General features: G+C 40.1%; 1 protein-coding gene and 13 non-coding genes across 14 annotated transcripts; 12 read left to right on the top strand and 2 right to left on the bottom strand.

Moving 5' to 3' along the window:
• The first annotated feature begins 7,447 nt into the window (after positions 1-7,447).
• On the top strand, positions 7,448-7,535 carry trnay-gua (transfer RNA tyrosine (anticodon GUA)). The gene is given in 2 exon segments: positions 7,448-7,484; positions 7,500-7,535. It is a non-coding gene; the product is annotated as a tRNA-Tyr (tRNA).
• Positions 7,536-9,132: 1,597 nt separating this feature from the next.
• trnal-uaa (transfer RNA leucine (anticodon UAA)) lies at positions 9,133-9,215 on the top strand. Its single transcript has one exon. It is a non-coding gene; the product is annotated as a tRNA-Leu (tRNA).
• A 2,455-nt stretch (positions 9,216-11,670) lies between these two features.
• On the top strand, positions 11,671-11,742 carry trnaw-cca (transfer RNA tryptophan (anticodon CCA)). Its single transcript has one exon. It is a non-coding gene; the product is annotated as a tRNA-Trp (tRNA).
• A 7,329-nt stretch (positions 11,743-19,071) lies between these two features.
• trnas-gcu (transfer RNA serine (anticodon GCU)) lies at positions 19,072-19,153 on the top strand. Its single transcript has one exon. It is a non-coding gene; the product is annotated as a tRNA-Ser (tRNA).
• A 1,725-nt stretch (positions 19,154-20,878) lies between these two features.
• On the top strand, positions 20,879-20,951 carry trnar-ucg (transfer RNA arginine (anticodon UCG)). Its single transcript has one exon. It is a non-coding gene; the product is annotated as a tRNA-Arg (tRNA).
• A 42,861-nt stretch (positions 20,952-63,812) lies between these two features.
• Positions 63,813-63,885, top strand: trnak-uuu (transfer RNA lysine (anticodon UUU)). Its single transcript has one exon. It is a non-coding gene; the product is annotated as a tRNA-Lys (tRNA).
• A 13,646-nt stretch (positions 63,886-77,531) lies between these two features.
• Positions 77,532-79,749, top strand: LOC148812484 (zona pellucida sperm-binding protein 3-like). The gene is made up of 8 exons (XM_088908636.1): positions 77,532-78,089; positions 78,191-78,306; positions 78,384-78,490; positions 78,568-78,742; positions 78,820-78,937; positions 79,136-79,236; positions 79,314-79,387; positions 79,559-79,749. Exons 1-8 carry the CDS (start codon positions 77,532-77,534, stop codon positions 79,747-79,749), a joined length of 1,440 nt encoding a protein of 479 aa, XP_088764762.1.
• A 5,793-nt stretch (positions 79,750-85,542) lies between these two features.
• On the bottom strand, positions 85,543-85,614 carry trnat-cgu (transfer RNA threonine (anticodon CGU)). Its single transcript has one exon. It is a non-coding gene; the product is annotated as a tRNA-Thr (tRNA).
• Positions 85,615-91,473: 5,859 nt separating this feature from the next.
• On the bottom strand, positions 91,474-91,561 carry trnay-gua (transfer RNA tyrosine (anticodon GUA)). The gene is given in 2 exon segments: positions 91,474-91,509; positions 91,525-91,561. It is a non-coding gene; the product is annotated as a tRNA-Tyr (tRNA).
• An 18,678-nt stretch (positions 91,562-110,239) lies between these two features.
• On the top strand, positions 110,240-110,311 carry trnaa-cgc (transfer RNA alanine (anticodon CGC)). The gene has a single exon. It is a non-coding gene; the product is annotated as a tRNA-Ala (tRNA).
• A 1,332-nt stretch (positions 110,312-111,643) lies between these two features.
• Positions 111,644-111,716, top strand: trnak-uuu (transfer RNA lysine (anticodon UUU)). The gene has a single exon. It is a non-coding gene; the product is annotated as a tRNA-Lys (tRNA).
• A 2,547-nt stretch (positions 111,717-114,263) lies between these two features.
• trnat-cgu (transfer RNA threonine (anticodon CGU)) lies at positions 114,264-114,335 on the top strand. The gene has a single exon. It is a non-coding gene; the product is annotated as a tRNA-Thr (tRNA).
• A 3,939-nt stretch (positions 114,336-118,274) lies between these two features.
• Positions 118,275-118,368, top strand: trnai-uau (transfer RNA isoleucine (anticodon UAU)). Its single transcript has 2 exons — positions 118,275-118,312; positions 118,333-118,368. It is a non-coding gene; the product is annotated as a tRNA-Ile (tRNA).
• Positions 118,369-141,440: 23,072 nt separating this feature from the next.
• Positions 141,441-141,512, top strand: trnaw-cca (transfer RNA tryptophan (anticodon CCA)). The gene has a single exon. It is a non-coding gene; the product is annotated as a tRNA-Trp (tRNA).
• The last annotated feature ends 2,667 nt before the right edge of the window (positions 141,513-144,179 follow it).

Raw genomic sequence — 144,179 nt, 5'->3', positions numbered from 1 at the left:
TGTGGTGTTATGCTCCATGGAAGAGACTGCACCTCCTTTTTTCGAGATGCTTTCTCTCACTTGGTGAAATATTCACTTCTTTGGCCCTCTGAATATAGTTCTTCTGTTAAGCAAGCTTCAGACTCTGCTTATAGCGCCCGTGTAGAGATTTTATTTTTACAGGAAGACGCATTCCGAAACGTATCTCTGTAGTTTTAGAAAAGCTTTGAACAGCGCACAAACAGTATTCTAATTTCAACACGGCAGATCTGTGCAGCAATCGTACTCGATTTGACTGTGATTCTGAAATACTTCTAGCAAACATATTCAGGTTTCCTTGAACCTTTAATAAAAAAAAAATACTTTGCGATGTTCCGCAGATGTGCAGTGTGCCTTTCCTCTTGTCGTATTCAAGAGTACTCACTGCGGGAGCTCCTCACTGCGTGTCCTTTACTCTACTTTGATTTCTTTTAATTTATCTACGTGGAGTGTGGTGAGAAGATCACCTTGAACATTTTCGGTTTGTGAAAGGAAACACTAAAGAAAATACAAGTGATGAACATTTAAAATAACCACAGTACAGCTAGTAGAGGGAAAGATAAAAGATGATTTAGAATGACATTCACAATAGATTGAAGAAAAGCACAACCGCTCAAACAGGGACTTGAACCCTGGACCCTCAGATTAAAAGCCTGATGCTCTACCAACTGAGCTATCCAGGCCCCACAAGAAAAGCGATACTGTCGGGATTCTTGCAAGTCACGTCTCTTCTTGTTCCGAAGCGCAGTCGTACCTGACCCGTCTGGAATGACCACTGACGGACTTTATCCAGAAGTGACGGCGCCACTCCCAGTAGAATGAGAGAGAAATACAGTACGACACGAGGAGTCAAGGGACTCCCACAATTCATCTTTCCTCACATTACTGATTTTTTCACAAAGAATTTGACCTTTTCACAATCAGATTTTTTCACATTTAATAAGATCCTTTAATCAACAACATTTAAGAAAGAAAACAAATGGAACCTTTTTTGGAACAATAATAAAAAAAAAACCTTCAATGTCTTGGTTGTATACGTGTGCACACCCTTTATAAAGGGGGTAGCAACTGTGCTGAAATTTAACCAGTCACATTCCAGATCATGTACAAAGGTTATTTGCCTTTGCCAGACATCAATTGTATTGATTCGTATTAGTCCTATTTAATATCAGCTGATCACATACAGACGCAGCCATTCAAAGTGCGTGTTATAGACACGTACTGCAGGTGGCGTCGCGCATTGTGACGCAAGATGACGCGAGGCACCGCAGTACGTGATTGGTTGACCGACAGGGGCACTCGTGGTCCGTTGGTCTGTCGTAGAAAGACTTACAGTAAACGTCTTTGCTGTGCCCGTTGTAGATATTGAATTTTACCACTGAAAGGAAATCTTAGTAGCTGAGCATAAAAAGAATAGGAGCATACTGTAACGCGTGTGAAGGCCATAAACGATATTAATTTTGGAACATAAACATACAGTATATGGCTGGTCTTGGTACTTTAAAGAAAAAATACACACCAGTATTTCATTTCTCCCTAAACATTTTAAGCATCGAAGTCTTTAACTAAAGAGATACTGGAGTCAACAGGCATACTTTTAGAATTTGATTAAAAGGGAATATAATTTTGAATCGCGTATATATTTTATGAAAGCAAGATTGCTCAGCTGGACAAAAGTACACAACCTACCTTTATCAGAAATATTTATGCATCAAAGCCTTTACTGAAGATATTACTAATAGTATTGATAATGAATGACTTTGGACAAGCTGTATACTCAAAGTATAATTTCTTTAGCACATTTGTACAAGCACTTGAAATCTGTCCAAGCCATATTTTGTCAGGCATTTTGTTTTACTTCAACGGGCATAAAAACTCCCTTGCTTTTAACAGGGCATTTCATAATTTCTAACTACGAAAATGATTTAAAATGTGACACTTATCATTCAACTAGAGTTTAAAATATCACAAGGATCCTCAAGAGCACAGCAAAGACTGTATTAAAAGATACTTGTATGAGATACATGAGAATCCAGGCTTTTTTTATCAACGCTTTCTTTTCCGTATACCAGATTTTATGGAACCACTTCAGAAGGGTGTCAGCCAGTCAGATTCCAGGAATCGGTACTTTAAAAGAAAAATACACACCGGTATTCCATTTCTCCCTAAACATTTCAAGCATCGAAGTATTTAACTAGCATGTGAAATAGCGTGTGAAAAAGTGGTAGTTTTAAGCTTTTCTGCTAATATAATATGGAATCGCGTATCTAAAGAATTTAATAACGATATGATTATATTCGTGTACTGCGACAGGGCTATGTTGGGCTGTTTCGCCTCCCTATCATGCGAGTTGTGTTATAGCCTACTGGTCTACGTGCCTGATTAGCAATTTTCAGATTGTGTGTTCAATTCCAGCTGGTGCTGGACTTTTCTTTTAACAAACATTTCTTCGAAAAAATAGAATAGCGATATTATGGACAATCAATTGACTTTTATATTTCAAAATATCGCAACATGATCAATTCTAAGTCATTTTTGATAACAATGAATAGTCACCTTCTTCCCTTCTGCGGGAAACGGTCCCTGCTTCTGCTTCCTGCTTCTATTGTGTGTGTGTGTAATAGAGTAAATTTGTATAGAGAAATGGAGGCTGGACAGTATGCGATACAATATAAACATTTATATTGATTTAAATCGTGTTTTGATTTAAATCGCAAACGCGTGTTTAATTATATGTGTTTTTTTAATCATAATCAGGCTAATGCAACATAAATTGATACAGTATCTCTGTCTTATTTTTAGTAAATAAAGTGCATTTTTGCACACTATATGTGCAAACGTTTTATGATATGTCGCTGTTGTGAATGTCTGTGGACATGTGCTGGCTGGACAGGAGGTTCCACTGTACACAGAGATCTTAGAAGACAAAGATCAGACCTGGGCGCCGACAGTCAATCTGGACAAGACCAGTTATGGTTTTCCAGAAAAAAAGCCAGACCCCAGGGAAACAGCTACAAATTCACACTTAACAACACATTAACACCTAACAACGGGAGCAGGGACGAATTAGGCCAGTACCCACTATTGTTAAACATACAGAAAAGGATATTAAAGTATTGAATATTAGTATTGGCTTTAGTATTAGCCATACAGAACATTAAAGTGCCCCTTTTCCATTCAGCGGGTGCCTGAGCCGCTGTGTCCTATCTTCTGACAGTCGCCGTTGTGAACAAACATTTCTTTGAAAAAATGAGACGTTTCCCTTGGTCAGAGATATAAATATATAATATATAAATAAATTAAATTTAACTAACATGTGAAATAGCATGTGAAAAAGTGGTAGTTTAAGCTTTTCTGCTAATATAATATGGAATCGCGTATCTAAAGAATTTAATAACGATATGATTATATTCGTGTACTGCGACAGGGCTGTGTAGGGCTGTTTTGCCTCTCTCTTCATGCGACTGTACCAGGAAGAGGATTTCTTTCTATTCGAAACGTGTATTTTAAAAGTTTAAGAAGGAAAAACCTGACACAGATTTCTAAACTGATCAGGATCGTTATCTTTGTCTTGCATAATAATGTTCACCGCTCTGTCCAGCAAATTAATAATAAACTTTATTTTATATAGCTTTTTAAATGAATAAGTAGTTAGATTGCTCATAAACCTAATCACTTGCTTTCTCTTTTTATTTAGGCTCAGATTTCAACTATAGATCGTATTATTAATAACCATAATAACAACCAACCAACAAAAACAACCATATAAACATAATACCAACCAAAAACATAGATAACAACCACAATACAAAATCAAATATATCAAACCATTATACTCTCGCAAATTCCTCCAATTATCATAGTCCCGCCCCTTATGCAAAACCAAACCCTCCTCCCATCCCAGTTTCTCCTCTTTATCATAAACAAAATCCACCTCAATTTTCAACATAAAGCATTACTGCTTACTGGGTTTTTGAGTGGGGGGGGGGGGGTGTCTTTCGCTGGAAATCTCGCCTGCTTCTACTTTACGACTACAACCCCCTCTCTGCAGGAGTGCTGGCTGTGACAAATTAAACCGGTTTCACAGGTATTTTCAAAGTAGGAAGTACAGTGTTAACTGGTAGCTGGGCTCCTCAATGAAATCGCTTTAACATGCTAATGCGTTGGTGTAACAGTCCGGGAGTGGCAAGCTTCTAATGTCAACTCGACTCGATTGGAAGACAATGAACGTATTTTAGACCTAAATGAATTAATAGCAAACATGGTTTACATAAAATACATTTTTCCAAGAAAGTTTATAATAATGCGATCTATAGTTGAAATCTGAGCCTAAATATAAAGGAAAAGCATTTTCAGAGAGCAATCACGCTGTGTTTATGTAGAAAAAGCGATTAGGTTTATGAGCAATCTAATTACCTATTCGCCTAAAACGCTATATAAAATAAAGTTTATTTAGAGATGAATGATCAGTGTCACAGTTTAAATAATTTTCGTAGGAGGGCTTGGACAGATTCCAAGTGCATTTTTGCAATTTACGTTGTAATACAGTTTAGAATACAGTTAGTCTAAGCTTTATCAGCTTTATTTATGGGTTGCAATTTAGAAAAAGTCAAAAACAGCACTCAAAATGCAATTTAGAGCTTTCTGGCAAGAGGAGACACCCAAATTATAATGTAACATGCCACTGTTTGTGCATGAACAAAGTTATACTGCAATTTTCCTTAGATACGCGATTAAAAAAAATAAATTTTTTGAATCCCCGGCGGAACACACTCCATAAGAATCAGCGCTTTTATACAGTATATCGCCTTTAAACGCATATATTTAAACACGCGTCTACGATTTAAATCAAAACGCGATTCAAATCAATATAAATGTTTATTTTGTAACGCATAGGTGACTATTCATTGTTATTAAAAAGACTTAAATTCGATCATGTTGTGATATGTAGAAATATAAATTTGTTTGGTGCGAGTGAGGTTTTATTTAATCTCTGACCAAGAGAAACGTTTCATTTTTTCAAAGAAATGTTTGTTAAAAAATAAAGTCATAGTACCATGGGATTCAATCACAGACCATGTGACATGGGAGTCAAGAAACTAATACACAGCGCCACCAGATTTGATAACGCTATAAAAACGCTATAAAATAATGTGACTAGGCACAGAACAAGTTTACAGCACAGTACAATAATAAATGCTGACCATGACTTTAGAAGCATAAATTACCTTACACTCAATTTAAACACAAGCTGTCTTTAGCCCTCTAAGCTGGTTCATACAGAAACGTAGAGATCCAGGCTCAGAACACACAGCTTCATTAGCGAATACATATGCAGAACTAGAGAAGATGTTTTACAGAGGATGGATTTTTAGAAACATCCCATCAGTGACATCACTGAAGTCAACTCCTAGGTACTGTAACTGTCGTGTGGATAGTTTCACAAGAATCAGACAAAGGTTTAAGCATCGCTTGTTCTAGATAAAACTGCAAAAAAAAAACAACAACCCATAATGTACTTCTTTGCGGCTCTGTTTGCCCAAATCATATATTCTCATCGTGAAATTTAGAAAATAATATTATGTAACCAAAATCCGCAATATGGAAACAGAACCTGTGTAATTGTTGATAGATGATGTACTCGTAACATTTTTACAAGACGAACTACAACATTTAAAAAATGACTTGTATGTACTTGATATCTCTAATCAATCCACGGCGACATTGTTAAAGCAGAGTCCCAGCACAAAACGAAACTAAAACGCCCTGGGCATATCGTTTCGCGCTTCTTATTAGTTTCTCAAAAGTAATTTGACCGTATGAAATGCATAATATAAACCTAGAAACATATACGTGAGCAGTATTTACGTACTGTAGTATCGGTGTTAAGACAAACCTCTCAAATACTGTAAATCAGGTTAAAAATATCTCAAAATACCGATTCTGGTCATAATGAAACCATGTTTCGTGTATGTTTTCTTTAAAGTACCGAGACCAGCCATATACTGTATGTTTATGTTCCAAAATTAATATCGTTTATGGCCTTCACACGCGTTGCAGTATGCTCCTATTCTTTTTATGCTCAGCTACTAAGATTTCCCTTCAGTGGTAAAATTAGATATGAATATTCAATACTTAAACGGGCACAGTTAAGACATTAAATATACATATACATACTGTACAGTATACAGTACAGTTTTTATACGGTAATATGTTAATGTTCCTAAATCAATCTCTTTTATGAGCATGTGAAAGGCATGGTGAATCGATTCTCAAAAATTACTGTACTTTGCATGATTGGAAACAAATGCGTGATTGTGAAATGCTGTGGTGTTATTTTTACAAAGACGGTCAATGAAAGAAAGAATGTTGACCAGGGCAATACTTTGAGTTTACACTTACAGCTTGTCCAAGGTCATTCATTATTAATACTATTAGTAATATCTCTCGTTGTTTTCAAAATGACCTCTGTTGTCGGGTGCAGTTGAAGTGGAATTGGCCTGACTGCACAGGAAAGTACAGAATGATAAAATGTTTCTACGGCTCAAAATGTCCCTTTAGACCCTCGTCACGTCTCTGTTAAGAGCGGGTAGGTAGAGAGCTTTTACAGATGCTCTGTTGTAGTGTCTCCCCAGTGGGCAAAAGATGTACTGTAGAATATACGTTGATTAAACACATACCTTAGACATATAAATGTGGTCCGTAATGGGTCTAGAATGAAATTCTAATATACGTATATCATTATACGTCAATTAGACATCTCTGATTATACAGTATGTCCATTATACATAAATGGTTGGAGTTCTATTATACGGATACATTTAGAGGACTGTTATACCTATGTAGTTAAAGGTCTATTATACATCAAAGATAGGTCTTATAGGTGTAGAAACTAGTAAATCAAGCAAATGATTTGGTTTAGAAATTTATTCTGAAAATATACAATTATTCACACCTGAAAAATATGTAGTTCAAATAATGCATTTTATACAATATTGTAATAAACATGATAATCATCATAAAAACACAACTAGTAAACTTCAGCTACAAATTATAGTAACATGGGAATATATATAGTAATGACAAACACAAACTAATTACATTAACATGCTAATATTTAACTTAAAACCACATTTCGATTCAAATATAAGTTTTAAAAATTACAACTTCTATATTTCCACTAAAATATTATTAATGTAGCACAAACACTACTTTCTAATAAAGACAGAATGAAACTGTTCTGTGTCTCATGGTGATCCTCCTCTCGATACGAATGAAATGTTTAATATGATCCCTCGAGAAAAAAAGGTGTCAATATCCGCCTGGAACGATTGATGCCCCATCAAACATTTTGTAATATCCCCGGAAGTTCATACTTTAGAAACCTGATTCGTGGCTTAAATTCAAGGTAAACAGTATTCCCCACTTCCCTTCGATAGCTCAGTTGGTAGAGCGGAGGACTGTAGTGGAAATGGTGAGGCATCCTTAGGTTGCTGGTTTGACTCCAGCTCGAAGAAAGGTGCTTCTTGTGAACTTTAATCAAACAGTTAAAATAGCAAATCTTTTTCACTCAGACGTTGATCAAAAGGTCAATAAACCACGAAGCAGAGGCTCTTGTTCCGAATTAAACTCCCGTCTGAATGTCTTGTTTTGGCCAAAATCTGATCTTTGAATTAAGGGACTACTCTGTCTGCTTTGTAATTCAAAAGTATATACAAATGTCACGTTTTTTTTTTGTAGATATAAAGGTGTTCTCTGTTTTCAAAGGAAAGGATATGTACTTAATTGGCTTTATGATTTGGTATTGATTTTGTATCGTTATATTATTAAGTTTGTGTTTTTTGTGTTTCTAACGTACAAAGGCAAACAAGGCACACATCTGTTTATACCAGCGGTGAATTGTACGTTTTTATTTACAAGCTACTGTGCACTTTTGGGAGTATAACAGGTTCGATATAAAGTGGCAAAAATATAAAAAGGGAAAATACCCCAGTCTGCGTGTAAAGCCCTCACTGTGACTGTTGTTTTATTGTTAAATTCGGCGTACTGTGCACGAAATGTTGCAGAAACACAATCTGATATTTTAATAATCATTATTTTAATAATTTGATAAGTATGAGGCCCCGGATCCAAATATTCAGTTCTGTTTTTTTTAAGTGATATCTTCCCTTCCTCTCGTGGAAATCACACGATGTGAGCAATTGTTTTTTGTTCTTTTTTTTTTCACGTTGTGATCCGAAGAGCCTCAGACGCCCAGTCTGACAGTAACCAAAGCAGAATGGATTCTGCTGGGAGCCGGACTGAGAGTACCATCTACAGCTGCTGGATGGTACTCTGCGTCCTGCTGCTCCAGCAATTATTTTGACGAAAGACAGATTACTTGTGCGCTTTTAACCTTCTCGCAGCTACAGGCGAGATATGAAGGCACGTGCTGGTACACCTTCTCTAACTTTCACAATCGCGATAAACTTTTTTTTTAAAAGACCTTTGAAAAACTAGATATAGATATAGATAAAGATAAAACTAGATAAAAAAACATCCCTTCCCTTTTTCCCTTATCATCAAGTAGAAATAAAACATATCATTCCATTTAAGAGCCACAGGCAGGATGGCTGGTGGTCCAAGGCTTTGCGTTCAGGTTGTAGTTTCCCCTAGAGATATTTGTTCATATCCCACTTCTGACAAAGAAGTTAGAGTGGAAACGATAACATCCTTAAGTAAAAAACATCTCACATTTCATGTGTTTAATGTTAAGTGTCTTGGTGGTTGATGGCTCTTTTCTCTTGCAGGGTGATGGCAAAATTCTTGAGAGAGGGAGTCTCCTACGTAAGACTGCTCTTTGTCAAGAGTGGAGACAACAGGAACAGACTTCAAACCGACATTAATTACTGAGAGCAGGCGAAAACGTCTTTTGAAATGAGGAAATGTCTGCTGACAGTAAACAGAGCTCACGCTGAGCTGCGGACAAGCGCTCCTCGTTAGTACAGTGCTGAGTACCCCTGCTTGTTGCGCGGGAGACCGGGGTACGTTTCTGTGACAGGGCGCTGGTTTAATTTTTTTTTAATAGATGAATCATATTCAAATGTTAAACAACTGAGCAGCTTATTGCTGTAGACCAGGATGGCCGAGTGGTTAAGGCGTTGAACTTAAGATCCAATGGACGAAAGTCCACGTGGGTTCGATCCCCACTCCTGGTAGTGTCGTACTAAGTTTGAAGTGACAGAACACTTTGATGATTTACACTCTATTTAAATATGAATTCACTAAATTTCAGTTCAGTTCTCTTCACTCCCACTCCCTGGCATTACTGAACTCTCACTATCGCATACTGAAGGCTTTACATCCATTAGCTGTGATACAGCTCCCAATAAAGACAGAATCAAACAGTTTGTTCTGTCTCGCATGGTGATCCTCTTCTCGATCCAAATGAAATGTTTAATATGATGCCTCGAGAAAAAAAAAGGAGTGAATTTCCGCCTGTAATGATTGATGCCCCCTCAAACATTTTGTAACATCCCCGGAAGTTTATACAGTAGAATCCTGGTTTGTGGCTTAAATTCAAGGTAAACAAGACTAAGGAAACGAGTTGGAAACTTGATGTCGAACTGGAATTTAATCACCGGAATATTTCACTACATTGGGCAATATGTGCCAGAGAGGAGCACTTTAGATCCCTTCGATAGCTCAGTTGGTAGCGTGGCGGACTGTATTAAAAACAGTTAGGAATCCTCAAGTCGCTGTTTTCACTCCAGCTCGAAGGAAGGTGCTTTTGTGAACTTTAATCAAAGAGTTAAAATAGCGAATCTTTTTCGCTCAGACGTTGATCAAAAGCTCAATAAACGATGAAGCAGAGGCTTAGCTAACATCTAATTGTCTTGTTTTGGCCAAGATCTTTGAATTAAGGGACTACTCTGTCTGATTTGTAATTCAAAAGTATATACAAATGTCACTGTTTTCAAAGGATAGGTACTTAATTGGCTTTATGATTTGGTATTGATTTTGTATCGTTATATTATTAGGTTTGTGCTTTCTGTGTTTTTATCATATTGTGAACTTCTTTTTTAAACAAATGCTTACAAAGGCAAACACAGCACACATCTGTTTATACCAGCGATGAATTGTACATTTTTATTAAGTACAATCTACTGTATTTTTAGAAAAAATGGCGTACTGTGCACGATATGTTGCAGAAACACAACCTAATATTTTCATAATTATTATTTTAATCATTTGCAAGTATGAGGTCCCGGATCCAAATCTTCAGTTCTGATTTTTTTTTGTGATATCTTCTCTTCCTCTCGTGGAAATCACAAGATGTGAGCAAATGTTTTTTGTTCTTTTTTTTTTCACGTTGCGATCCAAAGAGCCTCAGACGCACAGTCTGACAGTAACCAAACCAGAATGGATTCTGCTGGGAGCCGGACTGAGCTCATTCTCACTCCCTGTGCTGAAAACAGAATTATCTCTTCCCCGAACATCGTCTACAGCTGCTAGATATTTCTCTGCGTCCTACTGCTCCAGCAATTCCTTTGACCAAAGACAGATCACTTGTGCGCTTTTAACCTTCTTGCAGCTACAGGCTCTTTGATGGTTCATGCTGATCATCCTGTGGATCCAAAAGAAAATTTTAAAGCTGATACATTTTCGATTGTAATTTGCATCTAGCTACAACGTCCCTGGAAAAGAGATTGTATGAGTTGCGTGCAATCGGTATCTTTTACTTGACGTATGGTAGTAGAAATAGTTTGAATAATGTTTTCTAAAGAAGATTGTATTGCCAGGACCTGCCTTTAGCGCTCAGTAGCGATTTCGCTGTTGATATAGATGGAGAAGAAATGTAAGATGAATGGATGATCTAAGCTAAAATAGCCCTAACACCCCTCCTGTAGCAGTGTTTGTATTCATAGCAAGTAATATTCTTTTACAAACCCGACCGTTGCTTTTGCATTAAGTGTTATGTAACCATTAGCGGTTTCGGTAGCTTCTGAAGAGCGCACTTTTCCAAACTGAAGCCTGTAAGAACATTATTCAAGATGCACCATGGCCCAGAATCGTGCATCGGGACAAGGATTAACATCAATTGAAAGTACTCCCAAATAAAAGATTTGACCGAAAAATTAAAAGAGTAGGCAAGTATTAAAACAACACCATAACTTCCAAACTCTTTCCTGGTTCAGGCCATGTAAAATGACATCATCAGTGGAGTCATGCCGAGGTTGTGAGTTTAAGCCTCACCTGGAGCAGCCTGGTTTTCTGTCTTGACAGGTAAACAGTGTTTTGTGTTATTTGCTAAATGGAGAGAGGATTCTGTGTTAATTGTGCTCCTCCTGGAAGAGGTCAAGATGAGATGTTCACGAGGCTGGTGGTAAATATCCTATCCAGGAATATTTTTTGTTCTTTAATGGGGAATATCGAATATCCGGGCTGTATATCGGGGCTGTAGGGGGTCAGATCTATAGATGTAGTAAACACATTAGTGGAGACGGTGTGTGTGCTCTCTGTGAGAGAGCCTGGCGGGAAGAATAATCTGTGGTCTGGGAAGAAGAGACCCTCGTTGGAAGAGCGGCGCTCCTCACAGGAGAGAATGAAAAAAATCTTTTCCAGGGACGCTGATTTTTCTCTTTGGGGGAATTAAAAGCACTTGTGGCGAGTGACCTCGTGGCGCAACGGTAGCGTGTCTGACTCCAGATTAGAAAGTTGTGTGTTCAACTCACGTCGAGGTCAGCTGATATGTTTGCAGGTGCTGCTGGTGCCGAACCCGGAAATTATACCACGCAGTTGGGTTTTATCTGTACACCACTTAAGTAATCTGAATGAAATAACAGAGCAGTACAGAACACCCAGTCAGGAGCTTATGCAGCGAATCATCTTGAACACGACAAGAGAAAAGGCACACTGCACAAAAAGCCTGATTTAAATCACAAAACCCCGGTAGAAGTCGAATCGACAATCTTATAAAACGAAATCAGACGCGTTATCCATTAAACCACTAGCCCGTCACGTAAATGAATTGCACCATGGTGAGTTCTGCGCCGCTACTAGTAATACCCCACCCCCATCTTAAATTCTAAGTGAGAAACGTGTTTTCTACATTTTTGTCAGTTTTAAAACTAGGAGTATACGGCACTCTGCACAGTGTACGAAGTAAATTATTTTCGCAGTAATTAATTAATTTATTATATTTATTAATAAAATAATAAAATAAATTTACTTCGTACACTATGCAGAGTGCCGTATACTCCTAGTTGCGGCACAAACGATATATACAGTAAAAAGCCTCAGGCACTGTGTTAGATGTGTTTTCGACGTTATATATGCGTTTATTAATGTCGTCAATTTTACGGTTGCAATTCGACGTTGATTATACGTCGCAACGACGTATATATACGTATAGCCGTATTTTCGCTGTGAATATACCTATATTCGACGAATCACCGCCCACTGGGAATAGGTTTATTCCATGCTGAAAAGAGAAGAGAGAAAACATCACGTTTCAGCTGTGAAACCTTCTTCAGGTTTGTTTTCTCTCTTCTCTTTTCAGCATGGAATAAACCTACAGTATTACTTGTTCCTTTGCAGATTCGAATGCTGACGTAGCTACCCACCTGAGTATATTAAACGTTTCATCTATATGATTAACATAATGTTCTCCTGAATAACTACTCGAAAAAAGCCGCAGCTCAGGTGTTAGAGAGATTTGAAATCGGATCGGTGGATTTAGAGTACAGACTGCGAACTGACAGCTGACACAGTTCTTTTATAGAACCGTTTTGATTTTCTCTACTTTGTCCCCATAACGTCATTGTCCTGCTCGCAGCCGAGCCCGACACACGGTACCGTCTGGTTTCTGTCGCTGGGCGGGTCTGTGTGGGTTCTAATGCCCCAGTATTATGACGGGGACACTGGACTGTAAACAGGTGCCGTCCTTTGGCTGAGACGTAAAACCGAGGTCCTGACTCTGTGGTCATTAAAAATCCCAGGTCGTCTCTCGAAAGCGTAGGGGTGTAACCCCGGCATCCTGGCCAAATTACCCATTGACCCTTACCACTCATGGCCTCCTAATAATCCCCATCTCTGAACTGGCTTCATCACTCTGCTCTCCTCCCCACTAATAGCTGATGTGTGGTGAGTGTTCTGGCGCACTAGGGGAGTCCCCATTACCTGTAAAGCGCTTTGAGTGGAGTGTCCAGAAAAGCGCTATATAAGTTTAAACAAATGTAATAAAAATATAATGTTTGATTAATGTAAAAACTGATAAAGCTAATGCTTTTTCAGGGCTATATCTACTTTTTTTAAAAAAGAGAAGTCTGTCACGATTGTGAAATTTGGAGAACATGCACCAGCGGGTGCTTTCACATCTCCAGCTTCAGTCTCGCCTGTAGCTGCAAGAAGGTTAAAAGCGCACAAGTGATCTGTCTTTGGTCAAAGGAATTGCTTGAGCAGTAGGACGCAGAGCAATATCTAGCAGCTGTAGACGATGTTCAGGGAAGAGATAATTCTGTTTTCAGCACAGGGAGTGAGAATGAGCTCAGTCCGGCTCCCAGCAGAATCCATCCTGGTTTGGTTACTGTTGACTGTGCGTCTGAGGCTCTTTGGATCACAACGTGGAAAAAAAACAATTGTTCACATCGTGTGACTTCCACGAGAGGAAGGGAAGATATCATTTTTAAAAATATCAGGACTGATGATTTGGATCCGGGGCCTCATACTTATCCAATTATTAAAATAATAGTTATTAAAATATCAGATTGTGTTTCTGCAACATTTTGTGCACAGTACACCGTCTTTATCTAAAAATAAAACAGTCACAACGAGGCCTTTACACGCAGTCTGGGGTATTTTTCCCTTTTATATTTTTTGCCACTTTATATCGAACCTGTTATACTCCCAAAAGTGCACAGTAGACTGTACTTAATAAAAATGTACAATTCACCACTGGTATAAACAGATGTGTGCCTTGTCTGCCTTTGTAAGCATTTGTTTAAAAAATAAGTTCACAATACGATAAAAACACAGAAAGCACAAACTTAATAATACAACGATACAAAATCAATACCAAATCATAAAGCCAATTAAGTAGCTATCCTTTGAAAACAGAGAGAACCTTTATATCTACAAAAAACTTGACATTTGTATGTATTTTTGAATTACAAAGCAGACAGAGTTGTCCCTTAATTGAAAGATCAGATCTTGGCCAAAACAAGACAATCACAGATCGACATCGTTTCCCACTCGTTTCCTTAGTCTTTCTTACCTTGAATTTAACCCACGAACCAGGATTCTTCTGTATAAACTTCCGGGGATATTACAAAATCTTTGATGAGGCATCAATCATTCCAGGCGGAAATGGACTCATTTTTTTTCTCAGGGGATCATATTAAACATTTCATTTGGATCGAGAAGAGGATCATGAGGAACAAAACTAAGTTTCATTATGTGTTTATTAGAAGCTTTATCACAGATAATGCATGTAAAGCCTTTAGTATGCGACAGTGAAAGTTCAGTTATGCCGGGGAGTGAAGAGAACTGAAATTGAGTAAATTCATATTTAAATAGATTGCAAATCTTCTAAGTGTTCTGTCACTGCAAAATTACAGGAGTCTACCAGCTGCCAGACGTGCTTGTTTTGGGACTATTTCCAATAAGTATCACATTAGTAGTTGTGTGTCCTTACTGGTATCTTTTAAACTGTGAGGGACAAACGAGACAGAGACACAGTCATAATCCTATTTTACAGTGTCCTGCATTTTAATTTACTGATCAGATAAATTGAAATGTTCTGATTCAGAACCCCTGCAGTTCGTACTAATTAGAACTCAACAATGCTCCTGAGTCCTGAGCACTACACTGAGCACACGTTCAGCTGGGCTCTGACTTTGTTCAGCATGACATGTTGTTGCATTTGAGCTCAGAGCTGGGGATGATCTCCATATTCTACCACACTAACTAGTCCGAAACTTAGAACACAGTACACACTTTTTAAGTGAAGTCAGGTTGTTAAAAAATTAAACCAGCGCCCTGTCACAGAAACGTACCCCAGTCTCCCGCGCAACAAGCGGGGGTACTCAGCACTGTACTAACGAGGAGCACTTGTTTGCAGCTTAGCGTGAGCTCTGTTTACTGTCAGCAGACATTTCCTCATTTCAAAAGACGTTTTCACCTGCTCTCAGCATTTTATAGACGGTCATAAACGCTCAAGAAGTAATTCATTTCAGTTTGAAGTCTGTTTCTGTTGTCTCCGCGCCTGATGAAGAAAAGCCGTGCGTGTGAGACTCCCTCTCTGAAGACGTTTGCCGTCACCCTGCAAGAGAGAAGATCCATCAATCACCGAGGCAACCACTGAGACAATTAACATTAAACACGTGAAATGAGAGATGTTTTCTCCCTAGGGATTTTATCGTTTCTACTCTAACTTCTTTGTCAGAAGTGGAATTTCAACAAACGTCTCAAGGAGAAACTGCAACCTGAATGCTACGCCTTAGACCACCAACCATCCTGCCTGGGGCTTTTATATGGAATTATATTTTATTTTTTTCTACTTGTTGAAAAGAAAAAAGTGAAATCATGTAATTAGGGAAATGTCTTTTGTTCATAGGGAAAACTAGTACGAGCACATGTAAAGTTTAGAGCAGCGCTCAATAAAAACGATCAGAAACCGAAAGCGCTTCTTATGCGGATCAATATATTCCGATACCGCTGGTTCTGCAGAAGAAATAAGAATAGCCGAACTCCAAGCACTGTGTTGGCATTAATGGCTAATCTGGCTGCAGCTGCTGTAAGACCTAATCCGTCAGCACAGAAAGTTGTAGGAGGTCAGACTGGTTGGCACTGTCTAAATAACAGTGTGCGAATTTAAGCTTATGTATTACTATATACAATGTAATACATGCTCTAAAAGCGTTAATCCTGCACTGGCTGCTATTTGAAACGCCTTCATCAAAGACGCGAATTAGAGATTTATGCAGCTGGCTTTTATGCTTCACAATACATTGCAATCAGGAAAATAAACCAATTAGAATAATGCAAAACAACGTCTGTTCTTAAAAATGATAGCTGTTTTACACTGACGTCGCTCTTTATGAGATAATCCAGATTGTGAAGACAACTGCATCCTAGCAGATCAAAATATTACACAAAGGCTGTAAAGCACACTCTGAATCGATCCGAAAATTTGATTTCCGCGAACCGTTTAGGCTCCAACAGGGAACTTGGCGCTTCTCCTGCAAAGCATTTACTTTACTGGTGCTTTTAACAGACCGTTTTATTTAGCTCGTCAAGATGGCTGAGTGGTCTAAGGCGCCAAATTCAAGAACTCTTGTCTTTCCTTGCTTGGGTGTCCCGGTCCTCTGACTAGACGCGTGGGTTCATATCCCACTCCTTACAGCTACTATCTTGCATGTTTCCCGACTGTTGTGCTCGCTAACACGGAAAAATGGAGAAACCAGTTTGCGGGCACATGATAGGCAGGGAAATGCTTCGTGAACTCTTCAATGTGATCAGCAGAAAGTCAAGTAGGCTTCGAATTCTGCCTTAAGAACTGTTTGGGCTGCCTGTAATCTGGAAAGATTTACTCCAAGGTATGCATTCAAATGTGAAAGACCGCAATAAAAAAAAAAAACAGAAGAAGATTTATTAAAACATTGTTTTCCTTGCAGTTTCTCCTGTATTTCACTAAATGTGGCATTGTGAAATCAACCTGTAGCCCTACGGAATGCAGTCACTCTCCCAGTGACAGCGGCAGGAGCCGAGACGATTACAGTATATCAGAGCTCGAACAGAGTTCGAAAATCTAGGCAAAGTGATTCATAGAACATTTGTATTAAACTTTCCTATGTGCCTGGCCTTACTGAAGTATTTGTAGCTGTATTTCATCTTCTGTCTATTTCTATACTTTACAGTAGATAGTGTTTAGCCAGAGAAGAGAGATACAAGCGCTATACTCCCACAGTAACCGTCGATTCCAATAACCTTAACTAAAGCAGGAAGATCAGTTTCTGCTCGACACAGCTGTTTTCTGAACTGCAAATCTCCAACACAGACTGGAGGGGCTGTGTGTCTAGGCTGAGCGGTTATATGAGAAAAGACTCAGCGAGCTGCAGGTGCGGCTCATTACTCTGCGCTCCCCATGCGGAATGCGCGCGTCCTCCCTCCTTTATTACCTTCATACACTCCTCTCAAACCACAGCAAACTCGGTGAACATTTGTTGGGTCTTTCTTTCCGAGATCACAGGCAGAAACAAACACGCTGAAAACAGGAAGGTATTTCTGATCGTAGGCGAAGATGCGCAAAAGTAAATCCCCTAAAATCCAATAAAGTCCTGTCACGTCCAGGTACTATTCTGATGTATCTGAATAGTTATGGCAATGTTGTTACAAAAAAAGAGACAAATTAACTTTTTTATTTCATTCGAGCTGTAAATTTGAAAATGTTTTATTTTCAATTATCTAAATAATACAAAACACAATCACTCATCGCAAGCGTCTGACCATTGATATTCCGGAAGTATAAGCCCGCACACAGGCATTGCGAAATCACACGCTCACAAGCAATTCAACGAATATGATGCTTTTCAGGGGCCGAATATTAGACACGAGTCATCGTGCGGAGTTTTTTCCTCCTCTACCGCAGTCTTTGCTTCGGACCACCCCTCTTGCCGCATGTGCGCTTAATTTTCGATTTTCTGTATAGAACACAGAATATCTTGAAGAAGTCTGGCAAGCGAGGACTGCTGGATTATTGACGTGTAAACATTGGTTCAAAATCAACATCCTCTGCTATTGCCGTTGCTTCTTTGATAGTTTCTTCAAATTTCTGATCTGACTTTCAATATCGAGGGATATTGTGGATAATACCATACTATCTGTAGCTTTCTTTTGATCGCCTGTTTTATTAAAATGCCAGCCTCTTTTACAGTTATTTTAGATGTTTGGCAAGGTGTAATATCCTCCCTCGCATCTTCAGCTAAAATATTTTAAAGGAACAACAAAATTACACTAGGTTAACATTTAGAATTCAAATTAAGGTAAATATACGAAAATATTAAAATATAACTCCGGCGATCTGTCGTTTTTGCTTGTCAAGTTCTCAGATAATTTTAATTATTTTAGCTGAGGATGCAACAGGAGTATAAGTGAATTCTCCCGCCACACATTGGAACATAAATTTCCATGGGTGAATACTATCTGCTTGGAAGTTGCCCTTGTCGGTAATTATTGGAAATTCCCGGTAATGTTGACTCTATCGCAGTCTTTACCTCTGACCAACCCTCAATTGTTTACTACTGCAAATATCAAAATAGTTAAGGTTTTGCGGACAAATTAAATATCTGTGGTGATGATGTTTACTATGGGAGGAAGTGCGTCCCTGGGTGGGCTCAAAACACCCAACGTTGGGTTAAGATCCGAACACGCCAACCAAATGCACCACAGAAACGCTTACCCGCCGCTTTTTGCCATTTACATACTTTTGGTGAACACAAAATTCGCTCACATTTAATCTTTCGTAAGATATATGATTTAAAAAAGTCCGACAAAGGAAATGAATACATGCATTAAACCAAATCAAGCCTTCTGTGAGTGTCCCAAATGATCTGTTCTGTAAAACAAAACAGGAAGAAAGGTTTCGCTAAGAATTTGAACGCAGAATTTCCTCTTTATTAAACAGGTGCTTTAACCAGCTAAACCACGGCGCTAGCAAAGCGCTATGCTTACAGCCGCGTGGACACACCGCTCTGAGACATCTGCGTTCGGTGTGCGCTGAGCCTGCTCGCCGAGCAAGTTGCCTCCTTTTCATGCACTAGCAGCCCCGATACTAAGAGACAGGAAGAGAAATGGCTTTTATCTGGCACTTTTCATATCCAAGGAGATCGATGTGCTTTCCATGTACAACAGGGTGTCCTCTATACTCGCCACTGAAGCACAGGACACGCCTGGTGGATTGACATCACTCAAGCAAAATAGTGAAATGGCAGGTGGAAGAAGAAAATGACCATCAAGAATGAAGCAAGATGATCTTGAGCGCGCCAACTCATGTCCGCAGGGGCTGACTTTCTCGACGAGGTGGCCGAGTGGTTAAGGCGATGGACTGCTAATCCATTGTGCTCTGCACGCGTGGGTTCGAATCCCATCCTCGTCGTCTTGAGCTTCTGACTTGTGAACCGTTTCTAAGTCGGGTTTGTGCACTTGTGCTACTGTAGTAGAGCAGTAATATTTCTAGCGCTGGCTAAACATGGCTTACAGCAGTAGATGACAGACAATAGTCTCTTAATATTTAGGTTACACTTATGTTTTGTACTGCTTTCACCTGATATTAATAGTAGTCCTGATGAACGGTTTTGGGACATGGTGCATCTTGAAAAATGTTCTTGTTAATTTCAATTTGGAAAAACTGCACTCACCAGAAGCTGAAACAGGTCGTGTTTACATAATGCGCAATGCAATAGCAACGTTTGGAGTTGAATCTAGATATGAGTCCTCACCTGTTACAGGAGGCGTTTTAGGACTTTTTTTTACCTCAGATAAAGCTATCAATTCATCTTACATTTCTACTACATCAGTATTAGCAACGTTATCTTTACCTAGCACTAAATGTAGCTTTAAATAAGAGTAAATTTTAAAATATATGTAAAAGTAAATGCTATTCCATATATTGTAACTTTGTGGTATTTATAATGTTTATCTGAGGATGCAAGGGAAAGTATTATACCTTGCGAAACATCCAAGACAAAGGTAAAAGAGGCTCATATTTTAATAAAATTTTCGATCAAAAGAAAACCACTCTGTATATCATCGTTAATATCCCAAGATATCGACGTTGAGCTGAAAGATTTGAAGAAACTCTCCAAGAAGCAACTCCAGTAGCGGAGTTTTGATTTGAACCGATGTTTGCACCTCAATAATCCATTAGTCCTCGAAAGAAACAATGGCAGGGATGTTTTGAGTGTCACCATGATCCTCTTCTCAATTCAAAAGAAAGGTTTTGTATGATCCTGATTCCACTAGAAAAAGAGTCAATTTCTGCCTGCACTGATATCCCTTCAAACGATTTGTAAGATCTCAGGTAGAATATACAGTAGAATCCTGGTCTATTTCTTCTACTAAAAGAGACTATGGGAGTGAGTATTTTGATGTCGAACTGGAATTTAAATAAACAGAAACAGTACACTACATTGGGCTACGCGTATGACAAAACGTGGGCGTTTTGAGGTGACCTTTCCATAGCTCAGTTGCTAGAGCGTAAAACTGTATTAAAAAACAACGGGTGATTGTTATGTCGCTGTTTTGAATCCGGCTCGAAGCATGGTGTTTTCTTGTTCCTTAATTAAAAAGTGAAAACAGCGAATTTGTCTTTCACTTTTACGTTCACCAAACGCTCAGCAAACAGAGAAGCAGAGACTTCTGTTCTGATCTATCGTCACGTCTGATTGTCTTGCTTTGACCTTTAAAATGTGCACCGTTGACGGTCCATTGGATTCAATCACAGACCATGTGACATGGGAGTTCCTAACACTATTAAAGACCTGCGGAAAAAACTCGGTATCGGGAGTTTAGTTCAGTGGTAGCGCGCACGTACTCTATGAAGCTTCGTTTTCAATCGCCGGCGTCTCCACTCCGGATTCCTTTTAAACGCGATATCTTTCCTTCCTCGTGTGACTTCCCTCGTGTGTGAATTTCAGGGAGACACATAAACCCTTTGTCTGTTTTAAAGAGACATTTTTTTAAAACCAGACAAAACGAAAGACGTAGTAATTAGACACACGTAAAAAACACGTGAATCTAATTGAGAAAATGTGGACAGGGGCAATGCATTACTAGTAGCGGCTCTGAGCTCACTGTAGTGCAGTTGACTAAAGTGACAGCAGGGCCAGTGGCGCAATGGATAACGCGTCTGACTTCGGATCAGAAGATTGCAGGTTCGATTCCTGCCTTGCTCGTCAAGCTTTTAAACCACGCTACTCAACACTGTCACCTAGTGTGTGCGGTCCTACACAACCTTACTATTGACTGGATGAGTCTCCTGTTCCATCTCCAGTCCTTTCCACACATTCTGCCTGTTTCACCACCGTTGTTGTAGGACAACAGCCACAGATATGAGAAGAGATACTGTTCCGAACAACTGTCTTAAATAATCACGTTGATAAAGGTGACAATAAGTGTTTTTCTTTAATATAACCTTACATTTGCCTATAAAGTTCACACTATTTTCTGTAGCCACAGATCGCCAATATTTCTGCTGTTTGGAATGTGTTCCACTGGGGATTAAAAAAAATGTATTTTTCTTAATCGCGTATCTAAGGAAAATAGCAGTATAACTTTGTTCATGCACATCATTATACAGTATCTCATTTTGTATTTCTATATAAAAAAATCGTTTGCCCAGCCACTGTTGTTGTTATTGTTTTTATCCTGTAAAGCGCTTTGAGAAGCACAGCTTTCTCACCACTTAGATTACTTTTTGACACCATCCTTACACAAAGCAGAAACTGATTGTATTTTCCGATGACATACTGTACAAGTGCAAAGATTACAGATTTTAATCGTCTTTTTTCTGAACCAGGGAAAATCTGATCATGTTTCTCTATAACAATAATAAAAAACTTTATTTTACATTTTATTTATATATAAAAATATATAATATAAAAATATTTATTTTTATTTTATTTTATTTGTTTTGAGATGCCACTTTTAAAGGTGATATGTAGAATAAAGTTTTTTATTATTTAATCTCTGACCAAGGGAAACGTTTCATTTTTTCAAAGAAATGTTTGTTAAAAAATAAAGTTATAGTTCCATGGGATTCAATCACAGACCATGTGACATGGGAGTCAGGAAACTAACCCACAGCACCACCAGCATGGTCGCATGCTGAGGGCTGAAAAAGCACTACAGAAACATTATCGACAGACAATGTACAGATTTGATAAAGCTATAAAATAATGTAATTAGGCACAGAACAAGTTTACAGCACAGTACAATAATAAATGCTGACCATGACTTTAGAAGCATAAATTACCTTACACTCAATTTAAACACAAGCTGTCTTTAGCTCTCTAAGCTGGTTCATACAGAAATGTAGAGAACCAGGCTCAGAACACACAGCTTCATTAGCGAATACATATGCAGGATAACTGGAGAAGAAGTTTTACAGTGGATGGATTTTTAGAAACATCCCATCAGTGACATCACTGAAGTCAACTCCTAGGTAACTGTCGTGTGGATAGTTTCACAAGAATCAGACAAAGGTTTAAGCATCGCTTGTTCTAGATAAAACTGCAAAAAAACAACAACCCATAATGTACTTCTTTGCGGCTCTGTTTGCCCAAATCATATGTAGTGGCGAGGCTTATTAATAAGAAAGAATTAAGTGTTTCTGAGCTTTCCCAAATTAGGCCTCATCTCTCTGTTCATCTCTGTGGTGCAGCCACAGAGAAACTATTCATGCAGGCTGATTTAAGGTTTCTTTTGATAAGGTTTCCTAGGACAGCTCCCAAAGGGGGATGCACTTAGCTAAGCCTGGCTATCATGATCAATGGTCATCCATTGGCGCCTATCTGTCTAGGGAGTGCCAGATGGACATCTGGACTGCATTCCTAAGTGTCAGGAGTAAGTGACTCATATCTCACCTTGATCAACCAATCAGGGACTGGTAGGGCCGAGTAACCCACGTGGGACTCTGATGCCCATGGAACTTTCAGCCAATCAACGAGCTGAAGTTCCTTCAGGTAAAAACAGGCAACACAGAGAGCCTGGGAGATTCAGGAAGATTCAGTGGACTTTTCTAAAGGGAATTCAAAGGTGAATTCCAGGGCAGGACAGCCCAGGAGCAGAAGGCTCCCAAGAGCAGGACATTCTCGCACCGCGCCTCCTGACCATCCTGAGACTCAGCCCGGACAACCACGGAACGGCCAGTGTGTCCGAGTGCCAGAACTTTGCTTTGTTCTAAGAGTCTAGAGCGGAGGTTGCCAGAGAGTAACCAGAGGATCCACCTGAGGTTAGCATCGTGCCTCGTGAACAGGTCAGAACTGTGGACAGCTGAATCACTATTCAGAACTAGCTCTTCATCAGAAACGAACCGGTCCTCTTCCTGACTTGCTGGGACTCACAGTCATCTTTTCTCCTGTGCGCAAACTTTGCTAGTTAAAGCCAACACTAACTAGCCGGCCAGTGAGCATCAGCAGCGCACCGTCGCAAGCCGCACAGCACAGCCTGGCACGGAGCCAGAGAGCGCGGATTGGACAGCAACAGCCTGCAACTGTTTCTTTGTGCCCGCAGGAGATCTGAATCCCCAGAGATTGGATGAGTATTCAACTTCAATGCATTACAGCTCAAGAATTCAATTGTTATCCCAACCAGTTGATATCAATTTAATTCCTAAGAGTTATGTACTTGTTTTGAGTATCTAATGTAGAAGTTATAACCAAGTTCATTTATGAAATGGTCTAAATGAATGATATACTGAACATATGTCCTCTTGATGTGTAACTCTTCGTAACTGATTGAATATATACCTTTTGTATTCTGATAACCCTCTTGATAAGATCTGTTAGGTTTATTTGCATATTCTATGTATTAAAAAATGTATCCTCGTGTATTAGTACCTGTGTGTGTGAGTTGTTTGAGTTATGTCGCATGGTTGGATTCTAAAGCCATCGCAAGAATCAACTTTGTGATTTACTGCTACAATTAATAATTGTCACAGTAAATGCCCAAACCCTACAGAACTGGTGCCTTCAGAGAGCCACTACATTACATTTTGGCTATGGCAACGTTACACATATATTCACAATATGAAATTAGAAAATAATATTACGTAACCAAAATCCGCAATATGGAAACAGAACCTGTGTAATTGTTGACAGATGATGTACTCGTAACATTTTTACAAGACGAACTACAACATTTAAAAAATGACTTGTATGTACTTGATATCTCTAATCAATCCACGGCGATATAGTTAAAGCAGTCCCCGCACAAAACGAAACTAAAACGCCCTGGGCCTACCGTTTCGCGCTTCTTATCAGTTGCTCAAAAGTAATTTGACCGTATGAAATGCATAATATAAACCTAGAAACATATACGTGAGCAGTATTTACGTAGTATCGGTGTCAAGACATACCTCTCAAATACTGTAAATCAAGTTAAAAATATCTCAAGACCGATTCTGGTCATAATGAAACCATGTTTCGTGTATGTTTTCTTTAAAGTACCGAGACCAGCCATATACTGTATGTTTATGTTCCAAAATTAATATTGTTTATGGCCTTCACACGCATTGCAGTATGCTCCTATTCTTTTTATGCTCAGGCACTAAGATTTCACTTCAGAGCTAAAATTCCATATAAATATTCAATACTTAAATGGGCACAGTTAAGACATTAAATATACATATACATACTGTATACAGTACAGTTTGCATACGGTAATATGTTTATGTTCCTAAATCAATCTCTTTTATGAGCATGTGAAAGGCATGGTGAATCGATTCTCAAAAATTACTGTACTTTGCATGATTGGAAAAAAATGCGTGATTGCGAAATGCTGTGGTGTTACTTTTACAAAGACGGTCAATGAAAAAAATAATGTGGACCAGGGCAATACTTTGAGTTTACAGTTTGTCCAAGGTCATTTATTATTAATACTATTAGTAATATCTTTGTTAAAGACTTTGATAGCTACAGCTCAAACATGAGAGGTTGAGCTTTATTAGCTCCAACTTGCGGAAATTCCGGATACTATTATTTTGCTAGCGGTATTTACCGGTAACTCGCGGTAGACTGCATACAGCGTACCGGAAAATAATGCGGTATCGCCCGTGCATTTTGAATGGCTGCATCTGTACATCACAGAATGGAAGTTTCAGGCCCCTTTTTCATTACAGGTTCAAACTAACCTGAAAGTTACAGAGTTTTAGGTCACTTTTGTATTAAAAAGTGTCTGAAGCCTATAAATATAATTTGCCCTTTTAAATTGTGGATGAAATCCAATCCCATGTACCAAGACCTTACAGTATATTCATGTTAATTAAAACGACTAACGCTATTGGACATTAGCTGGTGCTTTTTGTAACAATTTGCTATTTCATGCTGGAAAGAAGGAAACCCGACCAACGTTTGCTTTCAGGTGCGGTTCATTCACATAATGGACATCTATTTCTGAGTAGCCTGATTTAAAAACACACGAACCCGGTAGAAGTCGAACCTACAATCTCATGATGCAAAATCAGACGCGTTATTCATTAAACCACTGGCCAATCATGTAACTGAATTGCACCATGGTGAGTTCAGCGCTGCAACTAGTAATACACCATCCCATCTAAAATTTCTAAGTGAGAAACGTGTTTTCTACATTTTTATCAGTTTTAAAATATCATCTCTTTCATACAGACAAAGGGTTTTTGTGTCACTTTGAAATTCTGATTGATTTAGAATTCAAAGAAAAAGGTTTTCTTCAACAACGCAGTGAAATTATGACATATTTCACTCTACTTCTCTCTTGTAGTAAAGCAGACCTTGCAGTGTGAGCATTTACTCCAGTAAATTAGGTCATGTATCATGTTAATCACTTCTTCAAAACAAAACATTTCCTGGTGCACGTTTTCTCCACGAAAAAAAATACATTTTTCCCTAACATGATTTCTAGTTTTTTTTTTTCCATCAGAGTACAGAAAGAAGAAAAAAGGGAAAAGCAGTGTCGCAAAAAAACTCCATCGCCCTTGGGAGATGTCAAGCTCATCGGATATGAAAAGTGCCCAATAAAAGCAATAAAAGCTTCATTTATATTAGCGTCGGGGCTGCTATTGTGTGTGAGGAGGCAACTTGCTCAGCCAGCAGACTCAGCGCTTACTGAATACAGGTATGTTTTGAGTGTCATGCTGATCGTCTTATAAATGCAAAAGAAACTTTTAAAGCTGATAAAAGTTTTCCATTGTAATTTGCATGTAGCTACAACGTCCCTGGAAGAGAGATTTTATCAGTTGCACGTAATCGGTATTTTTTACTTTTTGTTTAGTACTGGAAATATATTTTTTTAAGTTTTCTAAAGAAGATCTCAAGAAGTATTGCCAGGACCTACCTTTAGCACTCAATAGCGATATTAATGGAGAAAGAAATGTAAGATAAATTGATGATCTGAGCTAAAATAGTCCTTACACGCCTCCTGTAACAGTGTTCGTATTCATAGCAAGTTATATTCTTTTTCAACCCCAAACGTTGCTATTGCATTAAGCTTTGTGCGACCATTAGAGGTTTCGGTAGCTTCTGAAGAGCGCACTTTTCCAAACTGAAACCTATAAGAACATTATTCAAGACGCACCATGTCCCAGATTCATTCATCGGGACTAGGATTAATATCAATGGAAAGTACTTCAAAATAAAAGATTTAACTGAAATATTAAAAGAGTAGGAAAGCATTTAAAGTAGAAAAAAATCAGTTCAGATGATATTTAATTTTTTGAGAAATGGGCACATACATCAGCTCAGTGAGCAGTGCGAGGTGCTCTCCTGGAGATTATGTTAAATTAGTTAAAATCATGTGATAGTTAAAAAAGCTTAATACTTAGTGAAACAGCCAGCACAAATGGTTGCGTTTGTGATTATGTCAGTTCTCTACTACAGCAGCGGCGATAAAAGACCCTCTGAAAGCAGTAAAGCACTGCACAACTGAATTCGTTGCTATTTGGAGAAATCCACAAACTCGTGATTTTCATGTGCTTTAAAAGACAGCCATACTTACCGACAAAATAAAGACTGATTGCTGATTTTTTCCGAAGCACAGTTGACCTTTCTGAGCCAAATTATGAAGCTCACCCAGTGAATACTATAGCAGAACGTGGAGGAAAGTGCAACTTTGTAACTATCACAACCACAGGACCAACTGCAAGAAGCAGAATCAATTTCTCATCGAATGGTGGTGTTGTCTGAGGTACGCGATGTGAACGCGTGCAGAGAATCCCACAATCTCTTCAAAACTTGGACAAAGTATTTCTGATGGAGCGCTGTGCGTAAAGATTGAATAAGCTTTGCTCCTGCCGATGATTAGGCGTGAAAAAGCACAGCATTCAAGTTTCACAGACAAATGCACCATGCCTACAAAACCAATTTTAAAAACAACTCCGGCACACTACGATTCACACTGACTCAAAAGTGATCACGGCAGATGTTGCTCCCTGCATAACGCTGAAGGGACCAAAGAGCTTTGCTGTTGGGAAGACAAAATTAGGCTTTTTTATGCCTTGATGATAAGCTGACAAAGACTATCTTGAAACACCTAGTTCAGTCTCTCGACAGACTGTCAAGCAAAGCTTTTACCCATTGAACTCGCAATAGAAGGAAGGTCTTAACCCACAAATACTTAGCAGAGGCGAGATTCAAACGTAACCCAGCAAAGAAATTGGAGCACAAAACTAGCACCTTAGACCACCCAGCCACGCTCCCAACACCTTACTTTTTCAGAGAGCGCCGGGTGGGTTCAGCTCTTGTGAGACGCGTGGAAATGACTGCACCTTCGTTTTCCGAGATGTTTCCTATCACTTCTTTGTCAGCTCTGAATATAGTTCTTTTTTGGAGCAGGCTTCAGACCTTTTTTTGATTTATAAAGGAGAGTGCATTCAGAAACGTGTAACTCCTGTTTTAGAAATGCATTGGGCGGTGTGTTTTATATAACGCACAAACAGTATTCTGATTGTATACTGTAGACCTGTGTAGAAATCATACTGGATGTGACTGGGATTCTGAAATGTTTCTTGAAAAGGTATTCAGGGCTGCTTGAATCTATAATAAAAAAGTGACCCGAAACTTCCTACCTTCCAATCACTGATGTCGCTCTCCCTAAACCTGTACGTGATGTTTTGCAGATGTGCAGTGTGCCTTTACTCCTGTATTAAAAACGACCTCTGTTGTTGGGCGGAGTTGAAGGAGAACTAACTGCACAGAAAAGTACGTAACGATAAAATGTTTCTACACTTCAGAATGTTCCTTTAAATCCCCGCTAACACACGTCGGTGTGGGGAGCGGGCAGGTAGAGAGCTTTTACAGATGCTCATGATGTTTCTCATGGGGTGTTGCCTGCAGTAGCATCTCTCTCCACGCCTTTGGAAAGAAAAGAGTGGCTCCAGTGCAAGGTAAGCTCAGAACAGCTGGTTTGATTGTCTTAGAAAACAAGAAATTAAAATCAACAGGGAAATTGAACAATACAGAAATCAGTGCAGTATACAATAGGAAGCAATCAAACAAAATGCTCAGCAAAAATCGTAGTTGAGTAAATTGGTGTAAAAAAAAAATATTTGTAAGCAAAGGAGAGCCAGCGCTGCGCGCGAAACACATCAATCGTTCAGCATTTCTGAAACGTTTAATTGAATTAACAAAGAAATCCTCTCCTTAAACTTTGAAAAGGATTATCTGTTGAGCCAGCAGGCGTAACACTGCAGTTGCCCGTTTCTAACAGGTGTTTGAAGTTGTGGATAACATTTAGCAGGTTTGGCGCCGAGGCTTAGCTGGTTAAGATGCCTCACTAAAAACCATGAGAGTGCATTGGACTTTTAGGGCTTGATAGAATGAAGTCATTAAAAGGTTGTGGGTTCGAGTCCCACCAGAGTCATGTATCATATTGATTCAACCTTTCGAAATCCTCTAGGGATTGGTGTTGATCAAGTCAAATAAAGGACTTCTTAAGAGTCCACAGTTGAAAATGAACCAGCAGCCACAAGAAATAAATTAGCACTTGACTGTGATCACATTACTCCTGTCCTGGACTCCTTGCACTGGCTTCCTGTCAACTTCAAAATCCTCATGCTCACCTATAAGTCTCTCCATGGGTTGGCACCTCAGTACCTGTCTGGGTTATCGCCCTACTCCCCACCTCACAACCTTTGCTCTTCTAATTCTGGTCTCCTATCTGTCCCCCAGTCCATCTACACTCTATGGGTGACAGGGCATTCTCCTGTTTTGCCCCAAAGCTCTGGATCTTTATCCCCAAGGATATCAGAGAGTCACCTTCTCTAAACTCCTTCAAATCCAGACTCAAAACCCTCTTCTTTAGAAGAGCCTTTAATGAACTATTCTTTACCCCTCTGTTCCTACTGTATTTAATACCACCATCTATTGTCTCCTCTAACTGTGTATTCTCATCCTGCTTATCTTGTGTATTTTTTTAACTTTATTGGTTTCATTCTGTAAAGCGCTTTGAAATGCCACCTTTAAAGCCCCTATATAATGTAAAGATTATTATTATTAATAATAATGAACAGTGCATTTAACACTGAGCACATGCGGTCCTTCTTTGCAAAGGATTGCAAAGGTTGGGAATTAGCCTTTCACTCGTGTTGTTGAAGACTGTATCCTGGCTTTGTTGCAGGAAATGTCTGGATGCCATTACCGGATCAAGGAGAGGATCAGGGTTTTGGGAAGTCTTTTTGATGCCTGACACTGTGTGTTTCCTGGTTGTAACGGGTGTCATTCTGGACCTAAACAACAGAGAACACCGTTGAAATTGCTGAACTGTCTAGCAGATACTTTGTCACCTTCTTCTGACCTGTATTTAATATGATTCTCTGAAAACTTGGCACGTTATATCTGTGCTACCTTTATGGAGGGCACACTCATAATAATCATAGATTCGATCACAAGCATCTAAAAATGAGCATGAGAAAATGACATCACGCTATAAGGCTGAATGGCACAAATTCTCCTGTTACTTCTGCAGCAAATGTGTGTTTTTTGCTTCTTAACACTGAGATAGTTGGAGATATTTGGCAGCAGTGGGATTCCAACTCACACCCCCAAAGAGACTAGAGCTTTAATCCAGCTCTAAATTAAAAACTGGGTGACTTGTAAGGGCTGGTAGGAGAGTAAAGGTATAAATGCTTCTTTTTTGGACAAAGTCTTTATCTACTAAAAGAAGGAAAGAAATATTTGATTTTTTTTTTCACCAGTTGTTTTGATCAAATTATTGTAATGCAGTGCTATATTAAGGTATGATATGTACATGAACGTCATGTCTGAGTCGATGATGGCAGCTGAGTTTCGCTGGAGGACAGTTCATCATGAGTGGGTAAGCCTGCATAATCAGGGAGAAGAGATCGGCCTCTCTGATGCAGTGTCCAGTGACACTAACCTTCTGTCCTACTGTTCTCTGCTAATGTAGAGGGTGAATGTTTATTTAGGTGAATGTAAGGTTTCATTCTTGTAAAATATTTCCAAGCACTTTTTTTGTTGCTGAAAATTAATCTTGTGCATTTGAATGAATTCCGATATTGTCACCTAATTCTATACATTGTTTCATCAGACTAGAACATTTAGAGGAGCTCAATTGCATTTATGAATTGCATAGTGATAGTATTTCTTTCCGTTTAAATACTTCAGTCAAAAATGTAGAGGAAGTGCTCCTGTTTTCACCATTATAAGAACTGTGATGCACCAGTAATATTTACTCTCATAAAAGTATTTCAATTGTATTGTTCTGTAACAATCTTGAGTGACACAAACCTTCTGTTTTACTGCACTACACTTTCTTCAGAGGCCAGTTCAGCACACAAGGATCCTCAGTCAAACAAACACTGCAATCGCTTGATAAACGCCATTTCTCATCCTTTCTCTTAGTGTCGGAGCTACTATTGTATGCAACGGAGGCGACGTGACAATGAAATCTTAAAGAGAGTCTTCATGAAGGTGTGCGTCGGCAAGCTCTCCACTGGCAATTGACTGGGCTTGTGAAGAAATCAATCTCATTCAACAACCATACAAATTGCACAGCTTAAGGCACATGAAGTGAAATCTGTGAGCTGATTGACATAAAACAATGTTACTTCAAATTATCTGCAAAGTTGTATTGCTTGTCTGACCACCTCTTCCTACTTTACAGTGAGCACATATATTTCAGTTTCTTTCCCCCATGTGGAGATGTATCCACTGGCAAAACTGCTGTCTGATTATTTAAATTATCTGTAAAACTGTTACATGACTTCATCAAATTGTAAATTTATAAGACGGTCTATGAGACATTTGTGAGAGTAGCTGAATCCCAGGGCTGGTATGGAATCACACACAGACAGGTCTTCTGTGTGATCTGAGTCCCACTGCTCAGAGCTACAGACTGGTCAAATGGTCACTATTGTAGACACGACTATCGGACCATCGGCTACAAATAATCAATATACTGATCATAGTGTCACTATTGGTGTTTATTACATAAATACTATATATAAATAATAAGATAATTCCACACTCATATGTGTTATAAAACATTTATAAACATTTTGGGAGGCTGACATACAGTAAAGAAAGTAATACTAAAGGGCTGGAAGTCCTGGAAAGCGTTAATAAAACCTTCTTGCTTTCGACCTGGATCAGAGCCCACAACTGCCAGATCAGTGACCCCTGAGCCCAGTTCACAGAGAGGAGAACCAGGAGCTCTTTTATGTCTCTAAGAGGGCTGGGAGGAAGGATAAAAGGGGCAAATGTGACATGAGTCCAGGCTGTTCTGTCTGATATTGTTCATGTAGCAGCACTGATTGTCTGAATATCTTCTGGTTCTGGATTGTGAGGATAGAGAGCAGTACGGAGTTGAGATCCTGTCTGAGTGTGAGTCTGAGCTGTGAATCTGACTGAGAAGAGAATAATGATTTTTTATTCTGCCTGAGAATTTTCCTGAGAATTTTTCCTGAGAATCTTACTGAATCTCACAGGCTCTCTGTGTTGCCTGTTTTTACCTGGAGGAACTACAGCTCGTTGATTGGCTGAAAGTTCCATCGGCATCAGAGTCCCACGTGGGTTACTCGGCCCTACCAGTCCCTGATTGGTTGATCAAGGTGAGATATGAGTCACTTAGTCCTGACACTTAGTAATGCAGTCCAGATGTCCAACTGGCACTCCCTAGACAGATAGGCGCCAGTGGATGACCATTGATCATGATAGCCAGGCTTAGCTAAGTGCATCCCCCTTTGGGAGCTGTCCTAGGACCTTAAATCACCCTAATGGTCTCTCTGTGGCTGCACCACAGAGATGAACAGAGAAATGGGGCCTCATTTGGAAAGCTCAGAAACACTTAATTCTGCCTTATTATTAAGCCTCGCCGCTACATATCCCCCCTTTTTGAAGGTCACGAGGTCCCGAGGCATTGTTGCCTTCAAAACAAAACAGAGTTAAGTGATGTCCCTTGCCATTAGAACATTTATCTTAAATGTCTACATTACTCCTCGAGAATTCATACCGGAACCAGCATTGGATACAAACAGGATGAATAACATCTGGAGTATGTATAAACTCGGTAGGAGACATTATCTAAGTCTAGGAATTACACATCAGGAAGTTCACTGTCAATATCTGATACCTCTGTGGTAGATATTTGGGGAGAAGTCACTTCCTTTCTTTTGACATGCTACCTTTGACTCATTCGTGCTACCCAGAGTACATCTTGATGTGAGAGTACATCATCCAGAGTACACTGTCAGTCATGATCCAGCTACCCGGCAGCAGTGTTACAATAACACCAGTTCCTGTTCCCAGCCCCCCGATAAACCACAACACCTGTGTTGGGTATCTGCTAGGGTGGTTTGGAGGTTTGTTCCATTAAAGCAAACTCAACTACCTGTACCTCTTCAGGGCTTACTGTTTCTTGGATTTCTATCCAATTCAATAGTGTGGCACCTGAAGGCATCCATGACCTCAAGTTTGGTCTTATTTTGTCTGGTTCCAGACCGTACAGTGTTAAGTTACCATGCTGTACTATGGCCTCCTCGGGAACTTACAGGAAACTGTTTGATGAGGTAGCTGCCTTGTGGTAGCTGTATCATGCCTGTCACAAGTCATACTGACAGTTAAATGTGGTGTGCTGACCAGCCATTTACTTCCCACCTGCTCTTCATGGGGTTCATTAACCTCCCTCTGCCCATTAGTAGCTTTACACCCTTCATTGGTGAATCGTTTAGACACAGCCAATGGATAGCTTTGGTAGCCATACCCATCTCAAGATTTGGAACCGAATTCAATCTTGGATTGCCTCCTGGGTGAGCTATGAGCGATGGGGTTAATGTCACATACTCCTCTTCTGAGAAGAGTGGAATCAAGTGGGTTGGGATTTGTGCCATGGCTAGACTGGCTACAGTGGCACTAAACTCCCTTAACAGGTCTTGTGTCAACATTCTGGCCTGTTGCACACAAGCATAAACCCACTGTATAACACCAACAATCATGTCCACTGGTTGGGGAATAAGGTTTAACCCTGTTGCGTAGGAAATTGCCTGTAGGGTTTTCCCTAAGCTTTCCAACTTTTGGTGCTGTTGATACAGTCTGTCACTACCCTCTGGCATCTCTGACACCTGCCTTCTTGGGGCAGTCAGGGTGAGAGTGCCAGTAGCACACAAACCTACCAGAAATAGCAAACGTGCAACAGTGGCGGCAGCAATCAGTCCTCTCAAAAGTCTTTTCGGGTGGCTGATCCCAGTCATCTCCTTCTGAGTGACTGTTGCCTTTCTAAGCTGGCGCAGCGTGTACATGGTGTCTTTCTCAGTATGCCATGTGGCATCTTTGGCACCAACATCTTGGAAATCTGGGGAGATCTGACGCAGCGGCTGATGCTGCTCCTCCATTTCCAGGGCATCTGCTTTTTCGATTTGTTCATGCCTGTGCTCTAGGAAACCTGCAGGGGGCGGTGCAGCGGTGGAGCATGCCTGACCCTCGGCTGAGTGGTCATCTGGAGCACCTGAGTGATCTGGGATTGTTACCCCATTCTCACTGTTCAGGTCCACCCTGCACTCTTCCTGCTTGAGGAATCCCTCTATCGTCATGTTTACAATCGTTAGCTGGGCGTGGGTGTAGGACACCTGCTCGCTCCCCCCTTCCCTCGCTAAGGGTTCAGGGAGCTGCCCCAGCACTGGGATAGCTAGTTCATTGTCTTTGAACTTACTATCACCCACCAGGCCCATGTCAGTGCAGGCGGGGATTTTGACACCCCTCTTTGCGATGTCCTGCACTGGCAGGCGGGTGACTTGACCATCCAGCTCCAGTCTGGCTGAACCACTGTTGGTCAGACTCAGACTGACAGACTGAGCTGGTGGCTGTAAGAAAACCGGCTCGGCTTTCATTCCCTGTCCCTTCTGGGGGACTGGGTGTGTTGGCAACCCTGCCGTCGAGGCAGGAACAATCAGGTCAGTCTCACTCACTACCTGGTAGTTGTGAGAAATAATGTTACCTGACTGCAGGTTCCCTGGGTCACAGCAGAGGGAATCGGCATCTGGGATCAGGTGTGTCCACAGCGCAGTAGCCTCAGCGTCCAGCTGGACCTCCTGTCTAACCTGTGAATGTTGCACCAGGGGAACCTGGCTGTGGCCCCGTGACAGCTGCTCAAGCAGATCCTCACTGATAGAGGACCTCTCAGGGCTAAGGGTGAGGGCTACATCACCAACCTGCTCTCCTGCCATCTGGATCCCTTCCACCACTGCAGGGTGGTGGTCCTGACCCCTCTTGGGTGCCAGGGTGCACAGGGAAAGCTCCTTTTCATCGCCAGGTGGGGAGATCTGCTCCTCTTTAGGGATGTAAAAGGGGTGTGCTTTACCTGGTGGATCAGGCGGCTGCTCGGAGCACCGCTCCTGTGGCATGGAGGCTGTTGTGACCTCAGCTGGGACACGACTTCCCTGTATATCCGGGGAACAAGGAAATATTTTTATTTCTTGTCCAGAGGGAACAGAAGGAATCTTCACATAGGCTTCTGTGTTCGGTGGGCACTGTGTGAGCACAGTCTGCCTCTTGGCCCCCCTTTCCTTCTGTACAGAAGGCTTAGGAGCCTTGACCTGTTTCCACACTTTGCCTTTCTGGTGATCCACCAAAGGTTCCACTCTGAGTCGCATACCCTTTTCTTTGTCAACCCGTTTGAGCTTGCGGTGTGACATCAAACACCTTTCAACCTCAGTGTCAATCAGTGTCTCACTGGGTAAGACATCTCCCATGGCAGCCTTGAGGTAAAAGCTTCCTGCTTTTCCTCTGTGTTTTACTGCCTGCTCTGTGACTTCAGGGGTGGAGTCAGCACTCACTTGGGAGTGGCTGACCTCATCCAGGCAGGAACCCTTCCACTCAATCAGATAGACTGAGGGAGGGAGAGGGGGCGGGTCTCCGCCTCCTCCAGTGGAGAGTATCAGCTCATTCACGCTTCCGGCAGCCTTTGGGAGCAGTTGTCCCTGTTCTAATAAAGCTTGTTCAAGCCTGGCCAGGCGGGCGGCTACTGAATCCTTTTGTTCAGCTTTATCTAGCCCTTTCCCTCCCCCGGTGTTCTCATGGCACTTAGGACGCTGGGTGCGGTCCTGTATGCATGCTTTGGAACGGGGCTTAGCCAGCTCAGGAGCCTGTGCTCCTTCGAGCAGGAGGGAGTTTTGGACATCATACTCCCAGGCTTTCTGCGCGAATCTCTTAATATCAGTCATTTTCATGGTCTGTGCATCTGTATGCATTAAGATCATCTTTCTGACTGACGGGTGGAGATTCGCAATGAATAAACCCTTGAAATGTGTGTTCTCTTCGCAACCCTCATCATTTCGCCCTGCAAAATAAGTTTGTCTAAGTCTCTCATAATATTCGCGAGGGGACTCTGCTCTCTCGTGCTTAATGTTAAGGCCGGCGGCTATCGCGGCAGTCGGGTCAATAAACGCACTGTATTCCTCGATAAGTGCTTGACACAGCTCCTCAAAATCATTACAGACTTCTTTCATCTGCCTAGCCATCCACTCATGTACTGCTCTGCTGGTAGTTTTCCTGACCAGAAACACTTTCTCCTGTTCTGTTGCGTTTGGCAGGTACTGCAGGGTATACCTGAGGTCCCGAATATAACTCTCGATATTATTCTCTGACACTGCGGGGTCAAATCTCTCTATGTCCTTCGCTAGCTCTCTCAGAGAATGGAGATTTATTCTTCTAGCTTCTCCGCTGACGGAGATATGGAAGAGATCGTGGTCAGACTTGTCGCTGCTAGAGAGAGTGCTTAATAGCGACTCGAATTCAGACCTTTTAGCAACCATCGTTAAACTTAAAGAGTATTATTTTTAAGTACGAAATCACAGTTTTACCACAGAAAACCACAAGATCAAGTATGCAATCAACCCGGTAGATCGCAAAAGATCACAAAACACTCAAGCACTGCTTAAAGAGCAAGGGGAACTTTTTCTTTCTGCTTTCAGCACACTGTATTATCGTGTATGAAACCCGCGGCGTTTTATATTGAATTATTACGCTTGGTTGACTCATTTCAGTCTTGACACGCCCGTGCCAGGGACGCCAAATAATGTAGGGAAAACCGGTTCAGGGACGCCAAATATGTAATCATAGTGGCTCTCTGAAGGCACCAGTTCTGTAGGGTTTGGGCATTTACTGAGACAATTATTAATTGTAGCAGTAAATCACAAAGTTGATTCTTTTGATGGCTTTAGAATCCAACCATGCGACATAACTCAAACAACGCACACACACAGGTACTAATACACGAGGATACATTTATTAATACATAGAATATGCATATAAACCTAACAGATCTTATCGAGAGGGTTATCAGAATACAAAAGGTATATATTCAATCAGTTACGAAGTGTTACACATCAAGAGGACATACGTTCAGTATATCATTCATTTAGACCGTTTCGTAAATGAACTTGGTTATAACTTCTACATTAGATACAGATGCAGCCATTCAAAATGGGTGAGTTATTTTGCGGCATACCCCGGTGGGCGTGTCGCGGTATCACGCGGTGTCACGTGGTTAATCGCGCGTCATTTGACGCTCTGCCGGAAACTATCCGGCGTCACCTTGTAAAACCGCCAGAGGGAGCTTAACCTCTCATGTACAGCATTTGAGCCTTTAATTTTGAACAGTGTATTACAGCATGTTAATCTTCAGTCATTAAAATGTTGGTATATTTTATGAAAGCAAGATTGCTCAGTTGGACAAAAGTACACAACCTACCTTTATCAGAAATATTTATGCATCAAAGCCTTTACCGAAGATATTACTAATAGTATTAATAATGGATGACTTTGGACAAGCTGTATACTCAAAGTATAATTTCTTTAGCACATTTGTACAAGCACTTGGAATCTGTCCAAGCCATACTTTGTCAGGCATTTTGTTTTACTTCAACGGGCATAAAAACTTCCTTGCTTTTAACAGGGTGTTTCATAATTTCTAACTACGAAAATGATTTAAAATGCGACACCTATCATTCAACTAGAGCTTAAAATATCACAAGGAAAAATACACACCGGTATTTCATTTCTCCCTAAACATTGTAAGCTTCGAAGTCTTTAACTAACGTGATACTGGAGTCAACAAGCATACTTTTAGAATTTGATTAAAAGGGAATATAATATGGAATCGCGTATCTCAAGAATTTAATAACGGTATGATTATATCCGTGTACTGCGGCAGGGCTGAGTTAAAAGCAAACTCCCTTGCTTTTAACAGAGCGTTCCATAATTTCTAACTACGAAAATGCCAGGTGAAAGGATTTGTAAACATATTTTGTTAAAGCAAGTCAGTTTTTTCTGCAACACATAAAATACATTTTTCCAAGAAAGTTTAGCCTTTGTCACTAATGAAACCACTAAATAAAGACATAAATATAGAAATCTTAAGATTTGTTTTATTTAATGTTGGTAGCAGGATGAACTGTCAGAGTGTATATTTTGTTCGCAAAGTTGCTGCAAGATGTTAACAGTGAAAAAGGTATTTAGAAATGAGTTATTTCAAGATGAAAAAGAAAACATACACGAAACATGGTTTCATTACGACCAGAATCGGTCTTGAGATATTTTTAACTTGATTTACAGTATTTGAGAGGTATGTCTTAACACCGATACTACAGTGCTTAAGTACTGCTCACGTATATGTTTCTAGGTTTATATTATGCATTTCATACGGTCAAATTACTTTTGAGCAACTAATAAGAAGCGCGAAACGGTATGCATTTTACTTTCGTTTTGTGCTGGGACCCGTGGATTGATTAGAGATATCAAGTACATACAAGTCATTTTTTAAATGTTGTAGTTCGTCTTGAAAAAATGTTACGAGTACATCTATCAACAATCACACAGGTTCTGTTTCCATATTGCGGATTTTGGTTAGGTATTATCAAATCCAGTGCCGCTGTTAGTTTACTGAGTCCCATGTCACATGGTCTGTGATTGAAGCCTGTAAGACCGGTTTAATTCGTCACAGCCAGCACTCTTCAGGTGTGAGGGTCTTCTGCTCAGAATGAAACGCTAAAATGTTTGTGTATATTCTAATGGTAGTGGGGGCAGGGTGTGTGGGAACAGGTTTGGTTGAAATTGCATTAGAGATCTATGTTCTTCACACCTGAAACATTTTCTCTGAAAGCATTTTCTTCGCAGTTTAACCGATCTTGTTACAGCATGTTACAGTTTACTTTTATTAACCATATTAATTTTAAGTGCTTAATGTAAAATCTTGTAAAAATATATTTTCATTGTTCAAATATACATTAAGTCTGACTATCATATAATAAGTTAAATACAAAACTAAAGAAAAAATAGGGTTAAATATAATTCAAAATATTTTGCTAGTTGAACTCTGAGCCTAAATAAAAAGAAAAAGCAAGTGATTAGGTTTATGAGCAATCTAATTACTTATTCGTTTAAAACGCTATATAAAATAAAGTTTATTATTAATTTGCTGGACAGAGTGGTGAATATTATTATGCATAAGACAAAGATAACGATCCTGAATCTGTGTACGCTGTAAGGTTTTTACTTCTTAAACTTTTAAAATACACGTTTTGAATAGAAAGAAATCCTCTTCCTGGTACAGTATGTATAGCAAACCAGCACGTCTTTTTTCTCCAATCAGAGGGGTGTCAGATGGTGTCAGCCAATCACCATTCTGCGTTGGGTAGCAACGGGTGACTGTTCTCAGGCGGAAGATGTAAACAGCTTAATGTTCGTGTTAAATAATTTTTTTTAAATTCAATTAAACGGGCACAGTTAAGACATTAAATATACATATACATACTGTATACAGTACAGTTTGCATACGGTAATATGTTTATGTTACGCGATTAAAAAATAAATAAATAAAACTGGAAGATCCAGCACCAGCTGGATTCGAGCACACAACCTGCCCGTTGGTAGCCACGCACCTAGACCAGTCGGCTACAAGACAGCTCGCATGAGCAGGCAGGCGAAACAGCCCTACACAGCCCTGCCGCAGTACACGGATATAATCATACCGTTATTAAATTCTTGAGATACGCGATTCCATATTATATTCCCTTTTAATCAAATTCTAAAAGTATGCTTGTTGACTCCGGTATCACGTTAGTTAAAGACTTCGAAGCTTACAATGTTTAGGGAGAAATGGAATACTGGTGTGTATTTTTTTCTTTAAAGTACCAAGACCAGCTATATACTGTATGTTTATGTTCCAAAATTAATATCGTTTATGGCTTTCACACGCGTTACAGTATGCTCCTATTCTTTTTATGCTCAGCTACTAAGATTTCCCTTCAGTGGTAAAGTCTTTCTACGACAGACCAACGGACCACGAGTGCTCCTGTCGGTCAACCAATCACGTACTGCGGTGCCGCGCGTCATCTTGCGTCATACTGAGCGACGTCACCTGCGGTACGTGTCTGTAACGCGCACTTTGAATGGCTGCATCTGTACACGCTGTACATTGTCTGTCGATAATGTTTCTGTAGTGCTTTTTCAGCACTCTGCATGTGACTGGGTTAGGTTCCTGACTTTCATGTCACCCGGTCTGTGATCGAATCCCATAGAACTATGACTTTATTTTTTAACAAACATTTCTTTGAAAAAATGAAACGTTTCCCTTGGTCAGAGATTAAATAAAACCTCACTCGCACCAAACAAATGTATATTTCTACATATCACAACATGATCAGATTTAAGTCTTTTTAATAACAATGAATAGTCACCTATGCGTTAAAAAATAAACATTTATATTGATTTGAATCGCGTTTTGATTTAAATCATAAACGCGTGTTTAAATATATGTGTTTAAAGGCGATATATAAAAGCGCTGATTCTTATGGAATGTGTTCCGCTGGGGATTCAAAAATTTTTTTTTTAATCGCGTATCTAAGGAAAATAGCAGTATAACTTTGTTCATGCACATCATTATACAGTATCTCATTTTGTATTTCTATAAAAAAATCGTTTGCCCAGCCACTATTGTTGTTATTGTTTTTATCCTGTAAAGCGCTTTGAGGAGCACAACTTTCTCACCACTTAGATTACTTTTTGAAACCATCCTTACACAAAGAAGAAGCTGATTGTATTTTCCGATGACATACTGTACAAGTGCAAAGATTACAGATTTTAATCGTCTTTTTTCTGAACCAGGGAAAATCTGATCATGTTTCTCTATAACAATAATAAAAAACTTTATTTTACATATCACCTTTAAAAGTGGCATCTCAAAACAATACAGTAGATGTAAACCACAGATTACAAGGTAAATACCCTTAATCGTTTATTAAATTTAATCGTCTTTTTTCTGAACTGGTTTCACAGCGAAAGACACCTCCCCCCCCCCTCAAAAACCCAGTAAGTACAGTGCTAGTTAAGAAAGGCTAGGCTCCTCAATGAAATTGCTTTAACATGCTAATACGTTGGTGTAACAGTCCGGGCGTGGCAAGCTACTAATTTCAACCCGACCACGGCGAAAGGAACCCTTCTTTCATTTGAAGACAATGAACATATTTTAGCCCTGAATGAATTAATAGCAAACATGGTTTACATAAAAGACATTTTTCCAAGAAAGTTTAGCCTTTGTCACTAATGAAACCACTAAATAAAGACATAAATATAAAAATCTTAAGATTTTTAAAATACATGACTTTGCTAAAATTTATTTGAAAATAAAAACGATTACAAACGCCAGGGGAGAGAGAGAACAGGGGAGGGATGTTGGTTTTGCATAAGGGGCGGGGCTATGGAAATTAGGTCTGTTTGGGAATGTGGAGTTACATGTTCTGGCTGTTTGTGAATTATCGTTGTTGAGTATGGAGTGTTGAGGTATTGATTTTGTGTAATGCTTTATGTTGAAAATTGAGGTGGATTTTGTTTATGATAAAGAGGATAAACTGGGATGGGAGTAGGGTTTGGTTTTGCATAAGGGGCGGGATTATGATAATTGGAGGAATTTGCGAGAGTATAATGGTTTGATATATTTGATTTTGTATTGTGGTCGTTATCTATGTTTTTGGTTGGTATTATGTTTATATGGTTGTTTTTGTTGGTTGGTTGTTATTATGGTTATTAATAATACGATCTATAGTTGAAATCTGAGCCTAAATAAAAAGAAAAAGCAAGTGATTAGGTTTATGAGCAATCTAATTACTTATTCGTTTAAAACGCTATATAAAATAAAGTTTATTATTAATTTGCTGGACAGAGCGGTGAACATTATTATGCATAAGACAAAGATAACGATCCTGATCAGTTTAGAAATCTGTGTACGCTGTAAGGTTTTTACTTCTTAAACTTTTAAAATACACGTTTCGAATAGAAAGAAATCCTCTTCCTGGTACAGTCGCATGAAGAGAGAGGTGAAACAGCCCTACACAGCCCTGTCGCAGTACACGAATATAATCATATCATTATTAAATTCTTTAGATACGCGATTCCATATTATATTAGCAGAAAAGCTTAAAACTACCACTTTTTCACACGCTATTTCACATGTTAGTTAAAGACTTCGATGCTTAAAATGTTTAGGGAGAAATGGAATACTGGTGTGTATTTTTCCTTTAAAGTACCGATTCCTGGAATCTGACTGGCTGACACCCTTCTGAAGTGGTTCCATAAGATCTGGTATAGGGAAAAGAAAGCGTTGATAAAAAACCCTGGATTCCCATGTATCTCAGAGAGCGAGTGATCAGAAAAAGGAACAGCTGTTACACCCAGATTTTACGCTCTCTCTCTGTTGAATGAATAAAAGCATTTTATTAAAAACGCGTTTGCGTTTGTCTGGGTATTTACCTTGTAATCTGTGGTTTACATCTAATGTATTGTTTTGAGATGCCACTTTTATAGGTGATATGTAAAATAAAGTTTTTTATTATTGTTATAGAGAAACATGATCAGATTTTCCCTGGTTCAGAAAAAAGACGATTAAAATCTGTAATCTTTCCACTTGTATGTCATCGGACATTAACGAGTACAACCCCCCCTCTCTGCAGGAGTGCTGGCTGTGACGAATTAAACCGGTTTCACAGGTATTTTCAAAGTAGGAAGTACAGTGTTAACTAGTAGCTAGGCTCCTCAATGAAATCGCTTTAGCATGCTAATGCGTTGGTGTAACAGTCCGGGCGTGGCAAGCTTCCAATGTCAACTCGACTCGATTGGAAGACAATGAGCGTACAGTATTTTAGCCCTAAATGAATTAATAGCAAACATGGATTACATAAAAGACATTTTTCCAAGAAAGTTTATAATAATACGATCTATAGTTGAAATCTGAGCCTAAATATAAAGGAAAAGCATTTTCAGAGAGCAATCACGCTGTGTTTATGTAGAAAAAGCGATTAGGTTTATGAGCAATCTAATTACCTATTCGCTTAAAACGCTATATAAAATAAAGTTTATTAAAGGTGAATGATAAGTGTCACAGTTTAAATAATTTTCGTAGTAGGGCTTGGACAGATTCCAAGTGCATTTTTGCAATTTACGTTGCATTGTCCAATGTGCTGTTGTAATAGTTTAGAATACAGTAAGTCTAAACTGTATCAGCTTTATTTATGGGTTGCGATTTAGAAAAAGTCAAAAACCGCACTCAAAATGCAATTTAGAGCTTTCTGGCAAGAGGAGACACCCAAATTATAATGTAACATGCCACTGTTTGTGCATGAACAAAGTTATACTGCAATTTTCCTTAGATACGCGATTAAAAAAAAATCATTTTTTGAATCCCCGGCGGAACACATTCAATAAGAATCAGCGCTTTTATACAGTATATCGCCTTTAAACACATATATTTAAACACGTGTTTACGATTTAAATCAAAACGCGATTCAAATCAATATAAATGTTTATTTTTTAACGCATAGGTGACTATTCATTGTTATTAAAAAGACTTAAATCCGATCATGTTGTGATATTTAGAAATATAAATTTGTTTGGTGCGAGTGAGGTTTTATTTAATCTCTGACCAAGGGAAACGTTTCATTTTTTCAAAGAAATGTTTGTTAAAAAATAAAGTCAAAGTTCCATGGGATTCAATCACAGACCATATGACATGGGAATCAGGAAACTAACACACAGCGCCACCAGCACAGTCACATGCTGAGGGCTGAAAAAGCACTACAGAAACATTATCGACAGATTTGATAAAGCTATAAAATAATGTAATTAGGCACAGAACAAGTTTACAGCACAGTACAATAATAAATGCTGACCATGACTTTAGAAGCATAAATTACCTTACACTCAATTTAAACACAAGCTGTCTTTAGCCCTCTAAGCTGGTTCATACAGAAATGTAGAGAACCAGGCTCAGAACACACAGCTTCATTAGCGAATACATATGCAGGATAACTGGAGAAGAAGTTTTACAGTGGATGGATTTTTAGAAACATCCCATCAGTGACATCACTGAAGTCAAGTCCTAGGTAACTGTCGTGTGGATAGTTTCACAGGAATCAGACAAAGGTTTAAGCATCGCTTGTTCTAGATAAAACTGCAAAAAAAACAACAACCCATAATGTACTTCTTTGCGGCTCTGTTTGCCCAAATCATATATTCACAACGTGAAATTAGAAAATAATATTACGTAACCAAAATCTGCAATATGGAAACAGAACCTGTGTAATTGTTGACAGATGATGTACTCGTAACATTTTTACAAGACGAACTACAACATTTAAAAAATGACTTGTATGTACTTGATATCTCTAATCAATCCACGGCGATATAGTTAAAGCAGTCCCCGCACAAAACGAAACTAAAACGCCCTGGGCCTACCGTTTTGCACTTCTTATCAGTTGCTCAAAAGTAATTTGACCGTATGAAATGCATAATATAAACCTAGAAACATATACGTGAGCAGTATTTACGTAGTATCGGTGTCAAGACATACCTCTCAAATACTGTAAATCAAGTTAAAAATATCTCAAGACTGATTCTGGTCATAATGAAACCATGTTTTGTGTATGTTTTCTTTAAAGTACCGAGACCAGCCATATACTGTATGTTTATGTTCCAAAATTAATATCGTTTATGGCCTTCACACGCATTGCAGTATGCTCCTATTCTTTTTATGCTCAGGCACTAATATTTCCCTTCAGTGGTAAAATTCCATATAAATATTCAATACTTAAATATAAATACTGTAAATATAATTTGCCCTTTTAAATTGTGGATGAAATCCAATCCCATGTACCAGGACCTTACAGTATATTCATGTTAATTAAAACGACTAACGCTATTGGACATTAGCTGGTGCTTTTTGTAACGATTTGCTATTTCATGCTGGAAAGAAGGAAACCCGACCAACGTTTGCTTTCAGGTGCGGTTCATTCACATAATGGATATCTATTTCTGAGTAGCCTGATTTAAAAACACACGAACCCGGTAGAAGTTGAACCTACAATCTCATGATGCAAAATCAGACGCGTTATTCATTAAACCACTGGCCAATCATGTAACTGAATTGCACCATGGTGAGTTCAGTGCTGCAACTAGTAATACACCATCCCATCTAAAATTTCTAAGTGAGAAACGTGTTTTCTACATTTTTATCAGTTTTAAAATATCATCTCTTTCATACAGACAAAGGGTTTGTGTGTCACTTTGAAATTCTGATTGATTTAGAATTCAAAGAAAAAGGTTTTCTTCAACAACGCAGTGCAATTATGACATCTTTCACTCTACTTCTCTCTTGTAGTAAAGCAGACCTTGCAGTGTGAGCATTTACTCCAGTAAATTAGGTCATGTATCATGTTAAATCACTTCTTCAAAACCAAACATTTCCTGGTGCACGTTTTCTCCACGAAAAAAAATACATTTTTCCCTAACATGATTTCTAGTTTTTTTTTCCATCAGAGTACAGAAAGAAGAAAAAAGGGAAAAGCAGTGTCGCAAAAAAACTCCATTGCCCTTGGGAGATGTCAAGCTCATTGGATATGAAAAGTGCCCAATAAAAGCAATAAAAGCTTCATTTATCTTAGCGTCGGGGCTGCTATTGTGTGTAGAGGAAGCAACTTGCTCAGCCAGCAGACTCAGCGCTTACTGAATACAGGTATGTTTTGAGTGTCATGCTGATCGTCTTATAAATGCAAAAGAAACTTTTAAAGCTGATAAAAGTTTTCCATTGTAATTTGCATGTAGCTACAACGTCCCTGGAAGAGAGATTTTATCAGTTGCAAGTAATCGGTATTTTTTACTTTTTGTTTAGTACTGGAAATATATTTTTTTAAGTTAAGAAGATCTCAAGAAGTATTGCCAGGACCTACCTTTAGCACTCAATAGCGATATTAATGGAGTAGAAATGTAAGATAAATTGATGATCTGAGCTAAAATAGTCCTTACACGCCTCCTGTAACAGTGTTCGTATTCATAGCAAGTTATATTCTTTTTCAACCCCAAACGTTGCTATTGCATTAAGCTTTGTGCGACCATTACAGGTTTTGGTAGCTTCTGAAGAGCGCACTTTTTCAAACTGAAACCTATAAGAACATTATTCAAGACGCACCATGTCCCAGATTCATTCATCGGGACTAGGATTAATATCAATGGAAAGTACTTCAAAATAAAAGATTTAACTGAAATATTAAAAGAGTAGGAAAGCATTTAAAGTAGAAAAAAATCAGTTCAGATGATATTTAATTTTTTGAGAAATGGGCACATACATCAGCTCAGTGAGCAGTGCGAGGTGCTCTCCTGGAGATTATGTTAAATTAGTTAAAATCATGTGATAGTTAAAAAAGCTTAATACTTAGTGAAACAGCCAGCACAAGTGATTGCGTTTGTGGTTATGTCACTTCTCTACTACAGCAGCGGCGATAAAAGACCCTCTGAAAGCAGTAAAGCACTGCACAACTGAATTCGTTGCTATTTAGAGAAATCCACAAACTCGTGATTTTCATGTGCTTTAAAAGACAGCCATACTCACCGACAAAATAAAGACTGATTGCTGATTTTTTCCGAAGCACAGTGGACCTTTCTGAGCCAAATGATGAAGCTCACCCAGTGAATACTATAGCAGAACGTGGAGGAAAGTGCAACTTTGTAACTATCACAACCACAGGAACAACTGCAAGAAGCAGAATCAATTTCTCATCGAATGGTGGTGTTGTCTGAGGTACGCGATGTGAACGCGTGCAGAGAATCCCACAATCTCTTCAAAACTTGGACAAAGTATTTCTGATGGAGCGCTGTGCGCAAAGATTGAATAAGCTTTGCTCCTGCCGATGATTAGGCGTGAAAAAGCACAGCATTCAAGTTTCACAGACAAATGTACCATGCCTACAAAACCAATTTTAAAAACAATTGCGGCACACTACGATTCACACTGACTCAAAAGTGATCACGGCAGATGTTGCTCCCTGCATAACGCTGAAGGGACCAAAGAGCTTTGCTGTTGGGAAGACAAAATTAGGCTTTTTTATGCCTTGATGTTAAGCTGACAAAGACTATCTTGAAACACCTAGTTCAGTCTCTCGACAGACTGTCAAGCAAAGCTTTTACCCATTGAACTCGCAATAGAAGGAAGGTCTTAACCCACCAACACTTAGCAGCAGCAAGATTCAAACCTAACCCATCGAAGAAATTGGAGCACAAACTAACACCTTAGACCACCCAGCCACACTCCCAACACCTTACTTTTTCAGAGAACGCCGGGCGGGTTCAGCTCTTGAGAGACGCGTGGAAATGACTGCACCTTCGTTTTCCGAGATGTTTCCTATCACTTCTTTGTCAGCTCTGAATATAGTTCTTTTTTGAAGCAGGCTTCAGACCTTTTATTTGATTTATAAAGGAGAGTGCATTCAGAAACGTGTAACTCCTGTTTTAGAAATGCTTTGGGCGGTGTGTTTTATATAACGCACAAACAGTATTCTGATTGTATACTGTTGACCTATGTAGAAATCATACTGGATGTGACTGGGATTCTGAAATGTTTCTTGAAAAGGTATTCAGGGCTGCTTGAATCTATAATAAAAAAGTGACCCGAAACTTCCAACCTTCCAATCACTGATGTCGCTCTCCCTAAACCCATACGTGATGTTTTGCTGATGTGCAATGTGCCTTTACTCCTGTATTAAAAACGACCTCTGTTGTTGGGCGGAGTTGAAGGAGAACTAACTGCACAGAAAAAGTACGTAACGATAAAATGTTTCTACACTTCAGAATGTCCCTTTAAATCCCTGCTCACACACGTCGGTGTTGGGAGCGGGCAGGTAGAGAGCTTTTAAAGATGCTCATGATGTTTCTCATGGGGTGTTGCCTGCAGTAGCATCTCTCTCCACGCCTTTGGAAAGAAAAGAGTGGCTCCAGTGCAAGGTAAGGTCAGAACAGCTTGTCTGATTGTCTTAGAAAACAAGAAATTAAAATCAACAGGGAAATTGAACAATACAGAAATCAGTGCAGTATACAATAGGAAGCAATCAAACAAAATGCTCAGCAAAAATCGTAGTTGAGTAAATTGGTGTAAAAAAAATATTTGTAAGCAAAGGAGAGCCAGCGCTGCGCGCGAAACACATCAATCGTTCAGCATTTCTGAAACGTTTAATTGAATTAACAAAGAAATCCTCTCCTTAAACTTCGAAAAGGATTATCTGTTGAGCCAGCAGGTGTAACACTGCAGTTGCCCGTTTCTAACAGGTGTTTGAAGTTGTGGATAACATTTAGCAGGTTTGGAGCCGAGGCTTAGCTGGTTAAGACGCCTCACTAAAAACCATGAGAGTGCATTGGACTTCTAGGGCTTGATAGAATGAAGTCATTAAAAGGTTGTGGGTTTGAGTCCCACCAGAGTCATGTATCATTTTGATTCAACCTTTCGAAATCCTCTTGGGATTGGTGTTGATCAAGTCAAATAAAGGACTTCTTAAGAGTCCACAGTTGAAAATGAACCAGCAGCCACAAGAAAGAAATTAGCACTGGACTGTGATCACATTACTCCTGTCCTGGACTCCTTGCACTGGCTTCCTGTCAACTTCAAAATCCTCATGCTCACCTATAAGGCTCTCCATGGGTTGGCACCTCAGTACCTGTCTGGGTTATCGCCCTACTCCCCACCTCACAACCTTTGCTCTTCTAATTCTGGTCTCCTATCTGTCCCCCAGACCATCTATACTCTATGGGTGACAGGGCCTTCTCCTGTTTTGCCCCAAAGCTCTGGATCTTTATCCCCAAGGATATCAGAGAGTCACCTTCTCTAAACTCCTTCAAATCCAGACTCAAAACCCTCTTCTTTAGAAGAGCCTTTAATGAACTATTCTTTACCCCTCTGTTCCTACTGTATTTAATACCACCATCTATTGTCTCCTCTAACTGTGTATTCTCATCCTGCTTATCTTGTGTATTTTTTTTATTTTATTGGTTTCATTCTGTAAAGCACTTTGAAATGCCACCTTTAAAGGCACTATATAATGTAAAGATTATTATTTTTATTAATAATAATAATGAACAGTGCATTTAACACTGAGCACATGCGGTCCTTCTTTGCAAAGGATTGCAAAGGTTGGGAATTAGCCTTTCACTCGTGTTGTTGAAGACTGTATCCTGGCTTTGTTGCAGGAAATGTCTGGATGCCATTACTGGATCAGGGTTTTGGGAAGTCTTTTTTGATGCCTGACACTGTGTGTTTCCTGGTTGTAACGGGTGTCATTCTGGACCTAAACAACAGAGAACACCGTTGAAATCGCTGAACTGCCTAGCAGACACTTTGTCGCCTTCTTCTGACCTGTATTTAATATGATTCTCTGAAAACTTGGCACGTTATATCTGTGCTACCTTTATGGAGGGCACACTCATAATAATCATAGATTCGATCACAAGCATCTAAAAATGAGCATGAGAAAATGACATCATGCTATAAGGCTGAATGGCACAAATTCTCCTGTTCCTTCTGCAGCAAATGTGTGTTTTTTGCTTCTTAACACTGAGATAGTTGGAGATATTTGGAAGCAGTGGGATTCCAACTCACAACCCCAAAGAGACTAGAGCTTTAATCCAGCTCTAAATTAAAAACTGGGTGACTTGTAAGGGCTGGTAGGAGAGTAAAGGTATAAATGCTTCTTTTTTGAACAAAGTCTTTATCTAGTAAAAGAAGGAAAGAAATGTTTGATTATTTTTTTCACCAGTTGTTTTGATCAAATTATTGTAACGCAGTGCCATATTAAGGTATGATATGTACATGAACGTCATGTCTGAGTCGATGATGGCAGCTGAGTTTCGCTGGAGGACAGTTCATCATGAGTGGGTAAGCCTGCATAATGAGGGAGAAGAGTTTGGCCTCTCTGACGCAGTGTCCAGTGACACTAACCTTCTGTCCTACTGTTTTCTGCTAATGTAGAGGGTGAATGTTTATTTAGGTGAATGTAAGGTTTCATTCTTGTAAAATATTTCCAAGCACTTTTTTTGTTGCTGATAATTAATCCTTAATTAAAGGTTAATTAAACCTTCTGTTTTACTGCACTACACTTTCTTCAGAGGCCAGTTCAGCACACAAGGATCCTCAGTCAAACAAACACTGCAATCGCTTGATAAACGCCATTTCTCATCCTTTCTCTTAGTGTCGGAGCTACTATTGTATGCAACGGAGGCGACGTGACAATGAAATCTTAAAGAGAGTCTTCATGAAGGTGTGCTTCGGCAAGCTCTCCACTGGCAATTGACTGGGCTTGTGAAGAAATCAATCTCATTCAACAACCATACAAATTGCACAGCTTAAGGCACATGAAGTGAAATCTGTGAGCTGATTGACACAAAACAATGTCACTTCACATTATCTGCAAAGTTGTTTTGCTTGTCTGACCACCTCTTCCTACTTTACAGTGAGCACATATATTTCAGTTTCTTTCTCCCATGTGGAGATGTATCCACTGCCAAAACTGCTGTCTGATTATTTAAATTATCTGTAAAACTGTTACATGACTTCATCTAATTGTAAATTTATAAGACGGTCTATGAGACATTTGTGAGAGTAGCTGAATCCCAGGGCTGGTATGGAATCACACACAGACAGGTCTTCTGTGTGATCTGAGTCCCACTGCTCAGAGCTACAGACTGGTCAAATGGTCACTATTGTAGACACGACCATCGTGTCACTATTGGTGATTATTACATAAATACTATATATAAATAATAAGATAATTCCACACTCATATGTGTTATTAAACATTTATAAACATTTTGGGAGGCTGACATACAGTAAAGAAAGTAATACTGAAGGGCTGGAAGTCCTGGAAAGCGTTAATAAAACCTTCTTGCTTTCGACCTGGAACAGAGCCCACAACTGCCAGATCAGTGACCCCTGAGCCCAGTTCACAGAGAGGAGAACCAGGAGCTCTTTTATGTCTCTAAGAGGGCTGGGAGATAGGATAAAAGGGGGAAATGTGACTTGTGTCCAAGCTGTTCTGTCTGATATTGTTCATGTAGCAGCACTGATTGTCTGAATATCTTCTGGTTCTGGATTGTGAGGATAGAGAGCAGTACGGAGTTGAGATCCTGTCTGAGTGTGAGTCTGAGCTGTGAATCTGACTAAGAAGAGAATAATGATTTTTTATTCTGCCTGAGAATTTTCCTGAGAATTTTTCCTGAGAATTTTTCTTCTTTTCCAAGTGGTGTTACATCTCCTTCAGATACTCTGCACAGACTGCCAGAGTGAGAGAAGAGGAGAGAGAGATGGACAGATAAGAGCACATACAGCAAGAGACACATACGTCTTGATTTACTTTGAAGCAAGTGTTCATTTCTTTTCTGTAACAAGTTGTTTCTGAACTTCAAGAAATTCATACAACTTCTGAAAGATAAAATACAAATCTTGCTTCTCAGGACAGAAGAAATGCTGCAAAAAAATGCCAGTGATTTCTGAAAAGCAACGGGAATGTGTCCTTGTGCAGCTGTTAAACAAAGGGCTGGTGGGTCAAACGCACTCAGGGATGCGCTTCAGATTGTGATGATGTAAACATAATCTCCGCTTAAAATTGAAGGGATTTCGTCGCAAACCCTCTTGAATGTTGCAGGAAATCTTCGTGTTTTACTCGTGTGCAACTACAACAAGTAAACAATTAAGTACCTAAGTCAATGTCCAAGAAAACCATCTTCACGTGTGGGATTTTTCTTTAACTGGCTGTTGGGAGAATTCATTTATACACCCGTTGTATCCTTAGCAAAAAGATTTTAAAATTAGAACACAGATTTGTTGGAGAACTTGACAATCCTTGACAATCATTATTAAATGAGCATTATACAAATGTGCGTTGATATTTTTAATATGTACCTTAATTGTAATATATATATACATAATTGCTTTGATATGGATGTTCATTTGAAGGAATTGAGGAAACTATGAAGGATCGCAGAACAACCAAAGATACACTTGGGCATCTGCTATTGGTAAAGATGAAAGAGTACCTTAAGTGTAAAACTTGCATACACACGAGAGAAAAAAACAGTTTTAATACATTTCATTAAATTGATGGTGTGCTTATCAATCATGCATAAAGTCCACATAGCAGAGGATGGTTTCGCTCCATCGACCTCTGGGTTATGGGCCCAGCACGCTTCCGCTGCGCCACTCTGCTGACAGCTGTCATGTGGCGATTCAACACAACTGCTCTATTTTTGCTTTCTAAAAGTGCGCCCGAGATGAAAAGTCTAAACGGTAAACGCAGACGTCACTTTGAGCACTTGGTCTTTTATAGTACAAAACATCACCCGCTGCTCTACATGTGCGTGTCTTCAATATCGTTGAGAACCAAACCTTCTGCTTTCCGAGGCAACTCATTCTTTCGTCGTTAATTCCCAAATCTTCAATGAGAATCAGTGAAACGAAAATCAAACACATGTACACACTCGCGTCCTAACCTGAAAGAAAAATCTACACCCACTTTATAATACTGAAAATGATTCAGGAAGTACAGCAAAGTTCTAAAACCAGCGAATGCATCTGCATACATAAAATGTCAATTTTTCAAAAGTAACATCTTCAGCTTTGAAAGATTGTCATCCATATATTTTCGTTTTTCTCTTTTTTTTACATAACACGCTTTAGAGAAACAAACTGTCTTTTAATTAAGGCTTCATTAGAAAATGTGGATCTTGGTTTGCTAAGTTAAAATCGGCACATCCCAGTGGGCAAAAGATGTAGAATATACGACTATTAAACGCATACCTTAGACGTGTAAATGTGCTCCGTAACTGGTCTAGAATGAAATTCTAATATGCGTATATCGTTATACGTCAATTAGACATCTATGATTATATGTTTATTATACATAAATGATTGGAGTTCTATTATACGGATAAATTTAGAAGACTATAATACATATATAGTTAAAGGTCTATTATAAATCAAAGAAAGATTTTTATAGGTGTAGAAACTAGTAAATAAAGCCAATGATTTATTTTAGAAATGTATTCTTAAAATATACAATTATTCACACCTGAAAAATATGTAGTTCTAATTATAGATTATATACAATACTGTAATCAACAAATGTCTAATCATGATAAAAAAAACACAACTAGTAAACTTCAGTTACAAATTCTAGTAACATGGCAATATATATATAGTAATGACAAACACAAACTTATTACATGAACACGCTAATATTTAACTCAAAACCACATTTCGATTCAAATATAAATTTTAAAATTTACAACTTCTTTATTTCCACGAAAATATTATTAATGTAGCACAAACGCTACTTTCTAATAAAGACAGAAAGAAACTGTTTGTTTTGTGTCTCATGGTGATCCTCCTCTCGATACTAATGAAATGTTTAATATGATCCCTCGAGAAAAAAAAGGAGTCAATTTCCGCCTGGAATGATTGATGCCCCATCAAACATTTTATAATATCCCTGGAAGATTATACAGTAGAATCCTGGTTCGTGGCTTAAATTCAAGGTAAACAAGACTAAGGAAACGAGTTGGAAACATTTCACTACATTGGGCAGTATGTGCCAAAGAGCATACTGACATCCCTTTCATAGCTCAGTTGGTAGAGCGGAGGAGTGTAGTGGAATCAGCAGGGAATCCTTAGGTCGCTGGCTCGAAAGAAGGTGCTTTTTGTGTACTTTAACCAAAGAGTTAAAAAAGCGAATCTGTTTCATTCAGACATTGATCAAAAGCTCAATAAACGACGAAGCAGAGGCTCCTGTTCCGAATTCAGCCCACGTCTGATTGTCTTGTTTTGGCCAAGATCTGATCTTTGAATGAAGGGACTACACTGTCTGCTTTGTAATTCAAAAATACATACAAATGTCAAGTTTTTTGTAGATATAAAGGTGTTCTCTGTTTTCAAAGGATAGGTACTTAATTGGCATAATGATTTGGTATTGATTTTGTATCGTTGTATTATAAAGTTTATGCTTTCTGTGTTTTTATCGTATTGTGAACTTATTTTTTAAACAAATGCTTACAAAGGCAAACACGGCACACATCTGTTTATACCAGTGGTGAATTGTACATTTTTATTAAGTACAAGCTACTGTGCCCTTCTGGGAGTATAACAGGTTCGATATAAAGTGGCAAAAATATAAAAGGGGAAAATACCCCAGACAGCGTGTAAAGCCCTCGTTGTGACTGTTTTAGACTAAAATGGCGTACTGTGCACGAAATGTTGCAGAAACACAGTCAGATATTTTGATAATTATCATTTTAATAATTTGATCAAATTGAGGCCCAGGATCCAAATCTTCAGTTCTGATTTTTTTAAGTGATACCTTTCCTTTCTGTCGTGGAAGTCACAAGATGTGAGCAATTGTTTTTTTTTACGTTACGATCCAAAGAGAATCAGACGCACTGTAACCAAACCAGGATGGATTGTGCTGGGAGCCGGACTGAGCTCATTCTCACTCCCTGTGCTAAAAACAGAATTAGCTCTTCCCCGACCATCGTCTACAGCTGCTGGATGGTGTCCTGCGTCTTACTGCTCCAGCAATTACTTTGACGAAAGACAGCTCACTCGGGCGCTTTTAACCTTCTCGCTGCTACGGGCGAGACTGACGCTCGCGATATGAAGGCACCCGCTGGTACACCTTCTCTAACTTTCACAATCGCGACAGACTTCGCTTTTTTTAAAAAAAAGTAGATATAGCCCTGAAAAAAGCATAAGCTTTATCAGTTTTTACATTAATCTATTTTGAATCAAAGTTTGATATTTTTTTATTTTTTATTGCATTTTACATTATAATAATAATACAGTTTAGTGTTCCGTCATTGTACTGGGGGTATTAGGACCCACATGGACCGCAGGGTGTGCGCCCAGCGACAAAAACCCGACGTGTGTCGGGTTCGGCTGAGAGCAGGACAATGACGCCCCGGGGACAAAGGAGAGAAAATCAAAACGGTTCTATAAAAGACCTGTGTCAGCTGTCGGTTTGCAGTCTGGACTCTAAATCCTCCGATCCGATTTAAATCTCTCTAATACCTGAGCTGCGGCTTCTTCCGAGTATTTATTCGTATACTTATTAGGTGTAAGTGTATAGATGAAACCTTTCATATATTGTTCAGTTTAAATCAAAATGCTTTACTAATACAAGAGAGAAGAATAGTATGAAGGATGTGACAAATTTATGATTTCTTGTAACAAAACGGTTTTTATTTGTATTCGAAATTAAGCGGAATTTTAGCGCGACACACAAACCCTTTGTCTTTTTTAGTGATTTTTAAACAGACATAAATGTAGAAAACGTGTTTTTTTAGCACTACAGTAGCAGAGTCAGTGGCGTAATGACTAGCGCGGCAGGCCTCCCGTCAGAAAATTATAGGTTCGACTGCCGTCTGGCTTGTTGCGTTTATACCACTTACATTCTTTTATATAAATGAACTGCACCTGAAAGCTATAGAAAACACTTTGGGTAAGTTGTCTGCAGCCTCATGCGAATTTCGACAACTTTTCCCAAAACACTGTACTGTCTGGAGATCAGCTCCAGCTCTGAACTGCAATGAAAAACCATGCCTAACAAAACTGGAGAACAGCTGAACTTGTGCTCAGTTCGGTGATGAGGGTTCAGAACTGTCGTTGTTGTAATTAGCACGAACTGCACAGGCTCTGAATCAGACCATGTCAATTAGTCTGATCAGTGTAGGACACGTTAATGTAGAATTATTAATAGGTTTGTTAGTTAGTTAGTTCAGGTTTACCCACCTGAACTAATGTAGAATTATTACTTGGTCTGTCTCTTGTTTGTATATAAATGAATGTCTCTGACAACTTAATGTTAGTTTTACGATGTAGGTCAGGCGTTGACATATGCACGAGTATACGAAATGGCTCACTCCTGATTCAACTCATGTTCTATAGGAGATTGGCGATTCCTCCTGTTTCTCGTACAACCATATCAGAACAGAAGCCCGTGTCACCCAGCAGTGATTCAAGATCGACTGGCATTTTTATCCCTTTTTTGTTCGTGATCATTATTTTCTTTAGTTATGATCAATATTGAACTTTTTCGAAATTAAGTGACATTAATCAAACATGCAGGCAGATTTTTGAAAAGTATCCAGAATTGACAGGGTGCCCCTTTGGAACAGTCGTCAGAAAATGTGAGAAAATGAAAGTTATGTAAGCTCTCACACAAAGCATTGAAGATTGGAATCTGAGTGTAAAAAAGCTACCCGTCTCCCAATGATAGGCAGGGATAGACACCATGACTCGAATAGACTCAGCGAACTTTAACACCTATGATATTACGAGTGCTTTGCACGTGTCGAACTTCAAGAAGGAACTACTACAATAGTTGTGGACATAATTCAATACCACCGGCAAAATCCAATGCCGGCAACGTCTGAGAAAATAATGTTCACTCGTGGAATAAGGTCTTTGAATGGCTGGCGGGAAAATTCATTTATACTCCTGTTGCACCCTCAGCCGAAACATATTAAAATAACAACGCAGATTTGTTGGAGAACCTGACAATAATTATTGGGTTAGCACTGTATGTATTCTGGTATATTTACTTTAATTTTAATATAAATGTAAACATGCATGCTGTATAATCTATTGTAATTTTAAAATATGTTAGCTGAGGATGCGAGGGGGATATTATACCTTGTGAAACACGCAAGGAACTGTAAAAAAGGCTGGTATTTGAATAAAATTGGCAATCACAAGAAAACCACAATTTATGTGGTATTATCATCAATATCCTTCAAAATCGACGTTCAAATGAAGGATCTGAAGAAACTATGAAAAAAGCAACAGTAGTAGCAGAGGATTTTGAATTTTGCTTTTTAAGTCAGTAGATCACAGTAGAGTTGCGCCCCTACAAACAGCACAAAGGATGAATCCCACCTCCCTCATTATTGCTGTTTGTGCCGGTGAAAGTAGTGTTTGTGGTATTGAAAGCATCTCGGAAGATAAAGGTGCAGTCATTTCCACATGTCATGATATCATTAGATCCGACGACAAAACTAATTTGATTCACTCAAGGCTCCGCTCTTTTATTGTGATGTCATTTTAATTAATGTTAGCTGTGATAAGGTGTCGTTTCTGTCTCTTAAATTTTAAGTCTGCTCCTTTCTTCCTGGTTTAGAGAGCTGAAGCCCCCGGCATTTTCCAAGCCAACAATGTGAGGAAGATAGGCTTGGAGGAAGGTAGCGTGGCCAAGCGGTCTAAGGCACTGGATTTTAGGCTCTAGTCTCCCTAGGGGCGTGGGTTTGAATCCCACCACTGCCAAATGTTAGTGTTTTAAGACATGCAATACGATCAGTAAAAGCGCTTTTTGTTAGGCTGCGGGAGCTGTTTAGAGATAGACTTTCTAAAATACAGGCTTAACATCAAGGCAGAAAAAATATTTTGTTTTCTCAACATAAATTCTCTTTGGCATGTTCAGCTTTATGTAGGGAACAACATCTGCCGAGATCACTTTTGAGGCAGTGCACATGATAGTGTACCGGCACGTACATTTAATATTGGCTGTGGTGGTGAGCTGCTTTTGTCTGTGAAACTTTTAATTCTTCACGCCGAATCATTGGCAGGGGTAAAGCTTATTAAATCTTAGAACATAGCGCTCCATCAGAAATACTTTGTTCGTGGTCAAAAGAGATCAGAGGATTAACTTCATGAATTCACATAGCATACCTTACAGGAAAGATTTAAAAGGGGAATTGATTTTGCTTCCTGATGTTGTTCCTGTGGTTTTTTTTGGATACAAAGGTGAATGTTCTTTGACGTTCTACTAGAGTATCCACTGGGTGGGCTTTATCAATCAGCTCGGATAGGTCATCAGTGCTCCGTCTCTGGAAAATAATCAGCACTGTCATTTTTTCCTGTGCTGTCTTTTAAAACATATAAGATCACGAGTTTACAGATTTCTCCAAATAACAACTATACATTTTAACCCAGCGGTTAGCATTCCTTCAATCCAATAGTTTTACTCCGGGTAAAAAGCAGCGAAATATATAGAGAGATGATATTCAAATATTTCAACATTCTTATTGGGTTATCTGTATGGATATATCGCTCAGAATTCCTAATATGATTTTGAGTTCAGTTTTGCTTTACTACTTTCAGAGTCTTTTATTGACCTCCTGAAGCAGAGAAGTGACATAATCACAAATGCGACCTACCTGTGCTGCTGTTTTTGGTCAATAATGATTATTGCGAGGAAAAAAAAAAACAGCTCCTTGCATTAAGAGCACGCTCGCTGGTTGTGTTTGGTATTTTCCGTGGTGCTCTTCCTCAGCTGCAAAGTTATTTGGCTAGCAAAGACCTCTGAGAAGGAGTCTGAATCCGTCAACAACACAGGAATTCTAAGATCGCACTGCCGTCTTGTGTACAGAGATCTGCTTTTTCCTTATTGAGTGTTTTGGTGTTTAAGAACACGTATCCTACCTTGAATGCTAGTTTCAAAAGATATGTTACCGGATCACAGATTTTCTTGAAAAGATTTGAGGATGCACTTACCGGGATTCAAACCCGGCTCAATTATTTAGAAGGCACCTATAGCACCAACGCACTTCTGAGAAACACCGGCACATTTCCGCAATCCTCCCTCTCACCTACAAAGTTATGAAGAGACAGACGTCCAATGAAAACTAATTTGATTCACTCAAGGCTCCGCTCTTTTATTGTGATGTCATTTTAATTAATGTTAGCTGTGATAAGGTGTCGTTTCTGTCTCTTAAATTTTAAGTCTGCTCCTTTCTTCCTGGTTTAGAAATAATGTTCCATGATTGTTTACAAACACCACTATCAATTATTTTTCCAGCTCTAACGCCTGTGTGCGTTGACAAGGCATCTCCAAAAGACATATTAAATAACATGATCCTTCCTGTTACCATTCCTGTGGTTGGAGCGTTGTTTCGCCCTTTTACGTTCTTCTACAATATTTGCAGACAGGGCTTTATCACTCGAATTGTACAAAACAAGTCGGTCCATGAAAATCATCAGTACTGCTGTTGTTCTATGCGTAGTTTAATCAAGGTAGTCGAGTGAGGAGGTAAAAAAAGCACTCACCCGTCGATAAATCAATCATCGTCGCCCACAGTTGATGACAGTGTGACTGGATATAAAAAATAACTGATTCATTTTTACCCAGTCTCTGGAAGTTTCGATGCGATTATTTTTCCTTCCTTATTTCTTCATTCCTATGAATTTACTCTGTAGTAAAGGAAACGCGAAAGCGGGAAACTGTAGGCATTCTTCGTGAGTGGTGGATTGTGTTCAGAGAGCATCAGCACAGCTCTAAGTCAGTTCCATTGATAGGTCTGTTGGGGATTTAGCTCAGTGATAGAAGGCATGCTTTGCATGTATGAAGTCCCGGTATCTTTAGGTGCTTTATATTACTGTGCTCACATCGCAATCTTCTGTTGAATGTGAACTCTTTGCTCGTGTTCATAGAGAGCCAGATTTACACAATTAAATTCAGGCACACTCGAAGTGCTATGGTGTTGCTCTGCTGTTTTAAATGCACCTCTAAAGCATTTAGCTCTGTTAACTACCACATGATTTGAACTAATTTTATGTTATATTCAGGAAATCCAGAGGTCTTCAGTCGTGTCGTGGCTGTTGAAGAAGACACCTTTTAAATCTCACCCAGGATTTCTTGAGAGATCATTCAGCGAGCGAGTCCTCCCTCTGGACTCCGCACTGAGCTGAAAGCTGCGCGAATTCCATTGTACAACTGAGAAAAAAACTGATGGACTAAACAACGACATTTGATGATTATAAGAAATTCAAGAAACACAACAGTCCGAACACAGGTTTGAATCCTGAACGCTTAATTTAAAAGACAAAGCGAAGGATACGACCTGTAAACTCTCATCATGTCTTACAGTTTATGATATAAAAAAAATCTTACTTTCATAGTAATTTCTTGCTGCTGATAGACGATTTATTGAATTTTAACAAAATCACAATTACAAACATCTTGGGTTAAACAGTTATTCACATACTCTAACGAAGAGAAACGTTAGTGCCTTCCGGTGTGTGAGCCAATTTCTCAAAACAATATTTGTTAGTCTCTCGAGAGGCTGCGCAGGGTGTTTAGAGATAGAATTTCTAAAAGGCAGGCTCCCTGAGCTTAACATCAAGGCAGAGAAAATGTTTTGTTTTATCTACAGAAATGCTCTTTAAATTTCAACATAGTTACAACTCCCTTTATAAAGGGTGTGCACAGTTATAGAACCAAGGCATTGAAAGGTTTTTTTTTAAATTGTTGTTCCAAAAAATGTTCCATTTGATAGATAGATAGATACTTTATTGATCCCGTGAGGGAAATTGCAGTGCAACAGCAGCTTAACACACACAACACAGCCACAATGTAACGAATTATATAATAATAGTACAATACATACAATCCAATACAAGAGTTACTCACAGTCCAGACGCACAAGAACAAACTAGAACAGAACAGTACACAGAAAATCATATCACACTCATATCACACATATGGATATAAATATAGATGTAACTGTAGATATAAATATAAATGTATTGCACAGGTCCCTGGCATATATTGCACAGAAAGTGGTTGTAAACGGGAAAAAGAAAAAGAAAAAGAAGAAGAAGAGAACAGATGTAGCAGTAGATGTGTAGATGCGTTTAATCCAGATACAGGTCACTGTCGATGTTGCCTCTGCCAAGACACAAGGTGGATGCGTTGTACAGTCTTATGGCAGACGGCAAGAATGACCTCCTGTAGCGCTCCCTGTTGCACCGTGGATGAATCAGTCTATTGCTGAACGTGCTCTTCATTCCTGCAAACCTGTCATAGAGGGGATGGGAGAAGTTGTCCATGATGGCCTCTAGTTTGGACATCATTCTCCTCTCAGCCACTACCTCCAAGGAGTCCAGGTCAGACCCAATGACAGAGCTTGCTCTCCTGATGAGCTTGTTCAGCCTTTTGGAATCTACTGCTCTAATCCCCGAGCCCCAGCACACCACTGCGTAGAAAATGGCACTCGCTACCACCGACTGATAGAACATGTGTAGCATCTTACTACACACATTGAAGGACCTGAGCCTCCTCAAGAAGTAGAGTCGGCTCTGTCCCTTCTTATAGATGGCCTCGGTGTTCTTAGACCATTCCAGTCTATCGTCGATGTGCACTCCCAGGTACTTGTACGAGTCCACCATCTCCACGCCACTCCCATGGATGTAGACAGGAGTAGGTTTGACCTTTTTCCTCCTGAAATCTACCACCAGTTCCTTTGTCTTTGTAACATTCAGTTCCAAGTGGTTTACCCCACACCACTCCACAAAGCTGCTGACCAGTCCTCTGTACTCCTCCTCCTGCTCACCCTTGATACATCCCACAATTGCAGAGTCATCTGAGAACTTCTGCAGGTGGCATGACTCTGAGTTGTACTTAAAGTCCGAAGTATAGAGGGTGAAGAGGAATGGAGAAAGAACTGTCCCTTGAGGTGCCCCTGTGTTACTCACTACCTGTTCAGACACACAGTTCTGAAGTCTCACAGACTGTGGTCTGCCTGTCAGGTAGTCAGTGATCCACGAGGTCGTGGAGGCATCGACTTGCATCTCTTCCAGCTTCCTCCTTAGAAGTAAGGGCTGGATGGTATTGAAGGCACTGGAGAAGTCGAAAAACATGATCCTTACAGTGTTGCCAGCCCTGTCCAGGTGTGAGTAGGCCCTTTGCAGCATGTAGATGATCGCATCCTCCACACCAACACTGGGCTGGTAGGCAAACTGTAGGGTGTCCAGTGATGAGCTGACCAGGGGTCTCAGGTGGGATAAGACCAGCCTTTCCAGTGTCTTCATGATGTGAGAAGTCAGTGCAACTGGTCTGTAGTCGTTGAGGACAGAGGGGCGCCCTTTCTTTGGTACCGGGACCAGGCATGATGTCTTCCAGAGTACCGGGACTCTTTCCAAGCGCAGGCTCAGGTTGAACAGTTGCTGGAGCACTCCGCTCAGCTGATCAGCACAGGCCCTCAGAACTCTGGGACAGATGTTATCTGGTCCTGCGGCCTTACCCTCGTGCAGCCTCTTCAGCTCCTTCTTCACCTGGTCAGTTGTGATGGTCAGCCTGGCCTGGGGGTTGGTGCTCATAGTGCTTTTAGTGCTGCAGGTGTTAATGGCGGAGGTGTTGGAGAGTGGCAGCTGTGGGGGATGGGTGGGTGAGTAGCCGTCGGGGGTTGTGGCTGTAGGCGGCCATGTTTGTGGGGGGATGGAGGAGGTATTGGGCAGTCGCAGCTGTGAAGGGTTAGGGAGCGTGTGGCTGTGGGGGGATGGGTGTTGCGCCACAGAGGACCCAGAATCAAACCTGTTAAAGAACTGGTTCAACTCGTTGGCCAACTCCAGGTTCCCCTCTGTTGCACCCCCAGCCTGTTTGAAGCCAGTGATCTCTCTCATACTGCTCCATACATCTCTCACCCTATTCCTTTGCAGCTTATCCTCTACCCTCCTCCTGTAGGCGTCCTTGCTCTCTCTTAACTTCTGCTTTAGCTCCCTCTGTACACGCTTGACCTCTTCCTTATCTCCCCTCCTAAAGGCTCTCTTCTTGTCATTCAGAAGAGCCTTCAGGTCGCTGGTAATCCAGGGTTTGTTATTGGAAAAGCAGTGTACGTCTTTGGTGGGGATGGTGTTGTCTACGCAGAAGTTAATATAGTCAGTGACACAGTCCACCATGCTGTCTATGTCGTCCCCATGTGGTTCGCACAGCACATCCCAGTCGGTGGCCTCCAAAGCACCACGAAGATCCTCCATAGCCTCCAGAGACCATCTCCTCACAGTCCTCATGGTCGCAGGTTGGCGCTGGACAATAGGCGTGTATATTGGTGTGAGCAAGACAAGGTTGTGATCTGATCTGCCAAGGGGGGGAAGGGCTGTGGAACTATATGCATCCTTAGCATTGGCATATAATAAGTCCAGTGTTTTGTTTTCTCTGGTCGGGCACTTAACAAACTGGTGGAAAGTAGGCAGAGTGGTGGAAATGGATACGTGGTTAAAGTCCCCTGAAATAGCTATAAAAGCGCTTGGGTGCTTTGTTTGTAGCCTGGCTGTGACTGCGTTTATGACGTCACACGCTACCTCTGCATTTGCCGTAGGTGGGATGTAAACAACAACAAAGATGGCGCATGTAAACTCCCGCGGCAGATAGTACGGACGCAGTCCTACGGCTACCAGTTCGATGTCCGGGTTGCAGACTCGCTCCTTAACATGAGTATGTCCAGGATTACACCATCTGTTGTTTACAAGCACCGCGAGCCCCCCTCCTTTCCTCTTACCGCTCTCTGTGTTTCTGTCCGCCCGCACCGTCTGAAAGCCGCCGATGGTAACATTCGAGTCCGGAATAAGTTCCTGCAGCCATGTCTCGGTGAAACACATGATACTGCATTCACGATACTCCCTCTGGCTTCTCACCAATGCTCCCAGTTCGTCCATCTTGTTCACTAAGGACCTCACATTTCCCATGATGATCGAAGGAAGGTAGGGTTTAAATCTCCTTCTCTTCGCCTTTCGCGTCGCACCAGCCCTACAGCCACGGCTTCTCCTCCTCAGCTCCTCCGGCACCGATGGCTTCTCTCCAGTGGGTAGAGCCGGACGCGCTAGCGCGATCAGCTGGTCCCGCGTGTAGACAATGCTTCTGTGGCTATCGGCATTGCAACTCGATAGCCACAGAGGTCCAAGTATCAGAAAAAGCAAGAAAACGTTTCTCAGCTTCCTAGTATCCATCATGTTGTGATCGCAAATCTAGTTGCCGGCAAAGGTATGAGGAAAAAACACTAACACACTAGCATTAACTAACTGAAAGAAACAAAAAGACAACAAATAGACACAGAGCTGCTGTAGCAGGCTGCCACTAACACGGCGCCATCTTGAAATGTTTCTTAACAACATTAAGAAAGAAAACATTTGTTTTCTTTCTTAATGTTGTTGATTAAAAGATCTTATTAAATGCGAAAAAATCTGAATGTGAAAAAAGGTCAAAATGCTATTGAAAAAATCAGTAATGTGAGGAAAGATTAATTGTGGGAGCCCCTTACCTCCCCATATCATGCTGTATTTCTCACTCATTCTACTGGGTGAGGTGCCGTCGCTTCTGGATAAAGTCTGTCAGTGGTCATTCCAGACGGGTCAGGTATGACTGCGCTTCGGCACAAGAAGAGACATGTGACTTACGAGGATCCCGACAGGGTCGTTTGTTTTCCAGAGCCCGGATAGCTCAGTCGGTAGAGCATCAGACTTTTAATCTGAGGGTCCAGGGTTCAAGTCCCTGTTTGGGCGTTTGTGTTTTCCTTAAGTGTATTGTGGATTTCATTATAATTCGTATTTTGTCTTCCACTCTTCTAGCTGTATTCTATTGTGAATGTCATTCTAAACCATCTTTTATCATTCCCTCTACTAGCTGTACTGTGGTTATTTTAAAAGTTCATCACTTGTATTTTCTTTAGTGTTTCCTTTCACAAACCGAAAATGTTCAAGACTATTTTGTCACCGCACTCCACGTAGATAATCACAGGAAAAGTAAAGGAAACGCAGTGAGGAGCTCACACAGCGAGTACTCTTGAATACAACAAGAGGAAAAGCACACACTGCACATCTGCGGAACATCACGTCCGAGTTTATAGTGACAGCAGAGATTGAGCGAAGTAGTTTTTTATTACTGGCTCGCTGAACGATCTCTCAAGAAACCCCGGTGGAGATTCAACAGGTCTCTAATAATCACGTTCAAAAAGTAGCCTTAATGGCAACACAGTGTTAGGAGTCCGGCTTTTCTTATTTCTTCTGCAGAACCAGCGGTATCGGAATATACTGATCCGCAAAATAAGCGCTTTCGTTTCTGATCGTTTTTATTGAGCGCTGCTCTAAACTTTACATTTGCTTGTGCTGGTTTTCCTCATGAAAAAAGAAATTTCTCTAATTACATTATTCCATGAGCAACGAGGAGAAAGAAATAAAATACATAATTCATTATAAGAACTAAAGGCAAGATGGCTGATGGTCTAAGGCGTTCAGGTCGCAGTTTCCTCTGGAGACGTTTGTTCAAATCGTACTTCTAATAAGTACTCTTTTTCTCGTTAGAGTAGAAACGATAGAAGCTTTAAGTGGGAAAAAATCACAACATCTCGCATTTCACGTGTTTAATGTTAATTGTCTCAGTGGTTGCCTCGGTGATGGATGGCTCTTCTCTCTTGCAGGGTGACGGCAAACTTCTTTAGAGAGGGAGTCTCCCACGCACGGTTTTTCTTCATCAAGAGCCGAGGCAACAGAGACAGACTTCAAACTGACATTAATTACTTCATGAGCGTTTATGACCGTCTTTAAAAAGCTGAGAGAAGTCGACAACGTCTTTGGAAAAGAGGAAATGTCTGCTGACAGTAAACTGAGCTCACCCTCAGCTGCGGACAAGCGCTCCTCGTTAGTACAGTGCTGAGTAACCTCGCTTGTCGCGCGAGTGACCGGGTTACGTTTCTGTGACAGGGCGCTGATTGAAATTTTTTAACAACCTGACTTCATTTAGAAAGTGTGTACTGTGTACTAAGTTTCGGACTAGTTAGTGCAGTAGAATATGGAGATCATCTCCAGCTCTGAGCTCAACTGCAACAAGCAGTCGTGCTGAGCAAAGTCAGAGCCCAGCTTAACGTGTGCTCAGTGTGGTGCTCAGGACACAGGGGCATTGTGGTTATAATTAGCACAAACTGCAGGGGCTCTGAATCAGAACATTTCAATTTATCTGATCAGTAAATTAAAATGCAGGACACATTAATATAGGATTATTACTGTGTCTCTGTTCCGTTTGTATATAACCGAATGTCCCTCACAGTTTAAAAGATACCAGTAAAGACACCTAACTCTTAATTCGGTACTCATTGCAAATATTCCAAAAACAAGCACGTCCAACAGCTGCGGGGTTGAAGGTGAACATGTATCGTATTGTAATGGCTTCTATTTCCATTGATGAATGAGACAGTTTCATGAGGAGATACTACACACAATTAAGCGAACACATCGCTATTTCGGTCTGATGTAGAGGCTCCATTTGTGTCAGCAGTACTATAAATGTAAGTCTTATACACTTTCAGGGGCTGCATCTGTAGCGCTTCATCTAAGATGACTGTTTTACTTTACCGCACGGTTACATTCACCCACCCAATTTATTCTCAGAATACCCAATGGCTCAATAACCCTGTTTTCCCCTGGGAACCACCAGTGTACCGTCTCATTCCATTCAAAAATATAACAAATTTATTAAATTAATATATTCAATGAACTGTGTAACACAGAGCTGGAAAGGTGAAATCAGGATGGCTGAGCAATTGAGCAGCTGAAACTGGTGATCAGGATGGCTGAGTGGTTAAGGTGTTGAATTTACAACCTACTGAACAAATGTCTATGTGGATTCTATCCCTGCTCCTGTAATTTGCTTTTGAAGTGACAGAACACTGAAGATTTTCACTCTATTAAAATATGTATTTACTAAATTTCAGTTCTCTCCACTCCCTGGGATAACTGAACTCTCACCATCGCATTCTGAAGGCTTTACATGCATTAGCTGTGATACAGCTCCTAATAAAGACAGAATGAAACTGTATCAATAATAAATGACATGTTTTAAATAAACGTTTATTGATAAACTTCATTATTAATAAAAGTGGTGTGACAGGAAAGCAAATTAAATATTACAATGATATTCCAAGCAACTGATGTGTGCCGGAGCCAAATGTCATCAACTGTGGGCTTTGTAAATTGTTTAAAAATTGTAAGTGAAGTTGAGATAATTAACAATTTGTTGATTCCTGCAGTTACAGATTAAAACATGAGAAGAGTTTCTCTGGGTTTATCTCTGTCCGAGAGCCTGATGTGGATATGCTGAATGCAGTGTCTTTGATTTATGTACTCAAACAACCAAAGAATCCCATTCTCGTCATCCTATGGTTTGTCAAACGTGATTTTTTCAAAGTGGGTGTGATTTCGTTTAGTCTTTCGCTCCTGTACTAGAGCAGTAATGTTTCTAGACGCGCATGAACATGGTATAATAGGCTGACAGCAGGAACACGTGGCCCACAAGCATTAACAGTATCAGAGGTGTCTGCAGTATGTTGGTTTGTGAGCAGCGATAAAATAAAATGCAGAGGAAGCAGGTGTGCCTGCATTAATAAAGCTCCATCGAGCGGAAAAAGTAACAGAAGAACCAACCTAAATCCAACAGCAAGTTTCTGCAGCTGAAATCACAGGCAAAACTGCCGCTGGTGAGGCTTAAACTCACAACCTCCGCATGACTCCACTATGTACTGCACGCTGACCAAATGCACCACTGCAGCTGCACAATGTGTTTGTTACATGTCTTAGATGTATTTATTGGAAGGTTGCGGAAATCGTAAATCACTGATTTCATTATCTGCACGTTTAATATCTAGGAGAGAGAACTCCTTCAGGTTCTACAGCTCATAAGTGCACTTTAAGAAGTCTTTGCTTTTGTGAGATGGATCTCTGAGGTGCAGCTTTTTTCTTATTACTAAAGATACCTCTACATTGTAAACTATTTGAAGACCTGGAAAAAGGAACGTGGCGTTAGTTGAAATAAGCACTGAATGGGTTAAAACCCACGCTAAAGTGATGCCTTGTGGAGAATAAATCAACATACTTTATTCACACAGGTCACTCTGCCACGGACAAGAACGATCAGCTACCACCACTATTATTATCATTATTATTATTATTCAACCATTTGGGGAACAATACAATTGAACAATCCCACTGTTCTTATGGCAAGAAAAATAACATGAGACCACTGTAAGAATGTTGTAATTGTTTGAACAATTGATTTCTATTTTTCCCTCTTATGGGCAACACTGTGGTATTTCTTTTTCTCTTCGTTGTTGTGCATGGGCTAGTTCTGCAGCAATATTTGCCACAGAAATTTCTGCGCAGCTCCGTATTAAATCTGTTCTCAACTACCAACGGACAGAAGACGACTCCAGTAGATAGCTGTGTAGTTGTGTAGGACCACACACGACACAGTGATAGTGGGGCTCTTAATGGACTGGTACACAGACCACACGAGAGGCAAGCAAAACGCTTTTAAAATTCCAAAGGCTCACCAAGTCAGAGGAACAGCAATGAACTGAAAAGATCTGTTACAGACATCTATGTTAACCTCTTTAGAGCTATAAATGCCATTTGTTTAATTTATCTGTAGATTAACACTCCCAAGTAACAGCACCTTACAGTATATTAATGTTAATTTCGCTGGTGGACATTAGCTGGTGTTTTTTGTAACAATTTGCTTGCTCTGCTGTAAGGAATAATAATAACATCACTTTATTAACCCTTTACAATTTATTGCATTAGGAATTATCTTTTTGCATACCCCAGCTTGCTCTCCATGAGACACACAGATAAGGAGAGAGCCTGGGGTCAGAGCACAGGGTCTGCCATTGTATGGTGCCCTGGAGCAGTTGGGGTTAAGGGTCTTGCTCAGGAGCCCAACGGAGTAGGATTCCTCTGCCGGCAGAGGGATTTGAACAAGCAACCTTCCAGCCACAGGCACAGATCCTTAGCCACCCCAAGCATATAAAGTAAAGTAAAAAATATACAGTATATAAAGCACGCGAACTTAAATGTTCAAAGTTTTCAGGCTCTTTAGCATTTTCCTTCACACATGGAAAAAGTTCGATGTGTTCTTGTCACATTTCTACACGTAGATAACACAAGATAACACATACACAAGAACGGATGTAACAGTACAGGACATACAGTGAGGAATTCACGCAGCTTTCAGCTCAGTGCGGAGTCCAGAGGGAGGACTCGCTCGCTGAACGATCTCTCAGGAAATCTCGGTTGAGATTCAACAGGTGCTTCATCAACAGTTACGACAAGTCGGAAGACTCACTGAAGTCCGAAAAGATCAGCCTCTGTGATGCAGTGTCCAGTGACACTAACTGTCCTACTGTTCTCTGCTAATGTAGAGGGTGAATGTAAGGTTTCTTTCTTGTAAAATATTTTCGAGCGTATTTTTGCTGCTGAAAATTAATCTTGTGCATTTGAATGAATTCCGATATTGTCACCTAATTCTATACATTGTTTCATCAGACTAGAACATTTAGAGGAGCTCAACTGCATTAATTAATTGCATAGTGATAGTATTTCTTGCCGTTTAAATACGTCAGTCAAAAATGTAGAGAAGGTGCTCCTATTTTCACCATTATAAGAACTGTGATGCACCAGTATTATTTACTCTCATAAAAGTATTGTAATTGTATTGTTCTGTTCCGTTAGTCTTGAGTGATACAAATCTTCTCTTTTACTGCACTACACTTCTCCAGAGGCCAGTTCAGCACACAAGGATCCTCAGTCAAACAAACACTGCAATCACTTAATAAAAGCCATTTCTCATCCTTTCTCTTAGTGTTGGTGCTACTATTGTATGCAAAGGAGGCGACTTGACAATGAAAGGTGTGATCATCTTAAAGAGAGTTTTCATGAAGGTGTGCGTCGTCAAGCTCTCCACTGGCAATTGACCGGGCTTGTGAAGAAACCAATCTCATTCAACAATCATACAAATTGCACAGGTTAAGGCACATGAAGCGAAATCCATGGGCTAATTGACACAAAACAATGTCGCTTCACATTATCCGCAAAGCTGTTTTGCTTGTTGACCACCTCTTCCTACATTACAGTGAGCACATACTGTATATTTCAGTTCCTTCTCTTTTATTTTCCTTACTATTTGACTGTCCCTTTCCCCCATGTGGAGATGTATCCACAGCCAAAACCCCGTGTTTCGCCCTACGTTTGTGCCAGTTTTACAGTTGGTGTAGGAGCCTGCCTTAGAGAGGTCCAGTGGCACAGCTGGTCAGTGTGTGTAGCTGTGCACAGTGGAGTTATAATGAGGTTGTGTGTTCAAGCCTTCCCTGGAGCATTAAGTCTTTTGAACGTTTTCCACCCATAAAAAGTTAATTCGCCGTAGTAGTTTCACTATGACTTTGCAGGTAAAATATTCTTAACGAGAATAATATTCTGTATATAAATAAATAACTGAACTAGAAAATATTGGAAAGAAATGGCTTGTCACACTATTCACAGCAGGCACTCAGACAGAGAAATGTCCTGTCATTAAAGAAAATTCATGAAGAAGAGGAGTGACATCATTGCAAAGGCGATATTTTCTGATGGCTGTTTTGGTTAATAATCATTTGCATGGGAATTACTTCTGTCATTATTACTAATACTGATAAAAACAGAGAACTCACAGCTCTCTGGACGTTGCTCTGGACTCTAGAAAGTCTTTTTATTTGCAAGCGGCTCTGGAACTCAACACCTGTTGATGGGTCACTTCTGTCAGACACATCAGTGGAACCCAAGCCCACCTACACACACATTCACACACACTAATAGATATACTGTACGCCTACACTCTCACACACATTTACACTCACAGACACATCACACCTTTATACACACAATAAGACACTCACACACTCACATATATACACTCACAGACTCACAGATACACAAATAGACACTATATACGCACATAGACACCGTATACACTCTTAGGTACAGATACACTATAACTAACACTAATGCAGATACTGCTAATATTACAACAGTAACACTATTACCAAAACTTACACTATCATTGTTACTAACACTGACAAAAACTACTACTAGACTAATAATACTTATAATAACAGTAATACTCTCATGAAAATTAACATGATGATGATGAGTGTTAATACTCTGACACTAACACTATAAGTATCACTAATATTACATAAATACTAGCATTAAAACTAAAACTATCAGTAATGCTATCATCATTAATACTCACATAGACACTACACACACTGACAGACATGCCCACACATACACTTACAAATATAAAACTACACACTGACAGACACCACACACTCACGGACACAAACCATACACACACATTCTCAGGCATGCATTCACAGAAACAAATAGACACTACGCATACTCATAGACACACACTCATAGACACCAAACACTCAGAGACCCCACACGCTCACACACTAACAGACACAACAAGCTCACAGACACATACCCACACACTCACAGACACACAGCCCACACACACACACAGACACCACACACTTCCAGACACGCACCCACACACGCACAGATACCACAAACACACTTATCTACAGATACACGATAACTAACACAAATATAAATACTACTTATACTTCAATGGTAACACTATAATTATAATTTATATTAACATGAATATGAACATTAAAACTAAAACAATCAGTAGTGCCACTTTCATTGATACTCACATGAACACTAGCATTAAAACTACCAGTTGTAATCTCACTAATATTAACATGAAGACACTGATATTAGTATTAGTTGCTACCCATGACGTCACACCGCTCTCTGTGACAAATGCGAGACACTTATACGCGGGGCGCCTGTTGCCGTGATTACCATTCTTATGATTTATAAACACTGGAAATATGCATTTAAACTGTTACTTACATACATTTATGAACTTGAAATATCATTTTCTAGCTCTATGATACAGTTACCTAAATAATAATATGAATAATCATTGTTTAATTTCGGATTGAACATTATTAACCCTAAACGCACTATGGTAATTGGTTGATACAGTCTTTATTAACCGTTTTCTAGATACTTAAACAGGGTCAAGAAATGAATCAGTACTCACCAATCGGTGAAGTTAATCGATTTTTCTACGGTTCTTCAGTTTAAATAATTGGTTGTCGATAGATAAGTGATCAATAACTCTTCTCCGTGCACTCTGTGCACCTCCCGTGGTCTCTCTCTCTCTGATCCCGGCACTCTGGCTGGTGTCTGTAATGTCACAGCGCTTATTCTGACAGAGCAGAGCGCGTCTCTGCTGCTTTTGAGTGTCTTTTTCATGAATGCCAGAGGTACTCGAAATGTTGCAAAAAGAAAAGCGTTTACTTCACAGATTAATGTGTTACAAAGTGTACCCGTGTGGAGCAGTAGAGAACGAGCACGAGTCCCTGAAATAAGCGCTTTCAAGGGTTTTACACGAATCATCAGAGTATAGAAGCCAGGAGGATCAGACTCATGTTCCTGGAGGTTAAAACGTGTATCCTGGTTTTATTTCCACCCAGCTCTCAGCTCTATAGGTAGTCTGATGATTTAAATTAACTGTATAACTGTTACAAGACTTCATCTAATTGTACATTTATAAGACTGTCTGTGAGACACTTGTGAGAGCAGCTGAATCCCAGGGCTGGTGTAGAATCACACACAGACAGGTCTTCTTCTGTTTGATCTGTGTCCCACTGCTCAGAGCTACAGACTGGTCAACTGGTCACTATTGTAGTCACGACCATCGGCCTTTGGCTACTAATAATCAATATACTGATCAGAGTGTCAATACTGATGTTTATAACATAAATACAAAGATAATTCCACACTCACTTGTGTTATAAAACACTTAAAAAACATGTTTGGAGCCTGATATACAGTAAAGAAAGTAATACTGAAGGGCTGGAAGTCCTGGAAAGCGTTAATAGAACCTTCTTGCTTCCGACCTGGAACAGAGCCCACAACTGCCAGATCAGTGACCCCTGAGCCCAGTTCACAGAGAGGAGAACCAGGAGCTCTTTTATGTCTCTAAGAGGGCTGGGAGAAAGGATAAAAGGGGGAAATGTGACTTGTGTCCAGGCTGTTCTGTCTGATATTGTTCATGTAGCAGCACTGATTGTCTGAATATCTTCTGGTTCTGGATTGTGAGGATAGAGAGCAGTACGGCGTTGATTTTTTATTCTGCCTCTGAGAATTTTTCTTCTTTGCCAAGTGGTGTTACATCCCCTTCAGATACTCTGCACAGACTGCCAGAGTGAGAGAAGAGGAGAGAGATGGACAGATAAGAGCACACACAGCGAGAGAGACATACTGTACGTCTTGATTTACTTTGAAGCAACTGTTCATTTCTTTTCTGGAACAAGTTGTTTCTGAACTTCAAGAAATTCATACAACTTCTAAAAGATAAAATACAAATCTTGCTTATCAGGACAGAAGAAATACTGCAAGAAAAAGCAGGTATTTTTTCTCCTTTTAATGAAAAGTGGAGCAAAACAACGGCAGTGCATCTCCGTCGGCTTGATTTAGTTTAATACAAGTATTCACTTCCTTTTTTGGAAATTACAGCCTGCGAAAGATGAAATAAAGTTCTTGGTTATTCTTGGTCAGTGCCGAAGAAATACTGCCGGCTGGCAGGAAAATGCCAGCATTTTATTTTCTTTAACTACAAACATGTGAATGGTGAAATGCAACGGGAGTGTGTCTCTGTACAGCTATTAAACAAAGGGCTGGTGGTTCAAGCCCACTCAGGGACGCGCTTCGGATTGTTTCAATGTGAACATAATCTCCGCTAAAAACCCTCTTGAACTTTGCAGGAAATGAGTGTTTTCACATGTGGAATTTTATCTTCAGCTGGCTGTAGGGAGAATGCCTTATACACCCTTTGTGTATCCTTAGCAAAAATATTTTAAAATTATAACAGAGTTGTTGGAGAACTTGACAATCCTTGACAATCATTATTAAATGAGCACTGAACAAATGTACATTGATATTTTTGTTGTATGTACCCTAATTTTAAAATATATAAACATAATTGTGCTGATATGGATGTTCATTTGAAGGATTTGAGGAATCTATAAAGGATCTCAGAACAACCAAAGAAACATTTGGGCATCTGCGTATTTGTAAAGATTAAAGTGCGCCGTAAGTGTGAAGTTTGCATACACGAGAGAAGAAATCAGTTTCAATGCACTTCATTAAACTGATGGCGTGCTTATCAATTGTGTATAGCAGAGGATGGCTCTGATCCATCAATCTCTGGGTTATGGGCCTAGCACGCTTCTACTGCGCCACTCAGCTATGTTTAACACAACTGCTTATGCACCTGGGATGAAAAGTTTCAACGGTAAACGCAGACGTCACTGAGCACTTGGTCTTTTGTAGTACAAATCATCACAGGCTGCTCTACAAGGGCGTGTCTTCAAGATCGTTGAGAACCAAAGCTTCTGCCTTCGTGGCTACTGATTCTTTCGTCGTTAATTCCCAAATCTTCAATGAGAATCAGTGAAACGAAAACCAAACACATGTACACACTCGCGTCCTACCGTGAAAGAAAAATGATGGAAGCATTTGCGAAAAAAACAAGAGTAGTCTGAACAGCTCCAGCCTATCAACTGCTCTACAAAGTGATCGCTACCTCCACCCCCAGTTTATAACACTGAAAATGATTCAGGAAGCACAGCAAAGTTCTAAAAGCAGTGGTTGAAAAGCGTCTAGATACATAAAATGACAATTTCTCAAAAGTAAAATCTTCATCTTTTAAATATTGTCATCCATTTATTTTCGTTTTTCTCTTTTTTTACATAACACGCTTTCGAGAAATAGACTGTCTTGTAATGAAGGCTGCATTAGAAAATGTGTATCTAAATTAAAATCGGGTTTATGACTTCTGCGTTTTTCAGCTTTCTTAGCGCTTGGATCTCGATTCACATATTGCAATGAAACCAACAGGGGAGTAAGTTTTCCTTTTCTAAATCAAAGGTGATCTGCTCACAAGGAAGTATAAAAACTTCAGCGTTTACTTTTTGAAGACCGCAAATTGTGGAAACACTATTGCTTCATAAGCTAATAAGTAACGTTTCTGAGCACGCATTGTGTTACTAATGCTGTTATTAATAAAAAAAGCTTAAATTCATATAATGGAATTTGGACGGCTCAAAGTAGTCTATTCCTTGTACAACTTTACTTGCCCGTTGAGTAGAGTTTAAAGCAACGGCAGCAGAAGTAGCAGTAATAGCAACAACGTGGTTAGAGTGTCACAATACACTCTATGAAAGTATTGCGGCTTCAGATCGTTTTGTTCTGTTGAAGCTGCCTACAGGCTCCGAATTGCTGACATTGGCTGTGATCTTTTTTCAGGTTTCATGAAATTCTTCACATATTTGAAATATTTAATTCGGGTTCGCCTAATACACGTTGCAAACCGCACCTGCAGCAGAATGCTGTGGCACATGAAGCCGTTTTGTTTATCGTTTGTAAGGATTGAGGAGCGTACTACAAATCGAGCAAGCGAAAAGAAAATTAAACAGGAGTCACTTTTTGGATTGCTAATCCATTGTGCTCTGCGCGTCTAGGTTCAAATCCATTCCTTGTCATGGTTAAGGCCTGAGACGTGTGTGTTTTTTCTAAACGGTGTTTGCATTTGTTTCCTCTTTCACTCCTGTAAACTCAGGATTTTTTTTCTTTGGTGGCAACAATACGCTTCTGCAATACAGTAAATCATAGACTCTGCTTTCAAAATAGCTGCACCAGGCATTCGGATACAGATAAACACAGGGATTTAAAATTCAGGAATATGAATGGCCAATTGCTTAAAGCTAGGGTTTTTACGTTTTCTTATTTAGCGATTTGTGTATTAATCTTTTAACAATTCATTAAAATGCTAACAATACGTAAAATCAAAACAACAGCACCGTTAAATGCTGGGGAGACAGGTAGTTTTTTTTCAATCAGATGCCAATCTCTAATGCTGTGTGTGAGAGCTTACGTACCTTTCCTTTTCTCACATTTTCTGACAACTATTCCAAAGGGGCACCCTGTCAGCTCCTAAAACTTTTTAAAAATCTGCCTGCATGTTTGATTATTGTCGTTTCATTTAGAAAAAGTTCAATATTGATCATAACTAAAGAAAATTAGGATCACGAATAAAAAAAGGCTGAAGATGCGAGTCGCTCTTGAATCAGAGCTGGGTGACACGGGCTTCTGTTCTGATATAATTGTACGAGAAGCAGGAGGAATCTCTTCTCTCCTATGGAGCATGAGCTGAATCAGGAGTGAGACATTTCGTATGCTCGTGCATATGTTAACGCATGACCTACATCGTAAAACTAAATTAAAAACTAACATTAAGTTGTCAAAGACATTCATTTATATACAAACAAGAGACAGACAGACATAGTAATGATTCTACATTAACTTGTCCTACACTGATCAGACTAATTGAAATGTATGAAAGCCCGTTTCCGGCAGGGAGTTAAAAAAAACGCGCTATGGTATCTCAGAATTCCGACTAAGTAACTCAGAATTGCGACTTAGTAACTCACAACTCCGACTTTCTCTCTCACATTTGCAACTTCGAAATAACCCATATTTAATTGTCTGTCATTTTGTTATTATGCCGGATTCGGGTTCTAGGGCTTGTACCCTTGATACTCCCACTCTAGTTCGTGCCTCACTGCATTGGCTCGAACCCAGGTCTTGCCAGCTGAGCTAAAGAACACTTTCTTTAGCCCCGGCGGCCAGCATCCCTGTTATGCGCAGGGGAGGGCGGTGCCCTCACCACACTGCAACCAGATCGTACAAATTGTATGTCGCAAATGAACAAGTAATAGGTTTATTCCATGCTGAAAAAAAAAGAAGAAAGAAAACACGTTTCGGCTGAAACGTTGTGTTTTCTTTCTTCCTTTTTTCAGCATGGAATAAACCTATTACTTGTTCCTTTGCAGCCTACGCATGCTGACGCAGCTACCCACCTGAACTACAAATTGTATGTCGGCCGTTCCGTTACACTATATTGATGAATCGTACAAGATCATAGGATCTATAGGCCTGAAGACTTGTCTTGTACAGTGCCCTGATAAAAATCAAATTAATTACATTATTTTTTATGGAATCCCATTTCCGCCAGTGAGGCTTCCATAGTACCCGGATGGAATAGTGGACGGTGGGCTTTTTTTAAAAAAAATATTGAAACACCAGAAATACAAAAGCGGAGACAGAATATGATATAAGATAGAGAAATAGACACTTCACATCCAGAGGAATTCACAATTATAAAATCTGAAACTTATACTTTTTACATATTTCCATTGTATGTCCTTTTCTACTTAAAAAAGAAGGTCTTCTTTAGCTCAGCTAGCAAGGCCTGGGTTCGAACCAATACAGTGAGACACGAAGTAGGGTGGGAGCGGCGGGGGCACAAGCCCTGGAACCCGAATCCGTTACAATAACAGAAGGACAGACAATGAAATATGGGCTATTTCGAAGACGCAAATGTGAGAGATAAAGTCGCAATTACGAGAGATAAAGCCGGAATTCTGAGTTTTTAAGTCGCATTTCTGAGTTACTAAGTCGCAATTCTGAGTTTTTAGGTCGCAATTCTGAGATTCTAAGTCACAATTCTGAGATACCATATCGCGTTTTTTTTTTACTCCCTGGCGGAAACGGGCTTCCATTGGTTCTCAGTGCTGCGAAGCAAAAGCAATCTTTGGAAAATCAGACAAATTATTATCAGATCATGTCAAAAGCTGATCAGTATTTCTTTACTGGAAAGCAAAGGAATGCTTGTATTACACATTTTAATATGACATGCAATTACACATGAAAAATAGTAAAATTATTTTCATTGCGGTACGTGTTGATAGAACAGCCCCCTCGATAAAGGAAAGTGTGGACGGACGTGTCGCATGTTCCGTACTCTGTCTGACAGCGAGTTTAACACACTGTCCTCGGAAATTAGAAACTAATTGAACAATACATTAATCTGAGCAAATTTTACACGTGTGGGTGATTTAATTCTGTCGAAATTGCGTGGAACTCCTCCGCTGAGGTCAGATACACACGGGAAAGTGTGCAGGCGGCTTCACGGAGTCCCGCCTCAGACTGGAACTGGTTCAAATTAGACGCTGAGAACAATCCGGGTCTCTGTGTGTAACTGATTGTGTTGATTGAGCGGTAGTGTGACCAGGTGTGTGGTAGCAGGTCCTGCCAGTATAAAAACCTAGTCACCGCGTTCATACTTTATGCTCTTGCTTCAACACAGTTTAGGGTTTACTTGTCTTACTTCTGTAGCAGTTTAGCGGGACGTCAATTTGGCGATGCGCTCGTTTCTCTTTGTGTTGTGCCTGTGCGCAGGAGCCGGGCTCCCCGCACTGATCTCCGCCGGGCCGGCTGGCTTGGACTCTCGGGAATTAGCGCTCCAGGCCGACTTCCCGGCTCTCGAAGACGCAGCCCAGTTGGAGGACTTGAGCCTGGCAGATGCGCCCTCCGAAGACCTGTCTGCAAGCGAGAATGACTCGCAGTCCTTGGCTCCCGACTTCCGCCGCCTTCCCGTGTCCAGAGACGCGTACTCGCCCTACTTCGACAAGGAGAAGATGAAGCCTGAAGCCGGCAGCCGGCCCTTACCCGCCTACATCAAGAGCGTCCTGTTTCCTCCCCAGGGAGGGCGGCAGCCGGCTCGCCCGGCCATCGGGGGCACCCGAGGAGTGGCTGTGTGGTGCGACTCCAGCAGGATGTACGTGAGGGTCAGTCGGCTCCTGTTCGGCTTCAGCTGTCGGCCATCGGAGGTGACCTTGGGCAACTGCAGCGTCAGCCGAACCACACGCCATTACTTCTACTTCATCTATGGGCTTCATGAGTGTGGCACCGAGCGATCAGTAAGCGGGGCTTCATCTACAGGCAGTGTATCGATGTGAGCTGTAGGGCTAGTGTCGGGGTTGCCTTTCCTGGGAATATCCCTTCCTCTGTAACCCTGCAGGTTGTCCAGGGCCGCCTGATGTACTCCAACACTCTCCGCTATGCCCCGCCCTCCTCCAGTGCACCTGTGCATCGCTTCATTCCCTTCTCTGTGCCGGTCAAGTGCTCCTACAACAGGTAGGCAGGGCTCTGCTGCTGCTGAGAAGCCACTGGGGAAAGTGTCCAGAAGCCCCTCATCCCCCTCTGTCCTGCAGGTTCCACTACTCCTACAAGGTTGGCTATGTCCCCACTTGGGCCAGGAGAAGGACCTTCTTCAAGGACCTGAAGAACAAGCACAGCTTTGTCCTGCTCACCACCAACTGTAAGCTCCTTGAGTGAGTGGCTCCTCCTGCCTGCAGGGGGTGCTGTGTGCAGGTGTAATGCTGCCTCTCTCTCCAGCCCGCTGGGTCCGGCTCTCTCCTAAGGATGAGTACTTCCTGGGTCAGCCCATGTACTTCCAGGCCACTGCCTACTTTGCCACAGTGGAGCAGAGGCTGTACATCCACTCGTGTTACGTAACGGAGAAACCAGACCAGCACTCCCAGCCCCGTTTCCCCGTGATCGACAACTTGGGGTACGGCCCCTTCTGGGAGGGGAGGTGGGCAGGAGCTCCGAGAGCCTGCAGGGGTTCATCTTTGTCCTTGTCCCCAGGTGCATGGCGGACAGCAAGGCAGATGGCTGCCTGTCCAGGTTTGTCCCCTCCAAGCAGAAGGATGTGCTCCGCTTCACAATTGATGCCTTCCTCTTCCAGAAGAAGCTGTCCAGGAAGGTACTGCTCTCAAAGGCTGCTCAGCCTTCTTGCTCTACTGATCCATGGTCTGCTTTCACATCCATGATCTAGATGTGAACCAGACTGTGGCAGCTGTAGTGCCTAGAGCTGCCAGCTTGACTTCACAGATGGCAGAAGGTCCTTCTCTGTCCCTCTATTGGCCTTGATCCCTTAATGCTGTGACCTTCCCTCTTGCAGCATGAAGTGACTGAACTGTACATGCACTGTGTCATGGCTGTGGCTCCTGCTAAAGCAACACCAGGGACCAAGTCCTGCACCTACAACAGGGAGGCTAAGAGGTACTTCTGCAAGGAGCCTGCTGAGGGTGCTCTGGGACATGCCAGGTGGAGGCCTCACCTGTCCTCCTCTCCTTCAGGTGGGAGGAGCTGTATGGTGACCATGAGGTCTGTGCCTGCTGTGAGTCCAGGTGTGCTGGCAGCCGGAATGAAGGTGGGTCTGGTTCTCTATCCCTGGTGGATGCATCTCTGCCCAAGAGACAACCATGCTTGGACAACTGAGGAATGATCCCATGCTGGACAAAGGGACTGTTTAGATGAGTAGCATCACTGTGGGTTTCTGGGTATAGCAGATCCCTCACTCCTGGGTGCTGCTTTTCCACAGGTACCAGGAGCCTGGTGACCAGCAGTCGGGTGGCTGTGGCACCAGTAGAGGGTCCTCTGGATGTGGGAGCTGACTGGACTGAGGATGAGGAGGGAGACCCTCAGAGCTCCAGTGAAGATGTGGAGGGAGCAGAGGACTTTGGAGATGTTGGCCAGTGGACAGGTAGGGTCTGGCAGGAGGAGCTCCTGTAGGGGTGGGTGTCCTGCAGTTTAGCTGGATTGTTCTTCTTCCTCCCCAGGTGCCTGAATGAAGGCTCCAGCCTGGCCCTTGTGACTTTCCTGCCTCCACTTGCCTTGTAATGGCAACATTTCAATAAAGCTGTGAAAGACCCTTCTGCCTCCCCTTGTTTCTTTATGGTTTATAGGTTTGAAATGGAGTGGAGAAATTCAAGGGAAGTGAGACCCATTAACTGAAATATTTGTGAGGGTTCCCCTTTCAAGAATACTTCCCGTATGTGGTATGAAGAAAAGCAGAAGCAGAGTGGTAAAGAATGGAACCAGTTCAGTAAAGCTCTTCTACAGAACAAGGTGTTGAGTCTGGATTTGAAGGAGTTTAGGGAAGGTGACTCTGGTATCCTTGGACATAGAGTTCCAGAGCTCGGGGGCATAACAGGAGAAGGCCCTGTCACCCATACAGTGAAGACAGGCTTGGGGGACAGTTAGGAGAGCAGAATTAGAAGAGCGAAGGTGGGGAGTAGGGTGATAATAGATCAAACTGCTACTGAGATGCCAAGCCATGCAGAGCCTTATAGGTGAGCATGAGGATTTTCAAGTCTACCTGAAATTTGACTGGAAGCCAGTGCAAGGACTTCAGGATAGAAGTAATGTGATCACTTGCACTAGACCTGGTCAGGATTCTAGCTGCTGAATTGTGGACATACTGCAGTTTGTTCAAAGTAGGTATAGATACCCCAGCAAGTAGAGCATTACAGTAGTCAACTTGAGAGAACACAAATGTTCTCTCAAGAACATTTGAAAAGTTGATTAGCTTTTCAGCCCCAGTTAGTGATCACATAGGGCGTAGTCCAGTGATATTTCTGAGGTGGAAAAAAAGATGTTTGACAATATGCTGCACACATGGGTTGAATCTTAATCCAGAATCGAATATCACCCCAAGGTTTTTCAATTTAGGCTGAAGATCAAGTACAGAACCATCTACAGATAGGGTTATGGGATTGTTTTTTATGAAGTTGATGGGGGGTGCATGACTTCAGTCTTGTCTCAGTTAAGATAAAGGAAATTGAGTCATCCAAGTTTTTGTCAGATATGCAATTTAATAGAACAGAGACAGCCACATCAGTGTCAGGTTTGGTATGGATGTATATTTGAGTATCATCAGCATAGAAATGATAGCTGAAGCCGTGTGATCTTAAAATCTGACCGAGTGGAAACATGTAAATGCTGAAGAGCAAGGGGCCCAGTATTGAGCCCTGAGGAACACCAGACTTAACGAGACCAATTTCAGACCTGTACCCATTAAGAGAGACAAAGTGACAGCGATCAGTGAGGTAAGACTTGAACCATTTGAGACAGTGTCAGAAACTCCAAACAGTCTCAAGACAAGAAAGTTGTCATGGTCAACAGTGTCAAATGCAGCACTGAGATCAAAAAGGATGAGTATAGAAAGAGAACCAGAATCAGCAGCTATTAGCAGATCATTAGGGACTTTGACAAGGGCAGTTCCTGTGCTGTGAAGTTGATGGAAGCCAGATTGGAGGGGTTTGAAAAGGTTATTTGTCATGAGGTGGTTATGCAACTAAAATGTGACAGCACGTTCTACAATTTATGCAAGAAAGGGTTTCAGCTGTGAAACCTTCTTCAGGTTTGTTTTCTCTCTTCTCTTTTTAGCATGAAATAAACCTACAGTATTACTTGTTCCTTTGCAGATATGCATGCTGACGTAGCTACCCTCCTGAATATATTAAACGTTTCATCTATATGATTAGCACAATGTTCTCCTGAATAACTACTCGAAAGAAGCCGCAGCTCAGGTGTTAGAGAGATTTGAAATTGGTTCAGTGGATTTAGTGTCCAGACTGTGAACTGACAGTTGAAACAGGTCTTTTATAGAACCGTTTTGATTTTCTCTACTTTGTCCCCGTGACGTCATTGTCCTGCTCGCTGCCAAGCCTGACACACGGTACCATCTGGTTTCTGTCTCTTGGCGCCCACCCTGCGGTCCATGTGGGTCCTCATGCCCCAGTATTATGACAGGGACACTAAACTGTAAACAGGTGCTGTCCGTTGGCTGAGAAGTAAAACTGAGGTCCTGACTCTCTCTGGCCTTTAAAAATCCCAGGTCATCTCTTGAAAGAGTAGGGGTGTAACCCCGGCATCCTGGCCCAATTTCCCATTGGTCCTTTCCAGTCATGGCCTCCTAATAATCCCCATCTATGAATTGGCTTCATCACTCTGCTCTCCTCCCCACTGATAGCTGATGTGTGGTAAGCGTTCCGGCGCACTAAGGCTGCCGTTGCATCATCCAAGTGGGGCTACACATTGGTGGTGGTGGAGGGGAGTCCCCATTACCTGTAAAGCACTTTGAGTGGAGTGTCCAGAAAAGCACTATATAAGTGTAAGCGATAATAATAATAATTATTATTATTATGTAAATTGCAATAAAAATATAATATTTGATTCAAAATCGATTAATGTAAACTAATGCTTTTTTCAGGGCTAATATCTACTTTTTAAAAAAAAGAGAAGTCGCGATTGTGAAATTTGGAAAAGATGCACCAGCGGGTGCCTTCACATCTCCAGCTTCAGTCTCGCCTCTAGCTGCGAGAAGGTTAAAAGCACACAAGTGATCTGTAGACGATGTTCGGGGAAGAGATAATTCTGTTTTCAGCACAGGGAGTGAGAATGAGCTCAGTCCGGGTCCACGCAGAATACATTCTGGTTTGGTTACTGTTAGACTGTGCGTCTGAGGCTCTTTGGATCGCAATGTGAAAAAAAACAATTCCTCACATCGAGAGGAAGGGAAGATATCATGTTTAAAAAATCAGAACCGAAGACTTGGATCTGGGGCCTCATACTTTTCAAATTATTAAAATAATAGTTATTAAAATATCAGATTGTGTTTCTGCAACATTTCGTGCACAGTACGCCATTTTTATCTAATAATAAAACAACAGCCACAACGAGGGCTTTACACGCAGTCTGGGGTATTTTCCCCTTTTATATTTTTGCCACTTTATATCAAACCTGTTGTACTCCCAGAAGTGCACAGTATATTGTACTTAATAAAAATGTACAATTCACCACTGGTATAAACAGATGTGTGCCGTGTCTGCCTTTGTAAGCATTTGTTTAAAAAATAAGTCCACAATACGATAAAAACACAGAAAGCACAAAGTTAATAATACAACGATACAAAATCAATACCAAATCATAAAGCCAATTAAGTAGCTATCCTTTGAAAACAGAGAACACCTTTATATCTACAAAAAACTTGACATTTGCATTACAAAATGTAATTTTGAATTACAAAGCAGACAGAGTAGTCCCTTAATTCATAGATCAGATCTTGGCCAAAACAAGACAATCAGACGGGAGCTGAATTCGGAACAGGAGCCTTTGATTTGTCGTTTATTGAGCTTTTGATCAACGACTGAATTAAACAGATTCACTATTTTAACTCTTTGATTAAAATACACAAAAAGCACCTTCCTTCAAGCTAGAGTCGAACCAACAACCTAAGGATTCCCAAGTGTTTCCATTACAGTTCCCCACTCTACCAACTGAGCAACCGAATTGATATCAGGAGCTTCTCTCTGGCACATACTGCCCAATGTAGTGAAATGTTCCGGATGAGTAAAATCCCAGATCGACATTGTTTCCAACTCATTTCCTTAGTATTTTTTACCTTGAATTTAAGCCACAAACCAGGATTCTACTGTATAAACTTCCGGGGATATTAAAACATGTTTGATGGGGCATCAATCATTCCAGGCGGAAATTTACTCCTTTTTTTTTTCTTGGGGGAAATGAGGAACAAAACTAAATGTCATTCTGTGTTTCTTAGAAGCATTATCGCAGCTAATGCATGTAATGCCTTTAGTATGTGAAGGTGAGAGTTCAGTTATGCCAGGGAGTAAAGAGAACTGAAATTTAGAAAATTCATATTTAAATAGATTGCAAATCTTCAAAGTGTTCTGTCACTGCAAAATTATTACAGGGGTCTACTAGCTGCCAGACGTGCTTGTTTTGGGACTATTTCCAATAAGTATCCCATTGTTGTGCTAATTAGAACCACAACAATGTCCTGAGTCCTGAGCACCTGAGCTGGGCTCTGATTTTGTTCATCACGACTTCTTGTTGCAGTTGAGCTCAGAGCTAGAGATGATCTCCATATTCTACCGCAATAACTAGTCTGAAACTTAGTAAACAGTACACAGTTTTTAACTGAAGTCAGGTTGTTAAAAAATTAAACCAGCACCCTGTCACCGAAACGTACCCCGGTCTTCCGCGCGACAAGCGGGGGTACTCAACACTGTACTAACAAGGAACGCTTGTCCGTAGTTGAGCATGAGTTATGATTACTGTCAGCAGACATTTCTTAATTTCCAATGACTTTTTCTTCTGCTCTCAGCTTTTTAACGGTCATAAATGCTCAAGAAGTAATTCATTTGAGTTTGAAGTCTGTCTCTGTTACCTTCGGTCCTGATAAAGAAAAGCCGTGCGTGGGAGACTCCCTCTCTGAAGAAGTTTGCCGTCACCCTGCAAGAGAAGAGAGCCAACATTCACCGAAACAACCACTAAGACAATTAACATTAAACACGTGAAATGCGAGATGTTGTGGAAATGTTTTCTACTTAGAGATTCTGTCGTTTCTACTCTAACGAGACAGGCTCTTTGTCGGAAGTAAGATTTGAACAAACGTCTCCAGGGGAAACTGCGATCTTAACACAACGCCTTAGACCACCAGCCATCCTGTCTGTAGTTTTTATATTGTATTATGTTTTATTTATTTCTACTTGTTGATAGGGGGAAAAAAAGTGAAATCATGTAATTTGGGAACTGTCTTTTTTTCATGGGGAAAACTAGTCTGAGCAAATGTTCAAAAGTTAAGAGCAGCGCTCAATAAAAACCATCAGAAGCCGAAAGCGCTACTTATGTGGATCAGTATATTCTGATGCCGGTGCTTCTGCAGAAGAAATAAGAAAAGCTGAACTCCCGCGGTGTTGCCATTACGGCTACTCTGGCTGCAGCTGCTTTAAGATCTACTCAGCGGGCACAGAAAGTTGAAGGAGGTCAGACTGGTTTGCGCTGTCTAAATAACAGTGTGCGAATTTAGACTTATTTAAATAAGATTGTTTACAATGTAATACAAGCTCCAAAAACGTTAATACTGCACTGACTGCTATTTGAAACGCCTTCAAAAAATGACGCGTAATAGAGATTGATGCAGCTGGCTTTTATGCTTCACAATACATTGCAATCAGGAAAATAAACCAATTAGAAATATGCAATACAACGTCTTTCAGTTCGGCTATTCTTATTTCTTCTGCAGAACAACTGGTATGGGAATGTACTGATCCGCATAAGTAGCGCTTTAGGTTTCTGATCGTTTTTATTGAGCGCTGCTCTAAACTTTACATTTGCTTGTGCTAGTTTTCCACATGAAAAAAATAGATTTCCCTAATTACATGATTTCAGTTTTTTTCCTCATCAACGAGTAGAAAGACATAAAACATATAATTCAATATAAACACCACAGGCAAGTTGGCTGGGGGTCTAAGGCGTTGCGTTCACGTCACAGTTTCCCTTCGGGTTTTTTGTTCGAATCCCACTTCTGAAAAAGAGGTTTTCTCGTTTTTCTCTGTGAAAAGCCAATCAAGTTCTTAACAAATTTCATATATTAGATTTCCGCAATACGTTCTGGCTTTAACAGGAAACTGTGCGCTTCCACAGAAAGAGTAACAAGAAGAGACGTTTCCATGTTACTTGTCGACTTAGATAAAGGAACGTGGCGGTGAATAAAAGAGGCACGGACGGGGTTCGGACCCGCGATTTTCGGTTTACGAGACCGACGCCTTACCACTTGGCCACCGTGCCGTCGCTGGGAGGGGGTCAGCTTACTATATGTTGAATCAACCCTAGTAATTTTACTGTTGTAATAGAGGAACAAGAGGCGCAGTCGGTAGAGCTTGCGACCCTTAAGTTCAAAATCGTTGATTCATGGGTTGTTTGTGTCCTTTCTGATCCCTCTAATCTTTTAGTAGGACAGTGCAAGCAGGACGTGATAGGGTACAGTGACTCCCAATGTCATATGAGCTTTGTGTAATTTAGCTTTCTTAACGCTATGGGGCTCGATTCAGATATCGCTGTGAAAGCAAGGGACGAGCAAAGGTTTTTTTCTAAATTGAGGGTGATCTGCTCCCGAGTAATTATAAACACCTAGCGTTTACTGTTTACTGTTGTGTTACTGTGATAAAGGAACACCGCACTTTATCAAAATACTGCTGCTTCCTAATTTTACATAATGGTATTTAGACCGGGGAGAGTGACTGCATTCCAAGAGGCTAAAAGTTGATTTCACAAAGCCCCCATTTAATAAAATACATTAGAAACCGCAAGGAAAACAGGATGTTTTAATAAGTCTTCTCCTGGTTTTACATTATTATAGTCTTTCACATTTGAATGCATACCTTACCATAAATCTTACCTAGATTACAGGCAACGCAAACAGTTCTTAATGCACGAAGTCTATTTATAGTTGACTTTCTGCTAATCACATCTAATAGTTCATGAATCTTCCTGCCCATCATGTGTCTGCTAACCAGTTTCTCCGTTTTCTTTCTCCTGTCATTGTCAGCGAGCACATCAAGGTGGGAAAAATGTAACAGGGAAAAAGAGTAGCTGGTAGGAGTGGGATTTGAACCAAAACCTCGATCTGGAGACAAGATTACCCGTGAGAGCTAGAAAAACACAAGTATTTTATCATGGTGCTTTGGTGGTGGTGGAGGGGAGTCCCCATTACCTGTAAAGCGCTTTGAATGATGCTTTAGAACACTCAACCACCCTGACAAGTGATGGATGAATGGAGGTGCATTGAATACACCAGTAGTTCACTAACCTGAGTTGCTTTGCTGGAGAAGTGCCATGTTACCTGTTGTAAACGTCAAACGTACAAACGTGTTGTACTTTCCAACCTTTGAGTAATATTTTCCAGAGCTAGAGCGCAGTTGTCTTCAAAATCTGGATTACCTCAAAAGCAATGATGTCTGTGTAAAACAGATTGTATTTTCGGGAACCGACGTTGTATTGCATATTTCTAATTGATTTGTTTTCATTATTGTAATGTATAGTGGAGCATAAAAAAAACATCTGCAAAAATCTCTATTACGCGTCTTTGGCATTTCAAACAGTAGCGAGAGCGAGGATTAAACCCCCCTCCTGGCGATAGTTGCCTCACACTCTGAACAACCAAGTCCTGCTTATTCCCGCTGTGGGTCGCGGATGGTGTGTTTTGGTATTTACTCGAAATTACGGAGGATACATGGGACTGCATTTACCTGATAACATACCGTGATCTCTAGTACCTAATGAGCTTTGATAATTCAGCTTGCTTATCGCTTTGGGCTCAATTCAAAAGTTGCAGTGAAAGCAGGAGCTGAGCAGGATTCTGTTTAAATGGAGCCAGATCTGCTCACGACCGGGGAAACACTTCAGCATTTACTAATTGAAGACCACAATCCGCTAAAACACCCCTGTTTCTTAGACTAAAAGAAGCTAAAAGCATTTTTGAACATGGGTTATATTGTAAATACTGTTATTAAAAAGTTTATTTGCATACTGTCGGTTATTTAGACGGTGCAAAACAGGCTGCCCTTATAAAACTTTCTGTGCCCGTTTTGACCAAGGAGAAAGTATTTCTGATGGAGCGCTATGCGAAAAGATTTAATAAGCTTTACCCCTGCCAATGATTCAGCATGAAGAAGTAAAAGTTTAAAGGGAAAAGCAGCTCGCTAACACAGCCAATATTAAAAGTGATCTCGGCAGATGTTGTTCCCTACATAAAGCTAAAAGTGCCAAAGAGAATTTCTGTTGAGAAAACAAAATATTTTTTTTGCCTTGATGTCAAGCTGACGGCCTGTCTTTTAGAAAGTCTATTTCTAAACACCTCACGCAGCCTCTCAACAGACTAACAAAAAGAGCTTTTACTGATCGTATTGCATGTCTTAAAACACTAACATTTGGCAGTGGTGGGATTCAAACCCACGCTCCCAGAGAGACTGGAGCCTAAATCCTTTACCTTAGACAGCTCGGCCACGCTACCTTCCGCCATGCCCATCTTCCTCACATTGCTGGCTTGGACTGGGGGGCTTCAGCTCTTGTCGTCGGATCTAATGATATCATGACATGTGGAAGTGACTGCACCTTCATTTTCCAAGATGCTTTCAATAGCACAAACGCTACTTTCACCGGCACAAACGTGGCAATAACAAAGGAGGTGGGATTCATCCTTTGTGCTGTTTGTAGGGGCGCAACTCTACGGCGATTTACTGACTTGAAGAGCAAAAATCAAAATCCTTTGCTACTACTGTTGCTTTTTTCATAGTTTCTTCAAATCCTTCATTTGAACGTCGATTTTGAAGGATATTGATGATAATACCACATAAATTGTGGTTTTCTTGTGATCGCCAAATTTATTCAAATACCAGCCTTTTTTACATTTCCTTGCGTGTTTCACAAGGTATAATAGCCCCCCTCGCATCCTCAGCTAACATATTTTAAAATTACAATAGATTATACAGCATGTATGTTTACATTTAGATTAAAATTAAAGTAAATATACCAGAATACATACAGTGCTAACCCAATAATTCTTGTCAGGTTCTTCAACAAATCTGCATTGTTATTTTAACATGTTTCAGCTGAGGATGCAACAGGAGTATAAATGAATTTTCCCGCCAGCCATTCAAAGACCAAATTCCATGAGTGAACATTATTTTCTCAGACATTGCCGGCATTGGACTTTGCCGGTGGTATTGAATTATGTCCACAACTGTTGTAGTAGTTCCTTCTTGAAGTTCGACACGTGCAAAGCACTCATAATATCATAGGTGTTAAAGTTTGCTGAGTCTATTTAAGTCATGGTGTGTATCCCTGCCTATCATTGGGAGACGGGTAGCTTTTTTACACTCAGATTCCAATCTTCAATGCTTTGTGTGAGAGCTTACATAACTTTCATTTTCTCACATTTTCTGACGACTGTTCCAAAGGGGCACCGTGTCAATTCTGAATACTTTTAAAAAATCTGCCTGCATGTTTGATTATTGTCATTTAATTTAGAAAAAGTTCAATATTGATCATAACTAAAGAAAATAATGATCACGAATAAAAAAGGGATAAAGATGCCAGTTGATCTTGAATCACAGCTGGGTAACACGGGCTTCTGTTCTGATATGGTTATACGAGAAACAGGAGGAATCGCCAATCTCCTATAGAACATGAGTTGAATCAGGAGTGAGACATGTCGTATACTCGTGCATATGTCAATGCCTGACCTACATCATAAAACTAACATTAAGTTGTCAGAGACATTCATTTACATACAAACAAGAGACAGACCAAGTAATAATTCTACATTAGTTCAGGTGGGTAAACCTGAACTAACTAACTAATAAACCTATTAATAATTCTACATTCTACAACTAACTAATAAACCTATTAATAATTCTACATTAACGTGTCCTACACTGATCAGACTAATTGACATGGTCTGATTCAGAGCCTGTGCAGTTCGTGCTAATTACAACAACGACAGTTCTGAACCCTCATCACCGAACTGAGCACAAGTTCAGCTGTTCTCCAGTTTTGTTACGCAAGTTTTTTCATTGCAATTGAGTTCAGAGCTGGAGCTGATCTCCAGATAGTGCAGTGTTTTGGGTAAGTTGTCGAAATTCGCATGAGGCTGCAGACAACTTACCCAAAGTGTTTTCTATAGCTTTCAGGTGCAGTTCATTTATATAAAAGAATGTAAGTGGTATAAACGCAACAAGGCAGACGGCAGTCCAACCTATAATTTTCTAACGCGAGGCCTGACGCATTATTCATTACGCCACTGACCCTGCTATTGTAGTGCTAAAAAAACACGTTTTCTACATTTATGTCTGTTTAAAAATCACTCTCTAAAAAAGACAAAGGGTTTGTGTGTTGCGCTAAAATTCCACTTCATTTCGAATGCAAATAAAAACCGTTTTGTTCCAAGAAATCATAAATTTGTCACATCCTTCGTACTATACTTCTCTCTTGTATTAGTAAAGCATTTTGATTTAAACTGAACAATATATGAAAGGTTTCATTTATACACTTACACATAATAAGTATACGAATAAATACTTGGAAGAAGCCGCAGCTCAGGTATTAGAGAGATTTAAAATCGGATCAGATGATTTAGAGTCCAGACTGCAAACCAACAGCTGACACAGGTCTTTTATAGAACCGTTTTGATTTCCTCTACTTTGTCCCCGTGACGTCATTGTCCTGCTCGCAGCCGAGCCTGACACACGTCTGGTTTTTGTCGCTGGGCGCACACCCTGCGGTCCATGTGGGTCCTAATACCCCAGTACAATGACGGAACACTAAACTGTAAACAGGTGCCGTCCTTCGGCTACGACATAAAACCGAGGTCCTGACTCTCTGTGATCATTCAGAAGAATGGTGGTGGTGGAGGGGAGTCCCCATTACCTGTAAAGCGCATTGAGTGGAGTATCCAGAACAGCGCTATATAAGTGTAAGCAATAATGATTATTATTATTATTATTATTATTATTATTATGATGTAAAATGCAATAAAAAATATCAAACTTTGATTGAAAATAGGTTAATGTAAAAACTGAGAAAGCTAATGGTTTTATAGGGTTATATCTACTTTTTTTTTTAAAAGCGAAGTCTGTCGCGATTGTGAAAGTTAGAGAAGGTGTACCAGCGGGTGCCTTCATATCGCGAGCATCAGTCTCGCCCGTAGCTGCGAGAAAGTTAAAAGCGCCCAAGTGAGCTGTCTTTCGTCAAAGTAATTGCCGGAGCAGTAAGACGCAGAACACCATCCAGCAGCTGTAGACGATGCTCGGGGAAGAGTAAATTCTGTTTTTAGCACAGGGAGTGAGAATGAGCTCAGTCCGGCTCCCAGCACAATCCATCCTGGTTTGGTTACAGTGCGTCTGAGGCTCTTTGGATCGTAACGTAAAAAAAAACAATTGCTCATATCGTGTGACTTCCACGACAGGAAGGAAAGGTATCACTTAAAAAAATCAGAACTGAAGATTTGGATCCTGGGCCTCAATTTGATCAAATTATTAAAATAATAATTATCAAAATATCAGACTGTGTTTCTGCAACATTTCGTGCACAGTACGCCATTTTAATCTAAAACAGTCACAACGAGGGCTTTACACGCAGTCTGGGGTATTTTCCCCTTTTATATTTTTGCCACTTTATATCGAACCTGTTATACTCCCAGAAGGGCACAGTAGCTTGTACTTAATAAAAATGTACAATTCACCACTGGTATAAACAGATGTGTGCCGTGTTTGCCTTTGTAAGCATTTGTTTAAAAAATAAGTTCACAATACGATAAAAACACAGAAAGCATAAACTTTATAGTACAACGATACAAAATCAATACCAAATCATTATGCCAATTAAATACCTATCCTTTGAAAACAGAGAACACCTTTATATCTACAAAAAAACTTGACATTGGTATGCATTTTTGGATTACAAAGCAGACAGTGTAGTCCCTTAATTCAAAGATCAGATCTTGGCCAAAACAAGACAATCAGACGTGGGCTGAATTCGGAACAGGAACCTCTACATCGTCGTTTATTGAGCTTTTGATCAATGTCTGATTGAAACAGATTCCTTTTTTAAAGAGCTTAACTCTTTGATTAAAGTACACAAAAAACACCTTCCTTCGAGCCGGAATCGAACCAACGACCTAAGGATACCCCACTGATTTCTTTACAGTCCTCCGCGCTACCAACTGAGCTATCGAAGGAATATCAAAAATTACTCTCTGGCACATACTGCCCAATGTAGTGAAATGTTCCGGGTGATTTAAATCCCACTTCAACATCAAGTTTCCAATTCGTTTCCTTAGTCTTGTTTACCTTGAATTTAAGCCACGAACCAGGATTCTACTGTATAAACTTCCAGGGATATTACAAAATGTTTGATGGGGCATCAATCATTCCAGTCGGAAATTGACTCCTTTTTTATTCTCGAGGGATCATATTAAACATTTCATTAGTATGGAGAGGAGGATCACCATGAGACACAAAACAGTTTATTTCTGTCTATTAGAAAGTAGCGTTTGTGCTACATTAATAATATTTTCGTGGAAATAAAGAAGTTGTAAATTTTAAAATTTATATTTGAATCGAAATGTGGTTTTGAATTAAATATTAGCGCGTTCATGTAATTAGTTTGTGTTTGTCATTACTATATATATATTGCCATGTTACTAGGATTTGTAACTGAAGTTTACTAGTTGTGTTTTTTATGATGATTAGACATTTGTTGATTACAATATTGTATATAATCTATAATTTGAACTATATTTTTCATGTGTGAATATTTGTATATTTTAAGAATACATTTCTAAAATAAATCATTGGCTTTATTTACTAGTTTCTACACCTATAAAAATCTTTCTTTGATGTATAATAGACCTTTAACTATATATGTATTATAGTCTTCTAAATTTATCCGTATAATAGAACTTCAACCATTTATGTATAATAAACATATAATCATAGATGTCTAATTGACGTATAACGATATACGTATATTAGAATTTCATTCTAGACCAGTTACGGAGCACATTTACACGTCTAAGGTATGCGTTTAATAGTCGTATATTCTATATCTTTTGCCCACTGGGATGTGCCGATTTTAACTTAGCAAACCAAGATACACATTTTCTAATGAAGCCTTAATTAAAAGACAGTTTGTTTCTCGAAAGCGTGTTATGTAAAAAAAGAGAAAAACGAAAATATATGGATGACAATCTTTCAAAGCTGAAGATGTTACTTTTGAAAAATTGACATTTTATGTATGCAGATGCATTCGCTGGTTTTAGAACTTTGCTGTACTTCCTGAATCATTTTCAGTATTATAAAGTGGGTGTAGATTTTTCTTTCAGGTTAGGACGCGAGTGTGTACATGTGTTTGATTTTCGTTTCACTGATTCTCATTGAAGATTTGGGAATTAACGACGAAAGAATCAGTTGCCTCGGAAAGCAGAAGGTTTGGTTCTCAACGATATTGAAGACACGCCCATGTAGAGCAGCGGGTGATGTTTTGTACTATAAAAGACCAAGTGCTCAAAGTGACGTCTGCATTTACCGTTTAGACTTTTCATCTCGGGCGCACTTTTAGAAAGCAAAGATAGAGCAGTTGTGTTGAATCGCCATATGACAGCTGTCAGCAAAGTGGCGCAGCGGAAGCGTGCTGGCCTCATAACCCATAGGTCGATGGATCGAAACCATCCTCTGCTATGTACGCTTTATGCACGATTGATAAGCACACCAGCAGTTTAATGAAGTGCATTAAAACTGATTTTTTCTCTCGTGTGTATGCAAGCTTTACACTTAAGGTACTCTTTCATCTTTACCAATAGCAGATGCCCAAGTGTATCTTTGGTTGTTCTGCGATCCTTCATAGTTTCCTCAATTCCTTCAAATGAACATCCATATCAAAGCAATTATGTATATATATATATTACAATTAAGGTACATATTAAAAATATCAACGCACATTTGTATAATGTTAATTAATAATGATTAATAATGATTGTCAAGGATTGTCAAGTTCTCCAACAAATCTGTGTTCTAATTTTAAAATATTTTTGCTAAGGATACAACGGGTGTATAAATGAATTCTCCCAACAGCCAGTTAAAGAAAAATTCCACACGTGAAGATGGTTTTCTTGGACATTGACTTAGGTACTTAATTGTTTACTTGTTGTAGTTGCACACGAGTAAAACACGAATATTTCCTGCAACATTCAAGAGGGTTTGCGAAGAAATCCCTTCAATTTTAAGCGGAGATTATGTTTACATCATCACAATCTGAAGCGCATCCCTGAGTGCGTTTGACCCACCTGCCCTTTGTTTAACAGCTGCACAAGGACACATTCCCGTTGCTTTTCACAAATCACTGGCATTTTTTTTGCAGCATTTCTTCTGTCCTGAGAAGCAAGATTTGTATTTTATCTTTCAGAAGTTGTATGAATTTCTTGAAGTTCAGAAACAACTTGTTCCAGAAAAGAAATGAACACTTGCTTCAAAGTAAATCAAGACGTATATGTCTCTTGCTGTATGTGCTCTTATCTGTCCATCTCTCTCTCCTCTTCTCTCACTCTGGCAGTCTGTGCAGAGTATCTGAAGGAGATGTAACACCACTTGGAAAAGAAGAAAAATTCTCAGGAAAAATTCTCAGGAAAATTCTCAGGCAGAATAAAAAATCATTATTCTCTTCTCAGTCAGATTCACAGCTCAGACTCACACTCAGACAGGATCTCAACTCCGTACTGCTCTCTATCCTCACAATCCAGAACCAGAAGATATTCAGACAATCAGTGCTGCTACATGAACAATATCAGACAGAACAGCCTTGACTCATGTCACATTTCCCTTTTTTATCCTTCCTCCCAGCCCTCTTAGAGACATAAAAGAGCTCCTGGTTCTCCTCTCTGTGAACTGGGCTCAGGGGTCACTGATCTGGCAGTTGTGGGCTCTGATCCAGGTCGAAAGCAAAAAGGTTCTATTAACGCTTTCCAGGACTTCCAGCCCTTCAGTATTATTTTCTTTACTGTATGTCAGCCTCCCAAAATGTTTATAAATGTTTTATAACACATATGAGTGTGGAATTATCTTATTATTTATATATAGTATTTATGTAATAAACACCAATAGTGACTCTATGATCAGTATATTGATTATTTGTAGCCGATGGTCCGATGGTCGTGTCTACAATAGTGACCATTTGACCAGTCTGTAGCTCTGAGCAGTGGGACTCAGATCACACAGAAGACCTGTCTGTGTGTGATTCCATACCAGCCCTGGGATTCAGCTACTCTCACAAATGTCTCATAGACCGTCTTATACATTTACAATTAGATGAAGTCATGTAACAGTTTTACAGATTATTTAAATAATCAGACAGCAGTTTTGGCAGTGGACACATCTCCACATGGGGGAAAGAAACTGAAATATATGTGCTCACTGTAAAGTAGGAAGAGGTGGTCAGACAAGCAAAACAACTTTGCAGATAATGTGAAGTGACATTGTTTTGTGTCAATCAGCTCACAGATTTCACTTCATGTGCCTTAAGCTGTGCAATTTGTATGGTTGTTGAATGAGATTGATTTCTTCACAAGCCCAGTCAATTGCCAGTGGAGAGCTTGCCAACGCACACCTTCATGAAGACTCTCTTTAAGATTTCATTGTCACGTCGCCTCCGTTGCATAAAATAGTAGCTCCGACACTAAGAGAAAGGATGAGAAATGGCGTTTATCAAGCGATTGCAGTGTTTGTTTGACTGAGGATCCTTGTGTGCTGAACTGGCCTCTGGAGAAGTGTAGTGCAGTAAAACAGAAGGTTTGTGTCACTCAAGATTGTTACAGAACAGAACAATACAATTACAATACTTTTATAAGAGTAAATATTACTGGTGCATCACAGTTCTTATAATGGTGAAAACAGGAGCACCTTCTTTACATTTTTGACTGAAGTATTTAAACAGAAAGAAATACTATCACTATGCAATTCATAAATGCAATTGAGCTCCTCTAAATGTTCTAGTCTGATGAAACAATGTATAGAATTAGGTGACAATATCGGAATTCATTCAAATGCACAAGATTAATTTTCAGCAACAAAAAAAGGGCTTGGAAATATTTTACAAGAATGAAACCTTACATTCACCTAAATAAACATTCACCCTCTACATTAGCAGAGAACAGTAGGACAGAAGGTTAGTGTCACTGGACACTGTTAGAGAGGCCAATCTCTTCTCCCTCATTATGCAGGCTTACCCACTCATGATGAACTGTCCTCCAGCGATACTCAGCTGCCATAATCGACACAGACATGACGTTCATGTACATATTATACCTTAATATGGCACTTATTTACAATAATTTGATCAAAACAACTGGTGAAAAAATAATAATCAAATATATCTTTCCTTCTTTTAGTAGATAAAGAATTAGTCCAAAAAAGAAGCATTTATTCCTTTCCTTTCCTACCAGCCCTTACAAGTCACCCAGTTTTTAATTTAGAGCTGGATTAAAGCTCTAGTCTCTTTGGGGGTGTGAGTTGGAATCCCACTGCTGCCAAATATCTCCAACTATCTCAGTGTTAAGAAGCAAAAAACACACATTTGCTGCAGAAGGAACAGGAGAATTTGTGCCATTCAGCCTTATAGCGTGATGTCATTTTCTCATGCTCATTTTTAGATGCTTGTGATCGAATCTATTATTATTATGAGTGTGCTCACCCTCCATAAAGGTAGCACAGATATAATGTGCCACGTTTTCAGAGAATCGCATTAAGTGCAGGTCAGAAGAAGGCGACAAAGTGTCCGCTAGGCAGTTCAGCAATTTCAACGGTGTTCTCTGTTGTTTAGGTCCAGAATGACACCTGTTACAACCAGGAAACACACAGTGTCAGGCATCAAGAAGACTTCCCAAAACCATGATCCTCTCCTTGATCTGGTGATGGCATCCAGACATTTCCTGCAACAAAGCCAGGATATGGTCTTCAACAACACGAGTGAAAAGCTAATTCCCAACCTTTGCAATCCTTTGCAAAGAAGGACCGCATGTGCTCAATGTTAAATGCACTGTTCATTATTAATAATAATAATCTTTACTTTATATAGCACCTTTAAAGCTGGCTTTTCAAAGCGCTTTACAGAATCACAACAATAAAGTTAAAAAAATACAAAAGATAAGCAGGATGAGAATACACAGTTAGAGGAGACAATAGATGGTGGTATTAAATACAGTAGGAACAGAGGGGTAAAGAATAGTTCATTAAAGGCTCTTCTAAAGAAGAGGGTTTTGAGTCTGGATTTGAAGGAGTTTAGAGAAGGTGACTCTCTGATATCCTCGGTGATAAAGATCCAGAGCTTTGGGGTAAAACAGGAGAAGGCCCTGTCACCCATAGAGTGTAGATGGACGGGGGAACAGATAGGAGACCAGAATTAGAAGAGCGAAGGTTGTGAGGTGGGGAGTAGGGCGATAACCCAGACAGGTACTGAGGTGCCAAGCCATGGGGAGCCTTATAGGTGAACATGAGGATTTTGAAGTTGACAGGAAGCCAGTGCAAGGACTCCAGGACAGGAGTAATGTGATCACAGTCCGCTGCTAATTTCTTTCTTGTGGCTGCTGGTTCATTTTCAACTGTGGACTCTTAAGAAGTCCTTTATTTGACTTGATCAACACCAATCCCTAGAGGATTTTGAAAGGTTGAATCAAAATGATACATGACTCTGGTGGGACTCGAACCCACAACCTTTGAATGACTTCATTCAATCAAGGCCTAGAAGTCCAATGCACTCACCATTGCGATATAAAACAGCTACAGAAAGCTGTAACTCATGCTTCTCCTGTTGTCTTTAAATTAAGCTCCATAAATATTGACAATGAGTGACCTGTTGTCTACGAAGAGATACTGCTGGGATTCGCACCCAGGGTCTCCTGGTTTTTAGTGAGGCATCTTAACCAGCTAAGCAACGGTGACAAACCTGCTAAATGTTATCCACAACTTCAAACACCTGTGAGAAACAGGCACCTGCAGTGTTTCGTCTGCTGGCTCAACAGATAATCCTTTTCGAAGTTTAAGGAGAGGATTTCTTTGTCAATTCAATTAAACATTTTAGAAATGCTGAACGATTGATGTGTTTCACGCGCAGAAATATTTTATTGTTACGTACTTTTTCTATGCAGTTAGTTCTCCTTCAACTCCGCCCAACAACAGAGGTCGTTTTTAATACAGGAGTAAAGGCACATTGCACATCTGCAAAACATCACGTACAGGTTTAGGGAGAGAGAGCGACATCAGTTATTGGAAGGTTGGAAGTTTCGGGTCACTTTTTTATTATAGATTCAAGCAGCCCTGAATACCTTTTCAAGAAACATTTCAGAATCCCAGTCACATCCTGTATGATTGCTACACAGGTCTACAGTATACAATCAGAATACTGTTTGTGCATTATATAAAACACACCGCCCAAAGCATTTCTAAAACAGGAATTACATGTTCCTGAATGCGCCCTCCTTTATAAATAAAATAAAAGGTCTGGAGCCTGCTCCAAAGAAGCACTATATTCAGAGCTGACAAAGATGTGATAGGAAACATCTCGGAAAACGAAGATGCAGTCATTTCCACGCGTCGCACAACAAGAGCTGAACCCACCCGACGTTCTCCAAAAGAGTAAGGTGTTGGGAGTGTGGCTGGGTGGTCTATGTGCTGGGTTTGTGCTCCATTTTCTTCGCTGGGTTAGGTTTGAATCTTGCCGCTGCTAAGTGTTGGTGGGTTAAGACCTTCCTTCTATTGCGACTTCAATGGGTAAAAGCTTTGCTTGACAGTCTGTCGAGAGACTGAACTAGATGTTTCAAGATAGTCTTTGTCAGCTTAACATCAAGGCATGAAAAAGCCTCATTTTGTGTTCCCAACAGCAATGCTCTTTGATCCCTTCAGCATTATGCAGGGAACAACATCTGCCGTGATCACTTTTGAGTCAGTGTGAGTCGTAGTGTGCCGCAATTGTTTTTAAAATTGGTTTTGTAGGCATGGTGCATTTGTCTGTGAAACTTGAATGCTGTGCTTTTTCACGCAGAATCATCGGCAGGAGCAAAGCTTATTCAATCTTTGCGCACAGCGCTCCATCAGAAATACTTTGTCCAAGTTTTGAAGAGATTGTGGGATTCTCTGCACACGTTCAGATCTCGTACCTCAGACAATACCACCATTCGATGGGAAATTGATTCTGCTTCTTGCAGTTGTTCCTGTGGTTGCAGTAGTTACAAAGTCTCACTTTCTTCCACCTTCTGCTATAGTATTCACTGGGTGAGCTTCATCATTTGGCTCAGAAAGGTCAACTGTGCTTCGGAAAAAATCAGCTGCAGTGTCGTTATTTTGTCGGTGAGTATGGCTGTCTTTTAAAGCACATGAAAAACACGAGTTTGTGGATTTCTCCAAATAGCAACGAATTCAGTTGTGCAGTGCTTTACTGCTTTCAGAGGGTCTTTTATCGACGCTGCTATAGTAGAGAAGTGACATAATCACAAACGCAACCATTTGTGCTGGCTGTTTCACTAAGTATTAAGCTTTTTCAACTATCACATGATTTTAACTAATTTAACATCATCTCCAGGAGAGCACCTCGCACTGCTCACTGAGCTGATGTACAGTATGTGCCCATTTCTCAAAAATTAAATATCATCTGAACTGATTTTTTCTATTTTAAATGCATTCCTACTCTTTTAATATTTCAGTTAAATCTTGAAGTTCTTTCCATTGAAATTAATCCTAGTCCCGATGAAATATTCCAGGACATGGTATACCTTGAATAATGTTCTTATAGGTTTCAGTTTGGAAAAGTGCGCTTTCCAGAAGCTACCGAAACCTCTAACGGTCGCACAAAGCTTAATGCAATAGCAACGTTTGGGGTTGAAAAAGAATATCACTTGCTATGAATACGAACACTGTTACGGGAGGCGCGTAAGGACTATTTTAGCTCAGATCATCAATTTATCTTACATTTCTACTCCATTAATATCGCTATTGAGTGCTGAAGGTAGGTCCTGGCAATACTTCATGAGATCTTCTTAAGAAAACGTAAAAAATATATTTCCAGTGCTGCACAAAAAGTAAAAAATACTGATTATGTGCAACTGATAAAATCTCTCTTCCAGGGCTGTTGTAGCCACATGCAAATTACTTTATCAGCTTTAAAAGTTTCTTTTGCATTTATAAGACGATCAGCATGACACTCAAAACATACCTGTATTCAGTAAGCGCTGAGTCTGCTGGCTGAGCTAGTTGCCTCCTCACACATAATAGCAGCCCTGAAGCTAAGATAAATGAAGAGAAATTGCTTTTAGTGGGCACTTTTCATATCCGATGAGCTTGACATCTCCCAAGGGTGACGGAGTTCTTTTGCGACACTGCTTTTCCCTTTTTTCTTCTTTCTGTACTCTGATGGAAAAAAAACGAGAAAGCATGTAAGGGGAAAATGTATTTTTTTCATGGAGAAAACGTGCACCAGGAAATGTTTGGTTTTGAAGAAGTGATTTAACATGATATATGACCTAATTAACTGTAGCAAATGCTCACACTGCAAGGTCTGCTTTACTACAAGAGAGAAGTAGAGTGAAGATGTCATAATTTCACTGCGTTGTTGAAGAAAACATATTTTTCTTTAATTCTAAATAAATCAGAATTTCAAAGTGACACACAAACCCTTTGTCTGTATTAAAGAGATGATATTTTAAAACTGATAAAAATGTAGAAAACACGTTCCTCACTTAGAAATTTTAGATGGGATGGTGTATTACTAGTTGCAACGCTGAACTCACCATGGTGCAATTCAGTTACATGATTGGCCAGTGGTTTAATGGATAACGCGTCTGATTTTGCATCATGAGATTGTAGGTTCGACTTCTTGTGTGATTTTAAATCATTTTAAATCAGGCTCCTCAGAAATAGATGTCCATTATGTGAATGAACCGCACCTGAAAGCAAACGTTGGTCAGGTTTCCTTCTTTCCAGCATGAAATAGCAAATCGTTACAAAAAGCACCAGCTAATGGCCAATAGCATTTGTCATTTTAATTAACATGAATATGCTGTAAGGTCTTGGTACATGGGATTGGATTTCATCCACAATTTAAAAAAGGGCAAATTATATTTACAGGCTTCAGACACTTTTACAATACAAAAGTGACCTGAAACTCTGTAACTTTCAAGTTAGTTTGAACCTGTAATGAAAAAGGGGCCTGAAACTTCCATTCTGTGATGTAACTGTCTCTAAAGTCGGACGTGATGTTTCACGGATGTGCAGTGTGCCCTTTCTCTTGTCGTGTTCAAAATGACTTGCTGTGTAATTTCTTGAATGCGTGTTCTGTACTGCTCTGTTATTTCATTTAGATTATCTATGTGGTGTACAGATAAAACTGGACTGCATGGTGTAATTTCTGGGTTCGGCACCAGCTGAACCTGAACATACATCAGCCGATCTCAACATGATTTGAACAAACAACTTTCTGATGGGGTAGCAGATGCACTACTGTTGCACCACGAGGTCACGCCCCATAAGTGCTTTTAATTCCCCCAAGGAGAAAAATCAGCGTCCCTGAAAAAATTTTTTTTTCATTCTCTCCTGTGAGAAGCGCCGCTCTTCCAACGAGGGTCTCTTCTTCCCAGACCACAGATTATTCTTCCTGTCCAGCTCTCATACAGAGAGCAGACACACTGTCTCCACTAATGTGTTTACTACATTTATAGATCTGACCCCCTTACAGCCCTGATATTCCTGGACAGGATCCCATATTGAGCAGTATTTCTCGCGTTGTGAACTTACAGTGTGTACACAATGTACTTTATACACAAAGTAAGTGTTTTCGTAACTCTTGGACGTTTTGTGAAAATATTACTGGCATGCCAAAATCGCCCCCTCAACTGAACAGTCCCACCCCCCTCAGTTTTGGATAAAAGGTTTGGACAAAAAGTTTTTGAACACTTTCACTTACTTAACTTGTGCCATAAAAAAATAGTTGTACTTTGTCAATAGTCAGATAACTATACTAACCCCGAATTCACAGTTACTACATCAGACTGTTTGATGTGCAGGAGGGCTATCCATCCAGGAACAGCACGTTACATAGTGTCTATGTTTTGGGGTGTCAACATTATTATGACCTTATTTGCTCAGGTGGACCAATGGCTTGCAGTAGTTTATCCTTATACTTACAATCGTTATATAACTAGGACTGTAGTTATAGAAGTTTGTACTTTCTGTTGGTTTTACAATGATTTCTTAATGATTCAGATCCTCGTTACCGTTGATCTTGTTGCAAAAATGAACACATATGGTTGATGCTCCAGGCAAAAATAATCACTTGAGTTCTGATGAACGTGGAACTGTTCTTCATCACTAAATACCAGATTGCTTGTCGTTATCTTCTAACATGAAATACTAATCAGTGGCATGCTTGCAGGAATTCACTTGGATGGTTGCAACGGCTCCGTTTAAACCGAAATATCACTGCCCCCCTCAGGATTTCAGACCCCCCCTACAGATCATTCCCCTGGCGCCAGTCCTGGGTATAATGATGAACATAGCTGCCTTGCAAGCAGTGAATACGGGTGTGATTCCCACCTGACCCATCGACAAACCTTTTCCAATGAATCTTTGATCAATTTAAAAAAGTCTTGAAGCTGGTAGGTTAGGGAAGAAGCACTGTTTGAGTGCACTGAGAAAAATGTGCTACTGTGCTGTGCTGCTCCAGTAGCGCAATTGGTCAGGTTGTGGTGCTTTTGTAGTGGAGTCATACCAAGGTTGTGAGCTCAATCATCACGTGGAGTAGGTTCCGTTTTCAGCTGCAGAAACGTGCTGTTGAATTTAAGTTGGTTCTTGTGTTACTTTTTTCCTCTCGATGGAGCTGTATTAATGCAGGCACACCTGCTTCCATGTCAAGTTATTTTATCGATGCTCACAAAGCAACACACTGCAGACACCTCTGATATTGTCACTGCTTGTGGGCCACATGTTCCTGCTGTCAGCCTACCATGATCATACACCTATAGAAATATTACTGCTGTAGAAAGGAGCGAACAAACGAAACAAAAGCACACCAAGTTTAAAAAGGTCAAAATATGTCAAAGCCCTTTCTTGAAGAGGGTGGGGTTCGAACCTTTTTGTGCAGAGTATAATGTATTAAGAGGTTATTGCCTTAACCACTAGGCCACCTCCGTACGCATTTTGCCCCCCTCCGGACATGAGTTGGCTTCTTTCCCAATACTCAAGGGTAATTTTCCTCTTCCACCTACAATTTCAACATTTACCTTGGGAGATGTCAAACCACAGAGCCTGTGCTGCGCTTCAGTGCCGGCTGTAGTGGACATAAAAAGCAAATTGAGCTCCTTGGACATAAGCCATTTCTCGTCACTTGCTCAGCGAGCAGGCTCAGCGCACACTGAATGCAGGTGTCTCAGAGCAATTGAGATGTGTCCAAGTGGCTGTTAAAGGGAAATCTGATGCCAGTGCCATGGCTTAGTTCTCCGACAGCAGGCGAAGCGGCGCGCCGGTTGGAGTATTCTCGGTCGCATTTAATGGGAACGTCATGGCAGCGTCAGCTCAAACCACCAAATGGAGACAGGCGTGCCGACAAGCTGACCCTGCTGATGTGGGATTAACAGTAAGGTAAGAGAATGCTGTGGCTTAGTTGGTTAAAGCACCTGCCTAGTAAGCAGAAGACCATGGGTTTGAATCCCACTGGTTCCTGTCTTGCCGCACATTTTATCATTATGGACAGCAACATGCTTCTACATTAAATTTAATGGAAGTGTTCATTTAATTTTTGGAACAACTTATTTTTAAAAAAATCCATACAAATTGCGAAAGATAAAATACTCATCTGTTTTGTCAGTGCAGAGGAATTGCTGCCAGCTGGCAAGGAAACGAAAACGATTTTTTTGTCTTTAGCCAAAAACCTGTGAATGTAGAAAAAAGGTGACGTGCGTTAGTTTCTATGGCACAGTCAGTCAGCGTATCCTTCAGTTAAACATAACATTGGTAAATCAAAAGTCCCCAGAGACGCATTTCAAAATAATCCGACCTCAACACCGTCTCCCCTAAATGTGATGGGGTTTCTTTGGATGTCCTTAAGCATCCTGATAGTTGCACAGATTTCAAACTTTTGGCACAAGTCAAACTACAAGAAGTTACTAATTGAGCGCCTAAGTCAATATCACCGGGAATGTGACTATGTAAACTTAAATATTATTCAAAATATTGCAATTTTGTTGTAGTTTAAAAAGATACTTTAGCTGGGGATCCTCAAATGATGAGGGTAGAAAAGAGAACTATTCGACGCCATCAGGAGTGCTTAATGTGTGATAAAAGTGTTTTTTAATCACAAAGTGAAAATAGTGAATTTGTCTTTCACTTAGGCGTTCATCAAAAGCTCGTTAAACAATGAAGGAGAGGCTCCTGTTCCGAATTCTCTTCGTGTCTCATTGTCTTGCTTTGATTTTTAAAATGTACACTGTTGACTATTCACTTTTCCTAACACGATTAAAGAGCCAAGTTTAGTTCAGAGGTAAAGCATCTCATGCATCGTATGAAGCTCTGTTTTCTATCACCAGCGTCTCCACTCTAGATTTCTTTTTAAGCGCGATATCTTTTCTGTGATTTCTTTCATTTGAATTCCCTCATGTGTGAATTTCAGCGTTTTAAAGAGATGCAATTTTTAAAACAGACAAAATGAAAGACTTATTAACTAAATACACATAGAAAACCTGCACCTAATTGAGAAAATTTGGACTGGGGCGATGTATTATTGTAGCGGCGCAGGCTCACAGTGGTGCACTTGAGGAATGCGGTACAAGGTTCCAGTGACGCATTGGATAATGCATCTGATTACGGATCAGGAGACTGTAGGATCGTAATGCTCTTAAACCCAATACCATAACCACAGTGTGTTCAGTCCTACACAACCTTTCTATCGACTGAATAAGCCTCCTGTTCCATCTCCATCTTCTTCCCGCACATTCCGGCTATTTTACCACCGTTATTGTTGGACCACAGTCACAGATACATAAGGGACACTATTCTGAAGAACTGTCTTAAATAAATAACATTGCAAAAGGTAACAATAAGGGTTTCTTAACGTAACCTTACATTTGGCCGTACAATACAATTTCTGTACCCTCAAGTTAAAAAAAAATCGTACTGCTTTCTCCTGAAAAGTGTAGTGTAGTGTCAAATACAAGTGTAGTGTCAAATCACAATAAATAATACATCAAATATACTAAATTAACACCCAGATATGACAGATATGACAACACACAGCTATTACAGAACACATTGAAGACTTAAGCCCTTTAAATTTGTATTTCCTTAATTTCCATTCTCTTCCCTCCCCAGGATAACTGAAAACTAACTATAATAAAGACGATATATGCATTACTTGTAATACAGCTACTAATAAAGATATACATGGAACTTAATTATTAGTAAATAACACTTTTATTAATAAAAATGAGTATTGATAACATTCATTGTCAATACTTGTGGTATCTGGAAAGCAATTTTAGTTAAATATAAAAATAATTTTCAAGCAAGTGGTGCATAAGCTTGTTACTTAATGAGTACATTATTTCCATTACATTCAAGACAGTTCTAATGTGATCAATTGTTCTGCTTAGTCTGCTACTGAGTTGCTTAAAACCTATGAAGAGGTGGTTTAAGCTAGACTCCTAATGCAGTAACATCTAATGGGCAGCAGCTGTTATTTTAGGTTTGATGCAATTGAGAACAGGTTTAGTACAGAGCTGCTGACAAATTTCAGCGGAGTTTATTGCAATTGACCCATTGTAGCTACCAATCAACAGCAAGGAAAAACAGACTTCACTTGTGCCTTTTAAAAAAAGGGAAACAGAGTAGTAGTTTATGTGGTAATTTCAGGTACAATGTAAGAACTAAAGTTAACTAGTCCCACAGTAATGCGTGGGGTCCTATCAATAGAAAAAAAAAAATGTTGTAACCCGAAAACACAACAAACACAAAACGTGAAGTCTTCCAGGAACCTAGGTAAATCCCTGTAGTAGTCTAACAACTATGAAAAAAAAACAAATGCAACAACTTCAAAAGAAAAAGAAAACAAAACATTAAAAACAAATCTGGGGAACAACAAAAACACAAAAGCACAAACACAAAAGAGTCTAATGCGAGAGCTTTTTCAAGTCTTCAGTGCTCCTCTCGTCATATTTGTGTACAGGTCAGCTGGAGGTACACAGCTGATGGTAATTTAAGTAGGGAGCTGCGTCAGCATGCATGGGCTTCAAAGGAAAAAGTCAAGGTTTATTCCATGCTGAAAAGAGAAGGAAACACAATGTTTTAGCTGTGGAGCCTTATTTGATTATGACTCGAAGTAAACCTTTACTTCTTCGTTTGATGTTAATTTATCTCCATCAGATACCTAAGATTATCTCAACTCGAAAGTTGCTTTCAGTAGCTAAAGACACATACAACCAACATACAAATTACACATCTTAAGTCACATGAAGAGAAATCCTTGTACTAAATAACATAAAACTGTCGCTGCAAATTATCACCAAGCTGTTTTATGTGTCTGACCACCTCTTTCCTACTTTGCAGAGAGCACAATTATTTCTGTTTCTTCATCGCTATTTTACTGTCTCTTTCCCCCACGTGGAGATGGATCCACAGCAGAAACTTTTGGTCCGTTCCTGTTACTCTGTCCGATTGAAAGAGCTGTGTTAAAGGCACTCCCATCTCTGCAGGAAAGTTATTGCTGCTCTCAACACAATATACTGCAGCCAAATGTGATAGCGATACTGTCACTGCCTGTGGGCCACGTGTTCCTGCTGTCAGCCTATTATGTCATGTCCATCCACACCAAGAAACATTACTGCTGTAGCACAAGAGTTATATAGGCGCAGTCAATAGAGCATGAATCTCTTAATCTCAGAACTGTGGGTTCAGCCCCCACATTGGGTCCCTCTGTGTCAATTTGATCCCCCCAATCCTCCTAGCATGACCTGATGGCGTAACAGTGATACCCAGTGCCTTCTATGACCTTTGCGTAATTCAGCTTTCTTTCCACTTGATTGAGATTTTCATCTGAAATCATCGGCCAAACAAGAGTTTGTCTAAATCGAGGGAGATCTGCTCACAAGTAAGTATTAAACACTTCAGCATTTACTGTTCGAATACAACACTTTGTCAAAACACTGCCGCTTCTTAAGCTAATAAGTAATGGTTTTTGAGCACGCATTGTATTGTTAATGCTTATATTAAAAAAGCATAAATTCACATAATGGAATTTGGAATGAACAAAGTAGTCCAGCCCCTTTACAACATTACATACCCACTGATTAAAGCTTAAAACTACAGCAGCAGGAGTAACAATAATGGCAACAACATGTTTGGAGTTCGGCATTTCATTTATTCTGCGGAAACATCGTATCGGAATGAACTGCCCGAGATAAAAGAGTAATTGCGGCTTCAATTCGTTTTTACAGAGCATTGCGTTGTTCTGTTCATACTGACTATACGCTTTAAATTTGTCATTTACTGCAAGCGTTGCTTTTCCAGGCTTTTCGGAAATTCCTCGCATTTGAGCCAGCACTAAAATATTTCATTCCCGTCGTTGAATACATCGTGGAAACGGTATTTGCAACGGAATGTTGACACACATGAAACCTTTTTGTTATTCGGTTTGAAGTTTCAAAATGAAAATAAAACGGGGGTCACTTCATAGGCTTGAAAGAAGTCCAAGCAGCATAAAAACCCGCGAATTCTCACAAAGGCTGCACCTTTCTTCTGCTGCTTTTATAAATCAGCCTTAAACATTTGAATGGACACCTAACTGCCTTACTGCTGCTAATCACATTCACGTGTTTACGAAGCTTTTTTCTGTCCGTTATGTTTTTGCTAAGTAGATTCTCCGTTTTCCTCGTACTGTGATTGTCAGCGAGCACAACAAGACTGAAACAGTGTAAAGGCAGGTAAAAAAGACAGGGTAAAACGCCTGACTGTCGGGAGTGGGATTTGAACCCGTGCCTCTATTTGGACAGCGAAACACAAAGCTTAAAAGACACGAAGTTGTGAATTCGCTGTTTTAAACCGCTCGACTATCCTGAAGAAATGGGTGCTGATTGTACCAGTTGCATCCGATTTTCCGTAGCTTTAGGACGATTGATACAACTGGACGAAAACAATTTGTGGCGTTTAGCATGACATGGAAAACGGTACTGGAGCATTCGGGTCCGGACTACCAGACTCAGAAACAGTTTTTACCCCCGCACTATCAAACTATTAAACTCCCAGCCTCTCTCACTCTCACCTATGATCTGAACCTCACAGTGCCTTCTTTCTTACCAAAAACCCAAACACACATTGAAAATCTACCTCTACCATATATGTCAAAAGCTCACTCCCCATAATTTCTATCCCTTTATTTCATTCTTTTGATGCATGTTTTTGCACATCACCTGTTACCTTTTTGTTGTTTTGCACACTGCCTGTTGTTGTTTTTTGCACATCGGCTGTTGTCTCTGTCTTTCTTTTGTATTACAATTGTATTGTTGTTGTGTTGTTGTTTTTTTTTTGTACTACTTATGTCCGAGAGCTAGCTAAATAGCATTTCGTTATACCATATACCTGTGTATAAGTATAATGACAATAAACTTGAACTTGACATAGTCTTGCAGGCAGTATATTATTTTATCGTTTACTCGTTTAAAAAAACACGGTCTTCTCGTTCCTAAGTCATTTAGTGCTTTCGAACGTTACTTCTAACCTGGACTGACAGCTCACCCGATCTGTTTGTGATCAGACCATGGAGTGCGGGGCTGTACCAAGCGCACGTTCCTTCCCAATGCTGAGGCGATCATTCGGGAGATGGGTGTGAAGAGAAACAAGCTTTGTCGACTAAAAAACAAGGCAGGATATGCAAGAATATTAATCACTGGCGACAGTTACGTTCTCTTACTATTGAGACTCCTACATTGCGAGTTTTTTGAAGACTTTGAAACTAAAGGAAAGCCGAGACAAATAAAACAGGCACAGGTGGGGTTTTAACCCAAGATCTTTGATTTACGAGACCGACGCCTTACCACTTGGCCACCGCGCCTTCGAGCAAACATGGGAATAATGTTGTTCAAATTATTTTTTTCTGAATCTGGTTTACATCGCCTGGAGGCAGCAACAACAATAAAAGGGATACTTAACAAGGAGATATGCTGTAGCAGTGTCACTCCAACAGATGCTCCTGAAGAGACTGGAGGTTTAAGTCAGCTCCTTAGAGCGCTTGGCCGCGTTGCTCTCAACAGCGGCTCTTCAGCTCTTGTTGTTTGACCTAGTGGTTTTATAACGCGTGGAAACGGCCGCAACTTCATTTTCTGAGATGCTTTCTCTCACGTGGTGAAATCTCGACCTCTTTGGCATCTCTGGCTATAGTTCTTCTGTAGAGCAGGCTTTCACACCTCTGCTTATAGTGCCCTTGAAGTCATTTTATTTTTACAGGAAGACGCATTCCCTAACGATCTCTCCTGTTTTAGAAATGCTTTATAAGGCGTGTTTGATTCAACGGACAAACAGTATACTAACTGTACAATGCAGATCTATGCGGCATTCGTACTGGATTTTAGTGGGATTCTGAAATACTTCTTGCAAAGGTATTCAGACTTTCTAGAACCTATAATACAACCACAGACCTGAAACTCCCTAGCTTCCAATCTCTGATGTTGCTGTCCTTAAACTCGGACGTGATGTTCTGCAGACGTGCAGTGTCCCTTTACTCTCATTGTTTTCAAAACGACCTCCGTTGTCGGGCGCAGTTGAAGTGGAACTGGCCTGACTGCACAGGAAAGTACGGAATGATAAAATGTTTCTACGGCTCAAAATGTCCCTTTAGACCCTCGTCATGTCTCTGTGAGGAACGGGCAGGTAGAGAGGTTTAACAGATGCTCATGATGTTTCACACGGGGTGTTACCTGTTGTAGTGTTTCAAAAGATGTGTTAGCGGACCACAGATTATCTTGAAAAGATTTGGGTTTGTACTGGCTGGGATTCAAACCCGACTCAATTATTTGGAAGGCGCCTGTACCACCAACGCACTTCCGAGAAGCACCTGCAAATTATCACAATCCTCTCTCTCACCTACAAAGTTATGGAGACACAGACGTCCAATGAAAACTAATTTTATTCACTCAAGGCTACACTCTTTTGTTGTGATGTCATTTTAATTAATATTAGCTTTGATAAGGTATCGTTTTTGCCTCTTAAAGTTAAAGCTCCTTTCTTCCTGGTATAGAAATAACATGTTCCGTCTTTGTTTAAAAACACCACTAAAAGTAAATTATTCAGCTCTAACGCCGTTGTGCATTGACAAGACATCTCAAAAGGACTTATCAAATAAGAACACGATCCTTCCGGTTACCATTCCTGTGGTTGGGGCGTTGTTTCACCCTTTTATGTTCTTCTACAATATTTGCAGACAGGGCTTTATCACTCGGGTTGTACAGAACAAGTGTGCATCGGTCCATGAAAATCATCAGTAGTGCTGTTTTTCTATGCATAGTTTAATCAAGAGCACTTAAAAGATGCAAAAAGCTTTCAAATAAAACAGAATTAAAAGACAGTCGAGTAAGTTGGTAGAAAAAAAGCACTCCCCCGTCTGGGAATTAACCACCGTCGCACGTGTGACTGAATACAAAAATAGTAGATTAATTTGTGCCCAGTCTCTTGAAGCTTCAATGTGATTATTTTTCCTTCCTTATTTCTTCATTCCCATGAATTTACTCTGTAGTAGAGGAAACGCGAAAGTGGGAAACTGCATGCATTCTTCGTGAGTGATGGATTGTGATCAGTGAGCATCTGCACATGCCTAAGTCTCTTCCATTTCCCTTCGCATCGGGGATGTAGCTCAGTGGTAGAGCGCATGCTTCGCATGTATGAGGTCCCGGGTTCAATCCCTGGCATCTCCAGGTGCTTTATATTACAGTACTCACGTCGCAATCTTCTGTTGAGTGAGAACTCTTTGCTCGTGTTCAGAGAGAGCCAGGTTTACACAATTAAATGCAGGCACACTCGACGTGCTGCAGAGTTGCGCTGCTGTTTTAAATGTACCTCATTTAGTTCTGTTAAATACTAAATTATTTGAACTAATAATTTAGTTCAAATTCAGGAAATCCAGAGATTGCTTCACACTTGTCGTGGCTGTTGCAGAAAACACCTGTTGAATCTCACCCGGGATTTCTTGAGAGATCATTCATCGAGCGAATCCTCCTTCTGAACTCCTCACTAAACTGAAAGCTTCACGAACTTTTCACTACGTGTCCTGTACTGTTACAAGTGCTCTCGTGTAGATGTGAAGCACAGCCACAAACACGCTTTGAACTTTTTCCGTTTGTTAAGCAAAATGCAAAAGAGCATGACAAGTATTGATTGTATAAAATATCCATGGCACAACTCGAGAAAGTACTGAAGGACTACACATCGACTTTTGATGATTACAAGAGATTCAAGAAACACAACGGTCCGCACCTGGGTTTGGATCCTGAACGCTAGAGTTAAAAGAACATAAGCGACGGATATGACCTATAAACTCTCTTAATTGTCTTATAGTTTATGAAATAAAACAATTTCTTAATAATTTCTAACTGTTGATAGACGATTTATTCAATTTTAACAAAATCACAATTGCAAACTTTTTCGGTTAAACTGTTATTCACATACTCTAACGTAGATAAACGTTAGTGTCTTCCGGTGTGTGAGCCAATTTCTCCCAAAAATATTTGTTAGTCTGTCGGGAGGCTGTGCAAGGTGTTAAGAAATACAATTTCTAAAAGACTTTAGAATTTCTAAGCTTAACATCAAGGCAGAAAAAATGCTGTTTTCTCTACAGAAATGCTCTTTAGATTTCAGCACTGTTGCAACTCCCTTTATAAAGGGTGTGCACACATATACAACCAAGGCATTGAAAGTTTTTTTTTAATTATTGTTCCAAAAAATGTTCCATTTGTTTTCTTTTTAATGTTGTTGATTAAAAGATTTTATTAAATGTGAAAAAAATCTGAATGTGAAAAAAGGTCAAAATGCTATTGAAAAAAAAACAGTAATGTGAGGAAAGATGGATTGTGGGAGCCCCTTAACTACCCATGTCATGCTGTATTTCTCACTCATTCTACTGGGAGTGGTGCCGTCGCTTCTGGATAATGTCTGTCAGTGGTCATCCCAGACGGGTCAGGTATGACTGCTCTTCGGCACAAGAGACACGTGACTTGCGAGGATCCCGACAGTGTCGATTTTCGTTCAGAGCCCGGATAGCTCAGTCGGTAGAGCATCCGACTTTTAATCTGAGGGCCCAGGGTTCAAGTCCCTGTTCGGGCGGTTGTGCCGTTCTTAAGTCTCATGTGAATCTCATTCTAAATAGTCTTTTATCTTTCACTCTTCTAGCTGTACTGTGGTTATTTTAAATGTCCATTACTTGTATTTACTGTAGTGTATTTAGTGTTTCATTTCACAAACCGAAAATGTTCAATAGATCTTGTCACTCTACTCCACGTAATCATCTAAATTAAATCACAGTAGAGTACAGAACACGCAGTGAGGAGCTCACACAGTGAGTACTCTTGAATACGACGAGAGGAAAGGCACACTGCACATCTGCAGAACATCACGTCCGAGTTTACAGCGACAGCAGAGGTTAGAAGCGAAGTAGTTTTTTATTACTCGCTCGCTGAACGATCTCTCAAGAAACCTCGGTTGAGATTTAACGGGTGTCTAACGATCACGTTCAAAAAGGTGACGATAAGTTTTTTTTTAATTAGGTAGCCTTAATGGCAACACAGTGTGAGTAATCTTAAAGCAGCTGCAGATGGAGTAGCCGTAATGGCAACACAGTGCTTTGAGTTCGGCTTTTCTTATTTCTTCTGCAGAACCAGTGGTATCGGAATATACTGATCCGTATAAGAAGCGCTTTCGGTTTCTGATCATTTTTATTGAGCGCTGCTCTAAACTTTACATTTGCTCGGGCTAGTTTTCCCCATGAAAAAAAGACATATCCCTAATTACATGATTTTTCATTTCATGATTTTTCTTATCAACGAGTAGAAATAAAATATATACTTCATTATAAGTACCACAGGCAAGATGGCTGGTGGTCTAAGGCGTTGCGTTCAGGTCGCAGTTACCCCTGGAGACGTTTGTTAAAATCTCACTTCTAATAAAGAGGTCTTTCTCGTTAGAGTAGAAACGATAGAAGCCTTAAGCGGGAAAAAATATCACAACATCTCGCATTTCACGTGTTCAATGTTAACTGTCTCAGTGGTTGCCTCGGTGATTGATGGCTCTTCTCCCTCGCAGGGTGACGGCAAACGTCGTCAGAGAGGGAGTCTCCCACGCACGGCTTTTCTTTATCAAGAGCTGAGACAACAGAAACAGACTTCAAACTGACATGAATTACTTCTTGGGCGTTTATGATCGTCTTTAAAACCTGAGAGCAGGTGAAAAAGTCTTTGGAAATGAGGAAATGACTGCTGACAGTAAACAGAGATGACGCTCAGCTGCAGATAAGCGCTCCTGGTTAGTATAGTGCTGAGTACCCCCGCTTGTTGCGCGGGAGACCGAGGTACGTTTCTATGACAGGGCGCTGGTTTAATTTTTTAACAACCTGACTTCACTTAAAAAGTGTGTACTGTGTACTACGTTTCGGACTAGTTACTGCGGTAGAATATGGAGATCATCTCCAGCTTTGAGCTCAACTGCAACAAGAAGTCATGCTAAATGTAGTATAGTGAGTAGAAATCGCGAGACAACAGAACGAGAGAGTAGAAGGCGGGGATATATGGTGTAAGGGCGTGATCTGTGTAGTTAATAAAGTAGTTAAAATAATATAAAAACGTCTCTTTATTAAAATACACATTTATGGCGACGAGAGATGAGTGCTTGACGGACTCAAAGCGAGCAGAACACTGCAGATTTTAGTTCTCTTGCTGGTAGAAACGAACTTTTGAATTTTCGGACTTTTCGTTTAGCTTGCGCCATGGAAGATATGGCAGCCGCGCCGAGAAGCTTTGCTTATGCCCAGCTTTTTCCACCGCTTCCACTGAACCTCGGAGCTCCAGATTTGTATACGGAATACAAGATATGGATGGAGTCGTACAGATTTTTTTTTAAACAGCCAGTGGATATACAGAAGCTCAGGATGCCGTGAGACGTGCTACATTACTGCACTGTATCGGGGCTCCCGTGCAGCGGATTTTCGCCAACCTCCCTGGAGAAAAAGGTACATATGAACAGACTGTAGCTGCCTTAGACGCGTACTTTACACCGCGGAGAAATGTGGTTTTGGAACGGCATAAATTTAGGCAGAGAACTTAGTCTCAGGACGAATCTGTTGATGTTTTTGTGACTGCACTAAGAGGACTGGCTAAATCTTGTGACTTTGGAGTATTGGAAACTGACATGTTAAGAGATCAACTTGTGGAAAATGTGCACATAAGAGACTATAAATTGCTGCAGGAGGAAGGGCTGACTTTAGAAAGAGCTCTTACAGTCGCTAGATTCATGAAGCAGCTCAAGCAGAATCAAGAATGCTTTCTGACTACAGTGACACTGAACGGGACGCTCGCTCAAACTTTACAAATAAAAGCCGAGCAGCAGGACGCAGTCATGCTAGAGAAATAGAAGAACAGGGGACGGCTGACATTACATGTTACAGGTGCGGACTAACAATGCACAAAGCAGATAAATGCGGAGCGTGAACAGCAAAATGTCTACACTGTAAGAAAACAGGACATTATGCACATGTCTGCAGAACATCACGTCCGAGTTTAAGGACAAGTATCCCTTTTATTGTTGTTGCTGCCTCCAGGCGATGTAAACCATATTCAGAAAAAACTAATTTGAACAACATTATTCCCTTGTTTCCTTGAAGGCGCGGTGGCCAAGTGGTAAGGCGTCGGTCTCGTAAACCGACGATCGTGGGTTCAAACCCCACCTGTGCCTGTTTCATCTGTCACTGCTTTCCTTTAGTTTCAAAGTCTTAAAAAAACTCGCAATGTAGGGGTCTCAATAGTAAGAGAACATAACTGTCGCCAGTGATTGGTATTCTTGCATATCCTACATTGTTTTTTAGTCGACAAAGCTTGTCTCTCTTCACACCCATCTTCCGAATGATCACCTCAGCATTGGGAAGGAACGTGCGCTTGGTACAGCCCCTCACTTCATGGTCTGATCACAAACACATCGGGTGAGCTTTCAGTCCAGGTTGGAAGTAACGTTCGAAAGCACAAAAATTCTGACTTAGATACGAGAAGACCGTGTTTTTTTAAACGATAAAATAATATACTGCCTGCAAGACTATGTCAAGTTCAAGTTTATTGTCATTATACTCATACACAGGTATATGGTATAACGAAATGCTATTTAGCTAGCTCTCGGACATAAGTAGTACAAAGAAAAAAACACAACAATACAATTGTATAACAAAAGAAAGACAGAGACAACAGCCGATGTGCAAAAAACAACAACAGGCAGTGTGCATAACAACAAAAAGGTAACAGGTGATGTGCAAAAACATGCATCAAAAGAATGAAATAAAGGGATAGAAATAATGGGGAGTGAGCTTTTGACATGTATGGTAGAGGTAGATTCAATGTGTGTTTGGGTTTTTGGTAAGAAAGAAGGCACTGTGAGGTTCAGATCATAGGTGAGAGGTGAGGTGAGAGTGAGAGAGGCTGGGAGTTTAATAGTTTGATAGTGCGGGGGTAAAAACTGTTTCTGAGTCTGGTACTCCGGACCCGAATGCTCCGGTACCGTTTTCCATGTCATGCTAAACGCCACAAATTGTGTTCGTCCAGTCGTATCAATCGTCCTAAAGTTACAGAAAATCGGATGCAACTGGTACAGTCAGCACCCATTTCTTCAAGATAGTGGAGCGGTTTAAAACAGCAAATTTACGGTTTTGTGTCTTTTAATCTTTGTGTTCCGCTCTCCAAATAGAGGCACGGGTTCAAATCCCACTCCCGACATTCAGGCGTTTTACCTTGTCTTTTTTACCTGCCTTTACAGTATTTCAGTCTTGTTGTGCTCGCTGACAATCACAGTACAAGGAAAACGGAGAAACCGCTTTGGAAAAACATAACAGACAGAAAAAAGCTTCGTAAGCACGTGAATGTGATTAGCAGCAGTAAGGTATGCATTCAAATGTTTAAGGCAGATTTATAAAAGCAGCAGAAGAAAGGTGCAGCACAATGCAATTTGTGAGAGTTCGCTGTTTTTTATGCTGCTTGGATTTCTTTCAAGCCTATGAAGTGACCCCCGTTTTATTTTCATTTTCAAACTTCAGAACCGAATAACAAAAAGATTTCATGTGTGACAGCATTCCGTTGCAAATACCGTTTCCACGATGTATTCAGCGACGGGAATGAATTATTTTATTTAGTGCTGGCTCAAATGCGAGGAATTTCAGAAAAACCTGGAAAAGCAACGCTTGCAGTAAATGACAAATTTAAAGCGTGTAGTCAGCATGAACAGAACAACGCAATGCTCTGTAAAAACGATCTGAAGCCGCAATTGCTCTTTTATCTCGGGCAGTTCATTCCGATACGATGTTTCCGCAGTATAAATGAAATGCCGAACTCCAAACATGTTGTTGCCATTATTGTTACTCCTGCTGCTGTAGTTTTAAGCTTTAATCAGTGGGTATGTAATGTTGTAAAGGGGCTGGACTACTTTGTTCAGTCCAAATTCCATTATGTGAATTTATGCTTTTTTAATATAAGCATTAACAATACAATGCGTGCTCAAAAACCGTTACTTATTAGCTTAAGAAGCGGCAGTGTTTTGACAAAGTGTGGTATTCGAACAGAAAATGCTGAAGTGTTTAATACTTGCTTGTGAGCAGATCTCCCTCGATTTAGACAAACCCTTGTTCGGCCGATGATTTCAGATCAAAATCTGAATCAAGTGGAAAGAAAGCTGAATTACGCTGGGTACTGGGTATCACTGTTACGCCATCAGGTCATGCTAGGAGGATTGGCGGGATCAAATTGACACAGAGGGACCCAATGTGGGGGCTGAACCCACAGTTCTGAGATTAAGAGATTCTTGCTCTATGGACTGCGCCTATATAACTCTGGTGCTACAGCAGTAATGTTTCTGGGTGTGGATGAACATGACATAATAGACTGACAGCAGGAACACGTGACAGTATCGCTATATTTGGCTGCAGTATATTGTGTTGAGAGCAGCAATAACTTTCCTGCAGAGATGGGAGTGCCTTTAATACAACTCTTTCAATCAGACAGAGTAATAGGAACCGACCTCAAGTTTCGGCTGTGGATCCATCTGCACATGGGGGAAGAGACAGTAAAATAGCGACGAAGAAACAGAAAGAATTGTGCTCACTGCAAAATAGGAAAGAAAGAGGTGTTAGGACACGTAAAACAGCTTGGCGATAATTTGCAGCGACAGTTTTATGTTATTTAGTACACAGATTTCTCTTCATGTTCCTTAAGATGTGTAATTTGTATGTTGGTTGTATGAGAACAGTTTATTCTAAAGTCCTGTCAATTAACAGTGGAGAGCTACCTGGTGCACGTCTTCAAGAAGACTCTTTTCAAGGTGATTACAAGTTTCTCGAACAAATCTGCGTCATATTTTTAAAATAGTTTAGCTAATGAGCAACGAGACTATAAATGAATTCTCCCACCCTCCATTCGAAGATAAAACTCCATGTGCGAGTCGAAGTTTCCTTGAAGCTACAGATGTTCGTCATTATTGGATATCCCCGGTGATATTGACTAAGGAGCTCAATTCTTACGTGCTGTAGTTCAACGTGCGCAAAACACTCATATCCCCTGCAAATATCGGCAAAGTCAGTGATATTCTCAACAATTTGTGCCATTGCAATTCGTGCAATTCGTGCCATACTTTTTCGCAATGTATTCTGACAAGCCAAGATCAGAGGGTCATATTTGAAAATTGGTGCATTAAAATGTCTTGTACTTCAGGATTTTGAAAGTCTATTACATTGTCTCTCACACCTCGGTGTCAGAATTGTGAGACGTTTTTATAATCAGGGGGGAGGGCCGTAGCAATAAGCAGAAAGCACAATCACCTTTTTCCCAGTGCAAGTCCATGTTATGGTGAGTTTTTAAAATTGGTTTGCGATTTTTTAAAATATATTCCATACAAAAATATAATTTGGACAGTCGCTATTTATTTGGATATTCCCTTTCACTGAGGATGTCTACAGTATTCCAGCCGAATTAGTACTGATCAAAGAGAGCCATCTACAGGCGAAAGGCGACATAACATCACAGCAGCAGCATTTAAGGCGGAACGAAAAACGCGAATAAGAAGCCATCTTCAGCCTTGTAGCAGACCCTGGGAGGCACGCTCAAAATATTCATCTTTCCCAGTACTTCAGAGTCATATTTAGAGCGCTTTACTGCAATTTTATGTGATTGATAGGAGATGTGAAGCCATCGAGCCTGTACTGCCATTTCTCATGCTTTCTCTCAGTGTCGGAGCTGCAATTGCGTGTAAAGGAGGCGACTTGAAAATGAAACGTGTAATCACCTTACAGAGGGTCTTCACGACGGAGTGCGTCAGCTAGTTCTCCATTATTGTCAATTTACTGGACTTCTGAAGAAACCTAGCTACAACGAAAATACAAACTGCACAGTTTAAGGCACATGAAGAGAAATCAGTGTGCTGATTGACTCAAAAAATGTCGCTACAAATAATCTGCCAGGCTTATTTACTTGTTCGACCACCTCCCTCCGTCCCCCTTTGCTGTTAGCACAATTCTTTCAGTTTCTTTTCTTGTATTTTCCTTGCTTTTTTAGTGTTCCCCATGTGGAGATGGATCCACAACCGAAACTGTTTTCACCCTGTGTTTCTGCAGCGTCAGTCTGTATAAGGATCAGAACTTGCCCAGCTCCAGTGGCGCAATCGGTCAGCGCGCGGTACTTATACAGCAGTGCATAGCGGAGTTATGCCGGGGTTGTGAGTTCAAGCCTCACCTAGAGCAGTGTTTTCAGCTACTGAAAGCAACTGTCGAGTTTAGATACTCTTAGGTATTTGATGGAGATAAACTAACATCAAATGAACAAGTAAAGGTTTATTTTGAGTCACAATCAAAGAAGGCTCCACAGCTGAAACATTATGTTTCCTTCTCTTTTCAGCATGGAATAAACCTTGACTTTTCCTTTGAAGCCCATGCATGCTGACGCAGCTCCCTACTAAAATTACCATCAGCTGTGTACCTCCAACTGACCTGTACACAAATATATGAGAGAGGTCTACTGTGATGAGAGGAGCACTGAAGACTTGAAAAAGCTCTCGCATTAGATTCTGTGTTTTTGTTGTTCCCCAGATTTGTTTTTAATGTTCTTTTTCTTTTGAAGGTGTTGCGTTTGTTTTTTTTTCATAGTTGTTAGACTACTACAGGGATTTACCTAGGTTCCTGAAAGATTCTCGTTTTGTGTTTGTTGTGTTTTCGGGTTACAACATTTTTTTTTCTATTGATAGGACCCCACACATTACTATGGGAGTAGTTAACTTTAGTTCTTACATTGTACCTGAAATTACCACATAAACAACTACTCTGTTTCCATTTTTTTAAAAGGCACAAGTGAAGTTTGTTTTTCCTTGCTGCTGATTGGTAGCTACAATGGGTCAATTGCAATAAACTTATATACAATAAACTCCGCTGAAATTTGTCAGCAGCTCTGTACTAAACCTGTTCTCGATTGCAACAAACCTAAAATAACAGCTGCTGCCCATTAGATGTTACTGCATTAGGAGTCTAGCTTAAGCCACCTCTTCATAGGTTTTAAGCAACTCGGTAGCGGACTAAGCAGAACAATTGATCACATTAGAACTGTCTTGAATGTAATGGAAATAATGTACTCATTAATTAACAAGCTTATGCACCACTTGCTTGAAAATTATTATTATATTTAACTAAAATTGCTTTCCAGACACCACAAATATTCACAATGAATGTTATCATAACACATTTTTAGTAATACAAGTGTTATTTATTAATAATTAGGTTCCATGTATATCTTTATTAATAGCTGTATTACAAGTAATGCATATACAGTCTTTATTACAGTTAGTTTTCAGTTATCCTGGGTAGGGAAGAGAATGGAAATTAAGGAAATAAAAATTTAAAGGGCTTAAGTCTTCAATGTGTTCTGTCATAGCTGTGTGTTGTCACATCTGTCATATCTGGGTGTTAATTTAGTATATTTGATGTATTATTTATTGTGATTTGACACTACACTTGTATTTGACACTACACTTCTCAGGAGAAAGCAGTACAATTTTTTTTTATTTGAGGGTACAGAAATTGTATTGTATGGCCAGATGTAAGGTTACGTTAAGAAACCCTTATTGTTACCTTTTGCAACGTTATTTATTTAAGACGGTTCTTCAGAATAGTGTCCCTTACGTATCTGTGACTGTGGTCCAACAGTAACGGTGGTGAAATAGCTGGAATGTGTGGGAAGAAGATGGAGATGGAACAGGAGGTTTATTCAGTCAATAGAAAGGTTGTGTAGGACTGAACACACTGCGGTTATGGTACTGGGTTTAAGAGCATTACGATCCTACAGTCTCCTGATCCGTAATCAGATGCGTTATCCAATGCACCACTGGCCCTTGTACCGCATTCCTCAAGTGCACCACTGTGAGCTTGAGCCGCTACAATAATACATCGCCCCAGTCCAAATTTTCTCAATTAGGTGCAGGTTTTCTATGTGTATTTAGTTAATAAGTCTTTCATTTTGTCTGTTTTAAAAATTACATCTCTTTAAAACGCTGAAATTCACTGTAGCGGCGAGGCTTAATAATAAGGCAGAATTAAGTGTTTCTGAGCTTCCCAAATGAGGCCCCATTTCTCTGTTCAACTCTGTGGTGCAGCCACAGAGAGACCATTAGTGCAGGGTGATTTAAGGTCCTAGGACAGCTCCCAAAGGGGGATGCACTTAGCTAAGCCTGGCTGTCATGATCAATGGTCATCCATTGGCGCCTATCTGTCTAGGGAGTGCCAGATGGACATCTGGACTGCATTCCTAGGTGTCAGGAGTAAATGACTCATATCTCACCTTGATCAACCAATCAGGGACTGGTAGGGCTGAGTAACCCACGTGGAACTCTGATGCCCATGGAACTTTCAGCCAATCAACGAGCTGAAGTTCCTCCAGGTAAAAACGAGATTCAGTAAGATTCAGAAGGGATTCTGGAGAGGATTCTGTGGACTATTCTAAAGGGAATTCAAAGGAGAATTCCAGGGCAGGACAGCCCAGGAGCAGAAGGCTCCCAAGGGCAGGACATTCTCGCAGCGCGCCTCCTGACCATCCTGAGACTCAGCCCAGACAACCACGGAACGGCCAGTGTGTCCGATTGCCAGAACTCTCCTTTGTTCTAAGAGTCTAGAGCGGAGGTTGCCAGAGAATAACCAGAGGATCCACCCGAGGTTAGCGCCAGCAGCAGGCCTCGTGAACAGGTCGGAACTGTGGACAGCTGAATCACTATTCAGAACTAGCTCTTCATCAGGACCGAACCGGTCCTCTTCCTGACTTGCTGGGACCCACAGTCATCTTTTCTCCTGTGCGCAAACTTTGCTAGTTAAAGCCAACACTAACTAGCCGGTCAGTGAGCATCAGCAGCGCACCGTCGCAAGCCGCGCAGCACAGCATGGCACACAGCCAGAGAGTGCGGATTGGACAGTAACAGCCTGCAACTGTTTCTTTGAGCCTGCAGGAGATATGAATCCCCAAAGAAATTGGATGAGTATTCAACTTCAATGCATTACAGCTCGAGAATTCAATTGTTATCCAAACCAGTTGATATCAATTTAATTCCTAAGAGTTATGTACTTGTTTTGAGTATCTAATGTAGAAGTTATAACCAAGTTCATTTACGAAACGGTCTAAATGAATGATATACTGATCGTATGTCCTCTTGATGTGTAACTCTTCGTAACTAAATGAATATATATCTTTTGTATTCTGATAACCCTCTCGATAAGATCTGTTAGGTTATGCATATTCTATGTATTAATAAATGTATCCTCGTGTATTAGTACCTGTGTGTGTGCGTTGTTTGAGTTATGTCGCATGGTTGGGTTCTAAAGCCATCAAAAGAATCAACTTTGTGATTTACTGCTACAATTAATAATTGTCTCAGTAAATGCCCAAACCCTACAGAACTGGTGCCTTCAGAGAGCCACAACGTTACATATTTGGCGTCCCTGAGCCGGTTTTCTCTTACATCACACATGAGGGAATTCAAACGAAAGAAATCACAGAAAAGATATCGCGCTTAAAAAGAAATCCAGAGTGGAGACGCTGGTGATAGAAAACAGAGCTTCATACGATGCATGAGATGCTTTACCTCTGAACTAAACTCGGCTCTTTAATCGTGTTAGGAAGAGTGAATAGTCAACAGTGTACATTTTAAAAATCAAAGCAAGACAATGAGACACGAAGAGAATTCGGAACACAAACCTCTCCTTCATCGTTTAATGAGCTTTTGATGAACGTCTAAATAAAAGACAAATTCACTATTTTCACTTTGTGATTAAAAAAACATTTTTATCACACGTTAAGCATTCCTGATGGTGTCGAATGGTTCTCTTTTCTACCCTCATCATTTGAGAATCCCCAGCTAAAATATCTTTTTAAACTACAACAAAATTGCAATATTTTGAATACTATTTAAGTTTACATAGTCACATTCCAGGTGATATTGACTTAGGCGCTCAACTATTAACTTCTTGGAGTTTGACTTGTGCCAAAAGTTTGAAATCTCTGCAACTATCAGGATGCTTAAGGACATCCAAAGAAACCCCATCACATTTAGGGGAGACGGTATTGAGGTCAGATTAATTTGAAATGCGTCTGTGGGGACTTTTGATTTACCAACGTTATGTTTTACTGAAGGATACGATGACTGATTGTGCCATAGAAACTAACGCACGTCACCTTTTTTCTACATTCACAGGTTTTTGGCTAAAGACAAAAAAATCGTTTCATTTCTTGGCCAGCTGGCAGTAATTCCTCTGCACCGACAAGAAAGATGACTATTTTATCTTTTGCAATTTGTATGGATTTTTTAAAAAAAAGTTGTTCCAAAAATTAAATGAACACTTCCATTAAATTTAATGTAGAAGCATGTTGCCGTCCATAATGATAAACTGTGCAGCAAGACAGGAAGAATGGCACCACTAGGATTCAACCCAGGATCATCTGTTTACAAGGCAGGCGCTTTAACCACCTAAGCCACAGCACTCACTCATCCTAGTGTTAATCCCACATCAGCAGGGTCAGCTTGTCTGCACACCCGTCTCCATTTGGTGGTTTGAACCAAATCTTTGAGCTGACGTTGCCATTAAATGCGACCGAGAATACTCCAACGGGCGTGCCGCTACACCTGCCGTTGGAGAACTAAGCCACTGCACTGGCATCATATATATCCCTTTTACAGCCACTTGGACACATCTCAATTGCTCTGAGACACCTGCATTCAGTGTGCGCTGAGCCTGCTCGCTGAGCAAGTGACGAGAAATGGCTTATGTCCAAGGAGCTCAATATGCTTTTTATGTTCAACGGGGTGTCCAATAAGCCTGCACTGACACGCAGCACTTGCTCTGTGGTTTGACATCTCCCAAGGTAAATGTTGAAATTGTAGGTGGAAGAGGAAAATTACCCTCGTGTACGTGGAAGCAGGTGTGCCTGCATTAATACAGCTCCATCGAGCGGAAAAAGTAACACAAGAACTGCCTTAAATTAAACAGCAAGTTTCTGCGGCTGAAAACAGAAACTATTCCCTGTGATAAGTGAACTCACAACCTCAGCATAACTCCACTATAAAAGCACCACAACCTGACCAATTGCGCTACTGGAGCAGCACAGCACAGTAGCACATTTTCCTCAGTGCACTCAAACAGTGCTTCTTCCCTAGCCTACCAGCTTCAAGACTTTTTTAAATTGATCAAAGATTCATTGGAAAAGGTTTGTCGATGGGTCAGGTGGGAATCACACCCAGATTAACTGCTTGCAAGGCAGCTATGTTCATCATTATACCCAGGACTGGCGCCAGGGGAATGATCTGTAGGGAGGGGGGGGTCTGAAATCCTGAGGGGGGCAGTGATATTTCGGTTTAAACGGAGCCATTGCAACCATCCAAGTGAATTCTCGCAAGCATGCCACTGATTAGTATTTCATGTTAGAAGATAACGACAAGCAATCTGGTATTTAGTGATGGAGAACAGTTCCACGTTCATCAGAACTCACGTGATTATTTTTTCCTGGAGCATCAACCATATGTGTTCATTTTTGCAACAACATCAACGGTAACGAGGTTCTGAATCATTAAGAAATCATTGTAAAACCAACAGAAAGTACAAACTTCTATAACTACAGTCCTAGTTATATAACGATTGTAAGTATGAGGATAAACTACTGCAAGGCATTGGTCCACCTGAGCAAATAAGGTCATAATAATGTTGACACCCAAAAACATAGACACTATGTAACGTGCTGTTCCTGGATGGATAGCCCTCCTGCACATCAAACAGTCTGATGTAGTAACTGTGAATTCGGGGTTAGTGTAGTTATCTGACCATTGACAAAGTACAACTATTTTTTACGGCTCAAGTTAAGTAAGTGAAAGTGTTCAAAAACTTTTTATCCAAACCTTTTATCCAAAACTGAGGGGGGTGGGACTGTTCAGCTGAGGGGGCGATTTTGGCATGCCAGTAACATTTTCACAAAACATCCAAGAGTTACGAAAACACTTACTTTGTGTATAAAGTACATTGTGTACACACTGTAAGTTCAGAACGCGAGAAATACTGCTCAATATGGGATCCTGTCCAGGAATATCAGGGCTGTAAGGGGGTCAGATCTATAGATGTAGTAAACACATTAGTGGAGACAGTGTGTCTGCTCTCTGTGTGAGAGCCGGACAGGAAGAATAATCTGTGGTCTGGGAAGAAGAAACCCTCGTTGGAAGAGCGGCGCTTCTCACAGGAGAGAATGAAAAAAAAAATCTTTTTCAGGGACGCTGATTTTTCTCCTTGCGGGAATTAAAAGCCCTTATGGGGAGTGACCTCGTGGTGCAACAGTAGTGCATCTGATACCACATCAAAAGGTTGTGTGCTCAAATCATGTCGAGATCGGCTGATGTATGTTCAGGTTCAGCTGGTGCCGAACCTGGAAATTAGACCATGCAGTTTGATTTTATCTGTACACCACATAGATAATCTAAATGAAATAACAGAGCAGTACAGGACACGCATTCAGGAAATTACACAGCAAGTCATTTTGAACAAGACAAGAGAAAAGGCACACTGCACATCCGTGAAACATCACATCCGACTTTAGAGACAGTTACATCACAGAATGGAAGTTTCAGGCCCCTTTTTCATTACAGGTTCAAACTAACCTGAAAGTTACAGAGTTTTAGGTCACTTTTGTATTAAAAAGTGTCTGAAGCCTGTAAATATAATTTGCCCTTTTTTAAATTGTGGATGAAATCCACTCCCATGTACCAAGACCTTACAGTATATTCATGTTAATTAAAATGACTAACGCTATTGGACATTAGCTGGTGCTTTTTGTAACGATTTGCTATTTCATGCTGGAAAGAAGGAAACCCGACCAACGTTTGCTTTCAGGTGTGGTTCATTCACATAATGGACATCTATTTCTGAGTAGTCTGATTTAAAATCACACGAACCCGGTAGAAGTCGAACCTACAATCTCATGATGCAAAAGCAGACGCGTTATCCATTAAACCACTGGCCAATCATGTAACTGAATGGCACCATGGTGAGTTCAGCACTGCAACTAGTAATACACCATCCCATCTAAAATTTCTAAGTGAGAAACGTGTTTTCTACATTTTCATCAGTTTTAAAATACCATCTCTTTAATACAGACAAAGGGTTTGTGTGTCACTTTGAAATTCTGATTGATTTAGAATTCAAAGAAAAAGATGTTTTCTTCAACAAGGCAGTGAAATTATGACATCTTCACTCTACTTCTCTCTTGTAGTAAAGCAGACCTTGCAGTGTGAGCATTTGCTACAGTAAATTAGGTCATGTATCATGTTAAATCACTTCTTCAAAACCAAACATTTCCTGGTGCACATTTTCTCCATGAAAAAAATACATTTTTCTCTTACATGCTTTCTCGTTTTTTTTCCATCAGAGTACAGAAAGAAGAAAAAAGGGAAAAGCAGTGTCGCAAAAGAACTCCGTCACCCTTGGGAGATGTCAAGCTCATCGGATATGAAAAGTGCCCACTAAAAGCAATTTCTCTTCATTTATCTTAGCTTCAGGGCTGCTATTATGTGTGAGGAGGCAACTATCTCAGCCAGCAGACTCAGCGCTTACTGAATACAGGTATGTTTTGAGTGTCATGCTGATCGTCTTATAAATGCAAAAGAAACTTTTAAAGCTGATAAAGTAATTTGCATGTGGCTACAACATCCCTGGAAGAGAGATTTTATCAGTTGCACATAATCAGTATTTTTTACTTTTTGTGCAGCACTGGAAATATATTTTTTACGTTTTCTTAAGAAGATCTCATGAAGTATTGCCAGGACCTACCTTCAGCACTCAATAGCGATATTAATGGAGTAGAAATGTAAGATAAATTGATGATCTGAGCTAAAATAGTCCTTACGCGCCTCCTGTAACAGTGTTCGTATTCATAGCAAGTAATATTCTTTTTCAACCCCAAATGTTGCTAATGCATTAAGCTTTGTGCGACCATTAGAGGTTTCGGTAGCTTCTGGAGAGCGCACTTTTCCAAACTGAAACCTATTAGAACATTATTTAAGGTACACCATGTCCCGGAATCGTTCATCGGGACTAGGATTAATATCAATGGAAAGTACTTCAAGATTTAACTGAAATATTAAAAGAGTAGGAAAGCATTTAAAATAGAAAAAATCAGTTCAGATGATATTTAATTTTTGAGAAATGGGCACATTCTGTACATCAGCTCAGTGAGCAGTGCGAGGTGCTCTCCTGGAGATGATGTTATATTAGTTAAAATCATGTGATAGTTGAAAAAGCTTAATACTTAGTGAAACAGCCAGCACAAATGGTTGCGTTTGTGATTATGTTACTTCTCTACTATAGCAGCATCGATAAAAGACCCTCTGAAAGCAGTAAAGCACTGCACAACTGAATTCATTGCTATTTGGAGAAATCCACAAACTCGTGTTTTTCATGTGCTTTAAAAGACAGCCATACTCACCGACAAAATAACGACACTGCAGCTGATTTTTTCCGAAGCACAGTTGACCTTTCTGAGCCAAATGATGAAGCTCACCCAGTGAATACTATAGCAGAAGGTGGAGGAAAGTGAGACTTTGTAACTACTGCAACCACAGGAACAACTGCAAGAAGCAGAATCAATTTCCCATCGAATGGTGGTGTTGTCTGAGGTACGTGATGTAAACGCGTGCAGAGAATCCCACAATCTCTTCAAAACTTGGACAAAGTATTTCTGATGGAGCGCTGTGCACAAAGATTGAATAAGCTTTGCTCCTGCCAATGATTCTGCGTGAAAAACCACAGCATTCAAGTTTCACAGACAAATGCACCATGCCTACAAAACCAATTTTAAAAACAATTGCGGCACACTACGATTCACACTGACTCAAAAGTGATCACGGCAGATGTTGTTCCCTGCATAATGCTGAAGGGACCAAAGAGCATTGCTGTTGGGAACACAAAATGAGGCTTTTTCATGCCTTGATGTTAAGCTGACAAAGACTATCTTGAAACACCTAGTTCAGTCTCTCGACAGACTGTCAAGCAAAGCTTTTACCCATTGAAGTCGCAATAGAAGGAAGGTCTTAACCCACCAACACTGAGCAGCGGCAAGATTCAAACCTAACCCAGCGAAGAAAATGGAGCACAAACCCAGCACATAGACCACCCAGCCACACTCCCAACACCTTACTCTTTTGGAGAACATCGGGTGGGTTCAGCTCTTGTTGTGCGACGCGTGGAAATGACTGCATCTTCGTTTTCCGAGATGTTTCCTATCACATCTTTGTCAGCTCTGAATATAGTGCTTCTTTGGAGCAGGCTTCAGACCTTTTATTTTATTTATAAAGGAGGGCGCATTCAGAAACATGTAATTTCTGTTTTAGAAATGCTTTGGGCGGTGTGTTTTATATAATGCACAAACAGTATTCTGATTGTATACTGTAGACCTGTGTTGCAATCATACAGGATGTGACTGGGATTCTGAAATGTTTCTTGAAAAGGTATTCAGGGCTGCTTGAATCTATAATAAAAAAGTGACCCGAAACTTCCAACCTTCCAATAACTGATGTCGCTCTCCCTAAACCTGTACGTGATGTTTTGCAGATGTGCAATGTGCCTTTACTCCTGTATTTAAAACAACCTCTGTTGTTGGGCGGAGTTGAAGGAGAACTAACTGCATAGAAAAAGTACGTAACGATAAAATATTTCTGCGCGTGAAACACATCAATCGTTCAGCATTTCTAAAATGTTTAATTGAATTGACAAAGAAATCCTCTCCTTAAACTTCGAAAAGGATTATCTGTTGAGCCAGCAGACGAAACACTGCAGGTGCCGTTTCTCACAGGTGTTTGAAGTTGTGGATAACATTTAGCAGGTTTGTCACCGTTGCTTAGCTGGTTAAGACGCCTCACTAAAAACCAGGAGACCCTGGGTGCGAATCCCAGCGGTATCTCTTCGTAGACAACAGGCCACTCATTGTCAATATTTATGGAGCTTAATTTAAAGACAACGGGAGAAGCATGAGTTACAGCTTTCTGTAGCTGTTTTGTATCGCAATGGTGAGTGCATTGGACTTCTAGGCCTTGATTGAATGAAGTCATTCAAAGGTTGTGGGTTCGAGTCCCACCAGAGTCATGTATCATTTTGATTCAACCTTTCAAAATCCTCTAGGGATTGGTGTTGATCAAGTCAAATAAAGGACTTCTTAAGAGTCCACAGTTGAAAATGAACCAGCAGCCACAAGAAAGAAATTAGCACTGGACTGTGATCACATTACTCCTGTCCTGGAGTCCTTGCACTGGCTTCCTGTCAACTTCAAAATCCTCATGCTCACCCATAAGGCTCCCCATGGCTTGGCACCTCAGTACCTGTCTGGGTTATCGCCCTACTCCCCACCTCACAACCTTCGCTCTTCTAATTCTGGTCTCCTATCTGTTCCCCCGTCCATCTACACTCTATGGGTGACAGGGCCTTCTCCTGTTTTACCCCAAAGCTCTGGATCTTTATCACCGAGGATATCAGAGAGTCACCTTCTCTAAACTCCTTCAAATCCAGACTCAAAACCCTCTTCTTTAGAAGAGCCTTTAATGAACTATTCTTTACCCCTCTGTTCCTACTGTATTTAATACCACCATCTATTGTCTCCTCTAACTGTTTATTCTCATCCTGCTTATCTTGTGTATTTTTTTAACTTTATTGTTGTGATTCTGTAAAGCGCTTTGAAAAGCCAGCTTTAAAGGTGCTATATAATGTAAAGATTATTATTATTAATAATGAACAGTGCATTTAACATTGAGCACATGCGGTCCTTCTTTGCAAAGGATTGCAAAGGTTGGGAATTAGCTTTTCACTCGTGTTGTTGAAGACCATATCCTGGCTTTGTTGCAGGAAATGTCTGGATGCCATCACCAGATCAAGGAGAGGATCATGGTTTTGGGAAGTCTTCTTGATGCCTGACACTGTGTGTTTCCTGGTTGTAACAGGTGTCATTCTGGACCTAAACAACAGAGAACACCGTTGAAATCGCTGAACTGCCTAGCGGACACTTTGTCGCCTTCTTCTGACCTGCACTTAATGCGATTCTCTGAAAACGTGGCACATTATATCTGTGCTACCTTTATGGAGGGTGAGCACACTCATAAGAATCATAGATTCGATCACAAGCATCTAAAAATGAGCATGAGAAAATGACATCACGCTATAAGGCTGAATGGCACAAATTCTCCTGTTCCTTCTGCAGCAAATATGTGTTTTTTGCTTCTTAACACTGAGATAGTTGGAGATATTTGGCAGCAGTGGGATTCCAACTCACAACCCCAAAGAGACTAGAGCTTTAATCCAGCTCTAAATTAAAAACTGGGTGACTTGTAAGGGCTGGTAGGAGAGGAAAGGAATAAATGCTTCTTTTTTGGACTAATTCTTTATCTACTAAAAGAAGGAAAGATATATTTGATTATTATTTTTTCACCAGTTGTTTTGATCAAATTATTGTAAATAAGTGCCATATTAAGGTATAATATGTACATGAATGTCATGTCTGTGTCGATTATGGCAGCTGAGTATCGCTGGAGGACAGTTCATCATGAGTGGATAAGCCTGCATAATGAGGGAGAAGAGATTGGCCTCTCTAACACAGTGTCCAGTGACACAGTGTCCTACTGTTCTCTGCTAATGTAGAGGGTGAATGTTTATTTAGGTGAATGTAAGGTTTCATTCTTGTAAAATATTTCCGAGCACTTTTTTTGTTGCTTTAAAAAAATCTTGAGTGACACATACCTTCTGTTTTACTGCACTACACTTCTCCAGAGGCCAGTTAAGCACACAAGGATCCTCAGTCAAACAAACACTGCAATCGCTTGATAAACGCCATTTCTCATCCTTTCTCTTAGTGTCGGAGCTACTATTGTATGCAAAGGAGGCGACGTGACAATGAAATCTTAAAGAGAGTCTTCATGAAGGTGTGTGTCGGCAAGCTCTCCACTGGCAATTGACTGGGCTTGTAAAGAAATCAATCTCATTCAACAACCATACAAATTGCACAGCTTAAGGCACATGAAGTGAAATCTGTGAGCTGATTGACACAAAACAATGTCACTTCACATTATCTGCAAAGTTGTTTTGCTTGTCTGACCACCTCTTCCTACTTTACAGTGAGCACATATATTTCAGTTTCTTTCCCCCATGTGGAGATGTGTCCACTGCCAAAACTGGTGTCTGATTATTTAAATAATCTGTAAAACTGTTACATGACTTCATCTAATTGTAAATGTATAAGACGGTCTATGAGACATTTGTGAGAGTAGCTGAATCCCAGAGCTGGTATGGAATCACACACAGACAGGTCTTCTGTGTGATCTGAGTCCCACTGCTCAGAGCTACAGACTGGTCAAATGGTCACTATTGTAGACACGACCATCGGACCATCGGCTACAAATAATCAATATACTGATCATAGAGTCACTATTGGTGTTTATTACATAAATACTATATATAAATAATAAGATAATTCCACACTCATATGTGTTATAAAACATTTATAAACATTTTGGGTGGCTGACATACAGTAAAGAAAGTAATACTGAAGGGCTGGAAGTCCTGAAAAGCGTTAATAGAACCTTCTTGCTTTCGACCTGGATCAGAGCCCACAACTGCCAGATCAGTGACCCCTGAGCCCAGTTCACAGAGAGGAGAACCAGGAGCTCTTTTATGTCTCTAAGAGGGCTGGGAGGAAGGATAAAAGGGGGAAAAGTGACATGAGTCCAGGCTGTTCTGTCTGATATTGTTCATGTAGCAGCACTGATTGTCTGAATATCTTCTGGTTCTGGATTGTGAGGATAGAGAGCAGTACAGAGTTGAGATCCTGTCTGAGTGTGAGTCTGAGCTGTGAATCTGACTGAGAAGAGAATAATGATTTTTTATTCTGCCTGAGAATTTTCCTGAGAATTTTTCCTGAGAATTTTTCTTCTTTTCCAAGTGGTGTTACACCTCCTTCAGAAACTCTGCACAGACTGCCAGAGTGACAGAAGAGGAGAGAGAGATGGACAGATAAGAGCACATACAGCAAGAGACACATACATCTTGATTTACTTTGAAGCAAGTGTTCATTTCTTTTCTGGAACAAGTTGTTTCTGAACTTCAAGAAATTCATACAACTTCTGAAAGATAAAATACAAATCTTGCTTCTCAGGACAGAAGAAATGCTGCAAAAAAATGCCAGTGATTTGTGAAAAGCAACCGGAATGTGTCCTTGTGCAGCTGTTAAACAAAGGGCTGGTGGGTCAAACGCACTCAGGGATGCGCTTCAGATTGTGATGATTTAAACAAAATCTCCACTTAAAATTGAAGGGATTTCTTCGCAAACCCTCTTGAATGTTGCAGGAAATCTTTGTGTTTTACTCGTGTGCAACTACAACAAGTAAACAATTAAGTACCTAAGTCAATGTCCAAGAAAACCATCTTCACGTGTGGAATTTTTCTTTAACTGGCTGTTGGGAGAATTCATCTATACACCCGTTGTATCCTTAGCAAAAATATTTTAAAATTAGTACACAGATTTGTTGGAGAACTTGACAATCCTTGACAATCATTATTAAATGAGCATTGTACAAATGTGCGTTGATATTTTTAATATGTACCTTAATTGTAATATATATATACATAATTGCTTTGATATGGATGTTCATTTGAAGGAATTGAGGAAACTATGAAGGATCGCAGAACAACCAAAGATACACTTGGGCATCTGCTATTGGTAAAGATGAAAGAGTACCTTAAGTGTAAAGCTTGCATACACACGAGAGAAAAAAAAACAGTGTTAATGCACTTCATTAAATTGATGGTGTGCTTATCAATCGTGCATAAAGTGTACATAGCAGAGGATGGTTTCGATCCATCGACCTCTGGGTTATGGGCCCAGCACGCTTCCGCTGCGCCACTCTGCTGACACCTGTCATGTGGCGATTCAACACAACTGCTCTATCTTTGCTTTCTAAAAGTGCGCCCGAGATGAAAAGTCTAAACGGTAAACGCAGACGTCATTTTGAGGACTTGGTCTTTTATAGTACAAAACATCACCCGCTGCTCTACATGGGCGTGTCTTCAATATCGTTGAGAACCAAACCTTCTGCTTTCCGAGGCAACTGATTCTTTCGTCGTTAATTCCCAAATCTTCAATGAGAATCAGTGAAACGAAAATCAAACACATGTACACACTCGCGTCCTAACTTGAAAGAAAAATCTACACCCAGTTTATAATACTGAAAATGATTCAGGAAGTACAGCAAAGTTCTAAAACCAGCGAATGCATCTGCATACATAAAATGTCAATTTTTCAAAAGTAACATCTTCAGCTTTGAAAGATTGTCATCCATATATTTTCGTTTTTCTCTTTTTTTACATAACACGCTTTCGAGAAACAAACTGTCTTTTAATTAACGCTTCATTAGAAAATGTGTATCTTGGTTTGCTAAGTTAAAATCGGCACATCCCAGTGGGCAAAAGATGTAGAATATACGACTATTAAACGCATACCTTAGACGTGTAAATGTGCTCCGTAACTGGTCTTGAATGAAATTCTAATATACGTATATCGTTATACGTCAATTAGACATCTATGATTATATGTTTATTATACATAAATGGTTGGAGTTCTATTATACGGATAAATTTGGAAGACTATAATACATATATAGTTAAAGGTCTATTATACATCAAAGAAAGATTTTTATAGGTGTAGAAACTAGTAAATAAAGCCAATGATTTGTTTTAGAAATGTATTCTTAAAATATACAATTATTCACACCTGAAAAATATGTAGTTCAAATTATAGATTATATACAATATTGTAATCAACAAATGTCTAATCATCATAAAAAACACAACTAGTAAACTTCAGTTACAAATTCTAGTAACATGGCAATATATATATAGTAATGACAAACACAAACTAATTACATGAACACGCTAATATTTAACTCAAAACCACATTTCGATTCAAATATAAATTTTAAAATTTACAACTTCTTTATTTCCACGAAAATATTATTAATGTAGCACAAACGCTACTTTCTAATAGACAGAAAGAAACTGTTTGTTTTGTGTCTCATGGTGATCCTCCTCTCGATACTAATGAAATGTTTAATATGATCTCTCGAGAATAAAAAAGGAGTCAATTTCCGACTGGAATGATTGATGCCCCATCAAACATTTTGTAATATCCCTGGAAGTTTATACAGTAGAATCCTGGTTCATGGCTTAAATTCAAGGTAAACAAGACTAAGGAAACGAGTTGGAAACTTGATGTTGAAGTGGGATTTAAATCACCCGGAACATTTCACTACATTGGGCAGTATGTGCCAGAAAGTAATAGTCGACATTACTTCGATAGCTCAGTTGGTAGAGCGGAGGACTGTAGAAAAATCAGCGGCGTATTCTTGGGTCGCTGGTTCGTTTCCGGCTCGCAGGAAGGTGCTTTCTGTGTACTTTGATCAAAGAGTTAAAAAAGCGAATCTGTTTCAATCAGACATTGATCAAAAGCTCTATAAACGACGAAGTAGAGGTTCCTGTTCCGAATTCAGCCCACGTCTTATTGTCTTGTTTTGGCCAAGATCTGATCTTTGAATTAAGGGACTACACTGTCTGCTTTGTAATCCAAAAATGCATACCAATGTCAAGTTTTTTTTGTAGATATAAAGGTGTTCTCTGTTTTCAAAGGATAGGTACTTAATTGGCATAATGATTTGGTATTGATTTTGTATCGTTGTATTATAAAGTTTGTGCTTTCTGTGTTTTTATCGTATTGTGAACTTATTTTTTAAACAAATGCTAACAAAGGCAAACACGGCACACATCTGTTTATACCAGTGGTGAATTGTACATTTTTATTAAGTATAAGCTACTGTGCCCTTCTGGGAGTATATCAGGTTCGATATAAAGTGGCAAAAATATAAAAGGGGAAAATACCCCACACTGCGTGTAAAGCCCATTTTAGATTAAAATGGCGTACTGTGCACGAAATGTTGCAGAAACACAGTCTGATATTTTGATAATTATTATTTTAATAATTTGATCAAATTGAGGCCCAGGATCCAAATCTTCAGTTCTGATTTTTTTAAGTGATACTTTTCCTTCCTTTCGTGGAAGTCACACGATGTGAGCAGTTGTTTTTTTTTTACGTTACGATCCAAAGAGCCTCAGACGCACTGTAACCAAACCAGGATGGATTGTGCTGGGAGCCGGACTGAGCTCATTCTCACTCCCTGTGCTAAAAACAGAATTAGCTCTTCCCTGAACATCGTCTACAGCTGCTGGATGGTGCTTTGCGTCTTACTGCTCCGGCAATTACTTTGACGAAAGACAGCTCAATTGTGCGCTTTTAACCTTCTCGCAGCTACGGGCGAGACTGACGCTCGCGATATGAAGGCACCCGCTGGTACACCTTCTCTAACTTTCACAATCGCGACAGACTTCGCTTTTTTAAAAAAAAGTAGATATAGCCCTGAAAAAAACATAAGCTTTATCAGTTTTTACATTAATCTATTTTGAATCAAAGTTTGATATTTTTTTCATTTTTTATTGCATTTTACATCATAATAATAATATTAATCATCATCATCATTTACACTTATATAGCGCTGTTCTGGATACTCCACTCAATGCGCTTTACAGGTAATGGGGACTCCCCTCCACCACCACCATTCTCTTGAATGATCACAGAGAGTCAAGACCTCGGTTTTACGTCTCAGCCGAAGGACGGCACCTGTTTACAGTTTAGTGTTCCCGTCATTGTACTGGCGTATCAGGACCCGCATGGACCACAGGGTGTACGCCCAGCGACAGGAACCAGACGTGTGTTGGGCTCGGCTGCGAGCAGAACAATGACGTCACGGGGACAAAGTAGAGGAAATCAAAACGGTTCTGTAAAAGACCAGTGTCAGCTGTTGGTTTGCAGTCTGGACTCTAAAAAGTATAGTATGTAGGATGTGACAAATTTATGATTTCTTGGAATAAAACGGTTTTTATTTGCATTCAAAATGAAGCGGAATTTTAGCGCGACACACAAACCCTTTGTCTTTTTTAGAGAGTGATTTTTAAACAGACATAAATGTAGAAAACGTGTTTTTTTTTAGCACTACAATAGCAGGGTCAGCGGCGTAATGAATAACGCGTCAGGCCTCGCATCAGAAAATTATAGGTTCGACTGCCGTCTGACTCCTTGCGTTTATACCACTTACATTCTTTAATATAAATGAACTGCACCTGAAAGCTATAGAAAACACCTTGGGTAAGTTGTCTGCACCCTCATGCGAATTTCGACAAATTACCCAAAACACTGTATTGTCTGGAGATCAGCTCCAGCTCTGAACTCATTTGCAATGAAAAACCATGTGTAACAAAACTGGAGAACAGCTGAACTTGTGCTCAGTTCGGTGATGAGGGTTAAGAACTGTCGTTGTTGTAATTAGCACGAACTGCACAGGCTCTGAATCAGACCATGTCAATTAGTCTGATCAGTGTAGGACACGTTAATGTAGAATTATTAATAGGTTTGTTAGTTCAGGTGTACCCACCTGAACTAATGTAGAATTATTACTTGGTCTGTCTCTTGTTTGTATATAAATGAATGTCTCTGACAACTTAATGTTAGTTTTACGATGTAGTTCAGGCGTTGACATATGCACGAGTATACAAAATGTCTCACTCCTGATTCATCTCACGTTCTACAGGAGACTGGCGATTCCTCCTGTTTCTTGTACAACCATATCAGAACAGAAGCCCGTGTCACCGAGCTCAGATTCAAGATTGACTTGCATCTTTATCCCTTTTTTGTTCGTGATCATTATTTTCTTTAGTTATGATCAATATTGAACTTTTTTTAAATGAAGTGACAATAATCAAATATGCAGGCAGATTTTTGAAAAGTATTCAGAATTGTCAGGGTTCCCCTTTGGAACAGTCGTCAGAAAATGTGAGAAAATGAAAGTTATGTAAGCTCTCACACAAAGCATTGAAGATTGGAATCTGAGTGTAAAAAAGCTACCCGTCTCCCAATGATAGGCAGGGATACACACCATGACTCAAATAGACTCAGCGAACTTTAACGCCTATGATATTACGAGTGCTTTGCACGTGTCGAACTTCAAGAAGGAACTACTACAATAGTTGTGGACATAATTCAATACCACCGGCAAAGTCCAATGCCGGCAACGTCTGAGAAAATAATATTCACTCATGGAATTTGGTCTTTGAATGGCTGGCGAGAAAATTCATTTATACTCCTGTTGCACCCTCAGCTGAAACATGTTAAAATAACAATGCAGATTTGTTGGAGAACTTATCATCAATATCCTTCAAAATCTACGTTCAAATGAAGGATTTGAAGAAACTATGAAAAAAGCAATAGTAGTAGCAGAGGATTTTGAATTTTGCTTTTCAAGTCAGTAGATCACCATAGAGTTGCGCCCCTACAAACAGCACAAAGGATGAATCCCACCTCCTTCGTTATTGCTGTTTGTGCAGGTGAAAGTAGCGTTTGTGCTATTGAAAGTATCTCGGAAGATGAAGGTGCAGTCACTTCCACATATCATGATATCATTAGATCCGACGACAAGAGCTGAAGCCCCCGACATTTTCCAAGCCAGCAATGTGAGGAAGATGGGTGTGGAGGAAGGTAGTGTGGCCGAGCAGTCTAAGTTGCTGGATTTTAGGCTTCAGTTTCTCTGGGGGTGTGGGTTCGAATCCCACGGCTGCAAAATGTTAATGTTTGAAGACCTGCAATACGATCAGTAAAAGCACCTTTTGTTAGGCTGCGGGAGGTGTTTATACATAGACTTTCTAAAATACAGGCTTAACATCAAGGCAGAAAAAATATTTTGTTTTCTTAACATAAATTCTCTTTGGCATGTTCAGCTTTATGTAGGGAACAACATCTGCCGAGATCACTTTTGAGGCAGTGCACATGATAGTGTACTGGCAAGTACATTTAATATTGGCTGTGGTGGTGAGCTTCTTTTGTCTGTGAAACTTTTAATTCTTCACGCCGAATCATTGGCAGGGGTAAAGCTTATTAAATCTTTGAACATAGCGCTCCATCGGAAATACTTTGTTCATGGTCAAAAGATTTCAGAGGATTAACTTCATGAATTCACATAGCATAACTTACAGGAAAGATTTAAAAGGGGAATTGATTGTGCTTCCTGATGTTGTTCCTGTGGTTTCTTTGGATACAAAGGTGAATGTTCTTTGACGTTCTACTAGAGTATCCACTGGGTGGGCTTTATCAATCAGCTCGGATAGGTCATCAGTGCTCCGTCTCTGGAAAATAATCAGCACTGTCGTTTTCTCCTGTACTGTCTTTTAAAACATATAAGATCACGAGTTTACAGATTTCTCCAAATAACAACTATACATTTTAACCCAGCGCTTAGCATTCCTTCAATCTAATAGTTTTACTCTGGGTAAAAAGCAGCGCAATATACAAAGAGATGATATTCAAATATTTCAACGTTCTTATTGGATTACCTGTATGGAGATATCGCTCAGAATTCCTAATATGATTTTGAGTTCAGTTTTGCTTTACTACTTTCAGAGTCTTTTATTGACCTTGCTGAAGCAGAGAAGTGACATAATCACAAATGCGACCTACCTGTGCTGCTACCTGTTTCTGGTTAATAATGATTATTGCGAGGAAAAAAAAAACAGCTCCTTGCATTAAGAGCAAGAGCAACAAACGCGCTCGCTTGTTGAGTTGGTTTTTTTCCGTGGTGCTCTTCCTCAGATGCAAAGTTATTTGGCGAGCAAGGACCTCTGAGAAGGAGCCTGAATCCGTCAAAAACTCAGAAATTCTAATATCGCACTACCGTCTTGTGTACAGAGACCTGCTTCTTCCTTTTTGAGTGTTTTGGTGTTTAAGAGCATGCTTCTTACCTCGAATGTTAGTTTCAGGAGATGTGTTACCGGATCACAGATCATCTTAAAAAGAATGGGGGATGCACTGGCTCAGTTATTTGAAGGAACCTATACCACCAACACACTTCTGAGAAGCACCTGCACATTTTCGCAATCCTCTCTCTCACCTACAAAGTTATGAAGACACAGACGACCAACAAAAACTGATTTGATTCACTCAAGGCTTCACTCTTCTGTTGTGATGTCGTTTTAATTAGTGTTAGCTGTGATGAGGTGTTGTTTCTGTCTCTTAAAGTTTAAGAGTCTGCTCCTTTCTTCCTGGTATAGAAATAACATGTTCCATCTTTGTTTACAAACACCACTGTAAATTATTTGTCCATCTCTAAAGCCTGCGTGTATTGACAAGGCAATTCAAAAGCACATATTAAATAAGAACACGATCCTTCTTGTTACCATTCACGTGGTTGGAGCGTTGTTTCGCCCTTTAACGTTCTTCTACAATATTTACAGACAGGGCTTTATCACTGGAGTTGTGTGCATCGGTCCATGAACATCAATTGTACTGCTGTTTTTCTATGCGTAATTTAATCGCAAGCACTTAAAAGATGAAAAAAGGTTTCAAAGAAAACATAATTGAAAGACAGTGAGGAGGTAGAAAAACGCACTCCCCCGTTGAAGAATCAACCACCGTCGCCCATGTGACTGGATATAAAAATAAATTATTCATTTTGCCCAGTCTCTGGAAGCTTCAATGCGATTATTTTCCCTTCCTTATTTCTTCATTCCCATTGATTTACTTTGTAGTAGAAGAAACTCGAAAGTGGGAAACTGCAGGCATTCTTCATGAAGGGTGGATTGTGGTCAGTGAACATATGCACATCTTTAAGTCAGTTTCACTATCTGTGCCATAGGGGATGTAGCTCGGTGCTAGAGTGCATGCTTTTCGTGTATGAAGTCCCGAGATCAATCGCTGGCATCACCAGGTGCTTTATATTATTGTGCTCACATCGCAATCTTCTGTTGAGTGAGAACTCTTTGCTCGTGTTCATAGAGAGCCAGGTTTACACAATTAAATTCAGTCACACACGAAGTGCTACAGTGCTGCTCTGCTGTTTTAAATGTACCTTCAAAGCATTTCGTTCTGTTAACTACCAAATGATTTGAACTAATTTGACGTCATATTCAGGAAATCCAGAGAAGGTCATCAGACTTTTAGTGGCTGTTGAAGAAAACACCTGTTGAATCTCACCGGGGATTTCTTGAGAGATCATTCAGCGAGCGAGTCCTCCCTCTGGACTCCAAACATTTTGGGTTAAACTGTTATTCACATACTCCAACGAAGAGAAACGTTAGTGTCTTCCGGTGTGTGAGCCCATTTCTCAAAAAAAAGTTATATAAATTGAATTGTTCTACTTTTTAGGCTTGCATAGTCTTATTAATATTTCAGTTAAATCTTTTTTTTCTGTAGTAACACCAGTTGATATTAATATTAGTCCTGATTTATAATTTTTTGTCATGGTTGATCTTAAGTAATTTTGTAATTAGTTTCAGTTTTAAAAAATCGCGCAGAGAAGCTACCAAAACAGGTAATGTTCATATAATGTGTAATGCAATAGCAGCATTTTGGGTTGAAAACAAAAAGTATATCTTGGTATGAATCCTAACACTTCATAAGCGGCGTTCTAGGACTTCTCGCTTCAGATAAAGTTGTCAATACATCATCGATTTCTACTCAATCAATATCAGCAGTGTTATCGCTACCGAGCGGTAATATAGATCCTGGCAATACTTCGTGAGATCTTCGTAAGAAAATCCAAAATACTATGGAAGCAATCAAATTTATACGTTTCTTATACAAATTGTGGTTTTCTGTTAATTGCCAATTTGACTGTAATTACATCTTAGTTTACAGATGTCTTGCATGTATCACAAGGTATAATAGTCGTGTGCGTCATCAGTTAAAATGTTTTAAAAAGTACGAGAAAAGTACAACATGCTTAAGAATATTTATGGTTACATCCATATTACAATGAAGGTAAATATACCAAGATATTAAAATACAATTGTACAGTCCTAACTTAATAATGCCTGTGAAGTTTTCCAACAAATCCGAACTGTAATTTTGAAATATTATTGCTGAGACTGATAAGAGAGTACAAAGATCAAATTCAATGAGTGAAAATGCACCCGTAGTTCTCTAAACTGAGTTTCTTCCCTGAAATGACTTGCTTGCGAAGCACCAAGCAGCCTTGAACGGATCGCGGAAATCAAATATACAGTACAGATGGATTCAGAGTGTGCTTTCCAACTTTTGTGCAACATTTTCCTTTGATAGGGCAGAGTTGTCTTCACAATCTGGGTTAAATAAAAAGGAGTGACGTCAGTGTTAAACAGCTTTCCTTTTTGGGGAACAACGGTTGTGTTCCATATTTCTAATTATTTTGGTTTCAAGATCGCAATTTAGTGTGAAACATAAAAGCCAGCTGGATAAGCTTTATTAATTTCCCTCACGGGATCAATAAAGTATCTATCTATAAATCTCTTACACGTCATTTACAATGGCCTTTCAACTAATAGCCCGTGCAGGGACCAAACTCTAGCTGTTGGTACAGTACGAGTTGCGTAAGGCTCTGTAACGCGCAGATGAGAAACCAACCTCTGCTTTTTCATTATATACACAGTGAGCTATATATGCGAGCTTACTGCCTCCTACGGGCTCTGTATTTGATTGCGGTACAAGACCGGCCGTGGAGATAAAGTGAGACTGCTTTGTACCTTAAAAGGCTCATAGCGTCCCTGGGAGGGCTCAAACCACCACCCTTTCGGTTAACAACCGAGCCACAAAGACTCATGTACAGCTTAACACTTCTCGGTCTCGGTGAAAGTGATACACTCCGTAAAATTTCCAGAGATTCATTTATTTTTAAAGGAAAATCACCAACAGCGGCCGAGAGCTACTGGAGTTTTTTCATTCTATACTGCGATTTCTGAAGGGTACCCTGTGAAAATACGAGTTTTGACGAGAAGGGATGGACATATAAGGTCAGAAGGCTTGGGGAACTGAACTTTAAGGTGAAGACTGCGGGTTCAGTAGCAGCAGAACCTGATCAGTATCAGTTGACTCCGATATACCTTGAAAATGAACTTGGGGATTTAGAGTCAGACGTGCTACCGTTGCACTATGGGGTACTTAATTTAAAAAAAAAATAGGAAAACAAATCAGTGTTCCTGGATCTGTAATTGAGAACAACACCTGCACAAGAGCTGCGCAGGAAGAATAAAATGTTGTCTGGGAAGAAGAGACTCTCTTCGGAAGAGCAGCGCTCTTCACAGGAGATTTTTTTTTGTGAGGCTGATTTGTCTCCTTTGAGGAATTCAAAGACGCTGATGACCGCGACCTCGTGGCGCAACGGTAGCGCGTCTGACTCCAGTTCAGAAGGCTGCGTGTTCAAATCACATCGAAGTCAGCTGTTAGTTTTTCAGGTTCTGCTAGTCCTGAACACCATGCAGTTGAGTTCTATCTGAACACCACATAGATGATCTAAACAAAATAGAGCAGTACAGGACACGCAGTGTGGAGCTCACACAGCGAACAGCCTTGAACACGAGAAAAGGCACCGTTCACATCTGCTAAACATCACGTCCAACTTTAGAGACAGCTACATCATAGAATGGAATCCCGGAAGTTTCAGGTAACTTTCTTTTTAAAAAATACAGGTTCAAGCAAACCTGAAAGTTAGGGAGTTTCGGACACTTTTCTTTTATTAAATAGTGTCTGAAGCCTGAAAATGTAATTTGAAAAAAAAAACGCTATTGGACATTAGCAGGTGCTTTTTGTAACGATTTGCTATTTCATGCTGGAAAACAAAGGAAACAGACCCAACGTTTGCTTTCAGGTGCGGTTCATTACATAATAGACATCTATTACTGAGGAGCTTGAATAAAATGTACACGAGCCAGGTAGAAGTCGAACCTATAATCTTATGATCCGAAATCAGCTGCGTTATTTATTAAACCGCTGGTATTTCACATAACCTGAATTCCCCCATAGTGTGCTCAGCGCCGCTGCTAGTAATACACCGCCACGTCTAAAATTTCAAAGTGAGAAACGTGTTTTCTGATTTTTTATGTTTTAAAATATCATCTCATTAAATCAGACAAAGGGTTTATGTTTCGCACTGAAATTCCGATTGATTGAGAATTCAAAGAAAGACTTTCTTCCACAACACCGTATAATTATCACATCCACCAGACTCTCCAACCTCTCCAGACCTTGCTGGGTGAGCATTTGCTCCGATAAATTAGGTCACGTATCATGTTAAATCACTTCTTCTCAACACAACATTTCCTGGTGCACGTTTTCTCTATGAAAAAAAAAATACATTTTTCCCTTGCACGATTTCTCGTTTTTATCAAAGCGTACAGAAAGAAAAAAGAGGAAGAAATAGTGTTGCAAAAGAACTCTGTCGCCCTTGGGAGATGTCAAACCCATTGGACATGAAAAATGCCAGATAAAAGCCAGTTCTCTTCGTTTCTCAGTGTCGGGGCTGCTACTGTATGTAAAAGAGGCAATTTGCTCTGAGAGCAGGTTCAGCGCTTACTGAACGCAGATGTCTCAGAGCGGTGTGTCCAAGTGGCTGTAAAAGGAAACAGCTGTCCTGTCACCATAGCTTAGTTGGTTAAAGCGCCTTTTTATTAAACAAAAGAACCTAGGTTCAAATCCCAGCTGTGTATTTTTTCCTATCTTGTAGTACAGAACGTACCATTTTGGTCACTCACAAAGGGCTTGATTTCGTTAAATGCATGTGTTCATTTCCTTTCTGGAAAACTTGTTTTTGATGAAATTCACACAGCTTGCGAAAAATGAAATTCAATTCTTGGTTATCAGTGCAGAAGAAATATTACCGGCTGGCAAAAAGAATGGTAAGAGATTTTTTTTAACCGGAAACTTGTGATTCGAGAAAAAATATCCAGCAGTTAGTCTCTGTGGCGCAATCGGTTAGCGCGTTCGGCTATTAATCAAAAGGTTGGTGGTTCGACGCCACCCGGGGAAGGGCTTCTTTGGCGATGTAAATATTGTCTTCGCATAGGTCAATTGGATTTCTCAGCGAAACCATAGCCATTTTAATATTTGCAGGAAATGCGAGTGTTCAACACGTGTCAAAAATGTCCAATAATGCCCAACATCGCAACTCCCCAGAAAACCATATTCTCACAAGAAAAATGATCGTCGAATCATTTATACTCCCGTCACATCCTCTGCTGAAATATTTTAAAAATACAATGCAGATTTGTTTGAGAACTTGACTAGCATTGTTACGTTAGCACTGTGCAGTTGGATTTTGATATTTTGACATATTTACCTTAATTTTAAACATAAATACAATCTATTGTAATTGTGTTGTAATATTAAAATATGTTAGCTGAGGATGCAAAGGGGTGAAAGGGAAAGGTCAGAGGGTATAGTAACAACAAGGTTAGGATTGGTGGAGGTGGCAGGGGTGTTGATGGTTTTTCTCTGTAGAGGATGATTGAGTTTTTTATCCTTCTCTGAAGTGAGAAACTGGAAGAGTTGGGAGTTGAGAGATCTGATGAGGTTAGATATAAAAGGAAGATGATGTTGAGCTGTTAGCGGTAAAAAATACTTAATGTCTTTGATGTTGTCATCAAAGATAAACTGCAGTAAGCAAAGATAAAAAGAAAATTATCTTTGCTTACTGCCCTGTCTTTCTCACACCTGAAGAAGGCTCCACGGCCAACAAGTTGTGTTTCCTTTCTTCTCTTTTCAGCATGGAATAACCCTTTACTTGTTCCTTTGCAGCATACGCATGCTGACGCAGCTACTCACCTGATATTTAAATTTCCTATAATCACAAATATGAATGTCCACTGTGGGTATTTTTTCCATGATTATTTATTCTGTCATTGAAGCATATTTTATGTCATACCGAAGTGTCATAATCACTGAATTTTTTTTTTTTCATTTAGAAAGTAAGAAAGTGATAAATCACTATGAATTGCATTTAGCCTGTTCTGATCTAGATTGTCTATATACTTTAACATGCCATGTTCACAATGTCACAACTCAGAAATGCAACAGTGAAGTGTTGTAATTACCAATGTACATAGTGTCG

This window comes from Atractosteus spatula, assembly GCF_055471065.1.
Source record: "Atractosteus spatula isolate fAtrSpa1 chromosome 10 unlocalized genomic scaffold, fAtrSpa1.hap1 SUPER_10_unloc_3, whole genome shotgun sequence".
Lineage (NCBI taxonomy): Eukaryota > Metazoa > Chordata > Actinopteri > Semionotiformes > Lepisosteidae > Atractosteus > Atractosteus spatula.
The sequence above is the reverse complement of the archived record's forward strand: the minus strand, read 5'-3'. Positions and strand labels throughout refer to the sequence as shown.

Coding starts and splice junctions, on each gene's coding strand:
- LOC148812484 (XM_088908636.1), top strand. CDS start 77,532: ATGCGCTCGTTTCTCTTTGTGTTGTGCCTGTGCGCAGGAGCCGGGCTC. Junction 78,743..78,819: donor CCCGTGATCGACAACTTGGG/GTACGGCCCCTT, acceptor CCTTGTCCCCAG/GTGCATGGCGGACAGCAAGG. Junction 78,938..79,135: donor AGAAGAAGCTGTCCAGGAAG/GTACTGCTCTCA, acceptor TCCCTCTTGCAG/CATGAAGTGACTGAACTGTA.